Source organism: Cinclus cinclus, chromosome 15 (assembly GCF_963662255.1).
Source record: "Cinclus cinclus chromosome 15, bCinCin1.1, whole genome shotgun sequence".
Taxonomy (NCBI): domain Eukaryota; kingdom Metazoa; phylum Chordata; class Aves; order Passeriformes; family Cinclidae; genus Cinclus; species Cinclus cinclus.
In genome coordinates, this window is record NC_085060.1 from 1761142 (window position 1) to 1883188 (window position 122047).

General features: G+C 44.2%; 5 protein-coding genes across 8 annotated transcripts in view; 4 read left to right on the forward strand and 1 right to left on the reverse strand.

Moving 5' to 3' along the window:
• The window catches only part of LOC134050137 (homeobox protein CDX-1-like), a 13545-nt gene extending 11167 nt beyond the window's left edge, over positions 1–2378 (forward strand). The window contains exon 3 of the mRNA XM_062502997.1: positions 2124–2378. Within this exon, the coding sequence (XP_062358981.1) occupies positions 2124–2378 (255 nt within the window). The remainder of the gene's footprint in view (positions 1–2123) is intronic.
• An 8829-nt stretch (positions 2379–11207) lies between these two features.
• Positions 11208–19333, forward strand: CDX4 (caudal type homeobox 4). 2 transcript variants are annotated; one of them, XM_062502992.1, is made up of 3 exons: positions 11208–11640; positions 16542–16687; positions 19127–19333. In XM_062502992.1, exons 1-3 carry the CDS (start codon positions 11208–11210, stop codon positions 19331–19333), a joined length of 786 nt encoding a protein of 261 aa, XP_062358976.1. The 2 variants fall into 2 exon arrangements, with proteins under 2 accessions (XP_062358976.1, XP_062358977.1); XM_062502993.1 differs by having other exon boundaries at positions 11208–11634.
• An 8222-nt stretch (positions 19334–27555) lies between these two features.
• CHIC1 (cysteine rich hydrophobic domain 1) lies at positions 27556–46884 on the forward strand. The gene is made up of 6 exons (XM_062502987.1): positions 27556–27725; positions 34018–34072; positions 40459–40614; positions 42200–42256; positions 42442–42501; positions 43209–46884. Exons 1-6 carry the CDS (start codon positions 27556–27558, stop codon positions 43257–43259), a joined length of 549 nt encoding a protein of 182 aa, XP_062358971.1. The 3' UTR covers positions 43260–46884.
• Positions 46885–47913: 1029 nt separating this feature from the next.
• LOC134050103 (pre-mRNA 3'-end-processing factor FIP1-like) lies at positions 47914–76520 on the forward strand. Of its 3 annotated transcripts, XM_062502957.1 has the most exons (17): positions 47914–49709; positions 51422–51461; positions 54284–54368; positions 55494–55600; positions 56315–56373; positions 57395–57505; positions 59724–59854; positions 60547–60671; positions 61623–61728; positions 62730–62928; positions 63812–63838; positions 64073–64130; positions 64600–64655; positions 65729–65933; positions 67808–67966; positions 70408–70589; positions 76253–76520. In XM_062502957.1, exons 1-16 carry the CDS (start codon positions 49616–49618, stop codon positions 70538–70540), a joined length of 1695 nt encoding a protein of 564 aa, XP_062358941.1. In that variant the 5' UTR covers positions 47914–49615; the 3' UTR covers positions 70541–70589; positions 76253–76520. The 3 variants fall into 3 exon arrangements, with proteins under 3 accessions (XP_062358941.1, XP_062358939.1, XP_062358942.1); XM_062502955.1 differs by lacking the exon at positions 76253–76520 and having other exon boundaries at positions 70408–71544; XM_062502958.1 differs by lacking the exons at positions 47914–49709; positions 76253–76520 and adding an exon at positions 50279–50531 and having other exon boundaries at positions 70408–71544.
• Positions 74957–87974, reverse strand: LOC134050104 (ligand of Numb protein X 2-like). The gene is made up of 9 exons (XM_062502959.1): positions 87568–87974; positions 84898–85124; positions 83389–83585; positions 81851–82216; positions 79746–79931; positions 78586–78760; positions 78204–78414; positions 75972–76130; positions 74957–75092 (listed from the first exon to the last, which is right to left on the reverse strand). Exons 1-9 carry the CDS (start codon positions 87954–87956, stop codon positions 74957–74959), a joined length of 2046 nt encoding a protein of 681 aa, XP_062358943.1. The 5' UTR covers positions 87957–87974.
• Between the last annotated feature and the right edge of the window lie 34073 nt (positions 87975–122047).

Genomic DNA, 122047 nt, shown 5'->3' on the forward strand with positions numbered 1-122047 from the left:
TATTTCTCTGTATATATTGGGGAAATTGGCAACAGCTTTTGCAGTATTCGTTCTTCTTCATCATCATCATCAATATATCAAGAACAAAATTAATTCCAGTTCATATAACCTACATCTCTGAAGTGTATTTTTAAAATGTAAGATTAAGTGAAAAATACCTGATAGACTCCCACCACCAGCCTTTTGTACACATTAAACAATTCCATCATATGAGCACAACTGAACTATCCCGAATTCCTCTGCACACCACCTAAAACATGAATTGATTTTCTAGAAAAGCTTTTTTTTCTGCCTCTGCCAAAATCCAAAATTCCCTGGAAGGAAAATCTCAAAAGGACAAAGAATAATCATTTAAACAAGGAAGGAAAGATGCAATATCTAACTAAGAAAAGAAAGGCAAAATAAAGCACTATTAACACAGGAAGGATACAGGAATAAAGGAGATGACAAAAACAAGAAAGAAGAGAGAAAATCAGACTTCAGGGGAAGAAAGATTTTCATGGAAAAAAGAATATGGAAAGGAAGGAGGGCAACAGGTAAAGAATAAGACAGATGCAACTGGCCCTGTCAGCTTTTAGTCTGACATTACAGATCTGTTCTTACTTGGACTTATTTCATAATTGGCACACGACCCTGAAGTGCCTACTAATTTCTCTCTGCCAATCTGTTTCCCCAGTTTAACAAAATAAAAAAAAACCACAGAATTAAAACCTCAATTCACAGGCAGGTAAGAACACTGAAGCCAGAGGGTAATTCTGAAAGGTTGGTTTAGTTTTTAGACTGTTTCATCTTTTCATACACTTTGGCAGATGTATGAGAAAAACTGGATTATCTCTGCACAGTTGGAATGCACGAGATCTGAGAGGCTGGCTTAATGGAACATAATTTGGTGCTGAAATTATATTCCAGAACTAAGACAACAGAAGGAACTGCCAAACATCTCAGATGGCAGCCTGGGACTTTAGAGACCTGGTTTAAATTTACACGGGCTTTGCATGCATTTGAATCCTTCAACTGTAAAATGGAATAGTAATGCCTCAAGGAGAAGGCACCCTGAGACTGTCACAGAGAGTTCTTATGATGTTTTGTTGGGCTTCACCAGTGGTATTCTTTTAAAACACAGCCTGGTAGTCTCAGGTGTTATCACCTCTCACTGTTTTACCTCCTTTCTAATCACTATTCTCTTTCCCTTTCTAGTTTCTATCAAAAAAATAACTGAAAAGACCAACATTTCTCAGCAAAATATTGATTTTTTTCCCCTTTGAGTTATAGAAAACTGTGACAGAAGTGTTCTCTTTGCTGTCTGAACAAGAAAACACAACAAACCTGAATGAGGTAGCTTAGTATTTTAGCTGAACTATTTTCACCTGACCATTACTCACCTTCAGCTTACGTCCTTACTTGTCCCACCCCAATCTAGATCAATCTTCATTCCTTCCCAAAGGTGGCTGGGTGGCTGTGACAGGGTAGGTAGGGACACTGGTGGCACTGAATTGTGTGGGAAGCAGCAGCAGATTCTGGCTCCATCTACAAATGAAGTAGAAGGCACTCAGCTATTCAGGCAATGCTAAGACAATATTTTGAATTGATGTTGTGTATTGCTGGTGAAATTCTGCTCAGAAGTGAATTTCCACTGGCTTCCACACTGGGACTCATTAATTAACGTGCACCATCCAATAGGAAAGCTTCTGTGCCTCAGTTTATAGGCCAGTAGCAGATCTTGGCTTGCCCTGACTAGGGCACACAGTTTTCAGTGTAACAATACACTTGCAAAATTTTGGCAATCACTAAACACACGAGATTCTGTTCTGTTAGATTTTGTTTCAAGAAATTAAATAAATCAAAGCTCATTCCATAAAGAAATAACTGAACTAACAACAAGATTCAATTTTATCAAGCTATTAATAAGTATTTTATTGCTAGATAGGAAAGATTGTCTATAAAAAGTCTAGGAAAGATTATCCATACAAAATAAGCAAACAGCTCTGTTGTCTCAGTTTGTTATTGCCTTTCTCAGTGGTCCTCATGCCACTGATTTTGCCTATGATTCTGTGACTGAACACACAAAGGACCACATTCAGTCTGGTAGCAACTGAAAACAATTTTCCTCCCCTCCTCTGCAGGTGAAAATCTGGTTCCAGAACCGCAGAGCCAAAGAGAGAAAATTAATGAAGAAGAAAATGAGTCACTTTGACGGCAGCAGTCTCGGCTCTCTGCAGAGTGACTCTGGCTCCGTGAGCCCGATGCCAGTTCCCGACGCACAGACTCATTCGGAAATGCCCAGTTCTCTGTTCCCAGCGCCGCCTCCCCCGGCTGCTCTCCCCATGAGTGGTTTGCAGCACGCAGGGACCCTGCAGCAGGTGGTGGCCTCGCAGTGAGCCTGCGGGGGAGCCACGGTGGCACCGAGCCCACGGAGCGGTACCGGAGCACCGCAGGACCCGGGGGGGGTCCCCAGCGTGACACAGCCTGGGGCACACGAGCTCCAAGGACAGTAAACCAAGAGCCACCTGGCAGGTGTGCAGCACAGCACGAGCTCCCGAGGGCCATGGAACTGCAGGAGTCCCTCGGGAAGAGGATGCAAGGAGCCCTCCGGCCTGGGAGCGGCTGGGGAGGCACGGGGAGGGAGAGCCCAGGAGCAGCCACAGCCATTTGTTCCACTGCAGACAAAAAAGCACAAAACTTGCCCCAGGCAATCGATCCCGCACTGTTGAGGCAGCTGTGCCCGAGTGTCTATCCCAGGGAAAGAGAATACTCCTGCTCCTTTGATCTCCACACAGGTTCCATGTACTGATCCCACTTGTGGACTCTACACATGCATCTCGAGAAACGCAAACCTGCCTGATGTGTTTTGAACCACTTGATGGAAAGCCTGGAGCTGGGTGGTTGCACTCATTACATGTTAAGGGCAAAGGTCAGGGATGAGCTTTTTGGAATTTCTGCAGGTTTGACAGGTATGATTTCCAGTGCTCCATACACTGGTATCAACAGGCACTCTTCGATCTTACTGTAAATGTTTTGAAAGCATTCTGGAATTGTGAATCTTGGCCCAAGTTCATTTTTGAACAAAGAAAATTCATGTCAGACTCATTTTGGATCCGAAAAGAAAGAGCAAAGTGGGGCAGAAATCCTTTTTAAAAGCTTAAGTGTTTTGAAAAGCAACTGCATTTCATGAGACAACAGAGCCCATGGACAAGATACGATAGTTGCATTAAACCAATTTTTAATCTGGTCAAGTTTTATGAGTTATTGTCACACTAATAAAATCTGAGAAGCCAAATTAATAGAAGAAAAAGCAAACAGAATGCTTCACTTAAAATAAAGCTCTCAGCATTTTTCATGTGGGTCTCAATTCCTGAAGGGCTGATCCCTTCCATACCAAGCAGAATTTGGTAGGTAATCAGTACTTAAGAATAATCTAAATACGTATTTTCCCAATATGATTCCAAATTGCATGGGCAAAACGTTTGTCTGCAAAGGGAAAATTTTTCAAGCACGTGAGGGATTTGGGAATTTACATCCTCATTATCCAAAGCAGTTTAGAAATTCAGGATGCCTATTCTCAGTAACTTCCATCAAGGTATCCCCTGAAACCTCTCTGTAACTGTTGCAAAAAAAGACTAAGGAGCATTAAATAATTTAGGCACTACATTCTTGGGTTTGTTCTTTTATTATAACAAATAGTATTTTTAGAGTATCACAATGTTGGTGATGTGAAATTACTTTGTATATAAAGAATATTAAAATAAATGCCTTTTTTCATGACCATTTTGCAATGTGTATCAGCTACTGCAGCAAGTGAACCTGCAGATTTTCATGGTTAGTCTGTTCTTGAATTGCAGTATCAAATTTAAAAGAAGAGTGATGGTAAAAGAGTTTAGAGAAATTAGAGGCACATGGGAAGAGCAGGATGGTTCAGGGAGCTGGCAGCTTTTATACTTAGTAAATTGGTTTATCATTTTGTTTGCAAGAAGGACAGCACTAAACAAAGGTAGAGTTCAATGAAATGGAGAAGGTGCACGGTTAAATTCCCACTCATTCCTGTCACAGTGGTGCTCCATTTGCTGCCAACAGCACAGGTAACAGAGGGGAGAGGAAGAAGCTGAAACTCAAAGTTCAGCAACAGAAAGTCCCCAACTGATTTCCACATGGTAGGAAAAGTTGAAATATGACAAAGAGCACTTGGGAACAAAAGGGACTTCCCATCCTCATCAATGAGCATTGCAACCAAACCGCCCTCCCAAAAAAGAGCCACTGGATTTACCCAAAAGAGGAACTGACTGGAAATACACAGCACAGCCATTGTGCTGGCAGAAGGAAATGTTAGAGATTTTATCCTCATATACACAGATATTTAACTTAACAGAGACTGGAAAAAGCTTCAACAGGAAAAGCATCCTCACACTGGCCAATTAAATGGAATTGTGCTTGCAGACTAGAGAAAAAACAATAAAAAATTCCAGACTCAGACTTTCAAAAGGTAAGAGTACAGAGGGAAGTTTTGTCTTTTGCACTGATACACAAGAAATTAAGACCTAGTTCTAGCTAAGTGATCAGAAGCCTGGCCCCAGGGTTCTGCAGAATCAAGTACACAGCTACCTATTTTAGTCACATTTTCATGATACAGCTTAATTTCACATTAGCATTTCTAAAAGGAAAAAAGTACTTCAGGAAGAACTTTAAGAAATGTGTCTGAACACAACTTCTTTCTCTTTAAAATTATTTAAACATCATTCAAAGAGTGGGATCTGGCAGAATGACCTGGTTTATCTTGTTTACATGTAGAAGAGTTATTGAGGAAGATAAGTGACCACTTTGAAGATCTGCTTCATTTGTGCTCCAGTTTGCTGAAAGCATGCTTGCTATAGGTTGCTATGTGTTTCCAATCAGAAGTTGTTAAGTACACAAAATAAGGCTGGATTTTATTTGCAGAAGCACATGTTCAAAGGTTAAAATTTATTGCTCCAAAAGCAGTATCTATAAACCAGGGCAATAGCTTAGAGATTATTAACCTTCTAGTTATGCCAGTGGCTGTTTTAAGTAGCTCAATTTTTTTGGTAAGAATTTCCAGCAATCTCTCCAGTTAAGTATTTCCAATGGGCTCTAATCCTTTAAACAGTTGCCCACCAAACCCCAAAGGAAGTGATTTTTCTCTAAGAAGCTTGTGCAGAGCTCTTAACTTGCTGTACTCTGTCCAAATAAAAATAAGAGAGGCAGAAAACTGCAGAAAAATCAACTGAAATTATTTGGGCGCAGCACTGTGAGTTATGAAATACTGGTGCCATCCTCAGGCTAACACTCACTTGCTTCCTGACTTTGGGTATATCAAATAACTCATCACTTTTATCACATCTGAAAACTCAGGACACTAAAGCAGAGTACTGTGAAGATTGATTGGTTGTTAGGGAAGTGCCTTGAAGAAGAAAAGCATACCTTGGGCTACATCACAGGAATATCTAAGCCCTTAATCCTAATTGTGATTAAAAGAACTATCAAGGAATATCCAATTTTCAGAGGAATTCACTAAACTTTAAACCCTGTTTCCCAGCTAGAAATGTGATCTAGATGGTACAAAAAAATCAAGCAAACAGCACCTTCTACCAAATCTTCTTGCAGCTAAGCAAGATACACAATTCAAATGATATTTCTAAAACAAAATTTTCAATTCTTGCTTAGCGGTTATGCAATCATTAAAGGACATAGGAGAGAGCATCAAATATGTGTCACCTTCTACCCAAGCAGGAATTAAAAATATATTAATTGCGGATGTTACCATAAAAAATAAAAATCAGATTTCTGCTTTATCTCCCTTGTTTGGTTTGCTGGGGCAGTCCAGGGGCACTGAAATGCCACATCCCTGAAAATGACTCACAGTCACATTTCAGATAGCATTGGATATTAGTTGGACACAATATTGTGCAAAACTCACCAGGCAAAGAAATAGGCACAGGTTTTATGATGAAAATGCTTGCCAGGTGTTTTCATACCCAGGGAGCACAAATTCTTTTAATTCTCAAAAAAAAAAAAAACCCTGTTTGTAAATGTCTCACAATAAATGGAGAGGATTAAGACACACCTGGACGCTCGTGGCCACCTAAGCCACAACAAACAGAGACCCTTCTAAGGGCAGGAGAGAATTTCCATGGACAATAATCCCAGAGTTCAATGTGTGGGGCAGAAATGCCAGGCTGCCAGCACCAGAAGGCTGCGGGAGGCAGGTACACAGGGAAGGCAATCGATTCCTTTGTTACCTCCTGCAAGAAACCCCACACCAAATAATGCCTGCAGGATTCGCAGGGAGCACCCAAGAGTCCCACCCGGCCAGGAGGGATTAGCTCAGTACCCGGGAGCCCCGCACTGCTCGGGAAGGAAACAAAAACAAATCAATGGCAATCGAGGATTTGCTGTTCATTTTCATGGTTCTGCTAAAGAATTGATTTACCCTGGGGGTCACACACGGGCTCTGTAACTCCTGCTCAATTCAGGCTGCTTGTGGAGCAGTAAGGAATGCTCTTATTTCTGTCAGTATTGATTTTGAAGCAGAAGTTAAATCATTTCGATTTCAGAATAGTAAGACCCTCCTTTAGCTTCAAACCATTCCTTCCTGGCAAAACGATGCAGTTTGTCCATGAAATACAGTAATAAAACACATTGTAACATTTAGAAAGTAAAGATAAGTCCTCAGCAGCAGTTAGAAAAACAGAAGTGGGGTAGCCAGAAGGGTAAATACAATCAGCTCTCTACCAGCCACTCTTCATCATTTTTCAAAAGGATTTGTTAACAACCAAAACTTTAGAGCATGAAATTAAAACCAATACCACCGAGGAAGGCTTCACACACAGCTGGCATCTTTATTTCTTCGGTTGCTCTCTTATGAAAAACAAATCCCCAGCAGGGATCAGAGACACAGGGCAGAACTGAAGTTGTGCCATATCCCTTCTTCCTTTTCCTCAGAAGATTCAGTTCAGCAAGTGGGAACAGCTCAGTCAGCACCTCTCATTCAGCTCTCTGGGCTGTGCCACATCTGCATGTGCACATGCTTGCATTTCAAGCCCTGAAAATGAGACCCAAGTAAGGTTCTGTATATTAAAAAAGCCCAATCAAAAAGTGGGAATAAAACTTTCAGAAACTTTGTGTTTATTGAAGCTTCAGTAAAAGCAAAAGCCACCTCTTTAGCTGTGTTTTAAGATTTTTTTAACCCATCTGCCTTCCTTCATCACTAGTTGGGTTTTTCCCCAAAAGAACTGCCCCCAGCTGACAGCAAACCATGTCCTGGCTGACCCCTCCTCAAGATTCCTACAGCTGCCTAAGAATTTTAGGAGGAATGAATGTGTATGCAAGCCCAGCCTGAATAAAGGGGCAGTAACACCTCCAAAAAGCTGCATTAGAACAGTCAGCAATACAGAGGTCCCTAACAAAGTCCTGAGCATGAAATTCCAAGCATGCAGCTCTAAAAGTATGGACAAGCAGCATTCCTAAGCCTGCAGTGGTACTGGTGTGGTCATCTGGAGGCAAGAAAACAAACATCTCTTCCTATCACCTGATCCACAAAGGGGCACATTCAGCTCACCTGCTTTTTGATTCCCCTGCACAAGAGAGATCTCACATAATTTTCACGCTTCAAAGACAGATTATTGTCTTCTTATCTCCATATAAAAGAGTAATTTTATGAGCAAGGGCTCCTAATAAAAACTATCAGCCCTGTAAACACCTTTAATGTAAGTTATCATTCTACAGGCAAGTTTTAAAGTAACAGTAGCCCTGAAATTGCAGTTTTAATAGCTGTCATTAAAACACTTAATTGCACGTTTGTGATTATATTATTATTACTGGGGTAGAATTGCTCTCTAGAACAGCTCATATACAATAGTGCACCATCTCCACTGCCTGTACAAACAAACCCTTTAGAGTTCCAGTGGTGAGCACCACACTTGCTATTATTGATACTTTTTCATAACCACTTTTTAGAAAACGAGAAAATTTTCTTCCCCAAAGATCTCAAAGTAGATTTAACACACATAAAACTTCACTTTAACAACCACAGAGACAACTCCCATGGCCACTGGTTTAGCAGATAAACTGCACCTGGCATTTGAACCGGTGAAGAAAAAAACAAAACAACCTTGGAGTTTCCCGGCAATCCATCTCTCTGAACTCTGCCAAGGAGCACCACATGCTCCTGGTGCCACACATATCTGTCCTGTTCTGCCTTTATCACTCACTGCAGAAAATGGTGAAAATACAAGATTCCACGTGGCTGAGATTTCTGGATGCCCAGCCCACTGCCTGGGAATTGTTTGCACTTCCCCACCACCCCAGAGAGTCCAGGGAGGGCCCATGTTCCACCAGCACTTTACACAGGCAGCACACCAAACCCTTGCACCACCCACTGCCGTGCCCCACACATTCCAAGGCAATGGCGGGTCACTTTTCCCTTCTTTTTGGTATTCCCTGAAAGCCATGCCTACCAGAAACATCCACAGAACTGCAGCCTAAGTTACTGCACTGGAGGTTCAGTGGTTCTGTGGCTCTGAAGCTGCTGGGCCTGAGCAGGAAGGAGCTGAGCGTGGCCAAGAAATGATCCTTGGGAAGGTAGACTCGGATTAGCAGTCAGTTAGCTCTCAGAAAACAGAGAGCTACCCCAGAGTTCTGGTAGCCTCAAACTACAAGACAACATGCAAAGATAGGGCTCCTTTTTGATATCTCCACCCTGTTCTGTTACACAAAATAGGAGATATCAGACCCAGAGAGCAGATCATCTGAACGTTGCCATTTTAGTTATCTTATTCTCACTTCAGTGTTAAAAATCTGCAGTCCACCGCAGCAATCTTATCCTGCTATGTAAATCTTTTTAAACAAAATGCCTTATTCAAAGCTTACTATTGTTAGCTGGTATCAAATCAGTGTAGCAAATTGCCATCGGAGTATCTTGATCTAATTATGCTCTGGAAAGAATCGAAATAGATCTGAAGAAAATTCAGATAATGGAACAGGCAAAACAAGAAAGGGAAAGGAGGAGCATAAACAAAAGATAAAAGAAGAACAGAGAATGAAGGATAACGCTCTGAGATACAAAAAATAGGATTGATACTGAAACTGCTGGGGCTAGGTGCAGAGACATCGATAAAGCAAGAAGAACCCCAGGTATTAAAAACGTTTCCATGATCTACTGCAGAATATGAACTTACATCATACAGAGGGATGTGAAAATGGTGTTCTTGGGGCAAGTCAAACAATGGGGCTGAACTGAAATCTCTGAGCTGCCAATGGTCATGGATACCCTGGCAGTGGATGCAGATGCTGTCAATGGAGCCAAAACCTTCCCCTCTTATGGCTCTGCCTATGACTGACAGCCCTGCACAACACTCAGCAATACAGGGAAATAATGCTCACAAACAGGATAAATAGTCCAAGGATATAGGAAACACATCTCCTTTAATTTGGATGACATTCAGTACTAAGAAGTCTGTGGGCTCTCAAAAATTGTGTTACAATTCTTTGTCTTTCAAGATAAAGGGAATGAGAGTCTCTTTCCATTTATTTTTTAATGTCTGTTTTTATACGGGTATACCAGTTACAGAAGACCACATTTTTTTCCATTCCCTATCCCATGCAGCTTGCTTCAACATTCTGAGGATCCCAATGCTTAATGCAGAATTCTGTAAATGTACCAAAATTAATTACAAAGATTTTGCTACACTTCTCAGTACAAATTCTTCCCCCAAAAAGGCCAGTCCTAAAGAGAAGAAGAATATCTTTCCTGTCTGTAAGTACACACTTAGAATCCTTTAGTGCTGGAATTAGAAGGGATGTGTGAATACCAGCAGTGTCAAAATACAAAGGATACTGAATGAAAACCCACACCTCTGTAAAGGGAAACAACTCATTGTAATTTGCACCTCTTTTGCAAGCATAACCCTTACAAATAGCTGATTGCAAAGAATCCCATCCAAAATAAAAATACAGCGAATTCACTCCACAAATTGGAGCTACACAACCCGGAGAGGCAATTCTAAAGTCCTAAGGTGTGGTTTAGTTGTCCTGTTAATAACAAGCTGTTAGTAACAGGATATAAAGCCACTTTCAGAATCAGTTTTCTCAGAGGGACGCAGACATTGACCCAGGGAGCACCCGTGTGTCACAGAGCAGCATCAGGGCACTTCTGATCCACAAACTTAACAACCCAGATGTCTCTCCCTGCTGATTTCCCTGGCCCAAGCTGCCAAGGAGAGCAGACTATAGCCAGCAGCAGCAGCCTCAGAGGAAGGAACCAGCCTCCTTTCAGGCAGATAAAGCTTGGCTTGAAACAGAAGCCAACAATATTCCTGGGCCTAATCAAAGACTTTTTTCACTACTTTTTACAGTCATTTTCTTTGTACTTCTGGCACCATCTTTGTTAGGAAGATTTATTGTCTGCTTTTTAAAATTTATCAGTTTGCAACAGCCACCAGATGAAGGGATCTCTTAAATCACTCTGTATGGGGAGAGTGTGAACATGTGTCTTAGTCAGAGCTTTAAACTCTCCCATTCTAGAAAACTTCTTACAAACATCAACAATGAGAGGAACATTTTTGAGACGGTTATACTCAAGACATGCTGTTTACAAGGTGCTCTATATTTTGAAGTTATTGAATTACGATTATTCAAATTGACTGTACCCATTAAAGACTAAATAGGAGATTTTTTAATTATATGAGAAATTAAGAGAGTAACAGATTTATTTGTTGATTGGTAATACCTGACAAAATAAAGGTTTCAGACAAGAATGTTAAACATTGCTATTATGGTTACCGCTCTAATTGCTTTTAAAAAGGTCTATTTATTTAACTATTTTAGCTACAAATCCAAGCAATTGTTGCATCATCTTACAGGACTGGGATCACTGTTGAATATCAGGGCAGGATAATAGGATAGATAAAAGTTCTCTGAAAGAGAAAGCACCAGAACCAGCGGCAAGGTGGGGTTGGTCAGCCCTTCATTTGAATGTAAATGTAATTATGAGGCAGGCGGTTGGGCTGACGTCAGACAAGATCTTGGTAAACCATTACCACCAGCACCTGGTAACACAGTGGATAATAAAAGAGGATGAAGTAGAAGATTCCAAGCAGAGTGGCATTATTAGAGAAAACCAAACATAAATATTTTTGAGCAGTAGAAGAAGACACTGAGGACCAAGATGTTGTGACACCGTGTTTACATCTGGGACAGCCATGTACGTGAGCTCGCTCTTGGAGAAGGAGCCCAGCATGTACCCAGGATCTGCCAGGGCCAACAGCAACAACCTGCCCGTGCAAAACTTCGTGTCTGCTCCAGCCTACTCCGACTACATGGGATACCACCCTGTGCCAGCCCTGGACACCCACGGGCAGCCAGCACCAGCCTGGGGCTCCCACTACGGCCCCCAGCGCGAGGACTGGAGCGCCTACGGCCCAGGCCCTTCCAGCGCCGTGCCCGCTGCCCACATCAATGGCTCGTCCCCTGGCCAGGGCTCCTACAGCTCTGCTGATTACAGCTCCCTGCACCCCGCTGCTGCTGCGGGGTTACCTCCTGTAGATACAATTAATGCCCAGCAAATCTCTCCCAACAGCCAAAGGCACAGCTCTTACGAGTGGATGAGGAAAACGGTGCAAACCAACAGTGCTGGTGAGTGCAAATTCAACTTCCAACTTCAGAAAGCATCTTCTGCTATCACAGAGCTTAGAAATAATTAACTTTACTTGAAGCACATAGGTTGGTGGGTCATTTATGACATTTATTTAACCTACTGCTGTTTAATGCAGTTTTAACTAAATTTGTGGTAGTTTCACTTTCTCTCATAAAGGCTTTATGTGGTTGCTGTAGTGGAATGGCTGATGTGGTCAGACATGGCTGGAGCTCAGCTCCAGGAATCTCTGCTGGAACATTCTGTAAAGCATTTTGTGTGATAAACATGAGGATCGTGAAAGTGTTGTGGAGCAATGCAGCAACATGTAATAGTTACAGACAGGAACAGTTATTTTGTGTTGCAGGGGAAATACCAATGTAGAATCAGGTTGACGTTTTTAAACCTTGCAGTCTCCTCAATAATTATAAAGAAAACTATGTGCTCTGATCTAACTGCAGCAATTATGCAATTTTCTGCAATTTCCCTGCTATTTTTCTGCCCAGATTTATTAGGTGAGCACAAATATTCCTAGCGAAGCAATCTGACTCAAACAATCAGCACAGACTATTTTGTTTGCAGATCACATAATTCCTCGGTTAAGCTTTCTTTTCATTTAATTTAACACCAGTTTTACTTTCCTTACATGTCAGAATTTTTCAGCTTCCACAATTACACAATTCCAAATCTCTTTCCTGCAAGTGCCACTCGCTGATGTGCCTGTTCTTGCCACCAGCTGCCTCCCAGATGAACCTTTCCATGTATTTTGTATTTTCCCAAGGTGGAAACTGGGTGTAGAAAGGTTTGCTAAATCTGTTGTTAAGGTTAAAAGCAGTACCCGTGTGTTAGGGAGCATCAAAGAAATGCTCTATTGGAGCAATCTTAGAAGACACAGAAAATCTGCACTGCTGATTCAGATAGATTCCTCCTTCAAATGGTTATTACTCAGGAGCAAAATTAGCCTGGTAATTGTTTCTTAATTATAAAGCAGGCAGCCATTGTTTAGCCTCTGTTACTAAATATAAAATGCCTGGTGAACATTAGGATATCACAATGCTCTCCTGCCACTTGGAACCTCTACAAAGGCCTTCAAATCCAGGCAGATTCAGTCTGCTTTCCCCCCCTTCTGTATACTCACGTAAATCCCAGTAACTCCATTAACATCATTGGAAATTGCCAGGTGTAGAAGTGATGCAAGACTTGAGTGTAGATCAAATTCAGCTGAGATTACTGAATGTTAATGAGGCTGTCCTGGCTGTGTCATGTTGGCACTGAATTTTCAATGTGTGGCATTCTTAAAGAATGACATTCTTAAAGTTTAACACACTTGAAAACCTAAATCCTTGCTTTACACTTATTGAACAGTCTTGGAAGAGCCTGAAAAGTTTCTCATGTATTTGTCCAAATGTATAAAATAAATCTGCAATCCAGAGATGCAGTTCTGGGCCTAAATTAATCTCTAGTCTGAAAAGTGCTTACACAGGATTTACACACATTCTGAAATACTTTATGAACCATTCGGGACAGGTGGAACAGAGCCCACCAATAGGTGCATGTCCTGAGGCTGTGCATTCCTAGAATCCAATCCTTTGAAGTGGTAAAAACAGTCGAGGACTTCACAGAAGTGAGCTCAAGGCATCAACCCACCTTAAAAAAAGAAATCGTGAAAGAAAAGCACAAATGTGGTAATTGTGCAAAACAAGAAAAGTACTAAAGAGACTTGGCTTTTCATTGGTGTTTTTTTAAAAAAATGGAAAATTTTAATCTTGATAGAGAAAAAAATATGACAAAATGAAGAAAATTCAAATAAATTACAAGGCTAAAATTATGCATGTGACTGCTCTGTACCACCTTATCAATGTTTCTCTAGAAGAAAACTGACTTGATGCCATTATAACTCCTCTTTGAAACACATTTGCTGTTTTTCCTTACTGCCATAATATTATTTGGGTTATCAAAGTATCTAGTGGTTCTTCTCCTTCAACATTATCACTGCTTAATAAAGTTCATTGCCTTAAAATCCCAGAATTACAGTCCTAAACTCTACAAATACATTTTTATGCATAAACATTTGTAGATCCTTAACTCCACCAGTGTCTACACATCAATGTACATGAGTAGAATGGAGTAACAGAAATCACAACACACCTAATTAGATGAGGGAGCCTCCTGAAACACTGTCCTAAGGACAGTGGGAATCATTTTGAGTGAGGGGATGTCAATGGGATTGTTTCCTCTCTGTTTAGACTCTATTAAATACTCTACATTCTGATCCAATAGTCATATTTAGCATTTGATACAAAAAAAAAATTCAACTGCAGGTAAAGTGAAATGAAACTTTACCTGATCAAGTCAATCTTCAGGATGAAACAAGATCACAAAGACAGAAGTACTCTGTCCTTTCAACAGATAAGATGTATAATTTCAAATTATACATCCTCTGACTGAAAGACCATAACTGTATATTCAGAACCAACCTTTGTTTTACTTAGAACACACAAACATTGCACATATACAAGGCAATAAGAATTTAAAAAAAAAAAAAAACAAACATGGAAAGTGGGCTTGGTAAAGAGACCTTCCCAGTCAGGCCCTCCAAGTGAGGAAAGGAGCATCTAAAGAATTCCTGACAGTCTGATCCTGGCTTTACTGGAAATCTATGATAAAATCTGCCGCTGACTTCAGTTATGCTGGAGCAGAACTTCCAGTTATCTTCTAAACCCTGTGTAATCAACAGGGTAAGATGTGTATTTTCTGAGAGCAAGAGAACCTTCAAAATGTACAACTTATTGAAAAGGTGGCTAAAGGGCCTAGAAAAAGGTTTTAAAACTTTCATATGAAACTTTGTTTGGGAGTGACCCTCCTCAGAAAGGGAAGGGACTTTAACAGGACTAAACAAAAGATGATTTTCATATGTTACAAGCTCAGCCACAGGATGTTTTTAAAATTATAGCAAACACATTTTATGTCTTTGTTTAAAGGAGCAGTGATGTACAAGTAATTCTGATTACAGAACAGCAGAAACATGGCCAGAAAGCAAAACAGAAAAGCAGGAAAAAAAGGCCAGGCCCCTGCTTTAATGCTAATTTATTTTGCTTTGTAAATTAGTTGTGACATCTATTTTCCACTGGCCTACATTGTCTGAGGTTTTGAGGCCTATCTGTCATATTGAGGCAACAGACCCTTTTAACACTTCACTTTGCTTTGATATGCACTCCTGTCTCTTCCTTCTCCCTCCTTTCTTCAGGAGTTATATTGCCGGAAAGGGTGATGATTTTCACAGCAAATAAAGAGGCCTTCTCCCAGCTTTATTGTCTTCAGAAGAAATACTCTGTGAATTTTATGACCAAGGGGAATGGGGAAAACTACTCCTTTTCTCCACCCCCTCAAATCATGGTTATATTTGCCGATTATAGTGAGGCCGGAATAACCTCGTTGAATTTTAACTTGTTTTCAAAGATTCCCTCTAAGCCCTCAGTTTACAAGAAACCTGAATATCTATACTATTGTTAGCATTGGAACTATCACTGAGGGCAGATATTTCAAAGCCAACGATTTGTACTATGAAAAAAGTAAACTTAGTTGGATGATTTAGTCCTGCAAATTTAGGCAGAGCAGGAAGATCTTCTATGCTGGAAGTTGAAGTGGCATAGGATTTGGGAAAATATCCCTAATTATGCATATTTCAGCTATGTCTACCTTCAGATAAAAATATCCCAGTCTGTCCTCCAGAACTAAAGAGAACTGAGGAAAAAATATTCCTTCATCTATTTCTGTTCCTTTTTCCGCTGCTAAGATGAAAGCGTCTGACATTTGTTTAGGGCTTGTAAATTCCAAACCAATTGGCTTGTGTTTCTGAATGTGAAAGGGGTTCTTGATAAGATCTCCTTGTCGCTCCTTTGTGTGGCGTGTGCTTCATCTTAACACCTCAATGGATTTTAGGGAACCACTTTAAAGGAGTCTTTGTCCTACAGTTTGTCCCAGAAAACTCACATCAAAAAAACCTGGGAAGATCAGAAGAAAAAAGGAAAACTATCTCGTTGGCTGTTGAAAGTGCAAAGGAGAACAACTAAGTTGAAAACTGATCTCTCTGGATTATTATTACATGAAGAACTGCTTAAAAATTACATTAAATGAGAGATACATTCTAAACATTTAGTAATGCTTCTCTTAACAGCATTTGTCCAATATATCTAAGAATATTTATTTTATACATTAGAGAGAGGATGATCCTGAAATCTTGTAAAAAGATTTTATTGCCTCATTTTACAAATTGTCAAGCACCTCCAACTCTAAAGGGAAGCCCAGCGCAGAGTACCCTCAGGAATATCCTACAGGTACTCAGCACCTTGCATGACTGGACCTTTCTGAAAAAGTAAATGAAATTATTATTGAACTTCTAAGTTTATCCTATGGCCACACAAGAAAGGAAAAGCATTTCTGGTAGGACATACCTTTGTGCTAGGCAAACAATCTTCAGAAACTCAGATAAAGAACTAGGCCACGGTACAACTGCACAAATTTGAAATCCTGGATATTTATGCTCTCATAGACACAGAAGTCACTTCACTGAGCACTGAAATGAATCCCCTTTGAGATTAATATAGCCTGCACCACTTATGTACTGCCATGAATTATTTAAGATGCGTCAGGGTGTTATCACTTAAGAGCTTCATATTTAAATGTATGTTTACAGAGAGAGGGAAATAAGGAGGGAAGGACAGTTATGGCAACCAATACTCTGTTACTTCACCCTGCACTTTTATTCCTCCTCTGTACCGCAGCAAACAATCCCATACAAGTATTCTGTAGCTTAATTAATGCCTGAGAAATGCCTGAGATGTTTGCAAGCTGCTATGGAAAATCTAACTCAGTATATGACTAATCTTCCTTTCCTAACCAGGTAAAACAAGAACAAAAGAAAAGTACCGGGTTGTTTACACAGATCACCAGAGACTGGAATTAGAGAAGGAATTTCACTGCAACAGATACATTACAATCAGGAGGAAGTCAGAACTCGCAGCAAACCTGGGACTCTCGGAACGACAGGTACAGAGAGCACCCCTCAGGTGTGCCCGCAGTGCCCAGGCACTGCCACCGCCAGGGGACACAGCAGCCACCTCCTGCCTCTCTGCATTTGACACACAGAACCCACTACACAACCCCAGAGCTATTCACAGATCCATCTGACAGAACGCTCCAGTTACATGGAACTCAGCATCAGGAATTAACTTATACTTTAAAACGTAGGGATTCTTACTTTCTAGCTTGCTAGCCAGCTGGAATTTAAACACTTCAGTTTAACAGGATCTTAGCAATGGTCCCAATAGTTACAACATTCATAATCTTATTTCTTCTTGAAACCACACCAAATAATGGCCAGCAGAAATCCAAAGTGTTTGACAGATTTCAGCTGGAAGTCAGGAAAGTCAAAACTCAATCCAATGAGATGTCTACAGGGTTTTTTGTTACAAATACATTGCCACAATTTCCACAGGCCACATTCTTCCTCTGTCAGATTTCAGCATACTTAGGGGGGCTTTACAGCCCTGGATTTTCAAGGCAGGACCTCTTTTTGCCACACGTGTAGCCAGGACTATCTATCCAGGCAAAGTTTAAGTGCATATTCGGATTGTTGTCCCTTTGGAGAGCAGCTCTGCCTTCACTCATGTCTAGTACATATTTAATCTGGCCTGGATAAAGCCAGGCTCCTGAGCAGGGCACAGCTATGTTAGCTGTGTTCATACAGACACTAGAAGAATTCAGGATGAGAATTCCCTAAAATCCCTGTGCTGGAGAGCACCTTTCCCAAGCACAGCTCTGCAGTGTGTGGATGTAGTAACTGCTGGATCCAAGCCTCCAGAATTGCAATGCTTTTGCTATAGCTGGAGGAGAAGTGCAGAATTGATAATACTGAATTAGTCATCTCATTTAAAAACCAGATTATTGCCCCGAGATAAATACAAACCAGAGATCTTTCCTTTTAGAATTTTACAAGCTTTTGTTCTTTCTAAATATACATTCAGGTCTCTTAAAATGTTCCTCTTTCAGTGGCCTCCTCTGATTCTGCACTCAGTCTGTGGAAGAGCATGGAATAGAGAGGGACCAATGGAGGCTGGAAGCATAGGAATGCAGAGACAATCAGTGGTATTCTACGATCAAACAGTGGAATTTTATAAACATATTTTAGTGCAGTGATGTTCAGACCAGACCCAAATAGTACAGAGTGCACTGCACAGACTGTGAGTACTTCCAGGCAGGAACAACAAAAAACAAATTTATGATGGGTGGACTAAAGTCTGTCACACAGTAGGATAGAGCTGCACTGGAAAATTTTCAGAGAACTGCAATTATGAGAGATTTGCAACCTCCACCTTTATGTTATGCAAGCTGGCGGATTTAGAACACAGCCATGCCTAGAGTCACCAGTGATCCTGCAGAAAATCAGCAGTTTCCTTTCACAGAGCTGCTGCTCCTAATGCCACCCCATTTTTAACTCAGTAAAGTTCCTTCAAGTATAACATAGACAAAATTGATCTGCATTTCCACAGGATAGACAAAGCTAAATGCTTCTTCATGCCAATACCAGCAAGGTAATAAAAATAATTATAAAACACTGAGATTTTAAATACAAAGCAACGGTACAACTTTCTATATTGTATTGTATTCAACACACCTTAAAGGCTGTAATAAATTCTGTGAATTAAGAACACAAAAAGAAGGAAAACACAAACAGAAGTTCCTCCTCATTAACACTTTCACATAAGGAAAGAAAATAGAGATACTTCAAGGACCTTAAACAAATCATTCACCTGCACAGTAAGCCTGGGAAATTGACTGTCCTTAGTAAGGCTGATATATCTAGTTATACATATAACACAGTACATGTGTATCTATAAATACATGTTTAAATATATATTCCAATTATAAAAACAATCAAGACTTTTTAAATACATTAAAATATATGCACACACAAAAATTACAACATATATAAAGAATCCTCACTACTTGGCTTTGAATTAATCTGCAACATAGATAATAAAGAAATCCCCACAATCAATCCATAATTGTATTTTCCTAAATTAAGACACTGGTAAAGCTGAAATTATGAACTCTATGGCCTTTGAGTCTCAATGAGTTCATTGATTTCTGTGTTCCTAAATAAAACACAGCGTGATCACTTTACACCAGGCTCAAGAAGAAATCCAGAAAGAATTAATCAATTTTCCATTGATTATTATGCCAAAAATTAATACAGAATAATGCAACAACTTTTCACTGCACAAATTCAGTATTTTGTCTTGTGAAGGGTTTTTGGGTTTGGTTTTAGCTTTGGGGCTTTTTTCCTCATGGTTTTTTGTTTGTTTTCTTTGGGTTTGAGGTTTTTTAAATAGTGTTTTTGAACTTACCTACATTTCCATTGCTATAATTACTGTAAAAGATTGAGCAGCACTTTGAATTAATCAGGTATCATTTATAATGCCCCAGGTGAAAATCTGGTTCCAGAATCGCCGAGCAAAAGAGAGAAAAATGATCAAGAAGAAAATCTCGCAGTTTGATGGCAGCGGGGGCTCAGCTCAGAGTGACTCTGGTTCACTCAGTCCAAATGAACTGTCAAATTCTCTGTTCCCACCACCACATGGAATAAATGGATTACAGCCTAATGACATTCATCAAGTCATAGTTTCAGAATGAACAGAGGGAAAGAAACAAAACAGGAAAAAAGAAAGAGCAAGAATGGATTTCGCCACCACTGCCACCTCCCACCTTGGAAATTCAACTTTTCAAGGGACCATTTTCATTTATCTGCCTTCAGGGTGCTGATTTCTAGGCAGGAAATCTGAGCCTACAACCAAAATATTTTAATTACTGCCAAAATCTCAGGGACTTTGTGCTGCTAAGATTCATCTCTCGGTATCTTTGCTAGCAGGTAAAATTTGCTTCAGACACTGACACAAAGAATGATGCAGCTGAAGATTCAGTACAGGTAGTTCTAGTCTGATCATACATATACACAGAAAACTAAGAGAACTGATTATCAAATAGAGTCCTATTGCAGAAAATATAAGAGGCTGGGTGTGTTTGGTTTGTTCCATTTATATAATTAGAGGAAACCATAGATGTTAATAAATATTTACACTTAAATGGACTGAAAAGAATGCTACTTTTTGAAAACAGCAAAACCACTTAAAACACTTTTAAATGCTCAAAGAACATAATAATGTTGCTATGCTAACATATTGAATTTAATTAAGTAACACCGATATCTCTGCCCTATGGAATTGTATTCAAGCAATAGTTACAGATACAGAATATACCAAACTTGCCAAGATTTGTTCCACTGTAAGAAATGCAGCCATTTCTCACATACATTAGGAAATGCCAGAGAACTTGAAGGATGAGTATTACCTCAATCTTCTTGGACTGCACATATTGTTGCTTAAAAATCCAAGCACAAATGGAATGGAAACAGAACTCTTACTGCAAGCAAACCTCCAAAAAGCAAATAAAGAATTTGCTTGACATCTTTAACCATCTGAAGTGAAACAGGAGCAGTCTCAGGCAGGCTATTGATTTTATCCCTGACACTTACTTGGGGCTGAAGGCAACAACTCTCCCAAAGTAGCTGAGAGGGTGTTTTGAAGCTGTTACCTGCAGCTGAGCTATCACAAAAGAGATGTTCACTTCATGGGCACTCCTGAAACAGCACAAATAAAGGACAGGATCACAGTGGGGTCTGCTTTAATTATTGCTCCATGTTGGCAGGTGAGAAGGTAGCAATGGTATCTTAAAAGACAAGTGATGAGTCTGGAAAAACTAGAAAGAAAACCCAAAGCACTAAAAAAATCTCTGAGCCCTTCAGTAGTACTATTCTTTGGAATGTCTTAATATGACCTTTTTGCTGGTACACAAGTGAACAGCTCTATTGGGAAAATTTAATATTCCTGAAAATGTCAAGGGTAGTAAACGTAATAAAAAGTGAAAAAAGCAGAACACAAAAAAACCCCGGCATTATGAAAATCATGCATCACTTATTTCAGCAATATCAAACTCTTTCTCTCAAGCAGCAGAATAAATTCTGCTTTTCTTTGTGTCAGGGAGCGTTGATCATGCACTGAACACCATGGACAGAACTCATCAAAGCTCTCATCATCTGAATTCAAACCACTAGATAACAAACTTGAGAATATGCCTCACTATTCCCTGTTTATTTTAAAATTACTCTGTTAAAGTAACACCATGAAAGCAATTCTGTTGGAAGTTACAAGAATAACATTCATCAGAACTAAATTCTTAATGTTATCTTCATAGACATAAATGTTTCAAACTAAACTAGGAAGAAATCCTGTAACACAGATTAAGACCTTACTCACTGTGAACATTTTGTGGGTGGTTCCCCAATATATTTTCTAGTCATTTCCTATCATATGGTTCAAAGAAATGGGTGTATTCTAATGCAAACAAACTGTAAACAGAAAAGCTTGTGTATGAAAATAGTTATAAAACTCAGCCCGATGAGAAACTGAGACTACATCTGCATGGCTTTAACTCAGGATCTCCTAAATCCACTCGCTGATGTTCCAGTGGGATCACAGGGACATTTTAGGAGCCAGAGCACGTTGTGAAACAAGCACACACAGAGCTGCTTCTGTTCACATTCACAGAAATGCACATGTGACACACACATGCCGTTTTCTCTGCTCTTCAGACAAAAAAATCCAGATTTTTTCCCCTGGGAGAAGAAGTTTCCCCAGTTCCACCAGCCCCTCTACCCGAGTTGTCCTTCTATACAGAAAGGATGTAGAAGATAAAATAATCTCTCAGGAAACTCCAACTTTATATATGCAAGAAAAAAGGGAAGTGAACCTTTACCTCAAATCAGCAGAAGGGCCTTTTCTATGGCAACCAGGAGAGGGCTTTTGTCAGGCTTAGTGGTGGCACAGAAATGGAAAGAGAAAAAACTTCTAGTTTTCAGATTTTTTTTTTCCTCTGCTCAGTTTTCATATGAACAAGGAGAAATGGCAAGTACAGCTATAACACACAGCACACCATTCATTATATTTGTGTATTAGAAACGCATTGCTTCAGATTTCCCTCCTCATTTATGACAAAATTGAAATGAAACACAGTTATTTACCAGGTTCACATTCAACATATTCAAATCATCATCTTGCAGATTCTAACCAAGCTCCAGGCAGTCAGGAAACACCAGCCTGCCCTGACAAACTGCTCAGAGGAGCCACTGAAGCCACTGCCTGCACTCAGAACAACCACAGCTGTAAAGGAATCACTCAAAACAAGCCCATTTTAGATGTTTTTAGACTTGGAATGGGATACAAAGCACCTCCTCTGGCATGTCTAATATCAGCCTTGTCAATAAAATCTGTTTTTCATGATCTTTATCCCAAATTTTATCCATCAGATGTGTTTTAAATGTATCCCAAGCATATGTTAATAAATATTTAGGGGAGAGTCTCTTTCATCCACTAGATAAAGATCTCTAAGCCTCCAGAGTGGATCAGATTATCTTCTCTGACTACAGTTTAGTAAGAAGTTATTCCCCTTATCTGTTGCTGTGCATAACTATCCCCAATATGGATCACAACGTCCCTTTCAGCCTCACTGCAGTGGCACAGCTGTTTCTCAAAGTAATCTAAGGGAAAAAATATTAAACTCCTTCAAACTAATCAGGATATTTTTTAGTAAACTATCAGAGAGTAACTGCAGTCAGAGTATCAGATCAGGAGGCTGCAAAGCCAGAGAGGGGGACAATGGCAAGTAGCTCCAAGAAAATCCTTCCCCTGCCTCTCGCAGGCCTTAGACACTTTATCAGACTGCAGCTATGCCATGAGCCAGAAAACATCATCCCAAACCAAAACATAAATCAAGCATTCCATGCTGGCACATTTCAAAGGCCCATTAAGGACTCCAGGCCAGGCTGACAGGAGCCCATCCATGGCTCTGCATGGGAACATGAGATCAGGATGTGCACTTGGATGGAGACACCACAGTCAGTCCTTGCATTCCACCATCTCTGGGCAGCTGTGTTTGACCCTTCAGCATTGTTCTGTGAAGGAGAAACTTCAGCAGGCGTGATCAGCCCCTGTATTTAAATTTATATTTACAAGGATGAAACACTAAAGGCTATAAATAACATTTTTCAATATTCATCTTTCTTCCTTTGAAGACTTCTCCGGGACTTTAGTTACACTCTCCCTTCGCACTGTTAAACAGTTAAAACAATAATAGATCAAATGCCATCCTTTGCACCCAGTGGGTCTCTTCCCCAAGCTGTCCAAGTTTCCTGGTTTTCACTGTATGTAAATAGACAACCATGACACTGTTTGAATTCAGCTGATTGACTCCAGTGGTTCCAGCTTGCAAGCTAGTGAGCCCCTTCAACAGCATACTGATATCAGAAGAAAACATTGCACGACACAGCTGTCTAATTCCAGCAGCCAGCAAATCCCTTCTGACATTTATCTGAATCACCTCGATTCTTATCAGAATCCAGAGAGGTGCCAAAGCTGTGGCAGAACTGCCCTCCTCAGTCCCACTGTCCAGAAATACCTCATCAAGAAGGGCCTCTGGCACAAACTGCTCCTGCTGACACCCAGTGTAGCACCACAGTGAATTTGCTTTATTAATTTACTTCTAAATATTGATCAGTGGGAGAAAAGAAAGAAAAATACAGATGTACTCTTAATTACAGATAGCTTAGACTGGAAATGGGAAAGTGCCTCATTATAATATATTTACAGTATCAGTTTACAAAGGTAGCATAATTTAAACCCCTAATTGACTGTTTGCAGTAGTCATCCTGGTCAAAAAAAAAACAAAAAAAACAACCCTGGATCAGAAACTTGACAACCTCCTGAAACTCAGATTATTTTTGAAAATTGATCTACATCGTTTTCAGTATAGGCAGCATAGAGCCTCAGAACCCTGCACAAAGCCAAAGCCCTTCTAGACTTCACAAAATATTTGTATCACAAAATCAGTTTTATTGAACCTCACACACAACTCTTCACTTGCCTTTCTTCAACAAATGAACATATCTACATTTGCCTAATGAGCTCTACATTTCTACTTCTGAACAAAGCAATGGGAACTTTGCAGTGAGATGCAAATCACCTTGAGAAAAGTTTGCATTAGTTGATCAAGAAGCATGAGGGTTTGTCCACCAGACTTGTAACACATTCTCCAGACTCCAAGAGTGTATTCCCACTATCCAACAATCTCATCCTGTCTGAAACGAGGGAATCCTGGCAGTCACTTCACCTGACATGACTTGTTGTACATTCTTCCTCCTGAAGAATGCCTGGGTGGTGGTGATTTGTGTGGAACAAACAGAAAGAAAGGACATTGGAAGAAGACTCAGAATCTCCCAGGCCCACATTAATATTCCCTTTCCATATTCTCCCAACAGTGCCTTTATTTAATACTGTGCTTTGGTTTAACTCCTGGCTTTTCTGTTCTTTGTGTTTCATGCTCTACACAAGAACACTTCTGATTCTAAGAAAGGAAGTGATTTATGTGGATAAACATTACCAGAGACCATCATCCTTCCACAAATCTTCCCATTTTTATGGCATAATAGTTTCATCAAATAAACAGCATCCTAAAGAAGTACTGAAAACAAAGGTTCTATTTCTTCCTGTGAAGGCATAAAGCTTGATAAGTCATGCTGAAAAAATTCCCTCCAGTATTTACTTCTCAAATCCAATACTAAACAGATATTCTTTAAATACAGACATGGGACACCAAAGGTGTTTTTTCTAAAATAGTCTATTTTTACCCAGATGGTCATTGCTCCTATGGGAAAGAACACACACACATTAAAAAAAAGTCTACTGAAACTGCAGCTGAACTTTGACTTCAATCTATTATTTAAAAGCACAATATTTCAATCTATTATTTAAAAGATGCTATATATGAAGCTGGTGTAGCAAAGTATATTTTCCAATTAAAAACACTTCTTTTTTTTTGGTTTGTTAACACCTCATACCCTCATTATAAAGAGGTCACACATTAAGTTATGCTTCGTTTTACACTCAATTCAGCAAATTATTGCACCACCTGCTTGGGAGCTCACATCTTAATGCCATCACGTGTCCTTGTGGCATAACATCCATTTAAATGTCTGTAACACCAGCTTGTTTATTAAATCAAAACCCAGGATGCATTAAATGGAGGTTTTTCAATTAAACACGAGTGCAGAAGGTGTTTCTGTTTGCCACACCTTGCCCTAACACCTGAGTGTCACCACTGTCACACTGAATGCCACAGCTGTACATCCTTGCAGAGAAGTCCATGGGATTTATTTCACTTTCCAGCACACATTCTGCTTGTCCCTTGCTCTTCCATCCTTGTGAAACTTCCAAGACATTTTTACTGGAAAAACACTGAACACATGCAAGCCCTGGAAGTGTCCAAGGCAAGGCTGGACAGGGCTTAGAGCACCCTGGGATAGTGGGAAGTGTCCCTGCCCTTGGCTTTAAGTCCCCTTTCAATCCAGACCACTGTATGACCTTTCCCATAGACTGTTCCCCAAAGCAGCCATGAACCAAGACAATCTCAACTGAATATTAAAACCAATAATGTAAATGCACAGCATCAGAGCTATCATTTCTTCCAGTGCTCTCAGTTACAACACTCACCTTTTTGGTTTCACACCAGTTAAAGCAAACATCCAGAATTTAACTGAGAGTAAAGAAAAGACCAGTACCTTATTAATACCCCTCTCTATATATATATCTTTATTTCAGTTGTTTCAACACTTTCTTCCCATTGATAATGAATCTATGCAAACACGAGTAGAAAAAATACCAGATCCTTAATATAGAATAATTTTCCCTTTATCATGTTTCTAAACAGGATGTATTTTCAGATTTGGTCAATTACCTTCTCCACAATTTACTGCAACATTCAACGCTAAATAAGAAAAAAGTACTTTGACAAAAGTAGGAGAACAAAATTTCATTCTATAACAATTTGCCTCTTAATTTTTTTCTCTACCTTAGAGTGTGATTTACCTGCAGCTCCACATAAGATGGATAATGTGTTGAAGTAAGGGCACGCAGCACTGATTAAACTGTAGCTCATAAAATGTTACTTTTGGAGGCAACAAAAATTTTCACTGTCAAGTCATCTGCATTTTGCATCAGTCTAGAAACTCCTGAAAAACAATAAAGATGATTTATGAGATAAATTATGAGATTTATGATTTATGAGACAAGGATGGAGACCTGTTTTTACCTCATGCAGGAGGAGGTGAGCTCATTCCTTAGAATAGCTGCAAGTCAGGAAATCTGATTTGGACACATACCAGAGCCAACACTTTATAGAAGCTATGCTAACACTAAAAAGGACCAACACCACCCTCATAATTCTGTTTTTCATTCTTCTATTGCAATTACAAACACCAATCTTTTTTTATTCTTTTCCATTTGTAGTAGGAGAGTAATTAAGTGCTTATTACCTCAATAACATCTTATACCTGCATGGTGATAGGGGCATTCCCCTGAAGTATTCTGAAAGAACTTTTTCCCCCAGTTTTGCTATTCCTATGTGGATTTTCTTCCCTCTCACCACCCCATTACACTGCACAGAACTCACCTTCCAAATCTACCAACAAATCCCAAAACTCTGGGAAAACTCCACAACCCTCACCCTTATCTTCACCTCAGGTGCCCAGGGGAGCGACATAGAGAGCCAAAACAAGAGGGGAAGGGCAGAAAGCACTACCTGGCTGTTTTTATATAAAACCATCACAGAAACGTACCTGGAAAAGAGGTTAAAAAAAAAAAAAAAGGATCAGCACCTACTCCGGCCTTCCCTCAGGAGCCACTCACGCACCTGAGGGAGGCCCGAGTCATAAATGTGGGAACAGCAGTACAGATATTCAGGTACCTTGTACGCCACAGGTTTAGAGGTGGGCTTACTTTTTTTATAAAAATGCAAATTAAAATCCAGTGAGGGTTTTGTGTTTTTTTGTTTTTTTTTTTCCAGTTTCCCTGTAACCCGCAGATTAAAACTCCCATCAGGAGCCGCTCGTAACCCCCGCTCACCTGAGGGAGGCGTGAGGGGGGTTATGAATGCGGTAACAATAGTGCGGATATTCAGGTCCTTTGTACGCCGAAGGTTTAGGGGTGACTTTTTTTTTTCTTTAAGTAAATTAAAATCTAGTGAGGTTTTCTCCAGGCTTCCCCGTAGCCCGCAAATTAAAACTCCCCTCAGGAGCCGCTCGCGCCCCTCACGCACCTGAGGGAGGCGCGAGGTGGGAGAGTCATAAATGCGGTAACAGCAGTACAGACATTCAGGTACCTTGCACGCCATAGGTTTAGAGGTGGGATTTTTTTTTTTATTTTAATTTTTGAATTAATTAAAATCCAGTGAGTTGTTTTGTTTTGTTTTTCCAGCGTCCCTGTAACCCGCAGATTAAAACTCCCCTCAGGAGCCGCTCACGCCGGCTCGCGACCCTCGCGCACCTGAGGCGGGAGCGGCGTGAAGGGAGCTCGGGGGAGTTATAAGCGCTAACGGTAACAGAGCTATTCCGCTTCCTTGTACGCGGAACGCTCAGAGCGGGCCACTGAAAACAAGAGTTCAACAAGGTAACGCCGGCTTCGCTAGAACCACCAACGCTAACTTCTCTCAGCAGCTCCCCGGACCGGCTCGTTACTCGCCGCGGCGAGGAGCGGGCGCGAGCGCACCTGAGCGGCCGCCTCCGGTCAGCACCACCCCTGCGGAAAGCCGGCGCCATCCGCCGCACCGCGCGCTTCGGCCCCGAGCTCCCCTCACCGCCGCCACAGCCCCGCCGGGCCGCGCTGCGCCTGCGCGCCGCCCTCCCGCCGCCGTGCCCGAGCCGCGGCCCCGCCCCCGGCGCGCGCTGCGCAGGCGCGGCGGGAGGGCCGGCGATGAGCGTCCTGCTGCCCAATATGGCGGACTTCGACACGATCTACGAGCTGGAGGAGGAGGACGAGGAGGAGCAGGATGAGCCCGAGCCCGTGGTGCGGAGCCAGGAGCTGCCCCGGCCCCGCGATGCGCCCGATCCCGTAGCGGTACGGGGCGCCGGGCACATCACCGTGTAAGGAAGGAGCGGGGACAGCGTGAGGGGCCGGTGTGGCGGGGCGGTGGAGCCGGGCGAGAGCGCCGGGAGGGGTGAGGGCAGCGGGAGCACCGTGCCCCGGCCCTGTCGGCCCCAGCCCTGCGCCCCCTTCCCCTGCTCTGTGAGGGGAGCTGTGCTTTCAACGTGGGTATTTTCCGGTAGCTCGGGGGAACCTCGAGCCGTGAATGAACAGCCGGAGTTTGGTTGTTGGGTGCAGAGGCTGCAGCGCAGCCCTGGCAGCCCTCCCTGGTTGCTCCTCTTTATCCAAACGATTTGTTAGATAAAAAGCAAAGTCCACGCGATGCGAGGACGAACAGGCTGTTCAGACCATCTCGCTGTGACCCCTGTGTGCCACAGCTGAGCCAAGGAGCCCTCACACTGCACTGCAGAGGAGGATCCTGCCTGTGCTGTACTTTATCTGCTCCAAAGTTAGTTGTGAGTTTGGTTTAGATTGAGTGTTTTTATCACTGGAACACAGCATGAGCCAGAATGTTTGCTGCTCATTTAAACAGCTGAACAGAAGACGAGCAAGCTGTGATTCCTTATATGTAATGTTTACTCATTGGGATTTTCTTAGCATTCCTGCTCCAGCACGCTGAAGAATTAGTAGAACCAAGTGCATCCTTAACGAGTTGTTGGTTGTCTCGTTAATTTTCATGACAGGGAGGGAAAGTATTGAAATTTATATATTGCAGAGACCCACCAAGCTTGTGTTGCTTTGGCTCCGTCTTTAGATTGCATAAAATTCACATTTCTCTCTGTAGATAGGTGCAGTGTGATCTAACGCCCTGCAGCAAAAGCACGGGGTGGGGAAGGCTCTCCCATCCCATGGGAAGTGGTGCTGGATCTGGTACCGTGTCCTCGTGGAAGCCTGGAGCAGGGTTGCATTGAGCTGGTGCCAGTGGGGAGTTGCTCTGCTGCACCGCAGTGCATTTGCTCGTGCAGATGGAATTTCTTTGTGTCCTCACCCTAGATAGCTGCTGGCCTGACTAAAGGAGAGGTGGAACACAAGCAAGATGCTCAGAATACCAAGTACTCATCTTAGGAGTTACCTGATTTGAAGCACAGAACTGGAAAAAACATCACACACTCGTCTGCTTTTCCTTCTGTGATGCTTTTTGTGTCTTAGTGGTGTTACTTGCAGTTCCTACTTGGCTCCAGCATCTTTTTGGGATGGGCAGGAGCACCTCCGAGAACTAGTGATGGATACATCAAAAAAAGCACTCTTGTCAATGAAGTGGAAATCCTTAGTAGCTACGTGCCCTTGTAACCACCTGAGCTGAATCCCCATCCAGCTGATTTTCCCTTTCTCCCACCCCTCTCAGCTTTCCTCCTGTAACAGGACCTACCTGCATGGTAGGAGGCAGCTTTTATTTGCTCTTGTGTTTTTAAATCTCCTTATACTTGTAAAAGCAGTTATTGGATGTTTCTGATAAAATACAAGTAAACCCTGGACACTGGAATCCATAATCCTGACCACCTATTAGATGGGAACTGGTTTGCTTCCCAAAGAGTTTGTGTGTTGGAACTCTGTCACTTTTTGATCACACAGATGCTGCTGCTTTTGAAATCAGTTGGCTGCAGAAACAGCCTGCTCCAGTTACTGAGGGGAGAGACGTCATCCAGGAAAACCTGGGTTTGTTTTCTGAACCTGTCTGGAGTACTGCTAATGAAAATGTCTGTCCTGACAACTCAGATATTGTTAAAAAAAAAAGAAAACCAGCTCTCTTTATAAAGCCATTGTTTTCCTTGGATTTTTGTTTCAGATGTCTCCTGTTCCTTAACTGATACTGGCCTTGTTGAATGCTTTTTGGTGTATAGAGAAGGGATAATTCTCAAATTCCAGAGTCATCTGCTTCAGCTTTTCGTGTCCAATTCTCTTCTTGAACTCCCAAGTTGGTAGATTCAAACACTGTTGGTTTCTTTCAAGAGACTTTATTCTTATGACCTTGTCAGTGATCTGCTCACTCTAACAGAGTAACAATTCTGCAGTATCCAGCAGTACTAAATATAAATTCTAAGAGTTTTCTGAGGGTATTTAGCAGAATCTTGCTTTTCCCACTTTTGCTAGTCCTTCTACCCCTGTGTGTGGTAAGAGTGAACATGTAAAGTGTTGCTTGTTTTAGTCAGAGAGGATGTGTGTAAAAATGGTTGGCAAAATCTGTGTTCATCTTATCCAGGATTTTTTGAAAAAATTTGTCATATTTATTGTTTTTGAAAGCTTTTGAATTTTAGCAGAGATAATTTACGAGGTCCTACTAAATGCCTTTCCATCTGCAATTCCATTCTGGTGAGTTACAAACACCTTGTTTGCTGTTTTTCCCATAGTCAGTGTGACTCTGCTTGGTGTATCCAAGTATCTCCACACAGACATTTGTAGTGAAGACTGAGTCATGGCTGGCAAAGCAAAGGCAATAACTTCCAAAAACAGAGCAGTAGCCAAACTGTAACCTGGTTATAGGGTTGTATTTATCTGCTATAATTTTTCCATATCATTAAGTCCGTGTGGATGGATGGTAATGAGGTAATGAAATAACCATTAAACCTATTTTTGCTATTAGTGTCCAGCTTCCTGCTGAAGTCTGCAAACCTCCTGGTTTGGGCTAGAAGTTACCTTTTGGCATTCCATCCTGTTTTCTCCCTGTAGGAATGCCACAGGGACCCACAGTTCAGGTGCAGATGGAAAGTTTATTTTCATCAGCTGGGGAAGGGAGGGAAGAGCCATTGAGAGAATGTTTGATTATTATCTGGTATTGTTCCACCTTTCACATATTTAAAATAGCAAATGACCTCAGCCTTCCACTTGTTACCGAAAGCTTCATTTTCTAAAACATCATCCATGGGTAAGGATTCTTGGATAGCTCTGTTGGCTTCACAGGAAAATGGTCTGAACTGGGAAAAATTAAAATGCTCAAGGAGATTTCAGCTCAGGGCTCTTGAGGAACATCATCTTTACCATCTAATGCTGGCCAAAGCTCAGCTGATACCTCATAAAGAGCAGTGTGGGATCTGAGCTCCACTCGTGCACAGAGGTTAAACATAACCTGGATTAGGTGTGGGGAAGGGAGCTGTGCTCAAAGGGGGTTGGAGAGCTTCACTAAACAGGTTTAACTTGTGCAGTCTAGTAAGGCTGATAACTATCTATAAATACAGGAGTGGGGGAAATGAGAGTGAGGTGAGGTTTAAGTCAAACAAAATAAAAAGGCAAAGCACCTATAAATATTTCTCTTTCAGATGTAAGAAAGTGTTTCCAAAATCTTCCTGTTTCAGTTGTGGGGGCAGAAAACCCGAGCTCCTGCTTTGTAAACTAATGAACATTATCTCGTGGTACCTGTTGCAGGTGAGGTTTGCAACTGGTGGTTCAAGATGTTCATTTTAGCCTTTCACTGAGGGATTTCTGCATTTCTCTTATTATAGCTCCTTAGGACAAGTTGTGTTCTCGCCACTCTACAGATGGAGGAAAATGTGGTGATGGGATTTGCCTGATGCCATCCATGAAAACAGGGAAGGAGGGCCAGAACTGGCAAGTGAGGTCATCCTAGTTCTATTGCAGCCTCTAGGAAACAGTGCCTGGCTTTTAGAGGTACTTGTCATGCAGTGAGAAAAGTGCAACCCAAGGACGTGGGTGACTGATCTGAATTTCTAAATGTTACACATTGGGCAGCATGCACTGAGGAGTCAGAACTGGCCCAGAAATAAATCACCACCAACTGCTGTTTTAAATGACTTAAAGGACAGCTACTGCAATTGATGGTACAGTGATTTTTAAACATACTGAATTCTAGAAGAGATTGCTGCTCATGCTAATCACTAGTTTGTTGTAGGAAATCTAATTAAGTTAATTACCTCTTGATCAAGACTTGAGATTTTAACTTCTTTGCATGAAAGATTCTAGTAACCCTTCAGTACTTTTATAAAGTTGCCTGTAAACTGTGTAACATACTGCTTCAGTGTTTTTATTTTACTTGGTTGTTGAGTCACCCCTCTGTTCCATCTAGCAGGAGTTGAATGTTTCTGAACCCTGTAGTAAATAATCACAGAATAGTTTGTGAAACTTCTTAGTAGAACTGTGCTAAAAACCATCAGTGATTCTGATTAAATATAGTGTTTCAAGTATAATTAAAACATAAAGTTAAATTATTTAGCCACTCACAGGTGTCAGTATGAGAGATGCCTTTCTGTAACTGAGGTTTCCTGGATGTGCTGCAACTGAAGGGAGTCTTTTGGCAATTAATAGAAATTTTGGGGTTTTAATATGTTTCATGACATCAGCTTTGAAATCTAGCCCAAAACATATTGTGACCTTGCATTCTTGATGAGATTTATTAATCAGAAAGCACTGCTTTATCTTGTTTTTTGTGGAAATTGAGGTGCAGTGGGAATTTTAATGAGTGTATGTGATCAGTTAGCTAAAAGACACTACCTGTGTCTTAGGAAGTTGAAATGTCTGAGGAGCAGCTGGTACATGTTTGCTTTTTTTTTTTTTTTTTTTTTTTCATTTCTTCTGCTGTTTCCTAAGCTTCTGCTCCTGGCCACTGTAAGAATCAGTGTTGTGGACAAGATGGGCCTTTGGCATGCTTTAGTGGAATTGGTCTGTTATATGGGTAGAGTAAATAATTCTTGACTTTTCTTTTATTGTGCTGTCTGATTGCTCCTACTTTGTGATCATTTCAGGTCGTTCCATTGCTGATGCACAGAAAAGTCTGTGTTCCTCAAAGTAACCTTGTGAATGTGCTAATGTGCTTTATAATTTTAGTCTTTTTTTTTTTTTTAAACTGAAAAGACTACTTCATTGCTCTCCAAGCTTCCTTAAAACTAAATATATAACATTACAAAAACTGGAAGATTTCAGCTTAAAAAGAAAAGGTACAAAATGTGGAGGCTGACTTGCCAGATTACAAAGAGAATGGAAATATGCTACATTAGTAACTTTTGTGCTTGCCTTATAAAATCTTACTGGTTTTACTGTTTGGGGTTTTTTGAAATGTTTTACACAACTACTGCTCTTTACAAGAGGCTCTAACTTAAATTATTCATTGGAGGACTGGATTGAACTTCACCAATGTTGCCAAACATTTCAGTTACTGGATTTCTAGAGACAGCACAAATTCTTCCGTTCTGCCTCTCTCTTCTTGAAGGTTGATTTGATTTTTGGTACTTGTGAACAATTTCCATTGTCAGATTTGGGTATCTGGGTTATTACACAGTGTGTGTGTGATACCATGATGGGCACTGATATCCAGGGGAAGGTTTTAGAACCCTTAAGGTCCCTTCCAACCCAAACCATTCCACAGTTCTGTGGTATTTCAGCAAAACTGGTACTGGTAAAAAGGGACCAGTTTGGAGTATGGCAGGTGTCTGTTTGACTCAAAGCAAGGTTTGTTTCTTCAATAACTCCTACAATACCAAATGTATTTGTGCTCTTCTTTTTGGCAGTGATTCTTTCAGGTATTTTGATTTTTTTTTTTTTGAATACAGATACTCAGGAGATAGTTTAGCAGAGCTGATTTGATGCACAATATCTTTAACTTTCATCAAACATACAGGTTGTAGCTCAGGGCCAGCTGCTGCTGTATTTTGTTAAATTACTGAATTTTAAAGGTTCAGGAGTGTTGAAATAAGTGGTAACAGATTTAAAAGCCAAATCCATCTCCTTGGAGTTTTCATTGGTTGTAATTAGAACCTTTTGCTGAAACCCCAGAACACTTCAGGGTGTAGTCACAGTAGTACCCAAAACCTAATTTTCTTGAAGTTCATAGTTGTTGTAAAACTGTCCTTTGTGTGGGCTCTTACACATTTTGCATGAGGTACCTTAACTCAACCCAAAGGAAGTTTTTAAAACCACATGGTTATAATTTCCTAAGATAATGGTGAAAAACAAACAAACTTCATCTGTTGCATGTGGAACAATTGCATGTGTAAGAAAATAAAAGGATTGTTGAACCTGGGATTTCATAGCTGGAGGGTTTTTTCTTACAGAAATCAGAGATTGAAACTTACTGCCATCCAGTTGGAAAAGAATTTTTGCACTTCTGGAGGTACTGAAGTAAGGCACCAAGCTGTGTTTGTGTCTGGGAATGATTGAATGGTACACCAGACCTTATATTAACTTAGATCAAGAGCTCATGAAATAATGCAAATGTAAGGGCAAAAGAAATTAATAGTGGTTTCTTTTTAAAGTAAAAACTCTTACTGCATTTTTTTTTTAATTATTAAGGGAAACAAAATAAGTTAGGTGGAATATATTTTGTTTGTCTCTTTTGTTTTCAAGGTTTGGCTTGAGCAACAAGTTTGATACAGAATTTCCTTCTGTTCTGACAGGGAAGGTAAGTGTGAGATTAAACTGTTCTTTTCAATGGGAAGAGCCAGTGCATCCAGTGGTTTCTGTGTTGGGTACCTGAGCATGAACCCACTCAAAAGTGTTACCTGTGGCCTGTGTGAGCCAGCTGCTCTCTGCCCACTCCCTCAGTGGAGCTGGAAACAAGAAGGATTTGCAGTGATTGTTACCATTACTGACATTCCAAACCCAGCAGAGCTCACCATGGATCCGGCTGTTTCCATGCAGACCTGAAAGCAGCACTCACTTAACCTTGCTTTGTAAAAACCTGGAGTTGGTGCTCCCTCCTGGGTGAATTAAATCTGTACAAATACTAGACCTCTCTTTTGAGTATGCTTGACAAGCCTTGAGTTTGTTTAGACAAATCTCTGGAAGTGAATCCGTTTTATCTGAAGCTTTACAGAACAAAACCTAGTGGTAAATCTACAAATTAAGCAGGTTTTTACTATATTTTCACAAATACTGTTGGGTGTTAATTAGTAGTTCATTCTGAAAATTAGTGGTGACAAGTCTCTTGCTTTCCCTGGAGTCCTGTAATCTTACTTAATGCAAGTGTAAGAAACTGTAATTTGTAGCTATTAATTCAATCTTCACTAAATTCTTAGTTAGTTGTAAATTATTTTTGTAATTGTATTTTTTTAATCTTTTAATTGCTTAATTCTTTTTCTCTTAATTTTTTTTTCTTCCTGCTGTTTCACTCTCTAGCACTTTGTTTTTGCTTTGATTTATATCCCCCTCATGTACCTTTTCCAGAATTTGGGAAGAAAAAAGTTTATTTGGCTCTTTCTGCTTTGTCTCGTGTCATCCCATAGAGCTCCACTCCCTCTGCAGCCCCTTGCAGAGGTTGAGTCATAGCAGCAATCCACTAAACACAGCTGGATGGCTGCTCCTGCTTCTGCCACATCCATCTGGGCTTTCTCCTCCTGCATTTTCACACCAGAGCACAATGAATAAAATCCTTGTGTTGAGGTTGTCCAGCTCTTCTGACAGCAGTACTTCTGAAAAGCAGGTTCTGCTTGGAGTTTTTGGGTGCTGAAGGTCAGCCTGGGAATTCTGTCCTGAGCTCAGAAAGACAAATCCTACTGATTCCAGTGAGAGGGCTGCTGACAACACTTTGCCTTTCACAACCTTGTCTGAGGCTTATTCTTTTCTGATCACTGAGCAGCCACAATACATTTTGGAAAAAACTACTTTATGTTCTTTTATTCAAGTTGTAGTTTATTGTGAATAAGCCTGTAGAAAATCCCAGGCAAGAAATATTAAAACGAAATTTAATTCTATAATTTCATTTCTTTCTGTCTCTCTAAAATATATTTAGGTTATTAAAAAAACAAGCCTTCAACCAGGTCTCCACTTCATAACACCATCATCAATGGCTGTCACATTTTCCACTTGATTGTCCTCCTCTTGTTAAATAGACAGTGAACAAAAGCTTAATTTAAAGTTCATTTGAGTGCTTGGACTTAATTTAGCAAAGAAAGGAAAGAGGAAGTTCTGTTGGCATTTACCCTTCCTGTTCTGTGGGTGTGATCAGTGCTACATGAGTGCCATGGGCAGGGATTTGCTGGATACAGGGATGCTCATCTCTTGAGAATCTTGATATTCTGTTACCTTGTGATTTGAGGGGCTTTCTAAGCAAGGAAAAGAATTCCCTTTTGTCAGGGGAGAGCACCAATCAAACAAGATGGTAAACACATTTTTCTTCCTGCCTGCCGCACGCTGCCATGAAAGACATTAAAAACCACAGTTGTGGGTCTTTTGGTTTTTAATACTTTTGTCAATTGCATGAAGTAAAGGATCTGCTTTTTCCTTTGGTTGAGGCAGTCGATCATCATAATCCCTATTGAAAATGAAAATTCAGTCATTTTTCCCAGTAAGTTTTTCTTCAAATACCCTGTGAAATAATTTGCAATAATCAGTATTACAGTCAACTGAGACCCCACTTTAGGATTCTCTGTTGTTAAAATGTAATTTTTTTGCTTTTTAAGAAATCAAAATTTATGAATAACAGTGACTGTTTATATTTACAAATTGGGATTAAACTGTTTACTCTGAACTTGCATTAGTCCTCAGCTACTCTAAGACAATGTCATAGTTTATTCATATTGCTTGTGTAACATTAAGTTTAATGGCTTTGCTGTCTCCTGTGAATTGATATTAATAATAAATCCCATCTGCTAATGGAGTGTAAGAGATGAAGCCACTAGATGGGCTTGATGGAGTTCTCAGTGGTACTGGTTTCCTTTTGAATAAACACAGATGTAGAAGATGTAGATTTTTATAGCAGGATGAAAATCCAAATTAGAGAAAATTCTGTAGCTACACCTTTCTCCCAGAAGCACAAACTTTTGAGATTTGTGCCACATTCTTGTGTCAGTAATTTGCTTAAGCTTCCTGCCCTCAGCTTGCCCAGCCACCATAATGGTGGCAGCAAACCTGATTTTGTTTTTCTGAAATCTGGAGTTCCCCTCCTCCTTCCCCCATTTCTCCCAGTTTTTACAGAGACTGCATAGCTGTTGTAGGTTAGCCTAGAGCTACATGCTTCTAATTACATCTTCAGTGTTTAATTGAGACTTAATTTGCTTTCCTTGGGAGAGGTGAATGTGTACACTTGAGGGTAAAGCACAGACAATAAAATAATAAAGGAAAGGAAAATCTCAGGTATGTCAGATGTTTGGCCTGGCTAATTCAGCTGGATTAATATTTGTCTTGCAGGATGAGACATAAACTCACCTGGTTTGTAAATCCTGAGCCAGCCTTCTTTTCAATGCAACATTATAAGAAAAGATTTGACTTCACTTAATGCAGAGGCAATATTTAACTTTTAATAATGCAACTGAACCTTGGCCTAAATGGGAATGGTGGATAAATGTAAGTTGTGCGTGCTGCAGTTTTACAGGACTATTCATTCTCTTAAAGAAGCTTTTAACAAAATATTCTCTGTGATACAGAGCACAATAGCACACACTGCTCCAGGTGACCAGAAAATGATGGAGGCAGTGATCCTTAAGGGGAAAAGTGGAATTTCCTGCTCTGATCTTGAAACAAAAGGGGTCCAGCCCAGAGAGGAGTGTGCAGTGCAGGGCAATGTGAGCCATAAAGTGAGGGCTGGGCATTGTGGTGCTGTGTGATTAATAGGGCTGCTGATCATGGTGATTGAAGGAGAAAGATCAGGCCTGCTGGGCCCTACTGGCTCCCTTCCTGTGTTTGGAGATCCTCTGCATCCTGTTGTAAAATATTATGACACCCCCTCCTTTCCTTTTATGTTTTTTGTTTTGTTTTTTTCCCCTCCTAAAAGGAGCTAATGTCACTTCCCAAGGTGTACAGCACAGCCAGGAGCAAAGTGCTTATCTCATTCTTTTCAAGAGCCAGACACAAACTCTCCAAGAGATTCCAGAATTACTCAAAACTAGGTTCTCTTAGGGAGCTGTCTTTGTGCAGGAGGAGCTGGTAATTCTGTTTATTTGAAATACATAAGCCCCTTCACATCCACCTTTCAAAAGCTGTACCTGCAAGAAGGCAGGAAAATCAGCAGTTCTGTGGTGACTTTCATTTGGATATCATGTCTTTATTAGTTTAGAACAGTTATTTACAGTTATTTAGGTATTTTGTTCTTAATCACAGTGTAACAATGCTTAGCTGTTACTGAGCTGTAAACTGAGCAACTTAAATGTGATTTTTTCTGTTCATCTCAACATGAGGCTTATCTTGGTCTCCAGTTCCTTTAGTTTAAGATGAAGATGTGTCATTAGTGACAGAAATATTTGTTGTGATTCCAATTCCTAAAGGCAGAAACAATCCAATCATTTGGCTTAGTCAAAAGCATCTTAAGTAATTTCATCTTATGTTGCAGCCAAGAGGTTCACCTTTACATGAAAATATTTGGTGAGTTAGCAGGTGGTGGTGGTGCTTTCATCATATTATATTAAGATAAACATCTTAATAGACCAAAATTCCTGAAATGAAGAATTTTCTGTTGCTTAGTGGCATCCTAAGTTGGTTTTTATTTTAGCCATTTGCTCTGCAGAAAGAAGAGTACTTCAACTTTATTCCTAAAATGTAGGAACATGCTAACCTGATGTGAACAGTGACTCCCTAAAAATTCTCACAGGAACAGGGAATTTTCTGTGCTTTCTTTTTAGGTCCCAAATTTTTCTGCTAGCTGTGATCTGAGAATCTGGTTGAGTTCTCTTGGTGTTGGATGCTACCATTGATAAGGGTTATTCTTGTTAAACTAAATTCTGGGCTGTGCTGTTCCATTGTCTTTGGCAGGTTTGTTCAGCTGGATTTGGAGGTTAAGCTGTGTTGTTGTCAAGGTCCAGTAAATTTTGTGTCTGAAGGAAAAGTAAACATTCTCTTTTCTTAGGGAGTTTCATTACAAAAGTATAAATGGGTTCTAGGAAAAAAACCTACTTATTTTTCTATTTCACATAAACAGAATGTAAAATTCTAAGATTTATCACAGGAAGTGCCATTTGTAGATATCTAAATATGAGGCCCACGGAAACTTCCTTAGGATTTGAGAATGCCAATTAATGTAGGAATCTCAGATTACTTTGAGGCAGTGACTGCAGCCAGCTGTCTGAGGTTAGTGCAAACCCCCAGCCCAGATGTTCTTTTCTACAAAACACTCTCCCACGTAGAAGATGAAATGGTTTTGCTCATGTGCATCTGTTATTTGTTATGTCCCAAATCAAGATCTGGCACAGGCAAAGGAATCCATAAAACATTGTTCCAGAGACATGCAAGTACAGCACAGTTTGCCACATTACAATGGGATTTTTTTCATTGCAGATGTCTCAGTACAAAGGATCTCAGGGGATTTCTTTGACCATTTTCTATTTTTTTTCCTAAACTAGGGTGTCTCTTGTAAAACAGACAATTGTTTTAGTTGCTCCATTTGTAGAAACAAAACAGTCTTATTTAATTGGGGATGGGGGGGGCAAAATAACTGCTTTCTATGTATTTATTAATTCCTGCTTTAAAATAATCACACTTAAATTATGTTCTCATGTTATTAACTGTAGGCCTGGTTTGTGTGCAAACCCAGCTGCCCCCTGACTCTGTAGTGCCTGGTGAGCTGAAAGGCCAGGAAACAGATGTTGTATTTATTTACTCCCTTCCCTGCAATGCTTTAAAGAATTCAGCTCAATAGGCAGAGGCAGCAGCATCAGGTTCTCTCCATTTCCTGCCCCCTGGCTTTGCCCCTGCTGAAAAGATCTTTGTCATTAAATGAACTTTTGTTGGTGATGCTGCTCTTGCTTGCAGAGCCAGATGAGCAGAGTTGGGCTTGCTTGGTTGGGGGGTGTGGAGCAGTTGCACAGCTTTGTGTACAGACTCACTCTTGGGGCTTTGCATCAATGTGGCGAGTAGGCAGGAAAGATGGGGGTTTAAAATGCCTTTTTTTGTTGTTTTTTTCATTGTTTTGAGTTGTGCCTGCCTGGTCAAGTCTCCTGTTGGTCCTGATTTATTCTGCTTTGTGTGTTTGAATGCTGGATTGTGTTAGAGTCAAGAGAGTCATCTTGGAGTCACTGCCTCAAATCCATGTTTGACTTGTCAGATGGAAGTGGCTTGGGTTCTGTAGGGAGATGAGGGATTTGGGGTGTGTGAGTAGGTGAGCAGTGCAGTTGTTGGAGGAAGGAGCTTTCTGGTACAAAATGGGGGGTTCTGCTGTGAGTCTGCAGTGGCAATACAGGTGTAAAATACTTATTCCTTAATTTCAAAAAGCTGCTTTTCAAGAAGAAGGCTTTTTTCTTAACCCTGTACAAGGTGCATTGCTCTGCCTTAAATAAAATCCAGTGTATTTCTTTCTAGGCTTCCCTATTTTAGGAAGCAGCCACAAGGGAAGTTGTGGCTTCATTATGGGCCACTTCTGGAAGTTATTTGTGGACAGAGCCCTCACTCAGGCACAGATTCACACAGGCTCAGACTTAGATTGGTGTAACATTAAGTTGGACAATATTCTCCCTTTCTGTGATAATTATTTTTACTGCAGAGCTCCCTCATTGCCTTGGAAAGCAGAGATCTGTCATTCTTCCATGGTTTTGCTCAGTGTAGCCAGTGCATGTATTGCCCAGCTGTGTCCCCATTCTGATTTTGTCTGGGCTCACTGTGTTTACAGGCCCATTGATTAATTACTGGTGCAATAAATACAAATGAGGCTGTTCATCTAAAAGATTTGGCTTTTTAATTCAGCTTTGTGCAGCGCACACACCAGAAATGAATTTGTTGCAGGAAAATGACTTTTCATGCTCACTCGGTGACCAGTGCATTTGAAAATTATGTAATTTTCTGTTTCATTTTAACCTGTAGAGGCAATTTCTGAGAAAATACACTTGTGCTGGCTCTCCCTGAAGTTGAGCCCTTCTGTTGCAGGTGGCCCCTGAGGAATTCAAGACCAGCATCGGCCGAGTGAACGCCTGCCTGAGGAAGAACCTCCCTGTCAATGTGAAGTGGCTGCTCTGTGGCTGCCTGTGCTGCTGCTGCACTCTGGGCTGCAGCCTGTGGCCTGTGGTCTGTCTTAACAAAAGAGTGAGTCCATGTTTCATCTTATTCTATGGATTTTTTAATTAGTGGTAGGATTAAATAACTTTTCGTAGCATCTTCCTTATTTTAAAACCTTAGTTTGGCCTCACATTCAAAAGGTTCTGGTTTCCACTGAGAAAATAGTAAAAAATTGGAATTACACCAAATTACCAGTTGACTCAATAGTTTTAAGAATAGCTTATCTCATCTCAGTTCAAACAGGATGGAGTGTATGATACCCTAAATTTCCAGAATTTCTCAAGGTCTACGAATTGAGTGCTGAACTGAGCCTTCATGACCTTTAAAGAGTGGCAGAATTAGACTGAAAAATCACTTCTCCTCTTCACACCCCCATCCTCACTCCTTCCACCCCAAACAAATGTTTTTAAAATTTAAAAATATTATATGCAGTAGACACCATAACATTTCAGAGCTGGGGTTTATTGCCCATATTTCACTGTGGTGTTTCTGTTAAGAAGTACAAATTTATTTTGTAAAGACTTCCCCCCAACACAGAGTTGACCACTCCTGTAATCTGGTCCAGAGTAATAGTTTTGAAAAGCACTTCAGTAATATCAGGTAAACATGATCTCCATTATCTCTGAGGTTTACATTTTGAATTGATTTATCCCAACAGTAAATATCGAGGAAGTGCATTAATATGTTAACTTGAAGTGTTCATCACTGAAGTTGTATCACTAAAAAGTTACAGGACTTGTTTTAGTTCATTTTAACTACTTTTTGTAAATGTAATTATTGCAGAGGTTTATCCCTGAGGGATACAAAAGGAGTATTTGCAGTTTTAAAGCCACCATAGCAGTGAAAAATCTAAATAAATGCACATGTGGTGGTGTGGTATTAATTAAATGAAATTCTCAAGGCTACAGAGAATATGCACTAAGTAAGGAAAATGCTGGCACTTCTGTGGGGGTGATAACAATCATGCAGTGATGAAAATTAAATGTATACCATGCAGGATCATCACAGTTGTCTTTTTGTGACCTTCAAAATCACTGAAACTTGAGAAATCATCTCCTCTCCAGAGTCGTGGAAGGAGCAGGACATGAAGGACACATTTGGTAGCCAAGAGCTGAAAATAATTTGTGAACTGGAGTTCGGTGGTGAGGGTTTTTTCCAAGGTCCAGATCACAATTCCATTAGCAAAATCTGGAAATTAAATGTATGGCAATCAGTGTTTTCAGCAGAACACCTGCAATGAGTGCAGGATTAGGCCAGGAGAATTTGGGAGAGTGTTTTATTGGCTGTGGGAGGTAAAAACACCAAATTCAAAAGCATCTCTTATTAACTAAATAAATTCTGGAAAAGCTACAGGCTTAAGTTGGACTTGGTCTTAGAAATTTTTCCAGTGATTCTAAGTTAACAAAAAACCCCCAAGTGTTTCCTTTTTTGAAAAGAGGGGAGTGGGGGATTAAAGTGATAAGATTTCCGTTTTTTTCTTCTTTGCTTTGTTCTGCTTTTATAAAACTTAACTTACTATAAATTAACCTCAGCCAGAAACGCAGTAGTGAGATCCTTCTGGATGGGACTGGCTGCTGAACCATTCCTGATACACTTCTGACTTCCTTTCTAGACTAGAAGATCAATTCAGAAGTTATTAGAATGGGAAAACAACAGACTATATCATAAGGTAAGAAATCTTTTAAGTTTTTTCAGCTTTAGGAATGTTGGCAATGAAGGATTTTGCAGTCTTGTCATAATTCTGTGCTTTATACTGATCCTAAATAATAGATCTGATAATTCAGTGTTGCTTTTGCTTGCTGCATTACCCATCCAAACAAGGCTGTGCTAATCCTTTGTTAATTATTTCCTTAGCTTGGTTTGCACTGGAAGCTGAGTAAAAGGAAATGTGAAACTAGCAATATGATGGAATATGTGAGTATTACTTGTTATTATTGCTATTCAACAGAGCTATGACTAAATAAGAGAAAATCCTTCACTTAATGACCCTGTACAAAGATATCTCCCAGACAGATGTGCAGTTTGGTTTGTAATTTGGAATGAGGGAGACCCACTGGGACTTTCTGCATTGGAGTGATTCCCACACCAGCACCAGTCTGTATTTCCTTAACACTTACATATCTTTTCCAGTGGTATTCATAATTCCTTTAGATTCAAATAATTTTGCAGAAATAATATATCTTTATAGTAATGTGTTTTTTTGGTTGGACCTTTTGTGTTTTTGGTTTGTTTTGGTGGGGGTTTTTTGTTTGTTTGTTTGTTTGTTTTTTTGCCAGTTCAAAATTTCACATGGTTGTAAACAAGACAGACCTTGTAGGAAAGCAGAATTTCAAATAATTTCTGTGGTTCTACCACTCCCCTATCCACTTTAACACGTAGCTGGGAAGATTGTGTAGGCTTTAGGGAAAGAAATCACCCCAAAAAAAGCCAAGCAGCCAGAATCCCTCTATTTCAAAATTACTGGAATATCTGCTTTGTTACCCTGGGGAGCATTCCCTCCTCACAGACTATCTCAGATATATTTAATCTTATGAATTAGCTAATGTTCATGGAAATTGTGCTGAAGCTTTGAACTTTTTGGTTGCTGTCTTCAGTTCTTGTCTTTTTCCCTTCCTCAACAGGTAATATTAATAGAGTTCTTACCAAAATATCCCATATTTCGACCTGACTGAGGAACAACATTGGTCTTTCATGTTACCTGTCATTTTCTACCCTTAGTGCCTTGTAGATGATTTTGGAAAGAAGATGGTCTACTTTGCTGTGACTTAAAAATGTTCTTCAGTAGAAATCTTCCTTGCTGTTACTTTCTTTTGTTAAGAAGAGAAAAATTTGCACATTTTTTTTATGTTAAACGAGGCTTCTATGTTGCACTCTGAATTTTTAACATTACCAATAACTGATAGAGTTGCCACTAGGGATCTTAACATCAGTGCTGCTTCAACTTGTTCTGAGCATGCTGCCTTATTAATTTCTCTTTGCTGTCCTCCAACGTGCATCCTAAAGCTGTGTCATCCTATATTTCATCCTAAGTGTTGCAATCCTAGAAACCCTCAGTAGGAATGTCCAGGTAAACTCCAGTAGTAATGATTTTAGTAGAACCTGCTTGCATAGGACTTGCAATCAACAGCACTGGTTTTGTCCTGCACTTTGCAAAATCATCATTTACATTTAGGGGGGGTTCATTAGTTTACCCACTATGGATTTGTAAATATTGACTCTTTCCATAATGTAAAGTGTGGTATGCCAAGGTTTACAGAATGTATTATAGCTCTTATTCTATTGCCAACAGTCCCCCAGCATCTGTTCCATGTGCTCGTTCCCCTGGGATTGTACAGCCCCACCCACACTGGTTTATGGGAAAGCCATAAAGAGTTTGTACATATGTCAGATGTGTAGGGCTCAGTTGCACTTTGTTTAGTAAATGGACAAAAAATGCATAGCATTTCTGTCTTTATTTGGAAAACTATTTCAGGTGGTGTTTGCAGCACCTGAAATACAGAGCTGAAATCTTCACCTCTGCAAAAGCTGTGTTTGTGGGGTAGATGGCAGCTGCTGTTAACAAAATACCCTAAAGTCTCTTTTGAAGTGAGGAATAGATGGATGTTAAGTTCTATTTTGTTTTGAAGTCAGGAAAGATTAAGCTCAAATCAGAGATGTTTGTTACAAAGGAGAAAAGTTAGGAACAGCCAAATCCAAGCTGAAGTAGCACCTTTGTTATTGTTGTGGTGTGGTTGTGCTTCAGCATTTTCACAGTCCAGTGACATGAAGTCCCTTCCAGTGGAAATAGGTTTTATCTCAGTCAAAGTGGAGTTTTAAAGCATGCTAGGGGAGGAGGTGCAGCAGTTGAAAGCGCTCCTGAACATGTTTTGGCAGTCAGGCTCTGTCTGGAGAACCAGGAAAGCCCTGTGGAATTCAGTATTATTTTGGATTCTTCCCTGTATGCCTGATCTTAGGAAGGGAAGTCATTGTAGAAAAACTTACTCTAATGGCTGACCTAAGCAAGAGCACTCGATAAAAGAAAGCAAATGGAAATTGTTGCAAGTTCCCTGCCTTTCCTAACTAGAAATAGCACAGCTCAGTAGATAACTGAGCATCTGCAACTTGTGGTGGATTTTATTATCAGTGTCCAGGCATTTCTTCGCAGCATCTTGACTCCTGCAACATCATCCCAAGTTGCTTTTTAGTTTGAGTGACTTGGGATTTCCTCTGAATGTATTTGCATCTCTCCAGTTTGCAATATGCTATTCAAATACAGTATTTGTATATTGCATTCTAATACCTGCAGTAGGTCAGATTCCTTGTACACAGTGTTTACAGAAGGCCAGTTTTATGCAAGTTGTTACTGAAAGGGAGTTTGTGCTGCTTCCAGTCCCAGACTGATGGTTCGGAGTCTGAAATCTGCACATTTCATGCAGAAACTTTGTTTGGTAGATTGGTGACAACTAAATGTGTAATTGCATTTATAACATGAATAAAAACCTCCTGTGTTGTTTTGAAATTCTCATTAGCTACACGTTGCAACTCAGATTTCCTTTGCAGAACCAAGCAAAGTGTTGTCTCCAATTTATTTTTTTTTTTTTGGGAATGAGTGTTAACTGGAAGCAGAGAAAATAATGGCAGAAAAAGGCAGAGCAAACCAAAACTGAAAAGGCACACCCAGTTCTTTCTTTGGGTTTCCCTGAAAAATTAGTTTCTGGAGTAATTAACAGAACAATGGAGGTTTCTTACTGTTCTGCCAGAACTTTGTAGTGAATAAAAACCTCAAGAAATCTCAGCAGGTTCTGATTTTCTTCTTCAATGACTCTGTTTTCTCCCTGTACTTTTCCAAGTGGGAGAACAGGCACTTCTCATGGAACCATAGAATGGGTTGGGTGGAAGGGACCCCAAAGCTCCTGTCATTCCACCCCCCTCCTTCCCTAGCCCAGGTTGCTCAGTTTCATCCAAACTGGCCTTGAACACTTAAGCACATCATATTAATTTGTAAAGTTTACATAAATCCTATACATTTTAATTTGTCCTTAATTATTAATTGTTCAGTCTTCAAACCATGAATGGGTTTTGTCTTTGTGTTTTAATTGACATTTAATTATGTGGCCATAAAGCAACTAGTAAAGAACCAGAGCCAAACCTGTCATTTACAGTAAGCTCCATGTTTTAATAAGTAGATAAATTTGCATTAAAATGCAAAACCAGCAGCAGTATTATATTTGCATGTGAAAGACACAGAACTCATAGCTCACAGAAAGGTGAAGGCAGCTGGCAGTACTGCTGTGAACTCTGTACACAGATTCCTTTTGCTTGGGCTGTCCTTTAATACAAAAACATCCCAGGTAATTCTGGGTCCTGAGACTGGAAATGTCATTTTTGACAGTAAACAATCAGCGTGAGTTGGTGAAGTGTTGATATCTGTCAGAAGTAGTAACAATGTAAGATTAATGTCAGCAGAATAAGTGGAAGTGCTGGAGAAAGTGCCTTGGCTGGTTCCACCACCATTGGGAGAGAAGGAGAAAAGGGAACTGGGAGTTTGCAGCAGATTTTTAAAAGCAGCTACTGTCTACCAAATCAGTGTTTATTTCTTCACATCAATATGTTGACAGTAATTTTGTTTCTAGATTTTATCCAGGAAATCTTTGGGGTTGTATCTAGAAAGTTTTGTGTCTGGAGAGTATTGAAAGAGTGCAGAACTCTGGCGAAAACATCAAAGCTCTCCTTAGTGATTCCCCACCTGCTCCTGCAAAGGTGTTTTCCCAGAGGAGGAACACAAAAGTGTTCAAACATGCACACCCAAGTCTAGGGAGTGTGGGTTCAGTTCTAAATGGGTGACTTTAAAACAGGAAAAAAAATTATTACATCGTTGTGGTTTTGATAAATAAAAAAGTTCCTATGCTTTTCTTATAGGTACAAAACTCTATATGCAAAACCATAAATTGGTATTTATTATTGTCTCACTGACAGTTTACTACATTTTCTTGTCAACACACTACCATTGGAGCAATAAAAATGCCAAGCTATTAACATTCACCATCAGCTATTTATCACTTTAGTAAGCAGTGTTATGTGATTCTTCTGCCATTCTTTTGTTTTCTGCTTTTGGTGTACTTACAGTGTTGTAACATACTTGTATTGCTTCTGAAAAGTGGTTTTGTTTAAGCTGTATGAAACTGTGTTCTTAACACTTTTATTCTGTTTACAAGTGAACAGCCACTTTTTTAACAGGACCTCACATCTGGAGAGTTTTCTCTCTATTTTTTATTTTAAATGAAAATAAAATTCTAACTGAGCTTGCTTTCTACAATTTACTGCACTGGCTTGTGCCATTGAAAGAAGCTGGAAGTCAGACATGCTTCATCATTTTAAGATATTTTTCTTTAATTAAATTCAAAGATGAAGACCTTGAATAGTGCAATGTGTTTATGGGGAAAAAAAATGAAATTTTCTACGTCTTTCCCTGTAGAGGTGTTTTAGTGGGGTGGCAGCAGTGCTGGGGTGTGGCTGAGACACACCTGCTGCAGCCAGGCCAGAACAAGACTTGGAAAGCTTAGGAAGGATTTCCAAAGATGAAAACTGCAGAATGCTCTTCCTATCTGATTTTCCTGGTGCTCCACCTTCCTGCCAGGACAGTGGTGAGTCCCCATCCCTGGAAGTATTGAAAAATGTGTGGATGTGGCCCTGGAGGACGTGGTTTAGTGGTGACTGTGGCTGATGGCTGCACCTGGGGATCTCCAAAGTCTTTGCCAGCCTTAACGATTCCATGCTTTGCGTGGTGGGTTCACAGAGCCTCCCTTGTAAGGACTTGCTGAAGGAATCTCTCCCTGCAGCATTCCTCTCCAAAAGCAGAGGTGAGGAGCCAGCCCCAGCAGGGACAGAGTGTGAGGCTGAACAAACCCTGCCTTCCAGAGGGGTTTGTGCCCAGCACAACGCAGCCCTTTGTGTGTGAGACCAGCCTGGCTTTGGAGCTGTGAAAGCAGGACTTCAAACTAAAGCCTTTGGCTCATCCCTGAGGGAAAAGCTCACATTCCTGACAGGGGCACGTGCAATGTTTTTGTTGGAAGTTGTTCTGGGTGAACCCAGGAGCTGCGGGGCTGACTGGAGCATGGAGCTGATACTGGATATTGGCAGGGAATGTTACTGGGATGTTCAGCCAAAACGGGGATGAGGGGCTGCCTGGAGTCAGTCCCCTCGGGGGCTTCAGGAGATGTAATTGCCCAGACTTAGCAGCAAAGGCCTGTGTTAAGGATATTTGGGATTTGGCCCTGACTATTGGAAGGCAGTCTCAGAGCTGTTGGTAGAGCAGCTTTGCTGTGGTGTCTGTGCCAGTGTACTTATAATGCTGTGTCTGTCAGCACTTGAACTGTTCTAGCTGAGTTTATTTTTCTAGTGAAGCTTGGAGAGACTTGAACCCTTCATTTCTTAGACCAAATTAAATGTTTGCCTTCTCTCAAAAGCAAAATTCTGTTCCTGCTCATCCTGCTTGCATTTATTTGAATTAATTTTCCTTGAATAGGAGTGACCAGGAACAATATTCCATTTAGTGGCTCATGGCCAAGGCACCAGGTATTTATTTCAGTGTTGATAGTTCCCTCTCTTGTGTGACAATAGTGTGATCCATTAAATCTAAAGGGTCACATTTGTCTCCTTAGTGGCTGTATTGTATTTCTGATCCGTAGCTGTTCTGTGATAAATCTGGGGCTATTTCTCTTCAGCCACTTGTAGTTTATACAAGTTCCCTGCAGACACTCTCATTATCAGTCCAGACTCAGCATCTGACACTTTGTACTGGTGAATCTCTTAATATTTCCATTACTGTGTCCTCCCAGTCTTCCAGTTCTCCTTGTATTTGTGTTCCCAGTCTTCCTGTAAAAAGTGCTTGCCACAGGCTGATTCAATCTGCAAAATTAACACAAATGAGTTTACTGAAAAGATTAGTTCCCAGATTGATGCCTGAGTTTTGCTTATGATTTTCTAAATGCCCTTTTACTTAGTCCCTGACCTGCTTTAAATATTTCTATTATTTCTACATCTGACTGAATCAGTAATTTCCTTGTTGTGGTTTATCTGAGAGGTGGAATCTACCTGGACTTCGTTGATTTACATCTGTTTATTTTATAAACATGCAAACAGCAGATTTGGGTCTGGGCTAAACTGCTGAATTCTACATTTTCCCTAATCACTGAATGTGTTTGGAGAATGATCCTTTCCAAAAATTCACATTTTATTTAATATTCTTTATGTAAACCTTATGATCTATAGTAGCCTTTCTTGAGCAGTAAATTAAAATTTCTGTAGGAAATAGGTTTGTGTATTTGTATTCAGTGATAACAAATATAACCTGAGATTTTGGCTAGAAAAGAAACTTAACAACAGTGCTGGTCCCATGGGATAGGTAATAAAATTGGAAAGAGGAATTGCAGTAGCTCTCAGACTAATAAGAATTTAAAATTAAAATGCAAATATTAATCAAAAGGTGATGACTGATCAGTATTTACTGTAAATTATAAGGTGTGCAAGCCTGGAGGAGTAATTGAAAACTACTGGTTCTCCGACAGTTTCTACAGGGATCTCCTTGGACTTTTTTGACAGTGAAGTGTCTGAATAGAGCAGCAAAAGTCAAAAAGAATTCTGGGTTTTGTTGTAAATGGAAAACAGTGGAAAAGGGAGAGCCACTGTTGAGGCTTGTTGGTGAGCAGCACTTTCCCACCTCCGGAGAGTTAACCTGGATCCGTGGCTATCACCAGGGATCTCATCAGCTCCTGGTGATTTTTGGGTGTCCAGTTCTTACGGTGAGTATTCATTCAGCATTCCCAGTGTAGGGTCCAGCAGGGCACAAGGAGCAGGAATGGACCATAGCCACACCAGAAACACAGGGTGGAGAGAGGGAACATTTTAACCCGGGATTCTTCTGGCACTGTTTAGTGCATGGAACAGGTGACTTGCTAATATAGTTTTTGTGAGCATTAGTGCTGAAAATCAGCTTGCTCTGAGTTTCTGTGGCACCGATGGAGTTGAGGGCTCTGAAGAGAAGAGAGTGATGTTCCCAGATGGAGCTGCAGAAGGAGCCTCAGGCGCTGCATCTCCAGGCTGTGAACTCCAACATTCACCGAGGAACCGCACAGCCACACGTGGTAGGTGCCAACCCCACCCGGCCAGTCCCGACTGGGTCCCCACTTGCTGCGGAGCGGTGACACGGAGCGGTGACACGGAGCGGTGACACGGAGCGGTGACACGGAGCGGCGCTCAGCGCTCCCCGTCCCTCCCCAGCTCGTCCTCGGGAGTCCTGCGGGGACTCCCCGCTCCCTTCCCGGGCAGCTGCGAGCGGGACGAGCCACAGCGGCCTCTCGGGCTCTTTTCTCCGCACGCCGCGCTCCTTTTCCTCAGCCTGGCGACACTGCCGGCTGAGGTGAAAATTCCGGAAAGGTGAAAATTCCGCTTTTCGGGAGCGCCGGCCGGCGGAGCGGCGGGCAGGGCCGCGCTGCCCCTCACGGCGCATGCGCGCGGGGTTGGCGGGGCGGGTTTGGCGGGCGAGCGGCACCGGGCCCGGCGGGGCTCCGAGCGCGGCCCCGGGGCTCGGTGAAGCGGGCGGCGCTAGGGCCCCGCGGGGCGCTCATCGGGCGGCATTAGGGCCCGGCGGGACAGCGCGGACGGCTCTGGGGCCCTGCGCGCCCCCACCGGGGGTCTCGCCCCCCCCCCCCCCCCCCCCCTCCCGCCATAGAAGGAGCAATGGCGGCGCCGTAGCGCGGCCGCTGAACCCCCGCCCGAGCGCCGCGCCCGGGCCCGGCGGGAGCCGAACGGGGACGCCGCTCCTCCTTCTCCTCCTCCTCCCGCCGTCGCTCCCCGCAGCCCCGCGGCAGCCATGGCCACCGAGCTGGAGCCGCCGGCCGCCGGCGCCGTGTCGGGCGCGGCGCCGCTGGAGGCGGAGGAGGACGAGGAGCACTGGCTGTACGGGGGTAGGTACCGCCTCAGGGCCGCGGGGACAGCGCGGGGCCCCGGCCGGCAGCGGGCCCGGCCCCGCCTCAGGGCCGCCCACGGCTGCGGGGCCGTGCGGGACCGGGGGCGGCCCCGCGGGACGGAGAGAGGGATGGGCATGGGCCCCCTCAGAGACACGGCCATCCCTCCCAGGGGCCATCCCCCCCAGGGGCCATCCCCCCATGGGCCATCCCCCCATGGGCCCCCTCAGAGACACGGCCATCCCCCCCAGGGGCCATCCCCCCCATGGGCCCCCTCAGAGACACCGGCCTCTGCCCCGGGCCCAGAGAGGCACCGGCGGCCGCCCCCAGCCTCCCTCAGGAGCGCCCGAGCGGCTCTTTGTGGGCGGGTGGCGGTGTGTTATTGTCATTTTATCAGTAACGCTGATGCAGGGAGGTTAACGCGATGCTTTGTTAAGAGTTTTCGCTAATTACCCAAATCTTGTGAACCCTTGGGCTAACGGGGCTGGGATGTGGCCGACATAAACCACAGGATTTTATTGAAATGTCTTTGTCCTCTCCATAGGCTTTCCACATGAATGCTTTTATGTTTCTTCTTTCCTGGCGTGTTCAAATTCTATATAAAGACCTTTATAGGTGACTTCAGTATCTGTCTGTTAGTTGTCTCTGTTCTCTGAGACTTAGGATATGTATTTTGTATTTGGTTTGGTGTGAGACCTCACCTCTGCAGATGGGTGGTGTTTATTTTTAGTTGTTCCATTTCTAGTTGAACTTTTTTGAAGAGAGAGCCGTGGGGTTATAGTGCCTTGCCACCACTGAGTATTTCTGTACCTGTGATGCCTTTTGTGCTTGAATTTAGCTTTTTTCCTTTCACTTGAATAATTCCTTTGTTCTTACTGTTGTTTTTGCAGATGACACCACTGGTAAGCAAGAAGATGGACCAATTTCTGGGTGAGTCCTGAGGCTGTTTATTCACTATAACAATACATGGTGTAAAGATTGAGCCTTGTTGAGCAGAGCTTCGTGAATGCTTTGGAGCAGGGCTGTTGCCAGGAACAGCAGCCTGTCCTTTCCCCATCCCATGGGATCATCCCCAGCTGGGGGTGGTAGGCATTTATGGATGTGGAAGCTGAACTGGATGAGTGTGGACTGGTTTGATTTAGAAGTAACTTTTAGCCCCCTTTATTTTTTTTCTCTCAGCAATTAGTTTCAAACCAGATCTATTTCCTAGTTTAATTCCCTGGGGAAAATGATGTCCTGAGGAAGGACTGGCCTTGTGCTGGCCTGGCATTGGTAAAACTGGCCATTGCTTTAGTCTGGGAAAGGTAAAAACCTTGAGCTTAGGCTAAAATGCTCAGACCAGCACATTTTGTGAGACCTCTCAAGTGGTGTGGGTAAGACTTAGAAATAAAAGCAATAATCAGTTTGGCTTTCTGTGTGTGGAAGGCGTTGTCTGTCCTGGATTATTTTTCTTTCCTCTCTATTTGCAGCTGTGTGTTTTGCACCAGCAGAGCTTGGTCTCAGCGCAGGATTATCTGTTTGCTATTCTAAATGTAACATTTTTCAAAAGGCTTGGTTTTTACTGGGCTCGTGTATGTTCAGCCCCTTCCAAAGTTCAGTTTAGTGTTTATTGTCATTGTAGGTTCAGTGTCTGGAATGTTGGGGTTGTTACAGACACTGTCCTACTTCTGTGCTTAAGGAATATGAAAACTTGTTCAAATAAACAAGTGGTAAAAAACATGGCAGATTGTTACCTAAAAACATCAAATTAGCTTTGTGAGGAGGAACAATTTTTAGACAGAAATTTGCAGCTGCTTTACATAAATCTGCTGTTCCTTGTCACGTTCATCTGAGTGTAATTTTACTTTACAAGCAGGACTAAAAGTCTGAATTTCTAGTAACTGTCTCCAATAATGGTAAAATTTAGGAATAATATTAGTGGCCATGCTGGCTCTCTTTTTTCCCCCTCTTTTTACTTTCCCCCCCCCAATATTTCTTTGTTGCACAATGAGAATCTACCTAAACGAAGAGCTGTGGTGTGTTATAAGAAAAATGACTCTTTGTTTGCTCTGCTGTCAGCAGCTGCAGCTCCAGGGATGCACTGCTGGCTTGTCTGGAGTGTTTGTCCCCAGCCAGGAAGCAGAAATCTGCAGAGTTTGGGTTGCAGCATCACTGACATTCCTGAGCCTAAGGGATGTGTGAGATGACAGCAGGATGCTGTGCTGTCAGCAGTGCCCAGGATTATGTTGGCATTCTGGGGAAGTGAAATCTCTGCCATGTTTTTCTGTGCCCAGATGATGCTGGGGACCTGTCGGAAAGGTTAGGAAAAGGCTCCTGGTTCCCACGTGTCTCCCTGAATTCTAGTTCATACATTTTAATGCACACCCACAGATGCTTCATGTGACTTGAAGCTGAAGGTAATACTTTGTCACTCTTCCTGAACACAGTCATCTCAGAATTCTAAGGAGATTCAGGGGTGGAGGTCAATGCTTGGATTGGGCAGAAAGGTTTTGGATCCATCCAGAGGTCCATTCTTTGTTCCTCACATCACAGCCTGTGTCTGCAGCATGGAAATACCTGGAGGCTGATTTTCCTTCTTAATGCTTGGCTGCCTTTTATACCTGAAAGTGTGTGCAGGTGTCACATCAGGAACTTGGCAGCCATGGGATCTGTGCTTGGTCAGCTGCCCAACCTTCAGCCCTCTTTTTGATCTCAGCCTGATTAATTTCTCTGTCTCTGGGACTTTCCCAAAACGGGGCTTCAGTTATGTTCAGGTTGTTTGTTCTTTGTTTTACACTCAGCAACTGTTGAGTTGTGTTGTTTTGCCTTTCTTTGTGGGGTCTTGTGTCACTCTGAGGTGGCTTTGATGTGACTAGTGTTTGGATTCTGTGAGATGTTGCCTGTTCCTTTTTGAAGACAATCCTGTGGATGTTTATTGTCTGACATGGGATTTTAAAATAATAGCAATATCTCCACAAAGCACTGGTGGAGAAGTGGGTTTCCTTGGCCTGGGCTGTTCTGATTGTATCTCTTGAAAAAACTCAGAATTATTTTGAAGTTCTGTGACAATACAGACAAATGAGCTCTCTGTATTTGAGTTCTGTAACACACTCTTTTCTAGCATGTTTACATCAGTTCCACCTTCTTGTTTGGCCAGTGCAATAAACAATGGATTTGTTTAACTTGTACTTGCATTTGTACAAACTCTTTAAACTGGAGGTAAATCCAAACCTGACTATTGTTCATCAGGTCTGATTTGTAATGAGTGAGAAGAATGGGTGCACAATTATCTGACTTTTCCTTTTGGAATTTTAACTACTTACTGTAAACTATTTGTAGAAACACTTAAAATCACTTTTTCCTTAATTTCTCTGGGACAGATGCCTTTGCTGCTGACTAAATGCATGCGTAATTATTAGCATCCTTAAGGAGGAGGTGAAATTTTATTATGGTCTTATTCTTATCAGTTATGATTGTGCCAAATCCAGCCTGAGCCAGCTGCCACTGAGCTGTTGAGTGCTGTCAGGTGCTCTCTGGATGTGTGAAACTGATTCTTCCCAGCAAAAGCAAAGCCAAGCCAGGAGGATGGATTTTTTTTTTGTCAGGTAGTTGAGCAAATGCCAGCAGAACAAACACACAAGAAGAATGAAGCATTGTGTGAAAGTCACCTGGGCAAAGGCTTTAGAACTGGTTGTAGGTGACCCTCTAGGCTGGGTTTGTGCATTTTCTCCTCTGTATCATGGTGACTTTGTTTTCTCTGTCCCCTTCACCAGGCACACAGAATCTGCTCACCCTCTGCAGGACGCCCCCCAGGAGAGCCGGCCCGTCAACAGCGAGGACAGAGAGATGTCCCAGCATGTACGTGGGGATTTCTGTGCTTCTCAGCACTCCTGGGCACAGACAGGGAGGCTGAAGAGCCTGGTACTGCCTAACACTTTAAATTTGCAGTGTTGGGATGTTCTGCCAGCCATTCCCAAAGCAGCTCCAGCAACAGCCTTGTCATCCTGCCTTGAGTGGTGGGGAGGGAACCCACCCTCAGACCCTCTCAAGCAGCAGATCAGGGTCTCTGATGCTGCAGTCTGGTAGGAAAAGCAGAACACGGTGTGTTCCAGCTCAGCATTCTCTGTGACTTCTCAAGGACCTGTAAAATATGGGGAATACTGGGATAGAAAGCCCAAGGTGCTGGGAATCAGTTTGGGTTCAGGCTCAGAACTCTTAGAATGCAATCTGGTGGCTCGGTGCTGAAAGAGGAGGAAGAGGGTTGCTTCTCCCCACCCTCCTCTCTGGGCTCTTTGATGGGTTTGTTTTGTGCCACTGCTCTGCCACATCAAGAGGGTTCATGCAGGGTTCTGACAGACCCACATGCTGTGGAAAAGGAGGGAGGGTGAGAGGGGCACCTTCCTCATGTAGGGTGAGGTGTTAATTCAGCTTGTGCTTCTCACAAAACTGCACTTGCTGCAGATCTGGAAGATATATTTTTCTATTCTTTTTGTGCCCAGCTCTGGGGTTGTACTGGAGTCCTATCTGTAAAGTGAAGTGACTTGGGGGCTGATTATGCTAACTCAGCCAAACCAAACTCTTCAGCAGCTCCCTACCACAGAAGCTGTGGTGAGACAATATTTACCTTGAGGTTCTTAGGTGAAGCCTGGTGAAAATGTATTTTGGTAGTTTTCATTTGTGGTTGTGTACTTTGACCATGGCCCTTGTGAAGAAAGTGTGTCAGAAAAGCCCCAGCTCTGAAAAAGAGAGGGGCAGAGGAACTAAGGGACCTGGTTCTTAGAACCAAGCTAAACTTTCCCCAAGTTCACAAATATTACCCCAAATTTTATGTGGGGCCAAATCTTCAAAGGACACGGGAGTTTCTCTGCGGGCAGCTCCCCATTGTTGTTGAAGGATGTTCAAGAAGCTTCCTGAGATTTGGCTGTGCTGGAGAATTCTCAGCTGTGTGCATTGCTGAGCTCCTTTGTGACTGTACTGTTGCAGGCCCTTCCCAGTGGTGAGGATGATGAGGATGACAGTGACAGTGACAGCGATGACGACGACGTGAAGGTCACGATTGGCAACATCAAGACAGGAGCACCATCCTACATGTGGGTACTGCTGGGTGTGGGGGTTTGCTGAGGGATCCCAGCATGCTGGGTGGAAAGGGGCTGAGCTGAGAGCTGCTCTGGCCACTGCACCAGTGGCCACAACACCACAGTGGGCTCAGGAGCTGCTGGGCAGCTCCTGCCCTGCAATTGCTTGTTGGAGAATCCATCTGGAAAATGGGAATGGTGATCTATGGGGCTGCTGCTGGAAAATTAACCCACTAATTCCTGGGCTCCCTGGGCAGAATCAAAGGTGGAAAGTTCTGTTTAACCCATCTGTGAAAAATTCCAGAACCAAAATCTGTATTACTAAGAATTTGCATAAGCTGTGAGTTTACTAGTTTCCAGCTGTCTGATTTTCTGTGGCTCAGAAATGGCGAGGCTGGATTTGAGAAGCAGGAAATTATTTTTTTTTACAATTCTGCCTAATATGCACTGAGTAAAAATCTTAAGGACAGCACTTTTGCTTGCTGCTAGCAGCCTTCCTCTTATACAAGTGACTTACCTGTGCTTTGCTGCATACTCTAATTTTTCCACTTTATGGATAATTTCCTTCTCTTCTTGTAGAGGTGGTTTCACTCTGATGGATGACTGAATAGCAAACCCAGGTGAAATAAAGCATCTCCTGAAGGGTGTCAGGGCTTGAATATATTTTGCATGAGAATCTGTAGCCAAGTAATTTGTTCAAATGCCAACGTAGTGATTCTTTTCCAATAGGGGAACTCCTATGAATCTAAACTTAAAAACGGGTAGAGGCTATGGAGCATCAGCTTCAGGTATTGCTGTTATTTTTATCCTTCACCTTTGCAGTATTTCACCTACCTGGTACTGACAGCTGCAGCAGCTGCAAATTTTGCTCTGTTTAAAAAGATACAGATTTACTGTAAACCAGGAATAGGAAGTGCATTTCCTAAAAAAATCAGTGCTCCCAGCACAGTCTGAAGGGGCAGGATGCAATGAAGTGATTTAATTACCCATCACTGAGCAAGGTGATTATAATTCTATTTAAACTAGGAAAAAATGTATTGATGGATACTTTTATAGTAAAACCCAGAATATTTCTAAAATACATTTTTGCACTGAGGCTGAGCATTGCAGCCCTGGAGAAGGACTGGAACTCAGGGTCCTGAGCTACTTGCAGTGTAAGATGCTAAAAGAAACAAACTCTGGCATTGAGTATCAGCTGTGATTATTGGACTGCTGAAATTTTCCCCACCATTCAGTTTAGTTTTCTCCTGTAAATTGATTCTTGGATTCTGTCCCTCCTCATATGTGAGACTGTCCTTTCATGGGCTTCATCTGCTCCCTTCCACTAATTGCTTTGTCCAAATGAATTATCTTCTGATTGAGAAAATAAGAATAAATTCCCCTTGTAGATTTTGTACCTGTAGACTCATCTTAGTCCTTAAAGACTGATCCTGAAAAAGTCTCTTGTTAGGGGAAAATGTGTCTGTCTTGGGAGGGGAAAATAAATACTTTGACTGGGGAGAAAAACAATTTAATTTTATTTTCATTTGGGGTCAATTTCATGCATGTCCTAATGATTTGCTCTGTCTCTAGTACCAATCTGGGTTGAATTTGCTTCTCTGCTGTTCAGCTGCAGGTGCTGCACACCCTGTTTGTTTATGGAGTGACTGGAGTCCTTTTTATTTAAAAGCTGATTGTGGTTACCTGCGTGCTGTAAAGCTGGTGATTAATTCACTGCAGTGCTTTGCTTTTGCTGTAATAATTTGCGGAGCAAATGAGTGGATTAAAGGCATTGCATTAAAAGTTGTAACAGTCCCTCTCTCCCCAAAGCCAAGCTGCAGCCCAAAGGTATTGACTTGGATGCTGCAGGGAATATAAATGGATTGCCTGTGATAGAAGTGGATTTGGATTCATTTGAAGACAAACCGTGGAGGAAGCCAGGTGAGGCCTCACAGTTCCTTGTGGTAAATATTTTCTGCAGTTCTACTTGTGTCTCTTTATTTTCACATGTAATTTCTGACCATTTATTGTTGCCAGGGAACAGAGAGGCTGGAACAATGCGTGTTGCTCAGCCTCTGCTGCCTGGCTAGACAATCAATGGCATTTACTGATTGAACAAGCCATGCTCTACATAAAATTGGGTTGCATTTATTCTAGTAATTGAAATTCCCTAAAGGGAGCAGCTGTTTTTTTTTAAATGGTCTATTTTATTAATTCCCTACTTCCCGAGAACATTGCACTGATACCAAACCAATAATGCTTGGCCTTAAAGGCAGCTGAGTGGAATCAGGATTTGGATGTTGATATTTGTTTTCCTCTTCCTGTGCAGGAGCTTGTTCTGTGTCCCCAGACCAACCCCAGAGTTGTCCCTGTGGTCCCTCCTCTTTTGGGTCCTGGGGCTGCCCACACTTATTTGTATGATGGAGATTTCTCCTCTTAGAGGTGTAGGATGCTACAAATCAGCTGCTGTTTTTCTTCTGATACAGAAAGTAATTGAAGGAGCTAGACATCCAGATTTTTGCTGTGTTACTCTCATAAAATGTGCTCTGATCAAATGTCAACTGGAACAAAAAGTCCACTTGCCTTTTCTCAGCCATAATTTTTCTCCCTGCCAGCCCCTGTATTTTATTTCTTTCAGCAATATTTCTGTGCTGAGTAAGTAGAGCTTTCCTGAGGTTGCCTGTGGTGTGGTCTGGGTATCTCTTGCCCACATGAAGGGCACTCCAGTGCTGAAAGCTCCATGGGCGTGTCCAGGTATCAAACCAGCATTGGAGCACCCTGCAGATGGTACAGGCAGAATGGAACAGAAGCTTTTCTTCTGCAGGGATTTCTCCTTGAGTGCCAAATGAGACAGAGGAGAATGGGGAAAAAATGAGTTAGAAAGGATACAGTGAGGTTCAAAGATAAAGCATGGACATGTTTGTGGCCATGCTGACATCCCTGGACCAAAATAGAGCCAGCTGGCCCTAAAACAGTGATGGAATGCAATAGAGGGAAGATTTCTGCAGAGCTGTGTGGTCTGTAAGTTTATTTTAGATAGCAAGTAGCTCATTATTCAACAGCCTTTCAAGTTCTTATCCTTTACAGTTAATTGTTCAGCAGCTTGGTATGTCTTTGAGTGAGGGAGTGGAAGGAGAAATCCTGTGTGGAAGAACTGATAGAGGTCTGAAATAGAGGCTGATAAAATCGACAAGTAAATGTGTTGCTGAGTCTGCGTGGATGCAGTTTGCATGGTACAGCAGGAAGAGTGACCAGCCCAGGAGATAAACCTCACTGCTTAGACCTCACAGTTAAACCAGGCTCAGCTTGGGCAGAGTTTTGCTTCAACCTTGTAGGAGCTCTTTGAGTTGGTCTGTGTAGGAATATCTTTGTGTGGGGGATGTTTGAGGGACACCTCAGTGGGGCAGGAGTTGTTTCATTCTGCTGGGACCCCGTTGGGAGGGGAGCTCCTGGAATTCCTGCAGCTGGGATTGCCCCTCTGCATCTCTGCTTTCTTGGCAAGCAGTTCGTGGTCACCTCTTACTGAGAAGTGCTCATGCTGAATTAGCACATTGCACAGGAGACTGGCAGTGGGAGATAACACTCTGGGATGGCTAATTAGGGTTGTGACTGAGCTGTAATTACTTGTGTAGTCCAGGGTGCATCAGTAAAAACCTTCCACTTTAGCTGCCTTTCACAAAATGGGCGAGCCCCAGAATCTCCTCTCCAAACAGCAAAGGCACTGATGGTCAATAGGGGAATGTGTGGGCTTAGTTCTGCCAGGATAAAGATTCTGTGACTCCACCCCATTTTTGTGGTAGGGGCTGGAACTGTCACTCCTGTGCTGTGCCCAGCACTCAGCTCATGTGGACAGTTGGAAGAAACCAGGCTGAAAAAATCAGGCTGGTGAATAAGTGATTGCAGGGAGCTCCCAATGGCCTGTGGAGGTGCTGGGCTGTGTGTCCCAGGGGTCCCACTGCTGCTCAGGCCATGTCCCTCTCCCACCCAAGGTGCAGCCACTGTCTCCTCTGTGGCACCCACAGCTTTCAGACAGGAACAGACTCAAGCTGGGCTCTCTGGAAAACTTTGGTTGCCTTAACCCTTTATGTAAGCAGTTAAAGGACAGCTTGAGAATGCAAGTGTTCAGAACTTCTGTGTTAACTGCTGCTCCCTCTGCCAGGTGCTGATCTTTCTGATTACTTTAATTATGGATTCAATGAAGAAACATGGAAAGCTTATTGTGAAAAGCAGCGGCGGCTTCAGCTGGGACTGGACCCTGCTCCTCCCATCAGCACTGAGAACAAGATCACGGTGGGTGACGTGTGACTGCTGCTCCTGCCTCCAGGAAAACTGGGATTGTGTTTGTGGTCACAGAGATGAGGGTGTAAGAGCAGGAGATACCTCAGTTCTGAACTGTTCTGGGTCCTTTAAGCAAGGAGAAATGCTAAAATGAATCTTTAAAGATTCAATCTCTGTTGAAAATCTTTTCTGTGGGGAAGGAATAGTTCCATCAGCCAGTAGGTTTGAACCACTACAGAAGCATGACTGGTGTGAATTTCCAGTTGATTTGTAGGGGTGTCTGCTTGGAAAACCGAGGTGCAGGGAGGGGAGCTGGGCCCCCAGAATTGTTTTGCTCAGTGCTGGTGCTGCTGCAGTGGTGTGGCTGCCTTTTGTGTGTGCAGACTGCTTTGGCCATCAGCCTTGCAGGAGTCCATGGTGGCCACCAGAACTTCAGACACATTGTCAGTACAGCAGGTATTGCTCATTCCAGTTTGGACTTAGTGACTCCATGGAAAATGATATGAGTTCATTAAACTTGTGATGGGATACAGTGGACAGCAGGCTGAGGCTGGAATGCCACTAGCTGACAGAAGTGCCTGTGCCTTGACTGAAGGATAGGTTACTGTGATGGTTCCTTTTCTTTTGCTGAGGGTTAATCTCTGCTGCTCCATTCAGTTGAAAGAAGGGCACAACACCTGTGTGTTATCTATTACCTTCCATAGGTTCAGCAGGGAAGAACGGGCAATGCTGAAAAAGAAGTGGAAAACAACATCATCAAAACAGAGTTCAAGACAGACTTCTTGGCTCTGGTGGGAGGACGAATGAAGGCTGGGCCTCCTCCCAACAGGTAAGAGAGGAGAATGTTTTTCATGGGGGCACCTGGGAGCCACCTGAGCCACATCTGAGTCTCCTCAAGCCTCAAAGAGAAGCTCTTAAGCTGCTGTGGTCACTCATTCTGTGTCACCTCCAGCAGTGCAAGCCCTGCCTGCCCATTGCCCCCTCCTTGGCACAGGGAGGGAATCCTGGATCCCAGCTGATGGGACACATCTCTGGGAGTGGAAGGAGCCAGGCAAACACCTCAGCTTTGAGGGCTCACACTGCTGACTTTGCTTGTGCTTGCTTGGCTTATTCCTACTCCCACGATGTTAATCTTTGCCTCCTCAAGTGGAAGTGGATTACGAGTTTGGCAGAGGATAAGAGGAGCTGTTGGTTCCTGAGCCTGTGTGCGACGCTGCTGGATGTGTGGTAAAACAACTGAGTCATTCTGAGGGGCAGCCTCTGCTGGGGAAACCACTTGGCCCTTAGGAGATCGATGGGGTTTTATCAAAAGCTTCAGAAGAGCACACCAGATGAGCCAGAGCTTTGGGCTCGGGGTGTTTCTGTTGCTTCATTCACAAAACAGCTTTTGCACACCTGCCTTGCAGAAAGCAGCCCTGCATCCCGACTTTACCCCCTGTCTGGGAACCAGCTCTGTGCTTCAAGGATGAGCATTAAAGCTCATAAAGTCTGTTGGATTTGAGCACTCTGGGGGCATTTCTGTCCCGGTGTGTAATCCCTGTTTTTACACTGATTTGTTGTGCTTCTTTGGATCACTCTGGGTGTTCAGAGAGCCCAAACTCACCCCTGCTCAGAGGGAAATTTTTCAGGAATGCAAACGGGCTTCTCCTCGGCTTCTCATCCCGATTTGAGAGATGTTTTCCTGGTGGGAAAGAAAGCATGAAAGAAATCTGCTGACAGCAGGAAAAAATGCTCTTTCTGGTGCTTCTGAGCCTAAAAAGATTGCTGTGCTTTGTACCAGGAAGCTGGGTGGGACCATTGATGTGATCGGGGGCCAGGCAGGCACGATCCGCAGGGTGGAAGGGAGACGTCGGGACAAACACGCCTCAGAGGAAAACCCCATTCAGGTAAAGCTCTGTGCTGCTTTGACACATTGTTGGTTTTATTGCACTTCTGGTCAACCCTGGGCAAAAGTCTGTGTGTTCCTGATCTCCTGTGTCCCAGTTCATAACTGCAGCAGGTAAAACGTGGACTCTGTTGAGGTGCGTGCATGAATCATTCCCTTCTGCAGGCCCAGATGGTTTCTGGGTTAAAAGCTTGGTCTTGCTAGGAGCCAGATTTGTACTTTAAAGACCAGTTTTCCCTTTGGAATGGTAAGGCCTGAGTTCTTTCATCATCAGCTCTCCCAAAGTATTCCTAGCACTGTGTAGCTAGGAATCTCTTCTGTGAATTATTCCCTTCCCTTCCACTGTGGGGTTGAGATCTTCAAATCTGCAGTGAAGGGTTTGTACCTGGGGGTGGTGTTTTTCTGTACTTTAAACTTTAGTCTCAAAGCAGTTAGTGCAGCCCACACCTCAGACTGAGCCTGGGCCTGTGTTACTGGATCTCGCCCCTTGTAAGAAATGAAAGCCTGAGTTTAAAACTGGTCTCAGTTCTGGGCTTGCCAGCCCAGTTGTGTGACCATAATGTTCTGGTTGGTTCTCAGGCAGGAAGCTGCAGGGTCTGATGACCATCTGCCAAACTCCCTTCTCTTAACCACCTTCCTCCTGCCAACACTGCTAACTTGCCAGAAAAACCTGAACATGGAACCTTCCCCTTCCTAGGCCCAGTTCCTTGGATTTTTCTCCATGGCTGTGTCGTCCATTTATTTTTTTAGTAGTTGGTTTTCCAGCTTTTGCCAACAAAAGAGTTTGCCTAAGGCACAGAATTTGCTGGGAAAGGGTTGTTTGCTGTTCCCGCCCCCCCCCCCCCCCACAAGCACTGCCAGGTCACTGTGGTGCCTCTGTATTTTGGTCACTCTTCAGGCATGACCACAATCCTGTTGTGCTGATGCTGCCAGCACTGTGAGGGCCCTGCTGCAGGAGCAAAGTGATTAAAACACTCTCTTCTCATTCCTGTGCCCCCTAAGGTCCTGGGAGACCATGGCAGTAAGCCCCAGCCCCCTCAGCAGCCCCAGCAGCCCTCCCAGCCCCAGCAGCCTCCTCAGCAGCAGCCCTTCGCTCCACCAGCAGGGCCTCCGCCTCCCCCGCTCGCCGGGCCTCCTCCTCCTCACTTCCTGCACCCTCCTCCTCCAGTGACTTCTGTTCCTCCTCCCCTGCATCCTCCAGGTACGTGTTCACCCTGTGAATGGGGGTTGGGATGTCCCAGGCTTGGGGCAAGTCAAAGGTGTAATGGTTCAGTGCCGTGGGATGGGTGAGCACTCAGGGAACGGATCCCTACCCTGGCCAGGCTTTGTTTAGTCCCCATTAGCCTGTTTAATATTTGCCCTGAATGCTTAAAAACAGCTTGAAAAAAAAATCCCAAACCCTCTGGGCTTTGTTTCCCTGAGGGAACCTTGCAGTGCTGCTGATCCATTTGCTTTGTTGATAAAAGTCAAGAAGCAGGTTCCTGTTCCTGTGGAGGAAGCTGAGAACTGTTGCTTCTTAAATACACCAGACTGAAATGGGGGGGCCACATTCTGGGCTTCTCCTGATCCTGGAGCAGCAGCCAGGCTCTGGAGAAGACACCAGGAGCACTTTATGCAGTGACTCCTGCCTGAGGAGGATTCACTGCAGCTCTCACAGATTCTTTTCCCTAGTAACTTCTCCATGGTATCTTTTCCTGCTGCCTTGTATTAAAATGCTTGGCAAAATGGAGATGGACACACTAGAGTAGAACCTGCAGCAGGTTCTTCTCTCCAGCTCCTTCAGCTGTCCTGAAAACCAAATCAATTGTTCTGTGTTCACACTCAGAAAATGAGTTCCCCAATGTAAGAGAACAGCAACATTTTAGATTATAAAGGTAAAGAGATCATCATTTGGGAAAATTACATCATTTATAGGCTAACTCCCACTTAGTAGCACAAATTTTTCTGCTGCTCTGTTTGCTTCAGGATGTGTGATTTACTCAAAATTGTGCTTTGAGATTTAGCTCGAGATACAGAGAGGCCATGAAGTGCAGGGAGGCCACTCTTTCCCTGTTCTCACTTGTTTTCCCTGCTTATTTCCGCAGGCCTGCCACCTCCAGGTCCAATTCCAGGTAGGTGTTACATTGTTCTTAATAACAGCAGCAGAACACAGGTTCAGAGCATTTGTAGTAAGTAACGGAGCAGAGCTTTAGGGTGTGAATTTGGGGAGGAATATTACTAAGGAATATTACTCCATTTTAAACAGGGCCTGGTTTAGAGTAAAAAGATGCTTTAATGGTTTTTAACTGTGAACAGCACTTGAGAAGCTGCAAGATCTTGGTGCTGATTTACCCTTCTGTGTCTAGGGTTGTTCCCACCTCCTCTGGCACCACCACCAGCTCTCCTCATCCCAACCTTGGATGGGTAAGACCACACCTGGGTAAGAGCATGCCATGGGAGCAGCTCCCCTGGAGGGAGGAAGGGAGGAGGACAGGTCCAAAATCAGTGCTGAGGATGCATGGTCTGGTCTTGGGGTGGGGTGAGGGGTGAGAGCTGAGTCGGTCAGGAATCCTCTGTGCATTCACCTGGATTTGTCATATTCAAGGCACAGGAAGGAGCCAATAAAATAGGTAAAGCCTAGAGTAGTTGATGGCAGGATTGGTTACTGCAGATGCTTTCTCTGAGGTGCAGTGAGCAGTGGTGCTTTCCCAGGGCAGGCATAATCCCTTATGGCAGGTTTGGAAGCTGTGACAAAACCCATGAGCATTTCTGGTAGTGGGATTCCCATAGGAATGCTCCACAAACCTCCAGGAAAAACAGGGTGAAGCTGCAGCAAAGCCAGAGCTGTGGGGGTCCCTGATGTCAGTAACTCACCCCCTTTTCTCTCCCAAAGGCAGCCAGCCAGCTACAACAACAGGCAGCCACCTCCCTTTGGCTACAACTCTGCAGGTGAGCACCAGCAGGACACATCCAACTGTTGCTCTCTCTTCCCTGGTTCTTGGCAGCCCAGGCTTTTCTGAGGCTGACACACATCCTGTCTGCTCCACGTGTCTTGCCGTGATCCCAGGCAATCCCAGTCAGGAGCACACCCAGGCTGGGTTTGGTGCACTGAGTGTTGTGCTGCAGTTTTGTGGCTGAGTGCTGAGGCTCAGGTGGCTGTTCCAGGGCAGATGCCCAGCACAGAGAAGCTTCCCCAGTGCCTCAGCAGTGTTCTCCTGCTCGTTTGCACACACATGTGCTCACCCTCACTCACACTCTCTCCCTTTTCCTCACCCTCAGGGATTAGCACAGCCATCCACAACTCCTGAGCTTGGCATCTCCTCCCCGAGCTTTTGAATCCCTCCTGCCCCACTTCACCCTGTCCCTTGCCTACAGGCTCCACCTCCTGTGGTTCTGGGATGGAGAGGCAGTGCCAGGATTTCAGCAGATTCCCTTCCCTTGTGCAGCCCCAGTTCTCTCCCAGTCCTGTAGTGAGCAGCTGGGAGTGGCTGCTCCTGGTTGTGCTGAGCAGTGGAAGCTCAGGGAGCCCTGCAGGGCCTGCCTGAAGGACAGGGTTGGAGGAGTGGAAGTGCCAGCCCTTCCCAAGGAGGGGAGTGCTGCCAGATGTGGCACTGCTTTGGGATACAACCTCACTGCTCCAGCTGGCCGCCTGGCCTGGGAAGTGCTGGTGGCTCTGGGCTCCCCAGGTGACATCCTTCACTGACAGCTGGTGCCTTCCCCAGGTGCCACCCTAGCCCTGAGGGTGCCTGCTGGGAGGTGGGACCTTGTACGGGTGACCAGGAGCCCAGGGCTGACACAGACTCTGCAGTGCTGCCTGTGAATGCCTGCTCTTGTGCCTTCCTCAGAGAAAAAGTGTTCCCTGTTCTTAGCAAACTGCTGGAAGTGAAGGGGAGGGCAGCAGGGAGCTGGGCCATTGTCCCCTTGCATCCAACTCTGCTGCCAGAGGGGATTTTTGGAAAGGGAGGGACAGAGGGGATGCTGGGCATGCTCTGGATGACGAGGGTTGTGCTCTCTGGCTGCAGATTCAGGTTTCATCAGCTACCCCCCTATCTCCACGTCCCACACACCCTGGGTGACCACGGTGGACAAGGGCACGAGCAGCTCCAGCAGCAGCCACTGGGAGTACTCGGGCTCCAGGCGGGAGCGCGAGCGGGAGCGGGACAGGGAGCGAGACAGGGAGCGAGACCGGGACCGCGACCGCACCCCGACCACCAGTGAATACAACAAGTGAGTGCTGCCCTCCTGCTGCTCCCTGCGACACCTCAGGGCGTCTGGCCTAGCCTTGGGTGGTAGGGGACGCCAGCTGGATTCTCTGGAATGTCTGGGGAAGAGCTCCTTTGGATCAATAACTACAGCACAGACCGTGAGCTGTGTGAGCTGTGTCGCTGGCTGATTTCCTGACTCTGGGTCTGGGCTTTTTTTGTTTCAATCCAGCAGAACCAGTTCCTCCTGCTCTCCCACGAGGCCAGTCAATGAAATAGCCCCTCTGTGTTTACTCAGTGTTTCACAGCTCAGTGTGAAGCACTGGCTGCAGGAGCTGCTGCTTCTTGTCTTCTAAATGTCACTGTCAGATCAAAGGACAAGCAGCCTGCTCTGCTCCGCTCTCCTGTGGGGCTGGAAGTGCCATTCCCTGGGAGTCAGCCAGGAAATGGGAGCAGGACTGCAGAGACCACCTTGGTGGGAGCTGCTGTGACCTCGGCTGGCAGCAGTGCCAGGAGCACTTGGGGAAGGACAGGAGGTTTGGAGGTTCCCTGTGTTGATCTAAGGTGGAGGCTGGGCTACAGAGACTTCCCAAACCCATCCCTTTGGTGTTCAGTCACCAGCAGCCTCGGTGTTTTGCAGGCTCCAGGCTCAGAAATGCCAATAATCATTCAAAACATGATCAGAATGTGCATTCCTGGCACAGGCTGCTTCCTGCCAGAGAGCTTCCCAGCCCAGGGAGGGAGCAAACAGGGCAGTGTGCTCCTAATATATATTTTTTTTCTTTATAAGCTTTTGGGCACTGTGGATGGGAAGGGGAGGTGGGGGGAAGAGAATAGTAGACAAACTTCTAAAATTGGAAGAGCTCAGACTGCCCCACTTGCTCCATGCTGGAGCCGAGGCCTGGGATCAGCTCTCCTGAGCACATTGCTGGCATTTCTGGGTGGTGTTGGAGTACCCTGGTGCAGGTCAAAGCAGGGCAGGTGGCCATGCAGTCCTTTGGAGCACTCCCAGCTCATTGATCCTGGACATTTGTTTGTCCAGCCTGTTTCCAGGAGTGTCAGAACAATATTTCTGACTTCTTTCTCCCGAGCCTGAGCACTGTTCTCACAGAGGGACTTCTTAACTCTTCAGATTTTGGCTTTCAGAAGTTCATCAGGGAGCTATAGAGATGTTTCAGGGTGGGAAGAATAGAGTAAATAATTTTGAGGGGTTTTGGTCTGTCTTGTCCGTAGGATCCTGCCCTTCTGTTTGTGTGAGTTCACCAATGTCTCATTTTCCTTTGACTTGTTATTTAAAACTGTCTGAAGTATTTGTTCTAAAATAATATGGTCCTGAAATGTTCTGTATTTTTTGCAAGTCTTGAGGGTGCTGGGAAGTGTCCAACCTGTGCCAGGAGAGCCCTTTGGTTGGGGTTCAACCTTGTGACAGTGCAGTGATGGGTTTGGAACTGCAGAGCCCAGGGGAGGAGGAGGAGAACTGAGATTTCTGTTGGGTTTTGGTTTTCATGGAGTTTTTTTAACGTGCTTGAGCTCCTGGGAAATGTGTGTGCCCAGAGCCAGGATGTAGAGGGGAGTGTGGGATGTGTCTGTTTGGGGTACACCCTGCCCACTCCTAGGGATTGATTGAATGAAGTGCTTTGAGCAGGTAGAGAGGTGCAGACAAAAACTGTGCTGGCAGTTGGAAGTTTTGAACCTGTGGGGAAGAGAACAGCCCCTCACACGAAAGGCTGAGAGGTTTTCTGGGGTGTGTGTGCTGAGGGCAGCCCGGCAGTGACGAGAGGAGCCGTGTTCTGGCAGTGAGAGGTGCCCGGTGCTGCGGTGACAGCGGCTGCAGCCCTGCCCGGTGGCTCATGGCCAGGGGGCCGTGTCCCCGTGCCTACGTGTCCCTTGTCCCCGCAGTGAGGACGAGCGGTATCGCTACTACAGCCGCGAGCGCAGCTACGACTTCGAGCGCGATTATCGGCGCAGCCGCGACCGCAGCCGCGAGCGCGAGGAGCGGCACCGCGAGCGCCGCCACCGCGACAAGGACGACAGCAGCAAACACAAATCCTCCCGCAGGTCAGTGGCTGCTGGGGGGAATTAATTCTGTGTTCTCGGGCTGGAGCGTCAGCCCCGCCCGTCCCGGCTCCCTCTGTCCCGGAGCCTTGGGCGGGAGGAGTCCTGTGGGATGGGGAAAGGAGATACCAGGGTTGAGTTCCCGTTCAGGAGGGATTGAGCTGGACTCAGCCTCCCAGCAGAGCTCCCATCTTAACAAAAGCACTCACAGAGGAGGTGCAAGGCCATCATACCGGCTTTTGGTCCTGCTGCTCCTGTACCCCAGGGCAGAGCTCACAGAATCCATCAGGTTGGAAAAGATTTGTAAGATGGAGTCCAGCCTGTGACCCAAACACTAGCACTGAGTGCCACATCCAACCTTTTCTTAAACATTTCCAGGGACAGTGACTCCATCACCTCCCTGGGCAGCCCCTTCCAATGCCCAGTCACTCCTGTGAAGAACTTCCTTCTGTTTGCACTCAAAAATTGAGCAGGAGGAGCAGAGCTCTTGCCCAGAGCCTGATACGGGGTGGGGGGTGTGATGGCCTGTACCGAGGTGAAACTTCTAGGGCAGAGCAGCATGTCCTGAAATCACAGCTTTTCTGCAGAAAATGGATTTGCAGCAGATGGTCTTCCTGGAAGAGCAGTCCCCAGCAAAGCAGCAGCTCTACTCTCTGGGCTGAGGCAGGTCCTGTGCTCAGGTCCTGTGTCACTTCACACCCCATTAATGACTTGCTCTTGCTCTCTTTTCTTGATGCTTCAACTCCCTTCTTTTTAGGTGAAATTCCTGTCAGCTCTGTAGGTAATTAACCTTACTTTGAAACTGGTATCAGAAAAACTCCTATGTAGTGACTGGAGGAAAAAGGCTGTTTTTATCCTTAAGGAGATGAGTAAGTTTTCAAGGAAGGACTGATTGCTGAAAGGTTGGAAAGAAAATGATAGGAACAAAGACTAAGACCATAATAGAAATTGAATACAGAACAACTGGAAGCTGAGCTGGTATCAGACAAACAAATCATTGGCTGTAGGGTTTTTTCTCAGCTTCTTCTGCTCAGAATTGAAACCTTGGAGTAGATAGCTCACTGTAGGAATCCAAGCCCATGGTCCCCTCTAAGCCAAACCATTCTGGGATTGCCTGCTTGAGGCACACTCAGCTTTGAGCCTGTTTGAGGCATCTGCAGATGAAAGAGTTTCATTTCCAGCTTCCTGCAAACTGAGCAGTCTGCAGGAAATCACTGACGCTGTTTCAGTATTAAAGGACAGTGACATTGTCCCAGCATCAGCCACTGACACATCGGCCACAAGGTGGCTGAAGGTGTTTTGTGGAAAGGCAGCAGCCTTTTATTTTTCCTCTTTTTTTTTTTTTGCCTTTAATGACTGTGAAACCATTTATTAAACCAGTCAGAAAATTACTTGAAGCCAGGAGCTTTTCAGCCAGGTTCAGCCTGTTCTGTGTCTGCTGCTAAACTGGAATTCCAGCTGTGCTAAGAATTGGTCTGTACACCTGATGCTGTCCCTGCTCATGGAGCTGCCACAGTCACAGTTTATCCTGGGATAAATTTATCTGCTTGTTCCTGTACTCTGGGCTGTGCTTTAACTCTGCCACCTTCACACGACAGTCAGCTCCTGAGAGCTCCCTTGGTTTGAACCTGTGAGAGAAGCAGCAGAAAATCTCTGAGGAGGGGCCAGACCAGAGCTCCCCCCTTTTCCTGGTGGGAGGCAGAGCTGCTCCTGGGGCTGCGTTGGCTGCATGGAGCAGCTGGCAGGGCACAGGCTCAGGGCATGCATGGCCTGCTCAGGCCTCTTCTGCCTGGGATTGCTCCCACATCACAGAAATCCTGGGTAAACATCCCCACTTACCACCCACATGTGGAAAACTGGGTGAGATAAAGGAGTTCCAAAGCACGAAGCAGTGAAGAGCCAGGTCAGGTGTGAGTCAGCAGAAGCAGAAACAGGATCTGCCTCCCATGAGGAACCCCCATTGCTCTCTCCACTGCTCCCTTTGCTGGCCCTAGCCCAGGGATTTCCCCAGCACGCTCAGGACAGTGAAAGTTTCAAACACAGCTCTGGTTTAGGACTCCTCTTCTCCTCAGTGCTGTCAGAATTGTTGGAGCTCACTCAGGAGTGGAAGAACAGCAGGTGTTGGCTGTGGATGCTGCCAGGAGTGACAGAGTGTGACAGTGGCAGTGTGACAGTGGCAGAATGTGGCTGTAACAGTGGCACAGTATTGCAGTGGGTAACAGTGGCAGTGTGTGACAGTGTGTGACAGTGTGCGACAGTGGCAGTGACAGTGTGCGACAGTGGCAGTGACAGAGTGTGGCAGTGCTGATGAATCCCAAAAGTCCCTGCCATGCCCTCAGTGCTGCTGAGTTCACTCCCGTGGGTGGGATCAAAGCCCCTGTGCCCATCACTGGGTCCCTGCTGTGGCAGGGCTGTGTGTCACTTTGTCCCCTCTGTCCCCTCAGGAAGCAGCACGAGAGCGAGGAGGGGGAGAGCCACCGGCGCCACAAGCACAAAAAGAACAAGCGGAGCAAGGAGGAGAAGGAGGCGAGCGAGGACGGCGCCCAGGAGGGCGAGGAGCAGGACACCAAGGAGTGAGGCAGGGCCCCCACCAGGAATTCACTCCTGTGGAACCAGCATGGCATTGGTGATGTTTTGCTTGGGGGGTGATTTTTTTTTATTATTGTTTTTTACTTTTTTCCAAGGGAAGAGGCTGACTGGGCGAGCCGTGGCACAGCCGGCAGTGCTTCGGGAGCCAAGGCTGCACGTGCCCTTAAACTTCCTTTTTTTTGTTTGTTTTTGATACAAGACAATACAGCAGTACTAGTTACAAAGCACTGAGCTACTCTACTCATCCACATCCCTAGGGAGAACTTTGGTGTATCAGATCCTATGGTTTCTGATGGAAGATGGCTTCAGCTGAAACTAATGCAATTAGGTCATAGTTCTTGGTTCTTTTTGTCACCATCATTCCTTTTTGAGAACTAGGACAGTAAGTGCAACTTGAAATTTATTGTCCAAAGAGCAGCGTGACTTAGATCCCAGCAGCCAGCTTACAGTCTGGTGTCCAGAAGTAAAAAGTCTCATCCCCAAATAAATTTCTTTATAGCTACAAAAACAGATTCCGATTTCTCCGTGGCCAGCTGGGTGTGTCAGGAGGAGCTGCAGGTTCTGCTCCAGGTGGGCACGGGGGCCTGCCTGGATGTGACAGCTTCCAAAAGCTGCTGAGGGCGTTCACACAGCGTGTGCAGAGACTCCAAAACTGGCTTTTTTTATCCATTGCAAATAGTTCTGTCATGTTACACCTCTGCGTGGGGAATCAGCGAAGATCCATAGCAAGAGCATGAGTTTCTCTTTAATTCCTTTTGACTTAACTATTTTATTTCCTTTTTTTTTACTAAGAGTTGACTGAATAACCTAGAGTGCAGTAGAGAACACCAAGTCCCAGTTAGCAGTTTGCCCTCGTGGGGTTGGCATTTCTATTTGGGTATCACCAACACTCCTGTCCAATGCGTCCCTTTCCCTTAGATCCCAAAATAAATTTAGTCAAATTCCAGAGTTTCTTTGGACTTGGTATTGGTTGGGGAAGGGGCAAACAGAGATGTTTCTGGGTGGGAAATAACTTTGAGGGGTTTTGGTCTGTCTCGTCCTTAGGATCCTTCTGTTTGTGTGAGTTCACCAATGTCTCATTTTCCTTTGACTTGTTATTTAAAACTGTCTGAAGTATTTGTTCTAAAATAATATGGTCCTGAAATGTTCTGTATTTTTTGCAAGTCTTGAGGGTGCTGGGAAGTGTCCAACCTGTGCCAGGAGAGCCCTTTGGTTGGGGTTCAACCTTGTGACAGTGCAGTGATGGGTTTGGAACTGCAGAGCCCAGGGGAGGAGGAGGAGAACTGAGATTTCTGTTGGGTTTTAGTTTCATGGAGTTTTTTTAACGTGCTTGAGCTCCTGGGAAATGTGTGTGCCCAGAGCCAGGGTTAGCTGGGATCAGGCTGCAGGGTGTTCCTGCCTCTGCAGCCACAGTGGAGCCCAGATTTGGGAATATCACTCACTGCCCCCTGGGCAGCTCTGCACACTGCAGCAGTCCCAGCTCCTGGCACTGGGTGTGCACGGAACAAGGGAATCCTCCTGGCACCTGCTGCTCAGGGCAGGGCTTCAGCTGGCAAAAACAAAAAAAAAAAAAGCTTTTAGGAAAATGGGATGAACTTGCTGTGGCCCAGGAGCAATCCAGACCAGAGTGGGGAAGAGGATTCAGGAGTGCACCATGCGGGACAGAGGGTCCTTCCTCAGGAGCCTGATGAGACCTGCTGGCTTTCTCCAGCTTTCTCCAAAGGGGGCCTGGGCAACGCCCCCAGCCCCCTCTGAGCTGCCTCTTCCTGCCACTGGAATGTTGCACCCCGGGGAGGGGGGCTGGCCCCAGCCAAGGACGTTTCTCCGTGCTCCCTGGCCCTGGTGCCTCTCTCCGGGGGTGGCACTCCCTGAGCTCCTGCACTGTTGGAGTGACACAATTAATGGTGCTCACACCCAGTCTGCATCCCACCCGCCCTGCTGGTGCTGTGGCACTGGGAACTGGGGCCCCAGCATGGATTCAGTCAGGGCTGCACCTCCTGTGGTGTTATTTCAGTGAGCTGGACCCAAGTCACAGAACATGCTGAGGTGCAGGGGACCTTCACTAAGGGGGGTGGCCTTGGGGGGCCAGGAGCAGCTTTGAATTTAAGGTAAAGAGTTTGAAATTGGTTTCATTGAGTAGAGAGAAATTGTTTGCCTTTACTGTCAGGGAAATGTAAAGGTGGGGTGTTGGAAATAATCTGTGTTTGCTGCAGGTTTACTGCTGTTGGGATGTGAGGTTTAGTGTTGTTGAAGGATTTTTCCCAGCCACAGTGTATTCCAGGATGGTCCAGCTCCTTTCCTGGGAGAAGCAAAGACAATTACAATTTCCTGCCACAGGGTCACTTTTTAGAGCAGCTCTTGCTGAGCTGACCTGTTCTGGGGCATGAGCTGCAATATGGAAAGAAAGAGTTAAAGACCACACGTCTAATGCATATTTTTCAGCAATATTACAATAATTTATAAAGGCATCCAAACAAATTCAACATCTATTAACAAGCTGATTTTGGAAACAAAATTTAAATTATGAGGACATTTTGGTGAAGTTGAAGGCACCTTGAAAGGAGATGGAGTAAAAATGGTTCTGCAGCCTCCTCCTCCTCCCTCCACTGCCAGCCCAGCAGCTGCACAACTCTTCCTGCTGCCCTTTCCCCACGTTTGGGGCAGGCAGTGGGAATCACCCTCTCTCTGTAAATCAATATTTACTGTTCCAGGCACAGATTCTGCACATTGATTGGAAAGAGATAAAAAACAGCTTCATATTTTCATGTCCCAGCGAGGCCAATGATGAGTTTTCCCTTTGTGGATTATTGTGTTCTCAGTATTCAGTAGAACAACAGGAAAGCAGCCCTGGAGCCCAGGTAACCCCGGCTGTGCTGTCAGAGGTGTTCTCAGAGGTGTCCCAGAGTCCCCAGAGCTGTTCTCAGCCCAGCCAGGGCTGCTGGGAAGATGGATCCGAGGTTCCTTCAGTGTCCTGGGCTGTGGGACAGGCCCTGCTGTCCCTGCTGCAGCTCCCAGAACAGGAGGTGAAGTCACTGTGTGTAAACAAGGCCCAGGGACAGCAAATGCCAAAGTGCCAGCCTGGGAGAAGCCTCAGCCAGGGCTGCTACAAGGAATTAAACATTCATTCGAGGCAGCATTTGGACAGGGGGCAGACTCCTTGGACTCTTACTAAGCTGGTCCTGTAAAAGGTGCAGCAGAGGCAGCACAGGAGGAAAATTCTCGCGGTGCAACCTGGTTTGAGAGAATCCCATCATTTCTACTGCTCATGCAGCTGCTAAAAAAGGGAATTGCTTCAGGTGGAGTTTGTAAGTAAGAACTTTCACAGTGTCAGAGGTCAAACCACCCTGCCTGGGCTTCAGTTCTTTAATTCTAAATTTTCACTGCACAGTGGGTTTGAACTGAAGCCAGTCTGGGCACAGTCTCCTTCTGGAGGTGACTTCCTGCAGCCAAGGATCCTTTGAGCTTCCCCTGATCCCAGGAGTTGGTATTTTGCTCCAGCTGCAAGAGGAACATGAGCAGAACTGCAGGAGAAATCTTACCTGACAATACAGGTGCTCCCACCCCTGCCTGACCACTGCCCCTCACCAATGGAAACATGAAAATAAGACTGGCATCAGGCTGGGCCAGGGGGGTCTGATCCCAGCCCATTCCCTTCCTCACCTTCCTTCTGGGGGAAAAGCTGCTTGTATCAATCATAAAACCAGGGAACTTTGTGTCCAATAAGTGACCCTTGCCCTTCACCTTTGGTAAAGTCACATTTTGCAACATGGTATTTCAATGAAACCCCTCTTGCTGATAGCTTTGAGAGTGGTTCTTCAGCTGTTGAAATTGTCCCTTTGCAGTAACAGTGGAGTTAACCTGGGGGTTTGTGACAGGACCCTCATACAGGTACCAGCTCCACCAGGCTGACCCAGCAGCTCTGAGTTCCCCTGGGGTTTAATGGATTAACAGGTTCCTGGGGTTACCGATACCTGAAAATGAGGACTGGGAAATCCTGATAGCTACAAGTGCCTAAATTAGGTCCCCATCCTTACGGAGTTAGTGGCTGCTTCTAAAAGCCTCTGTTTTAACCCGTTCAAATGCTCAGTGGAAAGCAGAGCCCTCAAATGAAGGCGAGCCTCAGCAGCCTCCAGGGCAGGTTGTGGAGAAACACTGGGAAGAGCTTTCTGTGCACCACCAATCCTAAGGAGCTTTAACGAGCCTGGGAAGCTCCAGCAACTGTAGGATTAGCCCTTACTCTGAATTCAACATCCAGATTTGTTGGTAAAATGTTTTCCATAAAACGGAAGCAAGGAATCTTCCGTGGCAATGCATCAGGAGCAGGAGTGAGCAGTCCCTGTTTCCCTGTCAGGTGGAGCCCAGCTGCTGTTGGATACCTGGAGGTGTTGGGGTTTGCTGGAGCCGTCACACGAGGCTGCCTGGCCAGGACACCACGGTCAGGGTGACTTTGTTCCTCTGCTCCTTCAGCATTGGGATTAATTCTGAGTTGCTCATTCCTATTGCTGGCACTCCGTTCACTGCCACGATTTCATCTCCACACCTGCCCAAAGACAGGGTCCAGTCAGGACCGGGTTCATTGTTAACCCTGCACCCGTGGTCACCCTGAGCCCACCCTGAGCCAAAGCATCAACACCTCCTTGGAAGAACTTTTTCCCTTGAGGCAGAGGGGAAGGGAAAAGGAGAAAACTGCTGGTGCTTGGCTGGCAGCAGTGAGGGAGTTGTGCTGGTACAACACTGATGCCCCAGGTCAGTCCTGCTGCCCAGCGGCCCCACTGCCACCATCAGAGGTGTGAGAGGGACCTGCCCCCTCCTGAGCCCACAGCCCAGTCCCAGCACTCACAGGAGCCCAGTGCTCCCACCTCGGCTCTGGGGGCAAAGCCCAGCTCCCTGCACCCAGCTGGGTCCCCTCGTTGTGTCTGTGGCAGCCCTTGGGTGCCCAGGAGCCAGCTCAGCACGCTGGAGATCTCTGTGGGGTCCTGCAGCCCCCCATGCTCCTCTCACTGGGATCTCTCACCAACAAACACATCAGCAAAGTTCGGGTTGTTGTTCCTGCAAAGGAGAGCTTTTGTTGCTTGTATTGGGATACTTTTCCTAATCCCAGAGGTTTTATACTCTGGAACCTCCAAGACTCATCTCAAATAGCCCCTTTCTACTTTTACCTAATTATTCAATTACACCCTTCACAGTTAGGTTTTAAAGGGCTGTAAATTCCATTTTGTTGCACCTTTATGGAGAAACCAAAACTCTACTTAACGCAGGTCTTACTTTGTTACAAGTTTGGCAACAGTATTAACTCTCAAATGAGTGCAAGACCGAGCCATTAGCTTGGAGCTGAGCTCCTTCCAAGGGTCAAAGAGTCTGGGAAAACGCCCCAGCCCCGGTGGTGGCGATGATGATTCCCCGGGTACCTCACACCTACTTGAGTTTCCTGTCGCGGAACGCGGGAGTCCCGGGCACGATGGTTTTGATGAAGAAGGGTTGGTTGCCTTTGCTTTCCTCAAAGCCTCCCACGATGCTGAAGCCCCAACTTTCCAAGTTTCCTTTACTAAGGACAATATCTTGGCAGAAGTGAAGGTAGCTGTGTCAAAAACAGAGAGGTTATGAGGAAAATTGCCTGACCAGGAATTTATGTTTTCCTTCATGGAAAGCACAGCTAGGAACAACCTCATTTTCCCTTTTTTTTTTTTTTTTTTTTTTTAGGATTTGAGACACCCTTTTGCAAGGCATGTCAGAAGATTAGTTCTCAAATGGGATGATGCCAGTCCTTTAGAAATATTTTCTGAGTACTGAGCTAAGAGGAAATCACCAGGCTCTAAAGGAGTTTGGGACCTGCAAGACTCCTGAATAACTTCGTGAATTGCGGTGATGAACACCCAGTGACAAACCCAAATTAACAGTGAGCAGCAGCTACACCCATGCAGTTATTGAGAGCAGAGGGTTTTTATCCCCTCTGCACTGCACTGGTACAAGGAAGGCTTTCAGCAGCACTGGCAGCAGATGTGAGCTGCAGCAGCTGCCAGGTCAGAGCAGGGAAGGGCTTTCCTGCAGGATCCGGGATGTCCAGTTCTGGTACTGGGCTCCTTGCTGAGAGCTCACTTCTGGATGCTGGCCAGCGAGGTTTGTCTCCTCAGGGAGCCTGGGGAATGAGATGGAAGTGCCAGCACGCTGCCCGAGCCGGTGGCACAGAGCCCCCGAAGCCTTGGCCAGGTGACACAGCAGGTGTGGCACGAGCGTCTCCGGGGCCTGGCTCCCAGTCCGGCTCCATCCCGGCTCCAGCTCAGGTTACATCCTGGCACCGCCGAGCTGTGAAACTGCTGCTCATCATCACCCCGCTGAGCTATTCCAGCAGCTAAACTTTTCCTAATAAACGTTTTTGCCCTCAAGGGCTTTGCTCGAGCAGTTTGCAGAAGAGTTTCAGATTTCAAAAGCCTTCCCAGTTAACTTCTAACCAGGAGAAAGATCCAATTATCTACTTTCAAACTGTAATTTATTTTTGTAGTTTTTCACACATAAACACCAGGAGACCCAGCTCGAGCTTAGTGATTCCTCCATGGTTTCCTTTCACAGGTACCGCACAAAAACACAGCTCTGAGCCACGGCTGTGGCAGCTTCTGTAAATAAACAGCCCCAAGAGCAACAGTGGCAAGGGCTACGTCAGCACAGAACATAAATAAAAACATCAGGCACATTCTCCAGGAGCTGGAAAGGGCTGTTTGCTAGGAATCCGTTATCCATATTAAAAAAATATATATTCTAGGAAGAGAAACTTTCATTTACTACCATCAAAAGTGACTGTGGGAAAAGAATTTGGGAGTTTAGGGAAGGTGGAGGCACAGGTTTTATGGTGCCAAGCACGCTGCTGAGCTGGCAGTTCCTGGTCCCTGGTGGAGTTTGCAGCTGCAGCGGGGCCAGGGTTGGGAGCTCCACATGGTTCTTGTGGGAAGAGTCAGACTGGAGTCAGGTAAAGCCCAGGGAAGAGGGTGGCAGGAAAACTGTCCCCTGAAAGGTCACAAGCCACACAGTGCACTGTGTTTTCAAGAGGCAAAGGCTTCAGATCTAAAGGCTTTCATAGATCTCCAGGAAGGAGAGGGAAATTCAAGCTTCTCTTGGAATTTACCAGGTTAAAACTTGGCTAAGCCTGTGCTGCAAAGCTTTGGAACACTCAACTGTGCAGAATCATTTCTGTTTCATGCTGAAGATGACACAGTTACAACAGCCAAGAGTTAGACTGAAAGAATGTCTGCCCCCAAGTGAGATGATCAGATTAGAAACTCGCAGACAGCCCAGGTGTCTCTTGGCTGTTGTTGGGGATGCAGAAAGAGCCACACAGAGATTTCAGTCAGTACTTTAGCAAGGACTGTATCTAGCACTGAGTATTTCTCTTTAAAAAAAAGGGTTTCAGAGCTTCCAAAGCATGGTTACTGTCCAACAAGAGTGTGGGAATGATGGGCCACTCCAGAGAAACAGTGGAAGTTCCTTATGTACTCATCATTCTATGATCTCATTGGAATGAGGCTTTCCTCTGCCTTTTAGCTAAACAGGAATACCAGGAATGCTTCCAAGTTCATCAACAAAGTAATTAATTTCTAGTGTTCGAGTGAAAGTCAACCCTGTAATTAACAGCTCTACATCCAGTCCCTGACAAACATACCTGGGCAACCCAAGCCACGTGATCCAGAGGGGAGACCAGCTGAATCCCTGCTCCCTGATGTCCAGGGATGGCTCTGGGGAGTTCAGGGAGAAGATTTCCAAGGCTTTCAGTGTGACTGAGTGGGAAGCTGCATTGGATTTCAGTGCTGAGACAGCTTCATAGTAGTTCAGATGAGTCAAATCGATGCCATTTATGCTCAGAAGTACATCCCCTGTTGATGAAATAAAATGGGATTATTACAGACCCTTGACTATGGAGCCCATTCCAGCCTCAAGGGGTCATGGGAATACTGTTTCCAGCCTCTCTTTACTGTCCAAGTCCAGCTTCCATTGAAAATCCCCCACAGTTCCTGAAGGATAAAGGGTCTGAGAGCCTCCCTTACCTCTCTTGATTCTGCCATCCCTGAAGAGGCATCCAATGGGCTGCACACTTGTCACATAGATAGGGAGCTTGTTTTTGTTATCCCTTCCACCTCCAATTGTGATTCCCAAAGATTCCTTTGGCTCCTTTTTTATTGCAACTGTCTTCTCATGACTTACATATCCCTGAGGCAAATCCTACAAAGCAATGACAGCACAAAATGTAGCTTCATTAATGCATTTAACAGGAGAAGACCAGCACTGGATGCTTCTTCATCCAGAGCATTCCAGACACGTTGCTGGAGGGCAAAGTCAGCTTCCCATGTCCTTGCTGTGGGTGGGAATACAGAGCAGCATTTCTAAGGGGAGCCATCAGAGCTGTCCTAATGATCCCAAATCCATTTGCTGCAGGGAGATGCTCCCTCTGAGGAGGGGGATTTTGCACTGAGGAGCAAGCTGTGAGTTCATCTCAAGGCTGCTCATGCCAAGCAATGAAGCTCTCCCTGACTGAATGTTTAGGTTCAAGCAGTGAAGGCCCACGTTAGAGCACAGGCTGTACAACAGGGTGTAAAATGCTACTCAGGGATTTAAATGCAGGAACCACACTCCAGCCACACAGGACAGCAACTCCCTGAGCTCCAGGGACACTGAAGCACACCACTCTGAGCAGCTGCAGCAGGTTTGTCACTCAGCTGCAAGTTCTACACACAGATTTTCTCTCTGGGTTCAGCCCACTGGGGATTGTCCTCTTGCTCCTGCTGTTTGATGTGCCCCACAGAGGGGTGGCAGACCCACACTGCAGTCACAGCAGCACCACGGGATTCTTCTCCTGGACCATAAAGGCCTCTGGCTCCACACCAGCTCAACTGAGTGTCACTGCAACAGCCTCAGCGTGTGGGGCTTGATGGATGTCAAGAAGCAAAGCCCAAAAAATCTCATGGATGGCAAATTTCTCATTGCCCTTTCCAGACAACAAAAGATTAAACACCAGCTCTGCATCAACACTGAAGAAATTTTGAAATACCTTATTCCCTTAAAGTGATGTTTCTTCAGTCCCAAAAGCCCCAAAACTTCCCAAGCAGCAATGGAGCTGCTGATCAGCCTTCTGTGATAAAACACCATCACAGAAGGCATTTACTAAACCAGGAATGAGCAGCACCTTGGCCTCATTTCCCAGCCCCACCTTCTGGTAGTTGGATTTCCGTCTGTAGTGGTTCTGGTCTGGTCGCCTCCTGTGGTGCACTGGGCTCCCCCCATTGCTGCTGCTGCTACTGCTGCTGCTGTTGGAGGTGCTGCCATCCTCCACTGGCTCCCCCAGCTGCACCCCAGGCTGTCTCAGGATCACAAAGTTCACTCTGGATTCCGTGGTCTGCCCAGAGCAACAAGGAGTGGAAATGAAGAAGACAGAAAAAGAATGGGTTAGAAATGAGGGACAGCCCTCATTGCCTTGGGGAGAGAGAAGGGCTGGCATCAGTTCCTGCAGAGGTTCTCCCAACAGGTCCTCAGTGTGAAGCAAAGTCTCTTGTGATGAGCCAGGGAATGTGATTGGAAAAAGTAAAAGGGAATTAGCAAACATGAGTCAGAAGGAACAGGAGTAGAGGCAGGCTTCACTCGTGCCTCCCTCCCCCACAATGCCAAACAAGAGAAGGTGGAAAGGGATGATTAATTCCTGCACTTTGGTACAAACAACCAAAATAGCATCTTGTGTTGTGCTGCAGAGTGAATGGAGCTGGAGCCCTGGCTGGTCCACACAAAGTGACCATGACAAGCACTGGATGCTTTTATTGCAAGGGAAGTTGTTAAAGCTCTTTCCGTCCCAGCTTTGATCAACTATTGTTCACCATCTCCCATCCATTTTTTCCCCAGAGCACCTCTGGTCAAATGCTTCACCAGCTGCATGTCTGGCCTTGGCAGGGCTGCAGGGGAAGTGCTCCCATTGTTCCTGCTGCTCTCGTTGGGTTTGCTCCTTCAGATCACCTGACAGAACCTCACTGTGAAGGACTCACTGGGGGAAGGCCCAGTGCTCACTCGGGGCATTTCCTGCCCTGGATGACAGAAATGCAGTTGCTGCTCCCACTCCTTGCCACAGGACCCTGCTTCCCTGGTGCCAGAGTGAATTCCCTGGCCTTGGAAAAGGGACTCTAAGTTACATTTAAGCAGGGATTTCAATTAGTCCTCAAAGAAACAGATCATGTTTGGAAAGCTGTCGCAGTTTTGTCACTTCCAAAGAGATTGAACCCCCAAACCTTACGAAGCCAGTTCTGAGACTTTGGTTGCTGCTTCCAGTGGGATCAAAAGAGTTCCTCATATGGGAATTGTGTGTATGCACATTGCAACAGGAATGCAGCAGCACTTGTGGGATGCAAACAAGTTCTAAGAGGCCACAGAACGGAAGCACAACATGAGAAAGGACCTCAGTGCTGGAACTCTGCTCTTTCTCCCATGGCACTGCACTCCTCTGATAACTGTGAGGAGAACTGGCTCTGCCTCTTGCTGACCTCACATCCTTTCTGGGATATAAACAGAAAGGGATGAGGTGCATTGTGTCAGGATCTGTAGATAAAAACAGACTGGAGGCACTCGCCTGGGGAGATAAAGAATTTAAACTGATCTATGTGATACCTGCTGCACATGCAGCAATCCTTAATCCTTTAACTAGAATTCCTTGCCCACTCCCTCCACCAGTCTGGCATGCTGCAACAGGAGCACATTCCACAGGGAAAGACCACCCCTCTTCTACCCATTTAGTACCTGGGAATGTTTTTAGCCTGAGGTGTCCCACGTCTTTTCCAGTATGTCTTCACAAATACAGGTGAAATGGGGAGAAAGGGCTTCAGATCAGTGCACAGGGATCTGTTCTGTGCTGCCAGCCCATCCCATCTCGCAGCCAGCCCCTTCAGCCTGCCTCTTGGAAATACAAGAGGCTGCTCTGATCCCTTCCTGTCTGCTGCATGAATCCACGCAGTGCATCCCAAATTGCCTCTGCAAGGCTGAGAGGCTGCAAACACCACACTGGAGATGCAATCTCCTCAGATGAACTCCTGTGCCATGAGCCACTGCTTCCCCTCAGACCTGTCAGGGCTGACTCACCATGGATTCCCACTCCTGGTGTTTATCTTCATTTGGAAGTGGAGCTTCCCACACGTCCAGAGGGGAGTCACTTTCCATGAGAGACCTTTGGGGGAATGCAGCTTGCTCTGGTGTGTTCTGCTAGCCATGGCTCAGAACAGGAGCCCTGCCATCAGCCACTCAGCCATTTCCACACAGCCTCTCCATGCTTGAACTCACCTGGATTATCTGGGCAGCAGCCTCAGGAGTTCCTTGCCTCAAATCCTGGCCATTTATGGACAGGACTCTGTCATTCCGACTCAGCTTCCCATTCTTGGCTGCCAAGCCTCCCTCTAAGAGATCCAGAATAAAAATCCCTGCCTCGTCAGTCTTCCTGATCAGTTTGATTCCCAAGGGTTCTGATCGGTCTCTCTTTACCAAGGTGACATGGATCACTTCCCGGGGTGTGGAGCTGCAATCCTGCTGTGAAGCCTTGGTGGAAAAGCCCTTCTCCTGCAGGACCATGAGGTGGAGAACAGGGCCTGGGTGGCGCAGGAAGGAGACAGCCTGGCAGTGAGTCACACTGCTGATGTTGACGCCATTCACCTACAAAGACAAACAAAGCACTCACTAATCAGAACCCACATTAATTAGGCACTGTCCACAGTGTGGGGCATGGCCAGGCTGGAGCAGGATGGAAAACTCCCTGTGCAATCTCTGATTCTGATGCACATTAGGGAACAAAGTTTTATAAAAAAGAATGAAGAAAGCTGGTGGAATTAAACTGTAACTGGTGAATAACTGAGGACAGGGACAAGACAGGACAACCCACACAACTAACAACTCTAAAAATGTTCAGTCATTCCTTCCATGCCATGTAGATGCAGACTGCTTTTCCTTAATTTCCAGCAATCACTACAGGCTTGGAGAAGACCCAAATCCCCACTTTTGAGTGGTCCATAGTCTACAAGCTTCTGGAATCATCCAACTAATTATGCTTTTACCGGGGTGACTCTGAGAAGGCAATGTTTTGTTTTAGCTGTTATCACATAATACTCTGTGCAGTCTTTTAGGTTGCTAATAGGGCTCTTAAGGGTGGGACGTGCCCTATTTGCTGAGACTGAGACATGGACAATCCAACTGGATAAAACAGGAGTCACTCCATTGGTCTGCTGGAGAAACCAACTCGGAGATCTTATCAGCCACTTGTGTGGGGTCTGCCAGCCCTTGCTGGTGCCCAATCCCATGGGATGATGAGGATTTACGGCTTGGCAGATGATTGGGCTGCCATGGCTGGAGGTGCTAACAGTTGTCACCTCGGTCACCAGGGTCACACAGCCCTGCCAGAGTGGGCAGTGCCCTTGTCATGGGTCAGGCTGGGGCTCTGCATTACTCACATTTTGGAGCTGATACTCACTGCCAGTCAGCAGCTCTCACCCTGGACCTGCCCATGGAGAATATGCAGCTTAAGCAACACAGAGGAGCAAGCAATTATGAGACTTCCTAACTGGAGCAGAGAAATGAGGATGCTGTGTGAAATCTTTTACTTTATCCAATACTTGGCCTGAATTCCAAAAAGCTGTCAAATATGCAAGAGAAATATGAGTCTGGCTGGAAAGAATGCCAAAAGTGTTCCTGAGCCCCAGCAGACACACAATGGTGCTGACACAGAGGTCTGATCAGTGTTCTAAAACCCTCAGCTGCAGAGATTCCCCAGATTTTCCAGACACTCTCCTCCTTCAGAGGGAAGCAGTGGGGCTGCCAGGGGGTTTCCCTACCTCAAGGATGTGATCTCCAGGAGCAATTCTTCCATCAGCAGCAATCACAGAGTCCCGCAGCACTTCCTGAACAACGATGTTCCCTAGGGGGGTGTCCTTACCCCCAACTATCCTCATCCCCAGCTCTTCCTCTGGATCTTCCCGGTGGATTTCGATGGTGGTAGTTTCAGCCACAAGACTGGCTCTCTGAGGAAGGTCTGCTTGTGGAAATTCAAGAGAAAAAGCAACACATTAACAGATTTTTTTCCTTTTCACAGCACCCCAAGATTGAAACCCCTGACAGGTCTGTGTTCAATGTAGTATCTGCAGGGAAAGCAACTATCAGGAGATCTAAGGTCACATGAAAAACTTAAAACCCCTCTGTTCCTTTAGAGTTGTTCTTCAGAATTGTTCTCATTTTCTCCTGGCTTTTGGTGAATTCAAACTCTTTATTGTTGTAGCTTGGGGTTTATTAAAAGGCATTCAGTATGGTTTGGCTATATTTAGAGGTTTATTTTTCTCCTGTGACAGCTGGCCTGCTAGAAACATGCACATAACAAATCCCAGTTTCCATGATGCCCATGAGGGAAAGGGACTACCCAGCTGTAATTACTGCTCTGCAACTTCCTTCCTCTAATTTCCTTTGCTCCCTTTTTCCCATCCCCCCTGTAAAACAGGAGGAATGTTTGGCTGTTTCACAGCATACTGGAGATTAAGCAGTGTTGCACTTTGAAGATGAAAGTTGTTGTTAGCAAGTGGGCTGAGGTGTCCCAGCACACAGGGACACTCATACAGGCCCAGCATTGCCTGGCAGGGTGAGGGGCAGATGTCACACCAGGGATGCAAAACCTGCTCCAGGTGCACTTTGGGGAAAAGCCAACAGGGAACTGAACTGACCTGTGAGTTACCTCTGTCCCAGGCACAGGGGTTGGAGGCTGAGCCTAACTTTGAGACAAGGCACTGAGGTTTCCACTGCTGCCTCCTACCAAGCTGAGACAAGAGCTGCTACACTGAAGTGGAGATGCTGATTGGATCTGCAAGGCTTTCAGAGCTGCCTGTTAATCCAAAACCTAACTTATGCTAGAAAAACATCAGGGGGGAGATACTGACCACTCCAGGAAACTGACTGTATATTTAACTTTCTTAACAAGATTAGAAAGAACCTGGAACACTTCCTAGTTACTAATTATCTGGCTTCTGCAAGGGCTTTAAGTGTTCCACGTTCACATCGACAGGGACTGACTTTGTTTCTCCACAGAATGCTGCAAACACTCACTGCAATCCCAGTTCCTCCAAATGGTTTTGTGCAGTTCTGTGCTGGTGAACAGCCTCTGCCACCCCTGATGCACATGAATGCATCTCCCTTCTGCTGAAGGAAGAGATGCCTCTGATGCCTACAAATGGCTGAGTAGCATCAAGGATGTCTGACAGTGCTGGGGACACTTAAAAATTGAATTTTCTGAGATAATTGCCTCATTTGTATATTATGAAAGGTAGAAACATAGTTCCACTTCTGTACCAAACACTCACCTTCCTCAGTCTCCTCAAAGGCTGGATTAACCAGTCCAGGCTCTGCAGTACCCAGTGACACCACAGCAGCTCCAGAGCTTTCTGCCACAAGTGAGGAGCCTCCACTTGGGATCTCTGGATCCTTGGGCATGTTGGTCTCCCCCTTGGCAGAAGGATCTTCCTTCCCTTTGGAAATGGGATTCTTTTTCCTCTGGAGGTCAGATTTGTATTTCTTAAACCCAGGACACCTGGAGAGACAGATTGGCAAGGACTGTCAGTGACTGCCTCTGCCTGGGCAGGTGACCCAGCACATGAAAGCTCTGTGGGAAGAAGCTGGTTCCAGATCTCACCAGTGCAGTGCTGCTTTCTCAGATGATAAAACTGATTCTCATTTGACCTTCAGTTTCTACTTATACAAGTATCATCCTAAGTGCAGGATTGTTATTTCATTACTATTGAAATTATTCAGCAAATTATTTGAAAAAGGAGAACGTAATAGAAACAGGAGTCTCCCTTGCTAAATATTTACCAGGCAAACACCCCATGAAGAAAACAATCTTTCTTAAATAGAAGCAAATACTGAGCTCTGACGTGGAGAGATCTTTATGAACTGTACCTTGATGAAAAAAAGTGGCTCAAGTTTCAAGCTCAGCCTTGAATTAGGCTTTGTTTTAACACACCAGCTACACACAAGAGCAGCAAGGGAGGATTGGGCATTTTCTGTTATAGGTGAGATCTGACCCTGGACCTGGTGTACTCCCAGTCCATGCAGGTGATGGCTCTACCTGAATGGGAGCAATTTAATTCCTCATCCCACTGACTGCTCCCCACAGAGATCCCAGAACTGGGATGTAATTGTACACACGAAATATTCCCTGGATGCAGATCACCAACCTGTCTCATCACTAATGAGTGAGGAAGAACAGCTCTTTTATCACCAGTATTTAGAGAAAAGGTGACAGGTGAAGAGGTGATAAATGCAGAAACATCACTTTCAGAGACATGAGTAGTATTAGGTGTTTATCAGAGTCACTTTTCAATTTAAACTGAACTATTTACACTCTGGCTAAAGAAGTCTCATCCCAGTATTATTTTCTCTGGTTTATTCCTATTCATTTATTCTCCAAGCAGTAAAATAACACTGAACTTAATGACAGAACCTGAATGATCCACTTGTGCACATGTCCCTCTTAAGATACCAAAACACAAATTCAATTTGCAAAAGGTGGGGAAATACCCCAGGAAAATAAGTTACTATGTGCTTCTTATTTCCTTAAATCTTCTCCTATAAGTTAATCTCATTTAAAACAAGAAAACACTCAAATCCCAGCGCAATTTTCTTATCTGTTGGGGTTTTTTCCTCCCTATTTTTCAGTCTGGCTGTGCGCACAGCCCGGGTGACATAGCCTTGAATCTTAGAATACTCTGTCCCCAAGAATGATACAAACAACTGTGGAATATATAAGGGAATGATATAGTTTCCAGGCAGGTCTGTAATGTAAACATTTGAGTGCCTCCCTCTCTGCCCTGTGTGTAACTCCTGTGCCAGAGGGATTACCAAGTGACAGGAGTTTACTGATAACAGGGCAGATTTGCAGAGCAGAGGAAGGCCCAGCCCTGGTGTGAGCCACGGCCCCGGCCCCGGCCCCAGCAGCCAGGACAAAGGGCTGCTTCCAGAAAAGGGAGATTATAAACTTTCACTGAAGGGAAAGGGGCACCCAAGCACCTTCCATCCTTTCCCCTGGCTCTAACACGAGCTCTCAGCTTGTGGGGACCGAAGACAAGCAAAAACCACAAGGGTACATCCTTGGCTGGTAGATCCTAAGTGTCCCTGTTCCTTAGTTGGCTTATTTTTAAAATATGCCATTGCCACAACAGACTACAACACAGCTAAGTGAAACAAGCCTGTGGCATTTCTCATTGCTGACAAATACACCCTGCCAAGGAAAGTCTGTTCTACCTGCAGCAGTGCTTGCACTTAGCTCCCTTCCCTGCAAATCATTAACCAGGTAGGAACAAGGGTTCTCCACCACCACAGCAAGAGCTCTGTCACCTGCACTCCTTTTAAACTGACAATGTCCTGCCTGCCAACAGCTCAACCAGCAGTGAAGCACCAAAGTGAAGCACCACCTCTACACAAGAGGAACAGGAAAAAACATAGTAATTTTCATTTGCTTCTCTTTCTCAGCAAAAGAATGAGAGAAGATAATGGAATTATAAGTAGGTGATTCAGCAAGTGCATAATGTGCAGCTTGGAGGGACCTGTACTATTTGAATCAAGGATTTATGTATTGCACATCCTAATTGGACCAATTAAAGTGGCAGCACTGCACAATCTCTTGCTTTCTGAGCCTTGACTTTGTGCCTTTTTCCTCCGCACAAGGGAAACAAGAATAAGCTTGTTTGTAACAACTCCAGAGCTGCTGCCCCAGTCCAGGACCCACAGATACCTGGGTATTTGACAGGTTTAGTGCCTGCAGACCTGAGGTGAGCAGCTCAGCCTTCTCCTCCAGAGCACACACACAATTACACTGTCCTCAGCCACCCACCTCTGCAGCCTCACCCTGGTGAGGCTGGTGTCTCATCTCTGGTGTCCCACCTCGCCCCAGTTTAGGAAGCTGCTCTGAGAACAGATGGTTCTGACAGCAGCACAACAGCCCTGGCAATAAGAGGATGGAAAAAAGAATTCACCTGTTCTGCAGGTGAGCTTCCAGCTCACAGCGCTGCATGGTCTGCTGGCACTCAGCCTTGAAAGGACAGAGCACAACCAGCTTATCCAGCAGGTTCCTCACCAGGAGGCTGGACTTGTGGCACTGCTGGAAGGAGAGCTTCTTCCGATCCATGGGACAGAAGTTATACTCCTGCATGAAGTTCTCAAGGCACTTGAAACAGTACGTGTGCCCACAGGGCGTGTCCATGGGCTGCAGCAGGGGCTGCAGGCAGATGTGGCAGATGAGCTCATCGTCCACCTCCTCCTGGAAGTTGTACAGGTGATTGTCCAGCAAGGGGTGAGCCTGGCCACACTCACAGCACAGCTCGGGGACTTGGGACACGTTTTCCTCAATGACGGGGTCAGCCATGGCAGCCAGCACCAGGGAGGAGATTGTCACGCAGCAGCTCTGCCACAGACCTCTAGGGAAAAGGAGAGACAGAGATTTGCAGCCAGCTGCCTGCTTTAAATCCAGCAATTAAAAATTAAACCGTGTTCTTGCCTTGAGCTTCCTCCCCCAGAATCTGCACCCCCACCTGCCCCCCTGTCGGGCTCTTCCTTCCAGAACCACCCTGTGAATGAACAGCCCAGGGATCAGAGGATGCAGGGACCTCATTCAGCATGTGGATAAACCGAGGTTTAAACTTCACACACACACACCAGAGACAGACTAAATAAACCCTGCCCAACAAAGGGACGAGAAAAGCTGAGACAAAAACTGCATGTTCTTGAGGGAGAACAACCCAGAGAGGGAAGGGAAAGGAAGGATACACAAGACAGTGAATTTTAAACTTCCTCTGGCTTTCCAGATTATACCAAATCTTTTAAAGACATGTATGGTGAAAAGCCAATTTGAGGACTTCTGGTTGTTAGGATTTTTGTTTTGTATTTGGGGGGGTGGGGAGGATGAGGCAAAAGAAGAGGAAGAAATTTCAAAAGAAACTTAAATCTAAACCACAGTTCCTTCCTTTCAAGCCCACTCCCTTCAAAAAAATTTGTTTTAACAAACAATGCATTGTTCCCCACTCATCCATGTCTAAGTTCCCCCATGGAAACAAATTTCCTATAAAAAGACTAAAGCTTCCTAAGTGGAAAAAACGTGAAGAACAGTCCACATCATTTGTTGTAAGGTTAGAGAAAGGACTGAGCCTCAGGTCCTTTCAGCCAGGGAGAGCAGGATAAGGGACAAACTGAGCCCTTGTAGCTGCTGCTCTGATTTTAACAGAAATGTCTTCAGTCACATCCATTCTGAATCTTGCCTGCTGCAATTAAATATAAAACTCATTGAGTTTCCTAGCAGGTTACAGACACAGGGATGACTGCAGAGAGGATATTTTTAACCTGGCAGTTATTTTAATGAAGTAGGAAATGTGGTCTTAAAAGAAGCAAATGGCATTACACAGTGGGGGGGCGTGGGTGTGTGGTGATGTTTTGAGGAGTTTGTGATTTGTGGGGTTTTTTTAAGTAAAGAATCCCAGACTCTGAAAACAAAACAAAAACAACAAAAAAAATTGCAAAACTGTGATGAAATGGAAAACTTTTGAAAGATGAGTGGAAAATACCTGAAAATAATGACTTTATCTGGAACAGGTAAAAGCCCAAGCAAGAGGGAACACTGGTCTGCACCAGTGCCTGGAGGACACAGCTGGCACGCAGCAGAACTCGGGAGGAGGGGAGACAAGAACAATAAGATAGCAGGAATGGCAAGAAAAAATTACTCACGGGTTTCTAATAAAAATCATACATCACTCCAATTAATTGTCAAGGAAAGTCAGCTATTTAATTAAAGGGAGAATGTATCACCAACAGAATCAGGCATTTCACAGGCGGATTTTACCCAGCCATAGGAACTTGTTCACTCCAAAAGATGAAAACATCACTGTCATGGCTCCAGGTGGGTACAACAGGAGTTGTTTGCTCCTCTCTTCCCTGCTGCAGTGCCAAGAAAGCATCTTCCCCTAGAGGGAAGCACTCAGGCTGGGTGAACATCCCTGACTCTTCTGTTTGTATTTCCTCCTTAACTCCTGCCTGGCTGACTCGGTGCTCCCCAGAACAAAGCCCAGCTCTCAGACAGCACCCGTGGAAATGAGAGCTGATGTGTCCATGGCCTCCTCTCTCAGAAATCCCTCTGCTGTTTGGTGCTTGCCTCCACCTAAAACAGCAGCCCTACTGTTGGCCTTCTTGGACTTTTTGCCAGCCTTCAGCTGATCTTGAGCGATCTTACAGGTACAAAAGGAACATTTCGACATCAGACCATCACTTAACATCTCCTACCAATTCTAATCAATCAGCTCAGCACCAGCAGTTAATGAAACAAGGAGCTTCCAAGGCAAACACTACCAATCAGAAATACTTGTGCTTCGGGTTGGACTATTTGCATAAAACTTTGGCAGGTGATGAAACAAATCCACTTTCTCAGCAAAAAACAAACCTCACAGTAATTTTGCTGATAAACTACTTTTATTGGGGGGGTTTTCAGATTATTAACCAAATTCATTCTCTGCTCTGTGTTTAAAGGTTACACAAGATGAACCCCCTTGATGAGTAATTTCTGAGTAATAACTTGTGGAAGATAAAAACATCACCACAATTTTGCTCTTCGAGCCGATTTGCTGTCTCACTTCTAGATCCTTGAAAACAAGGGGTGAAGATTTCATTTAAAGGTGCCCAGGTGAATGTCACTTTGCCACCACTGTCCCTTCAATAAGGACACTCCTGCAGACACCAGGGAATCCAAGGCTGACACGTCTGTGAAGAAACCCAGCCCAGAGCCTTGGGCAAGGCAGGGCTGAGTGAGCAGCATGGGGAGGGCAGCAGGCTCAAACAAGCCTCCCTTGCTCAGGGACTCAGAGCACAACTTCTGCAAGGGGAGAATTGCTAAAATCTCATCCAGCACAGATGAGATGCAGCCCAATAAGGCACAGTTGAAGTGTGTAGAAAATCATTTTATCACTGTCCCAGCCACTCTCAAAAGTCAGAATCCACAGGATTCCAGCTTTGGGGAAGAGGTTTGATACAAATTCAATCCTCAGCTCCTCTTCTAACCTCCAAAGGTCAGACCAACCCAATCAACCTCTCCATCCTTGTGTTGCTTTTTGTGTTCAATCATTCCCCACTCTCCAGCTTCCTTCCACTGAAGTGTGGCACCCTCCCTGCTCCTGCCCTTCTCCAAAGTACTGGAATCTCTCCATGGTTTTCAGTCACATAATGAGGGAATCACATCAGGGTCCAGCTTGCTCCCCAGTTACTACAAACTGACTGCAGGAAGTTGGTAAAGCCTGGCATGTGCATGTGCTGCTCCAATGGACTCTGCTGTTCTAAAAGGGTCATACAAGAAATTCCTCTGCAATACTGGAAATTCCTTTATTATTCTAAATTATAAAGAATTTTTTATTATTTCAAGAGTAACACACCCCACCTCCATGCATAATGAATAGTTGAAGGAAACAGACCAGCAGAAATCTCTTTATATTTCCTAATTTCTTATCCCATAAGGATTTTTTTTAGGATCAGCTTTTTCTTTACTGTATTAAAAAAAAATTGAAAAATCACTGTTGGCTTTCTTTGTTTTAAGTGGGATTCCTGGTACTGTAACAGTGACTCAAAGACTAGACTTTTTTTTTTTTAATGACTTATCAGGTAGTCTAATCTGTATTCCTGCCAAAGCAAGACTATTCCTGACAATATTAGCACATTGCCTATTCTTGTTTTAGCTCTGCCAGGGCCCAGAGCCACAGACCTGCCCCCCCTGCCCATCTACAACACTGTTAATAGCTCTGGGAGGGGTCTGCCAAGAACCACACCAGCACTGAACCCCTGGGCACCATTCCTGGTGGGCAAACTGCTCATTCCCTGCTCAGCAGCCCAGACTTGGAAACAGAACTGATGACTCACTTCTACAGCTTTAAAAAAAAAAAAAAAGCCTTTTTAAAAACGTGATTATCTAAGAAATCTTCCCAGCCCCGTGCCTCCACTCGTGCTGTGACTGAGCAGGAGCTGTGCCTGTGGTACCTGGCTGCCCCAAGAGCAGCATTCCAACTTCCCATCTTATCACCAGCATTCCCAAACACAGCTCTGGCTCCTGCTTTTAAGGCATTTCACTGCGCCGCTGTTAGTGTGGAGCACAAATTAAAGATCCATTCAATCCAGGCCTGTCTGTTCACACAGTTCCAGAGTTTGATACAACACAGTTTTGGCCATAATATATCTACCTGAATTTCATTTATCTGAGGGGTAACATTGCTGCTATTCCCATTTAAAACTGAGAAATTAAATCACCAGAGGCTAAAACGGACCCAGAGAGGCACCAGCTCCTGGGAATTGTACACTTTGTTATGGCTCTGAATAGGATCTCAAGGGACCTACCTAAAACCACACAGGAAACTCCCAGGGGAAAAAAAAAAATAGAATAAAATCATTCTGTTCTTTTAACTGACTGATTTCTAAAACCACAAATATGGTGAGTAAGCTGAGCACGTTCCATATTGCAAACAAAGAACCACGCAGCCAGTCTGCAGCAAGGACACAAAACACAAGTGCAAAACTTTTCCTGAAGGGTGACTAGAGAATGTCTCAAACAGCTGAAGTAAAAAAAAAAATTCAAAAAAAATCATCAAATAATTGGTTCTCAATACTAAAAAAAACCCCAGTTGTACCATGGGAAATATTTTAGAAATGCCATGATTTCTGCTTTTGGGCAGCTGTAGGTTAGCACTGGCATCTTGATATAGAGATATTGAGCTGAAAACCCAAATAAAAGCTGGTTTGGGAACTGCAGGGCACGTGCCCCACGTCTCCTGCTATGTAACACTTCACTGCAATAATTATGTCAGTTATTATATTTATAACAACATTTCCCTGGGAGACCGGAATTGCAACATTCCAACTAAAGACTAAACAATTAATTAATTTTTTTGGGGGTGGACAAAACAAGCCAGCACAATCTGGATGAAGATGGCTGAGGGCACTGACCAAACCCAAAAGCAGGTTCCAGATGGATTCTGATGGTGCAAACCCAATCCTCTAGAAATAAAACAGGAGAAAAAGGGGCAGAGTTTTTCCTAAACTCTCTTCAAATGGTTTGCACTCAGTTAAGAACTTTTGTGTTTCACAGAATGGCAATTTTTTTCCATTCCAGAGACAGAAAAAAGTGCATTGGAAATTTGTTCTGTAATGGGGGGGTGGGGGGGGGGGGGTTGCTGAATTTCATCACTGCTGTGAAGAAGGGTTCATGAAATGAGAGGTTTTATAGGACAGGCACTCCAACTCCAGTCCTGACTGAACACTTCCACTGTGTTACCACAGCATTTCACAACCATCACTGAATTGTCCTTAGTTTACACAGTGACACAGAAAAGTGTTGAAATAGCAGAGGAATTTTATAAACAATATTGAAGGAGGTCAATTTTACCAAAAAAAAAGAAAAAAAATCACAACACCAAACCCAAGAATGGTTTCAGGTGTTGATATGACTTCCTATAGTCTTTATTATTTTCTGATATGGCTGAAGATCAGGCCACTGAATGTTAAAATCTTCTGGAAATGGTGCATTTATACACTAGATAAGAAGCAGCCCTTTCACTAATGGAGTTTGCCTTGAAGCCACAGGATTTCTAATGAGCCACCTCCAAGGGTAACTGCTCAGCACTCCTGTGAAGTTTGACTCAGAAACTCTAAATCAAAGCTGCTTTACTGTAATCAGTATGAACAGAAATGGAAATTTAAATTTCCATTGTCCCTATTTTTTATACCCATTCTTTAACGATAAATGTGAAAATAAGTTGTTGACTCCCTGGTGTTTCTGTGCTCGTTAAACATTTGGTATTTTATCTGCCTCAGCTTCTGGGTAAGTATCTGTTTTCTCCACCAAAAAACAGAAAGCCAATTGTATTTTCATTAATTATAATCAGCATCATTATCCTGTTAGACCAGAAGAGGGTTATTATCCCAGGAAAACCTATCCTGAGAGATGAGCTAAAAGGCTTGAGTAGAGCAGGACAGTCCCAAGGAATTTTCTGCTGAGCAATTTTTACAGGATCAGATCTGCAGCACTGATGGATTTCCATTTTTAACATAACTTACTTCCAGACAGATTTATAACACTTTTATAAAAATCCTCCAGACTCTTATAAAAATTCTGTCTGGTTAGTACATCTAAAAGTTCAACACAGGGAAAGATCTGTAAAACTCAGTTTAAAAATCTTGCTAGCAATCAACAGCTTAAATTGTGAGCATTTTTAATTTGATTTGAAGAGAATGAAAAGCTGACATGAAAACTTAAGAAACTGGTATTTACAATTTATTTTTCTCACTGCCATGTGCTCAGAACATTTGCTTCTCTCTCAGTTAATGATTGCACAGGGCAGTAACTGTCTCACAGGACCCAGAGTGCCAAAGTAGCAGGACTAAACAAATGTAATCTTAAAATTAATCCCAGTTCTTTCTGCAGAGCAGGAGGTTCTGGTGTTATCATTCTGTTAATATTATATGGGCAACAAAAGCCAATAAATTTCCTCTCTCCCCCCTTAAGGAATTAAGCTTTCCACCTACACTCTTCTTCCAAAGGGAATCCAACAGTGACTATTTTAACACAGTGCTCAGAAAAATGAATACATTGAATGCCATCAAATTGAAGAGAAGTGCTGCAGAAAAAGCTGTTTTATTGATGTATTTCTTCCTGCTTTCTCACCCTTGCAAGATGCTGCCACTGTATCCGCCCTCCTTTCTACACCATATTCCATACAAACACACAAGTTGTTCATTTTGTGCTCGTAGGAATTCTTCAGTCACTCAAATCAATTTGCTTCTTTGCAGAATTTGACCCAAATATTCCTATGGAAGTTTTACCACCACAGAGGTGGATCTTCTTTTATTTTTTTTTTCTATTGTGTCTGTAATCATCTCTCTCCAGGAAATTAAATACTCCCACTTCCACCCTCACCTACATTTTCAATTTGGCAGCTATCTGCAACTCTATCACTAAAAATCAGTTTGATGTTTGTGGGAGAAGCTTTCTACAAAGAAAGAAGGAACCCAGTGCTATTATTTAAGGATTTAATCAGTAATTAATAACCAAAGCTTCTCCCACAACTCAAACAGCCCAAAACCAAACAAAGAGGGATTAAGAGATGTGATGTTAAGATTTGGGTTCATCTGAATATCTGGGAGCACACTCACTTTCCGAAGAGCTGTTTGGGAACATGAGGTCAAGATCGAGTGTCTAATGGCTATAAATGAGCCATAAATATAAACAGCATAAATGCTGTTACCTCCTCACTGTCTGCATGTCTAACTCCAAATTCCTTCTTTCTAGAGAGAGATGAAAGCAAACCTGCACAGCAATGGCCATTTGTGATCTGTATTTGTCATGCAGGTGACAAACAGGCAATGCTTTCTCTGCACAGCACTTCCAAAGGGTACAGGGGAAGCAGCAGACTGTGCACTGTATTTTATTTAACTGGGTGTGTTAAAAGTCCCTGTTTGAATACCCTCACCAGGGTGGTCACATCAGAGATATTTAAGAGTAATGTGAGAAGAGAGGAGGTGGGAAGAGAGAGACTCTTGCTTTTGGGAGACAAAAGGTATTTCTGTAGCTCTAAGCCTTGCTGTCTTGTGAGAAACTCCTACACATCTTTAATCTTTATCACATTCTATCAAAGTGCTACTTTAAAATTAATTTCAGTTAAAATAAATTAATCTTGGCTACTCTCAGCCCTAAGCATGAAAAAACTCATTTTCCAAGTTCGTTAAAACACAAACAAGGAACTCTTGTTTTCTACAAAACTTTACCACAAGCAATCCAGCAGCATGAAAGCAGTTTTGCACCTGGAGATGAAATATTTCCTATCAACAGACACAGTTTTTAACATCAGAAACACCAGATTAAGACTTTGCTGCAGGATAAAGTAGCATAGAACTCCTCATTACCTGGTCCAGGTGTCAGTTTCAGTAGCAATATTGTGTTTAATGGTGTTCTGTTTAAAGAGTTTGGCACTTGGAACCTCAGCTCCACAAAATAAACCCAAGGCAGGATGGCTGAGAGTAATTCCAGAGGGATCAGCACGTTTCCCCTGGCTGGCTCTTCCTTCCCAGCAGCTCCTGTGCCCGATGCCGTGGGTGACAGCAGGACACACTACCCTGCTCAGACTTCCTTTCACGGGCTAAGAGGGCTTTTTATGTAAAGTACTTTCCAGCCCAAGCTTGTTCATACTAACTAAAAAGGTTGAATTAAGAGCTAATTAAGTCTGTAATTCCCCTTTACATTCCGTCTCACCCTCGTGGTAAAGGGGAAAGAAAGAAAACAAGTTACCTTCATTTAAACAAAAGGAAACCTTCTCAAACTGTGGCTCCCCAGGGCAGCTGCACCTGAGTTTGAAGTGAACTTAAACCCTGTCAGTGCCTCTGGGTAGGCAGAGCTGCTGCAACCAGTAGCTGAAATGCCCTTCACCACAGGTGACAGCCCCTAAGTAAATAATGAAACAGCAGAAGTCAAAAAAATAAAAAATAAAAGTCTCTGGATTAAAATTATCTTCCCCTAGAGACAGACAGAACAGTATTGTATCTCATTTTTAGAAGACTTGAGACATATTCTGCTGTTTAAGACAACTGTGTCTTGAGCTGTGTTCATGAGCTTACACAGTTGCATGTGGAATTGAATTGCCTTTTCATCCAATCTCATGCAGTTCCTCCTGGTGTATCTTACTGACTTCAAACAACCCTCACAGCCGGGGGAAGCAAAACTGCAAGAGGCATTTTGTATTTGGGATGTGTTTCTTTTTAAATCTTACCCAAATTTAAGGCTCTGTCCAGCAGCAGAACTTTAAACCCATTGTTACGTTGCAGTATGGGGCACATACTTGCACTATGGGCAAATTGATAGTGGTATTTTGCCCGTTCTAAAAATAATTTTAAAATGGGATTGGCTGCCCCATTAGCTAAAGGAGCTGAAGCAACAGAGTAAAGTCCTTGAGCTGTACCCAAATCAGTGCCACAGCCACATTCCTCCTGAGCCGGCCCTGAGCTGGGGAGGGAAGGAGGAATCTCCTTTCTCAGCTCGGTTTTCACCCCCCGAGATTCGGACTAAAGCAGCTCCAGGTGTTGCTCTTACAGGGAACTGGGTTTTAACCTAAGGACTAAAAGGCCCAGGAGAGCCATTATGTTTATTTTTATGTATCCTCGCCGAAATAATCTCGCGGCAATTTTTTGTTCCCGATCAGTTGTGATCGTGCACAAGAGGAAATGCTCAGCTCTCGGCTCCCAGGGCAGGGAGTGCCGCCGTTATTTGCTGTGCACAGATCTGCAATAGCATTTATTAGGTGAGAAGGATTTCTGTGTTATCAACCCCCCAGCTTAGATAAGTCAGAGAACTTTACAAATAGGGTTTCTCATGATTGACTGGGCTTTCAGCAAGGGCCACACTGATGTCACAGGTGAGTCCCTTGAACCCTCAGGGGAGCAGGGCAAGTTTTATCTCAACTCCTTTTTAACTGTCAGAAAATCAGCTTTTAAAAAGGCTCTGCCGCAGCTGTTTAGAAAACGTGCATGATTTCAGGTACAGGTAAGGAGTAGGCAAAGTTAGACAACACTTTTAAAAATACATAATCCCTCCTAGTGCTTCCCTTCCAGAATAGTCCAAATAAGGAACACTGCAGTCTCCAAACAAAATTTGTACAGGGAACCTCTAAATTTAGGGGAGCACAATATAAATATATATACTTAATTTTTTTTAAAGCCTTTGCCTGTAAGCTGCTGATTATCTCTCCAAATTCATCCAGTTTTATTCCATTTCCCTCCTTCCAGCCTTAAGTGCTTTTTCCTGGACCAGCACAGTAGTTCTTACTGCTCATACATCTAAATCCCCTCTAACCCTTTAGATGGCTTGTGAGATACTGACTCATGGGCAATTTCTTATCTGCACTATCAGAAAAACTGCCGGATATTTTCATATTTTCAAACTTCATTCGTGTCAAGAAACTTCTAAGCCAAGAGCAACGTTTTATGTGCTATAAATCAGGGACTATAAACTGCTGAGGGACTGTCAAATGCAATTCCTAACAACTGTATAAGCAGCACCACTAAAGTAAACTGAGAAGGAAAAGCCAAACAAGAGGGTTTTGTATTAAACCAGCAAAACATATTCAGGCCTGTGAGTAAGGCAACAGCTGCAACTCCTCTGGGGAGAGCCACACGAGCAGAATGAAATGATGCAGCTTCATTTTCTAAGTGAAATCAATAGAGCCGCTGCAGCAGGAAATTTTTATTTTAATGCAGAAAATAAGATATTTAGGGCAAGGAGAAGAGAAAATACAGCAGGGGTGTTTTGTGAGCTACAGGTATTTTATTATGCAGTGATATTTATTCTTTTAGGTATGGAAGTCTAAGACTCTACAATCCATAAATGTGTGAATTCTATTATTAACCACATTTGGGGAAGTACTGCGCTACCATAGGTTACAAACCCATTAAGTGGGGTTGCAATTCAGGAGGCACGAAGTTTATCCAGAATCAATCCCAATCTGTTTCATCAGGTATCTTCAGACCTCAAGGGTTTTTTTTTTTTTTTTTTGGAGGTCATGTGGTTGCCAGGTCCCTTCTGGAGCTGTTTCTTCCACTTTTTGGAGCCCTCATTCCCCAGGCTGTATGGTTGGGTTGGTTTCTTAACTCTTGCTCACTTCCCTCAGTAATCATTTGGTTAAAAACTTGAAATTTGTCATTCAACAGATGTTCCTTTTTGCTGCACGCCACAGGTCCTCCTCCCCCGTTCATCCCATGGGTTTTATGCCAGTGCATCCCCATAACTGAAATCAATCCCATCCGCACCCAGCTTGCGTGCTAACACTTCTTCCACAAGGACAGTGAAGGTGTGGATTTCCAGCACAGCTGAGTTTTCCAGCTTGGGAGTCCCCAGAGAAGGTTGACCTCCTGTTTATCATTTCCCTGCTCCATCCCCAGCCATATGACCCCTTTGTTTTGCCCTGCACAAGCACTGGTGCTGTTCTGACTCCATAAGCTGGTCCAGGGAGCAAATTCCTTTGGGAGAGGGAATAAATATTCTCACTGCCTTAGGCCCTTTCAGCAGCAGACACACGACATCTGCTCAGGGAAACTGTGAAAGACGACTTGGAGTGAGCGTCTTCAGAGAAAGAAGTTTTGTTTTGAAGGAGCCATGTGTGCAATCTGTTCTCCCTTCTCTGGAGAGCTGCCAAAAGAGCTCCGGCATCAAGGACAAACGTCAGCGCCGTCCCTCAAAGGCACAGCACACAACCGGAGCTGCTGCGGGAGAGCTCCAGTCCTCTCCACCACCCAAACCTTGGGCTGCTTGAGCCCCCAGGGGCTCAGGGATTACACAGGACAACTCGGGGGTTCTGTGACAGTGACAGAAACTCCTCTGGGCTGCCAATTATCTCCACTGTGCCCCTGCTGCGACACACCTTCTGCACGGCAGAGACCTCCCCTGCCACTTACATCTGCGATTAAGCTGGAATAATTTTTCCTACGGAAACTTTATGTTCTGGTCCTTTCGCCTTGGCTAAAGAACTGGAGCAGAAGTTTAAATATGACACTTTTTCGGCTTGGGAAGCAGCAGGGAAGCACTCGTTTAGCATTTCTTACTTTCCCGAGGTAAAGTAGGTCCCAAAATCCGCTGAAGGAGTTGAAAGCGCCGTTTCCAGCGGGGCTTAAAGCAAACTAAGCCTGCAGTGCCACCGAAAGGGGCAGTCCCGCTGTCCCTGCCACCTCCTGCGCTGGCATCAGCTGGCTGCTGCCTGATCTGCTGCTTTTGACATTATTCTAGAGATAACAAGTGCGCGCAGCCAAGCAGAGCATGTCACCCCTTCAGCAGCACACAGCCCTACCCCGCTTTACACCCCTCGTAAAAGAAAAAACCTTCTTAAATAAAAATCTTTCCAGATAGATGGTTAATCTTTGGGTTAAGCTAAGCTTCACCATCACCTGTCTTTCTTACCTTTAAGGTATTTCCAAAAAGATCCACATCCAACTCTTGCTGTGCTTTTCTTGTTTATCTCAACTTCTATTTATAGCCTTCCCCCCCCCCCCCCCCCCCCGCATTAATTACCAGCAAACTCGCCGGCTTTGCCGCTCTCCGTCTCCTAGCAAAGACATTTTTGTCCCGCTGCCTCCCCTGCGACCCCCACGAGCAGGAAATCTCCGGTTTTGGTGGGTCCTGCCCAGGCACCAGCTGTGAAAGAGTTAAACCCTGGGGCCAGCAGCCTTCACCTGTGCCCGTGTCACTCATAAGGGACATTGGCTGCGGTCACGGCCGGGAGCCCTCGGGTGGGAGAACGGGAGCCTCAGGGATCCGACCTCAGCCCGGCGGGACCCTCAGGGGACCCCGGTAACCCCCAGGGGACCCCGCGGGACGCCCCGAGTCCCTTAAGGGATTCCGCATCCCTTCAGCCCCGGTGGGATCCCCCAAGCCCCTCAAGGGACTCCGGCGCTCAGCCGCTCAAGACCCCCCGAGTCCCTCAGGGAACCTCATCCCTGTGGGAGCCCCGCACCTCCTCAAGGACTCCCAGGTCCCTCAGTCCCGGCGGGATCGCCTCACTCCTCCCCACACCGTCCCCGCTCACCTGCGGCCGCCGGGGGTAGGAAAGGGCTCGCTCGCCCTCGGGATGGGGAGGGAAGAGGCGCTGGAAGCCCAGCGCCAACCCGGCCTGCGACGGCGGCGAACGCGGCGCCTCCACCAAGTTTCCGGGCGGGGAAGAAAGTCGAAACCTACGTGAGAGGAGGAGGAGGCAGCGCAGCCTCCCAGGTGTCACTCGCCCGCCCGCCCGGCACGGCTCAGCCCAGCCCTGCCCTGCCCTGCCCTCCACTCTCCTCCCCTCCCCTCACCACCGCCTCCTCCTCCTCCTCCTCCGCCGCCTCCCCGGTCCGGCCTTGGCCCGCCCTGCCGGAGGAGCCGCTGGGGCCGCGCGTCCCGGGCCTCGGTCGCCTGCTGCCCTCAAAGCAAGTCCCGCTCCCCTCAGAGCATTCCTGCTTCCCTCAGGGCATTCCCGCTGCCCTCGGGGCTCGTCCCGGCCCCCGGTTTCCCGCTGCCCTCAGTGCAATTCCCCCTCAAGGTAGTCCCGCTCCCCTCAGAGCATTCCTCCTTCCCTCAGGGCATCTCTGTTTCCCTTAGAACAATTTCCCTTCACGGCAATTCCCCGCTCCCCTGAGGGCATCCCTGTTCCCTTCAAAGCACTCCTGCTCCCCTCAGGGACAATTCCCGCTTGCCTCGTGGGAAAGGATGGCGCTGGGTACAAGGGAGTGCTGATTTCCCTGTTTTTTTCTATAAATTCCAAGTAGGTCCAAGTTCCAGTGCTCCTATTGAGGTAACTCCTGGGAACTCTCCTGCTTCAAACCAGCAAAATGACAAACCACACACGTGGGGTTTTAAAGTTTCCGAGCTGTGTTATCATTATGTCCAAGCTTGAAATTCCTCCCAAAAGAAAAGACCAGCCCCCCTAGACCCAACCCACCATAGTTTCTGGGCTCTAATTTCTTTCTCTTGTTCATTACACAGCCTTGGAATTGCTCTTTCTGCAGACAAGACGGTCATGAAGCAATAAAGATAACGTTCTGACAATAAAGAAAAGAAAATAGAACTTTAAACCAGTGGTTTAGAGGAGGATTTATTAGGAAGAGAACCTTTGTGCACTGAAAGGTAAGGTAGTGTAGATGGAACAAGAACACACCTGTCTGCATTTGATCATTTAGGATATCCCAGGGCTGCTGATACAAACCTAAATGGAGGGAGGAGAAAGTGCTTTTATGTCCTGAAAACACCTTCTCTGCTTTTATAGGGCTGGGGATCTGTGTTATTCAATGATATTCAATTAATGAGAGACCATCTTTTATTTGGCAACTGGAACTAAATTATATATAAGGTCTTTTCCAATCCAAGTCATTCTATGATTTTATATCAGTTTTTAAATTCAGTTTGTCCATTTTGTGTCAATTTTCCTATGGAGTCTTTCTGGTTCTTTGCTACTTCATTAATTCTTTCTGTTCCCTGTTTTTGTCTCTTGAAGTCTCCCAGTGAGGGACTGTGAGCTGTGCTTGGGAGTGAGTGAGGGATCTTTGTTGCACAGGTGAAGCTGTAGGAGGTACACCATATACTGAAAAAAGCAGCAAGGCCCTTCTATTATTTTATTTAGATTATTGTTGGAAGTCTAAAGGAATTGAACCACACCAACAATCCATCTTTGCCCACATGAGATCCACGTTTCCACAGGACATGAAGTGTGAAGTTTTTTGTAGGGCTTAGCTGAGGACTATGACCCAGCTTTGCAAACCCATCAATTTTGGTTAGGATAAATTTAATGTCAGATAGGATTTCCTCTGAAGCACCAGGGCTGAGGAGGCTGGGTAGCATCCATCAGATCATTGTGAACAAAAAATATTTTAGGAATAATTCTGGAAGTGCATCTGGAACACGAGCCCCAGAACCTGGTGCAGAGACATCAGGTTGGGTCTGTACCCCAGACCTCACAACTGAGCCTGAACTTATTAATCCACAACTCATTTATATTGAACTGCCTGGCCAGTAAACAGGCAAAGCTTAAGCTGAGCTTAAGCAGAGCTGGAGCACTCCAGAGGGGAAAGGTTTAAACCTCAGCACAGAACCATTCCCTCTTCTGTGCAGCTCCGGGGTGAGGACAGGAAATGTGTGGGTGAACTTGGGGTATTGGGGAGTCAAACCCCAGGGAATCCTCAAATGGATGCAAATCTTCAAAATGAGGAATTCTGTCAAGTTAGCACTCGCTGGAGATTTTTATCAGGTGTTTCTGAGTGGACAATGTGACCATACATAATTAGGATCTGGTGAAAGTTTATTGTATAAGCGTGCTGGAATTCTGGTTTGGTTTTGTAATAAAGGAATCCCACTGAGTCATGGCTACTAAATGGACTCATAGAAGACACAGGTTTCTTCTGCAGAGCTAACACAAATGGAAGGAACTGAAATTAATTTGTTTTTTTAGCCCAGGCAAAAGCAGCCACATCTTAAATAAGGCTTGGCCTGATGACACGAAATCTTTGCTGTATTACTGGTTCCTGCCTGCTCCTGTTCCTGCCCTGGCAGCAAGGCACACCAACCCTCAGCTCTGCACTGTGAACCAGATCAGGACACTGATCCAGCTGAAAAACAAACCAAAGCAAAATCTCTAGAAATATATTTTATATTAAATACGTAAACATATTTAAAATAGATTGGTATATTTTAAAAGCCAGATAGAGTTCCCCAATCTAGTTTATTATTCAGAGGTGGAACTGATGGATAAGATTCTTCCCTAGAAATGCTAAGGAAGCAGTCAAAAGAGCAAAGTGGCTAAATATGAAACTGTTCCTGGTGAAGAAGGATCCCAAACCACAGCTGAATAGTCAGTTTGCAAAGTGTAAATTAATTGCTCCACTGGATTGTTGTGCTGGCAGTAAATGTGTTGTGCAAACCTGAAGAGAAGGCTTGGATGTTGAGTGTTCTGCATGGAAAACATCTCAATATTTGGGAGAGAAATAGTTTCTGGGGTAACACTCAAATGGTGGCTTTGGTTAAATTGATGTTGGTGAGAATCTCACTCAGCTGTGCTTTCTGTCTCTCACAAACCCCACACTCTGGTCTTCACTATTGATTTTGAAACACCAAAATTCTGCAGGACTCAAGGAGTTTTTATTTACTAGCAGTTCTCCTGAATTACTTGTGTAGTTTTGAGAGCTGCAAAGACTCCCTGTCATAAAATCCAGCAATCTCAGGTTGAGTTTTATCTGCTTTTGCTGCTGATAATTTCCTGTGTTTGATTTGTACAGTAACCACAGCGTGGGAAAGGTGATTGTCCACACACCTGTGCACTGCATGTGTTAGGATTAAAATGCAGCTTTCTGGCAAACAGAATTAAAAATATCAACTGAGTAAACGTGCATCTTTACAGATTATGAATTCTTTTATTTCAGAAGATTCAGACAGCTTTTTTTGTTGTTTTTTTTAATTTGAAAATAGGTATTCAATAAGCAAAATAATAGGAAAAATAACATCAGAAAAGTTGAAATTGATGAGAAAGCAAAAACACACCACACAAAGATCTGTAGATTAGTTTAATCCCATTAAAATTGCATAAAACTTTGTAACTGTGTGTGTGGCTGTCCCCTTGTAGGAAGGTGCAAGGAACATATGAGTGCATGGTATTAATTTGGGATTCAACTTTGATGTTTCATCACAAACAAACCGAAATTCCCAACCCACACACAAGAATGTAAACACAATTAAAAAACAAATCCCATAAACAAGGAGAGAGAGTCATCCCAGGAATTTGTGATGAAATGCCCTGGAATCTCCCTTTTGTGGAAAGATGGAAGCACGTGTGCATGATGACCAAGGGCATTCTGGTGAACCCAAGGTCCCAAACATTTTGTTTGGATTCATTCTGGCAGATTCTATAACTTTGTTTTTTGTTGCTTTCACAGCATTTTATGTATGCTGCAAATTATTGTTACCTGTGCATTGCATACTGTGTTTTATAGGGAGTAGCCCAAGTCCCAGGGTTTGGAATTTATAAATGGGAGCAAACAGACTATTAAGGAATAAAGCACACAAATCTTGTATGTGTTAGTAATGATTTAGGACTATTTTACATTATCTTTCCTCGTGGTGTTCTATTAACAGTGGGCAGTTATTAACAATGTTGGAGTACTTTGTTTGATGGATCTGTAGGATGTTTTCATTAGATATAAACAGAAACTTCTCTGCTTCCAGAAAAGTGCCTGTTGGCAGCTGTAAAGAGGGCATCTGGCTTTTCTTAGGAGGGGAAAAACCCATCTGGCTTTCTGCAGCAGAGCAGATATGATAATATAAGGATTAAAAAACATACACAAAGATAATCGCTTTCTGGGTTTGCTGTTGTGAATATCGATGTCTGTCCCTTAATTTTGAAATGATACTGTTGAAATGTTGCAGCTGCTTTGTGACCAACTCAGATTTCTTTTTATCATAATGCTTCTGTTGCAGTATTTTCAATGACAGTTCAGAAATACTTTACCTACCAAAAAAGATACCGTAGCAAGAAATAAAATGTTTCATTAGGCCAATTTCAGGTCCCACTGAATTCTCCTTTATTATTTTACAGGAGTGGACTTGATCCTTGTGGCGCTTATCCCAAAAGCTTGACTCCCTTTCCTTATTAATTTCTTGAAGAAGAGAGATAAGGTACCAAGTTTCCAGCAATTATTTCTATATAGCAAACATGGTGCTCATTTTATTTTATAGCCTGTAATTACATCACTATTCTCTTAGTTAAAACTAATAACAGATACTGAGGAGACTTGATGCAATTCAGGAATATTATCTATACACTTTTGTGTCTGGGAGGTGCTGCTGCTCTCTGACACAGAGTCTGTAGTAAATAATGTGTTCCTGCAGGGTTTAGAATTTGACCTCCAGCCACTTTTATTCTGCTAACTGGTTAAAAACAAACCTGATTTTCTGTCTGTGTTTATGAGCTTCTTGAGCAGCCAGGCCAGGGGAAAGGGCTGTGTGTGCCCAGGGATGTTATCCCATCCCTGACAGGAAACACTTCCCCTTGGGGTCCCGAGTGAGGCTGTGCACCTCTGATCTTCCTGGAGAGGCAGGAGCCACGGGAAGTCTGCAGCACTGCTCCTGGGGGGGCAAACTCCCTGCCACGAGGGTTTGGGAGCAGCAGCAGTGCCCATGGAATGCAGGGCACAGTGTGGCATGTTCAGGACTTGCTCTGTCATTACTGCTTGGTAATAGATAGAGCACCTTTATTTCTCCAGCATAAATGCAAAATGCATTTATAGGTAGGTGTGAGTTTGAGGATCTGGTCAGCTTTCATTTGGAGTTGTCTGCCAGAGGATAATGCTTGGCCCAGGTTTCCTCCAGTTTTCTGCTTCAGCAAGGACTGTTTGGCCATACAGTGTGTCGAAGACACCTCCATTTGGAAAATTAAACCAGAGATCCTCTTGGTTCATGCCACCACAACATCTTTCAAATCATTTTCAAAAGCAGATCTCTCAAGGTGTCTCTTTTTTGTGGTATGTCACCCAGCCATACATTTATAGCCCACACCTGGGCTCAAGAAATGACTGCAGCAAGTCTTGAGTGTCAAACCAGCCATCAGCAGTGGGACCAGGAACTGTGACAGTTGTGCAAAGAATGGTAAAGGATAAAGATAATGATCCTAAAACTCATAAAAATCGACAGGTTCCTCTCATCACTTCTTCATCCACAGCTTGCTGCAAGCCCTTCAGCACAGCAGGTGCCAGAGCAATTTAAATGTGCACATAGAAAATATCTCCACAGGGATTATTCCTTTGGTGCCTGATTTTCACTCACTTCTGGAACAGAAGAGAGGCTCCTGTCCATTTATTTAACAGCGCTTAACACCATCCTCCAACAGAGTGAAGAAGCATCTCAATATCAGAAAATGTTGAGAAGTTTGTTAGAGAAGCAAAATGTACTGAGATAATTTGACATTTCTTTTCTCCCTGAAGTTTCCAGTTACTAACATTGCCCTGGAATACCTTATGTATTTACAAATCAATTTTTAATAACAGCAATATACATCCCAAAGGAATGTGGCATGGCTGCAAGTCTCATCAAGCTCCAACACAGATCTGGAGCCATACTAGTTAAACACACTTTTCTTCAGAACTCTGCTCAGGCAAAGTGACATATTTCTAGTGAGACTGTTCCGTCTACACCAAAAAAATAGACATATCCTGAGGAAAAATATGATCCATCCAAATAATTGCTATGTGCTGCAGCTGGAGCTCTGTTTCCAGAAAACAGCTAAATATAAACATTCCCGACTGGATGGGTGGGAGGCCAAGGCTGCCTTGCAGCACAGATACCCACTAAATAGGATTATCTATTAAAAAGTTAATCCACAAGAATTCATTCTGCACTGAGAGGAGATCAGAGAAAGAAGCAGTACAGCTGCTTCAAGTACAATTATGTAATTATTAGGACTTGTCTGAAAATGCCACTGTGGGCTCTGCTAGGAGTTATTTCCCACATTCCTGGACCAAGCTGCTTCATTTCCACTTCCAGAGGTTACATTTTGTTAGCTGTCAGTCAGGAGCTCTGCACCATCCCTGGTGACCCGCAGCTCTGGTTTTCCTCTGCCTGCTGCAGCACCACTGGAAATGATGTGAGAAGGAGCCACAACTTCGGTGCTGCCGTCCCAGATTCCCTGGAGAGGACACTGCAACCCCAGCTGTAGGACTTTACATAATCCTTGTGCTTGTACATCTCTTCTGCATTTCTAGGTGACCTCTAAAATAGAAATCTGAAGTGTCACAACAGTAATACTGCTGTAAAAATAGAACAAACCTTTCATAGGAATACTTCAACACAGTTCTTCCACAACCCGGAGCTGGGTTTTGGCAGACCCAGTCCTTAAACCCTACGTGCTTCTGTAACCTGTACTTTAGAGTCTTTTCTGGAGAAACATAACTCTGCAGAGTTGCCACCTGAAATTCTAGACCAGATGCCACAGATTTTCTGAGGGTTTTCATGGGTGTATTACACGAGTTTGTTGGCCATAATTATGGATGGTTGCAGTAATGAAAGTCCTCTGCTTGCCCATTAAGCTGAATTCAGATGCAAGGGATGGTGCTAAGTCCAGTGAAAACAAAGGTGCTGCATTTGACACAGAACATCCCAACGGTGATTCTCAGTGATTCTGCCAGCTCTCCCCCTGAATACTCAAATCAGCATCTGCTGAAGCTGAGGATTTTGTGCTTTTGTCCCAGGACTATTTGAGGGTATTTTATAAACCCATTTTGTCAAACGCTGAGAGCAGCCCTCACTGGACTGTTCTGACCAGTTTTAGCGGCCTGCCTTGAATTTAAGCCATGCATGACTTAGGAAGAAAGGGCTAGTTAAATACATTCCAGAGGTGACTTAGCATAAGAAAAAAACACACCTCTTCCGTGCAGTGCTAGCAAATGTGCTGCTAAGTCAGGTGGGGTTGGCCTGTGAATAATTTGCTTGGCTCAAGTTAAGATTCTGCCGTCTGAACATAATAAAAGAGGTTGGGATGAGGCATGTCTACCTCCGGCCCAGTCATCCATACTTGTAAGATCTTCAAAATACTGAAAGAAGTAAAAATAGTTTTCCAGGGAAAATGAAGGGATCTTGTATGAGAGTTACTTTCAGAAATGGAATATGTCTGTGACTGCCGATATTTTAAATAGATCTTCACCAGAAGAGCCTTCATTTGTGTTTTGACCAAAGTGTTCCTATGATGGACCTGTACAGAGCCTGCTCCATGCCAATACTCTCCTCATTATTGCGCAGTAAAACAAGAAATGTACTCAAGAAATTAATTAAAAAAAAAACTCGAGGGATGTCGGGTGAGATGGAACACAGTCATAGAACACTCGCTGAAGTACATAAATGAAATCTGCTTTTTTGGTCATAGCCCAGTCTAACTTCCCCTTTTGATTGAAAGGTGGAGCCCAGCTCTGAATTCAGAAGAAATTCAACAACTACACTGTTTGTTCTCCTCAGAGAACGGGTGTTCAGGAGCCAGCTGCTCTGGGAATATCATCTGCTCTATCCCAGTGTGATTACTGACAGGAAGTGACTTGACATTATATCTATTCAAGATCAGAAATCACTGCTCGTGTCTAGTGTTGTCCTTTCTACATTTTCAAAAGATTCAACAGTCAAAGTAATGATCACTGTATATTAAAAACCGAAAAAAAAAACAAATAAAGAAAAAAAAAAAACCAAACAACCATCAAACCCACAAATTCTACATCCCTGCTGAAGCAAGGGATATCCAAACTATTAATCTGCATACCAGGGCTTAGCTAGTTAAGAATTTCTTCAGCTGTAGGACTGAAATATATCCCCAAAAATGAATTACCTAAACAATATTTTCAACTGTCTATTCCAGCTCATAGATCCAGCAATTCCCTCCTGTAGCTGAAGATGGTTTTTTTTGGGTTGTGCAGCTCACAGGACATCTTTTAGTTTCTGGCCCAGCTGCATTCCTCAGCAGCCGTGGCAGTTCCCTCTGCTGATGGGTCCACTGGCAAGTTTGTCTTCTTTGCTCATAACCTTTGGTCCTACTTAATCTTTTCCCAATTATCAAAATGCATCTTGCAGATATCAATGTGCAGATTTGCCTGCTGGCACACTCCCAGTTTCCAGTTCAGGTTGCTTATTTAGAAATTGTAGTTTAGTCACTGCAGGACAACAAAGAACGTGTTTAATACAACTCAAGGAGCTGCTTTTATTCTTATTTACATCTGCTTCTATTTGTCTTTATTCTTTTGTTAATTGTGGAAATTATCTCAGCACTCCTCTTGCTTTCTACAAGAAGGAAGCTTCCTAAGTGATTTAATTTGCTGCTGGGGAAAGGAAGGCTCCTGTGTGGAATTTTGTGAAGAATTTGCCAGATAAGGCCCCAAGTCCAAGCCAGGCCTGCTATTTTTATCCCTGATATGACCTTGAGCTGCAGTAGTGATGTTACAGTAGCACTTAATTTGGGGTTCAAAGCAAGGTGAAAGGCAACTTGATACTCAGTAATTTTGTATTATTAAACATTGGTTATGAAATGTTACTTCTGAAAAGGCTATTTTGTAAGTACATCACAAAGAAATTCCTTTTTCTTGGCATGGAGATCTCGCTTCCACTGATCTTGGCACAGAATAGTGTGAATCTATCACATTGTTGCAATCCAAAGCAAAGTTTGGTTCAAATAAAATAATAATAAAACTAAATAAGGGGAATAATCTGTGTTAATTAGGGTTAGTTTTCTATGCACAAACAGAAATGCTGACACCAACACAGACTTCTCAATTCAGCTGAACCTCTGCAAACGGGGCTGTTCTCTGACTGCAACAGCACTGCAGGTGTGGCTGTGAGTAAAGGAGCAGGTTAAAAACCTGGATGACACCAAGCTCAGGTGGAAAAAAGAGTCCTCGAGCCCCTGCTGTGTGTGGTCAGAGTACAACAAATTAAGATGAGGTTACCCTGAACACTGCAGCTAAACTTTAAGCTGGTCCTAAAGGAATAAATCCTGTGGTAGCTGAGGCATGACCTTTTTTGCTGCTCTTTGCTGTCAAGCTGCCTTTATAATAAAAAAATCTCAGTGCCTGCTTTCCCTTTTCCCTGAAGAATGGTTGGGTTTTGGGTTTTCAGCTGGATACCTTGGCTGCTCCGAGCTCAGCCTGTGGTAGAAGCAGGATCTGATGGAGAATGAGCCCTGCTCAAACCCCAGGTTTTGTAGTGGTTTCACTGCTTCAGCAAAGAGATTTGTGGATTTATTTTCAAATCAATTAATGCCTGCATTGTTTTCATATTTATTTAATATCAAGTAATGCCTACAAGCATAAGAGATAAAGTGCTGAAGTGCTTATATTCAGTTTTTTTCCAATCTGCATTGCTATGAGCGCATACACTGATAATATTACTTACATTTGGACTTTTATTCCCTTACCTGTAACATTTTAGCTACAAAGCATAAAAAACCCACGAGGATAATCCCATCAATCCAGCTGTTTCTAATAGTAGTGACCTCCTGCTTGTCCTGGAATCCTGAGGGTTAAAGAACAACTTTTGGAAAACAACCTATAGCCCGTTGTGTTTGGCAACAATTCCAAAGTTATATTCTTCCCCTTGTTCCTTATTAAGGAAGCTCCTTAATGCCAGGGGAGCCCTGAAGTGGCTTTGCTTGTCCCTGAAGGTGCCCTGCTGTCTCCCGGGGCTGTCCGTCCCCTGGGAGCAGTGCAGAGGTGAAGTAGGAGTACCCTCTGCTGGCACGTTTTGTGCTGGGCTCTGTCCCACAGCTCTCCAGCCTGCTCCTCTTGGTCCACGGCACATTTCCCGTTTTGCTAAGTTATCCTTACCTCCACACATTCATTGTCACATTTCCCTCCAGAAGCATTTTTGTACTTTAGTAACTTTTACTATTCTACCTAAATTTGGTATTTTTTTTCTTCTTAGTGTGATGTTGTAAATAATTTCTTTCCCTGCTTGGCTTTCTGGTCCATGAGTTAAATATTTTTTCCAACGATCAGCACCTGGACAAAACATATTATAATTTGTTTTTACGTGCTGATACACTTGATACCGTACATTAAACGTGGAATGCTGATGGGATTCCAGATCACATTCCAGGGATCACAGATAAACAGTAAGAGTCTTGAGGAAGTTTCTACAACAGAAATCTAAAGGGAAGAAGAGTTTTGGTTTCTTTTCAACCACAAAAGTAAATAGCAGGGAAGAATCAACTCTTCTGAGACTGGGAAATAAAAATTGTCTTGGGTTAGGGGTGAATCCAGGCCCTGTTAACCACTCTCTGCTGGAAATCAGAGAGGAAATCCTGGGATCTGAGTCCTTTGGTGAGTCTTGAATACAATGGATATCGAGCATAGCTGGGAGAAAGGAGTAGCTGCAAATCAAGATTAGAAATCCCCTGAGGGGAGAAGAAGGAACAAATTGTGCCGCCTGTGGTTTGCCCCAGGGCTGGTTCTGAGCATTCCTTCTCCCAAATGTTCCGGTAGATTTTTAGGAAGGAAAAGCTCCAGTTCCCTCGGAGTCCTCATTGTCCTGCTGTGTTTAACTCTGCTGTCTGCCCATCTCTGGCGCAGAGGAGCTGCCTGCTCTGGGGCCCCTCACAGATGTTTGTAGGCTGCTTTAATAATGGGGCAGCTGCCGTCCATTGATGGACGGCCACAGAAAACCACAGCAGTTGCTCTTTCAGCTTCTTCAGTGACGAGTGTCCAAAGCAAAACCCGATGCCTTAGGTTCTGTAGCAGCATCAGACCCACCCAGAACATCAAAGCTGTCACTGAGCAAGCACCACAGAGGACGGACAAAATCACACATAAAATAGTAAATAATTGTATTTGTTTTCTGTGTTTACCTTAAATAACCCTTTGGAGGTCTGAAACAAAATCAAGGCAGTGCTCGGTAGGTGTCAGTCCTTTGAGACTCATTCCACAGCTCCAGCACCGCACCCATCAGTTGGGTAACAGCTGAGCTGAGGAGGAAAACAACACAGCTGGCTTTCCTCTCCTGTCCTTGACACCTGGGATCTCTGGTGACTGGCACGGCCCTGCTTGGATGTGTCACCTTGTGAGACAGCACTTCTTGGGGCAGCACCTTCCATCAAAGAGGAATTCACTCTGGCATGTCTGTGTTTCTATGGTTGGTATTGGTTATGAATTATTAATCACAGCTTTGCAGTTTACAGTGCTGCCCCAAATTCCATTGTATTGCCAATTCTGTCCAAAATAACCATTTCAAAATGCTTTTCAATCTGCTTTTCTGGAGAAATGGGATCTGCTTTCTTTCCCTGATAGCTCTGTCACACTGTGGAAGGTAGCTGGGAAATACCTGGTGGTTTCCAAACCCAACACAGCTGTAAGAGTTTGCAAGTCTGAGGCTGTGTGATTACTGCAGAATGAGAAGTCTGTTAAACGAATAGATTTGGATTTTTTCTTTCCGGGGGGGAAGTTGTGCAGCTGGCTTTGCTTTGCTGCTCTGATTCATATTTAGAGTCAGACGTAAGAAGAGCTCACCTCAGCCGCTTCTTTCTTGTATTCAAAATCTTAGCAAGATTGCAGATTTTTGACTGGAGATTACTTGGCTTCTTTTCTAGGGTCTTCTGATTTGAATTGTTTGTTTTCAGGAGGCTTTATCTGTCTTTACCGGTGCTTTGTAAACTGAGGGGCCAGATCCAGCTGAGATCAAAAGGTTCCCATCAGATTAAGGGAGGGAGTTAAGGAGACCCCTTTCAGAGTTCAGAGACACAGACAGAGCTGTCACTAGCAGAGCAGACAGCGGGATTTCTCTTCTCCAGCCATGACTATTGGCCCTCACACTCATATGTGGTTATCAAACCTTGTACCATGATAGGATATTAATATCTCATCCAGTATCCCAAACTAAGTTATGTTGGATAACTGCAAACAACATGGAGTGTGCTCATCTGAAGGACAGAAAACAGAAATGGGAAATACCTGTCATTGTACTGGTCCAATAATGCATTCATCAGGGACTTGTCAGATGAGGGTGGGAAAAGGTTTAGTGTTTCTTGGCTTAACGCTTTCTATATCCTTCTTTAGCCTCCCTCTTTCTCCTCACCCTCCCAAAAACAACACTCACACCAAAGCTTTGACTTCAGAACTTCAATCTTGAAATACAGTTCCATGATTTTCTCATCTTCATCCCCAAAAGTCTCACCCAGATCACCTAAGCTATTCCCTGAGTGTATGTGTTGAAAATGATACACCTTTTAACATTTTTAAAGTAACTTTAGTCATGGGTTTGTTGGCAGTTTCTGTGACATCTGCAGACCCCCTTGAAGTAAATGAATATGGCAAACTTCCAGCGCATTTAGAGATTTGGGTCCCGTCCTTGCCCACAATGTAGTGTCAAGACCACGCACAATATTTATCATTTTCAGCTATCGAAAGGCAGTCACAATATTTGCCTAACTTCTTGAAATGACCGGAAATCCTTCAACAAATTAAATCTACATATTAAATACCTCATGTAGCCGGTTAAGTGGCTATTGAAATAGATTCACGACCGCCCTGCCATTCCCGAATATCCAGCGTGTGTGTGTGTCTGCGAGAGGGTGGGGTGGAATATTCATGCCATTGAAAAGACTCACGTTGTTACTTAACAGCTACATTAACCTCCTGTCACAAGTCATGACCTTGTGCTGACCCTGGCCAGCAGAACAGCCCAGCTCTGAAGTACAAAACATGAAAGCGGGAGAAGGAAAGGGCAGAGGAGGAGGAGAGCTCGGCTCTTCATGGAAGAGGCTTCCAAAAGCATTCAGACAAACGCGGGACAAAAGCCGCTGTGCACGGGCCATCCCCACCCAGGCACTCACTCGCTCACTGGGAAGGGTTTTCCTGGGGTGCTTTTCAGAGCCAGCTGCAGCCTCGCACGACCTTTCAACTGAGAGCTTCCTTTTCATGTCAGGCGCCCTTGTAAAGCAAAGAAAAGCGGCTGAGAGCTCACAGCCTTTAGACCTCTTGTTTCTGTCCTGCTTTGCAGAACAGCCCTATTTGCACAAGTGCTGCTGGAAGCTCATCCCACCTGAATTTCCAAAATTCGGGGAAGGGAAAAACTTCACTATCCAAACATGCTTCTGCTGTAGCTTTTTGGTCCTTCGAGTAGTTTTGATAGCAGTGGTGGGAATGAAAAGCCCAAGTCTGCAATGGCACTATCAGGAAATGGGCAAAGTGACCCCATTTTTAAGCAAGAAGGAAAAAGGTGCCATCTGATTGATACAGCTGGAAGGGCAGCAGGAATTTGATTTGCAAAGAACAGTTGGAAAAGTTCTGTGGAGGTGTAAAAGGGTACTTTGAAGGCAGGCTGGGAATCTCATTCAGGGCTGTAGAGAGAGATGATGAGAAATTCCTCTTGGTGAAGGGCTTTGAGGGGAAGTACCAGCTCACAAAACTCACAGGAGCTCAGGGAAGGTGGGTTTTTCCCCTCTTATTTTCTAACAGAGTAGCAACAAAAGTGGTGGCACCTCAGGGTGGCTTCAGTGAGCTTCAAGGAATTATTCACGTGTTTTGCTGACCACAGATTTTGGTCAGCAGGCACCTCACTGCTTGGGGAAGTGCTGACCCATCTGACCAGTGGCTCATTTATTCGTTTGCCCTCTCCAGCAGACGTCAGGACAGGATGTTTTAGAGGAATTTCCATGAAGAGCCTGTCTAAAATATCCTGCTTCAAAAAGAGGCTCTTGGTGCAAGCAGAGATTGGCTTCTGTTCTGAAGCTTGAAGTTTATGAAAATTGCTGTTTCTCTTTGATTTTCCAGTAGTAAATAATTATAGGTTTGACATCCTCAAGCTTTTAAGTATCATGAGTCAGACATCCAGCTATGAGATGGTTCATAAAATTCTCACTAACCTAAACATAATGGGCTAAAAACACTGGGCTATTTTTGCTTTCTTCCTGGATTTGTATCCTTTAGGGTTACAGGTTTCGGGCTTTCTCCTGTGACTTTTTAAAGTGTCCTCCTTATTCTGAAGGCTGAGGACTACATGTGCACAGCAAATTCCAGGAGTGAGGTCATCCAGAGAAGCTGGAGAGCTCTCAGGAATTACAACCAAACCCTAACAGCAAGCAGAGGAGCTCTGGCACAAAATCCTAGAGTGTAACCCTGTGCCAGGCCAGGAAGTTCCCAAATGTATAAAGCCACGTATTGTCCAAGGGCTGTGTGTTCTGTTTGATCTCCAGGAGCCAGCAGAAGAGAGTCCTACCCTCTGACAACAGCCAGGCCAGGCCAGCTGGGTCCTGCTCCCCTCCCACTTCCCTCTGCAGCTCCTGCCTTCAGCCCAAAGCTGCTGGCCCAGCTCTCCCTGTTTACATGTTTCCAAATTCAAGGAGGAAAAGGGAATATCAAACAGACCTGGGCTCTTTTGAAGTGGCTGGAGGATTCTATCAGGTCCAGGGGGTGTGTTGTGCCTTTGAGGCTTGTTTGTCTTTCCCTGCTCTTTTAACCACTCCAGTCTCCAAACCATCCTGATCTCAAAACAGCTTGAACAATTCATATTTCCAAAGCCATCCCAATCCCAGTGGAGCAGCCCTGACACCATTACAGGGCTGGGGTGGTCTGTGTTGAAACCCTTCTCTGTGTGGTTTTTCAGGCATGGAAGTTTCTTTGTTCTTTTGAAATAAATTATTGGACTGATATAAGTTCTTGTCTGCCAGGAAGAAAATCAGGGATTTGATTTGTTTTTTAAGGGGGAGGTTTTGTCCCTTGGCAGAGAAATTCCTCCTTTAGTGTCAGCTGCAATTTTAGCCATTTGGAGACCTTCAATCATACACCATTTAATAATGGCCTTAAAATCATCCTGCTCCTTCTCTCAAATTTAGCACTTAAACCAGGAGCTCGCTGTGACTTTGGCTGCGTCCTCAAACCCTTGTCTGCGCCTGCTCTCTCCTGGTCGCTGGCTGGAATTGCTGCTTGAGCACTCAAGACCGTGTTAAAGGTGAAACTCAAAGCACCTGGGATTTGTTTGGGCTTATTTCAGGACCGTTCCCCTTTGCCAAATCTCCTTTAATGTGGAAATCTTTTAAAGGTGAAAAACGGTGCTTATTTCAATTAGAAAGTAGCGAGGAAGATAAAATTTTGAAGCTCCAAATTCTTGAAGTTAGTTACAGTTTTGAATGTCAATATTAGGGGGAAAAAAACCCCAATAAAATATTTTCAATTCATTACTAAAAGCTTTGTTAAATCCAGGCTCTGATTCATCGAGTCTTTTTATAGCTTTTCCAGGAACTGGACTAAAAGCAGCTCAGACATAGAGTCACAGAATAATTGAAGTTGGAAAAGACCCTTAAGGTCATCGAGTCCAGCACTGCCAGGGCCACCACTAACCCATGTCCCCAAGTGCTACTTTTACACATCCTTTAATTCTGACACAAATTTGTTCTCCGGCCATATGCAGGCAGCAATATCTCAAAAAAACCCCAAACTAACAACAAAGAAAATGTGAAAACATTTCTCGATTTTTATTAAGTTTATTTTCCCCCTTTGTTTTCACTTTAAAAATATGAAAAGTATCTCTTTATATGACTAATTTTAGGTATTTTGGGTTTTAGGCAGCTGCTTAACTGTTATTTCTGTTTGTAGATCAATTAATTGTGCCCTAAATGGAAAGCAGCAAGAATTTTTCATTCTTTAGTGTCCTAGTCAGTGAGTCCAGGTAACCAGGAAAGGCAGCAGGGTGAAGTTTTAGCATGAGCTGGATTCTTTATTATCTGGGCTATAATCTTTCTGTGATCAGCCTTTTGTTCTCACCTCTCTAGGCCTGGTGAAGTGTTCTACAGGATCTTCCTTATTTGCTTCCCAGATTCCTGGGACACCTCTGCAGAGCTTAGAGTGCAGCAATAGGGGCAAAATTATCTTTTCTCTTCAGCTAAAATAGTTTTTCACACCCCTTGTTTTACCTGGGAAGAGCTTCCTCTGTTGTTGAAAATCACCATTGGATGATTTTTATGTAGGAGCAATTTTCAAAGGTTTGGGGACCTGGTGATTGCACAGAGTGTCTATAACAGAAAAAGTCTGCATGATTCAGATGTAAATGATCAGAAATCTTCCTGAGAACTTCTGGTTGTTCTGGTGTGCTTTGTTCTTAGATTTTGGGGTGTGATGCTTAGGAAAAAAAGTTGGAAGCAGCCTGAGATGTCCTGGCCAATCTTCTCTGGATGATATAGAGGGATTGCATTGAATCCTGTAAAAAAATACCTCTTGCAGATTGGTACACTTTGTACTTGACTGGTTATAAAGCATGGGCAGAGATTAAAGAGTCAGCTTTAACTGGATGCCTTGTTAGGGTCCAAAAACTTTGTGTGATTTCTTTTCCTACTGAGTATTGTCTTATGCCTATCCCTGTCTCCTGTAATTTGTCATAAAATTGCTATCCTAGTCTTAGGGACGTGGTGATAATTTCCATGACAACATAGAAAGCTTCCAGAAACAGAGATTTCTGACTAAATATATGAAGGTTGTTGAAAAGCACAACTGTGAGAATTCTGCCTACCCACTGTAAATAACAGACAGAAAAGTTAAGGCTACATGATCTCATCTTTTGAAACTGAAATGTTCTTCACATCACGTAGATTTACTGAATGTTGTTTTTTTTGTTTTTTTTTTTTTTAATTGGGTGAGCAAGCATCTCTCCAAACAGTAACAATAAGCCCTTAACATGCTGATCCACAAAGCCTTGCTCTGTGTTATGGTCTTAAATAAAAATACACTGAACAGACACCCAGAACTCAGGCTTTCTGACAAGATGGCTGGAAACAATTGAAACACTTCTAATCCAGCATTTGACCTGAATGTAAAACTCTGTAAAAGTACAAATGAAAATGGAAAACATGCTCAGATCTCAGCCTGCAGTTTAAACTAAATCCTAAAGCCTCATGTTTGGAAACGTTCAAAAACAAAGAGACTCCAACCCTGAGCTGTCATTTCCCTTGTTGGCTGGTCTACCTTTGATGGAATATCCAGTTTTCTTGGTGTCAGATGGCTTTTTAGAGCAGTTTTCCAGCATTTTTAACCCTCATTCCCTGTTACATGAGCAACACCCCTGTGTTTGATGCATTCTGAGGCAGGATCAAGTCAATCCTTCAGCAGCTTAAAAAGAGAAGAAGCCACCGGTCCTTGCCCAGGAGTGCAGCAGGGTCAATTCCATGGAGTTCCATGTTGGGGAAGGAGCCAACTTTTTAATAAATGTATTTACGGGTTTAGAAAAGCTCTCCCTGAAAGCAATGTTGATCATTGCCTGCGTGCTGCACCCACACTCTGCAGTGACTAACAGTTCCTAATTCATGCTAATAACTTCCCAGAGGAAAATAGGAATGCTTGGCCTTTCACCCTGCCTTGCTCTTTTATTGTGGTTCCTCTTTACAGATCTCAAGCCATGCAATTTAACCTGGTGAGAGAACTGGCCATTCCCACCTTTCTGCTGCCTTGATAAATGCTCCATTGGCATCATGCAAATCAGCTGTTGAATTTTTGCCTTACTTATTTGCAAAGCTGGTTATTGCTATTGTGTAAACAAGCTGGTGGTGTTTTGTTTGCTGAGAGGGAAAAAAAAAAAACAGAATTGGGACAGTTTATATTTGGCAATGCTTGGTTTTTGTGGGTGGCTTATGGCCTAATCCTGATGGAGACATTTGGTTTCTACTGTATGCTAGAAAATAACAAGATTTTAGAAAAGAAATCCTGGCTCTTCTTGGTGTGAAGTGTTTGATTCAGCCCTGATCCACTTTTTTCCCTTTCTGTTATAGTAATAAAATCTGAAGTAGCAAATGAAAAGGGATTAATTGCATACTGGCATCCAGCAGCTTTGGCTCTGTTTTCCCAAATTTTCTGTTGCTACTTTCATTGCTAAAAGACTGTAAAATGTTATGATGCTCTGTGGGTGAAATTTCATCTGTTTCCCCTTTTTTTGCAGAGGTAGAAATAATTCCAAAAGGGAAGGAAAAGACACTTTTACATGTTAGTTTTTCAGTGTCAAGTCTTATACCCTGAGAAAGCCCAGGAACTATATCCCTGTACATGGCAGCATCCAGGGACACCACCCCTCTGCCCACAGCACAAGGATAATGCTCAGGATTGGGGCTTGAGGGGGAAAAAAATCCTGGGGAGGGCTGGGGCCATGTGCTGCACTATGTGAGGCACTGGCCTTTGCCAAGCAGTCTCAGGTCCTCCAGAATCAATTCCCACCTCTCCTGGTTTGTTGTCACAGTGTGGCATGGGGTGCTCTGAGTGCTGCCTCAGAACAGACTTTTCAGAGTTCCTTTGGAGCTGTCTGTCACATTCCAGGGAATTATGCAATAAAAGCCACCCTCATTTCCCCTGCAGACTTTGTGTGTGAGACTCACGAGACACATTCAGGAGATTCCCATCTCCTGGTTATCCCAGCCAGCCACAGAAATGGGAGCTGGGCACCTCCACTCCAGTGCTTCAGGAGCTGATCCACAGAGCAACACCTGGCTGGACAAGTATTAATGGCGATGTGATTTGGGGGAAAAAGGAAATCCATCTTTTCATACAACAGAATCTTAAATTGGCTCAGCCTCTCGGATTTCCAGTGATCCAAAGGACACTGGCTTAGCCCCATAACTCCTTTTCATTCCACAACAGCCTGTGGTATTTTAGTGATAGGGAACTGTGGGGAGCTACATAAGCCTTGTTGTTCTGGGCCAAAAATAGTTTCACAAGAAGTGATTCCTGCCAAAGAATTGGTTCTCTTAAGTCGCAGACTTTGGCCTCAAAGTGTTGTGGAATGCCATGAGCTCTAAATGCAGGAGGAAAAACATATTTGCAGTCAGAGTTTTCATTTGATTCTATCAGTGGGGACGCCGAGTAGTATAAATAAATGAATTTCAGGAACAGGCTGTGTCTAGCCCTAATTAAAGGAAGATTTCAAAAATTGACAGATTAAGTAAATACTGTATTATCTCTGTCTGTTACAGCCATGGCAAACCAGCCCATTTAGAAGCTGAATTTTTTCCTGGAGGCACATAAGAAAAGAGTGTGTCCTACATGCTATTTTAGCACAGAAAGTTTGGGGTGAGCAAAACTCTCCTTATGCCCAAATTAAGAGCCCAAATGCTGCTCTGCAGCCTGTTTTGTGTGCTGGTCAGGAACTGCCCCTCAGTGACTGTAGTTACACAGCTCCCAGAAAAGTTTAATGTAAGGGAAAGCTCCTGGGAACTGCTGTAGGAAATTTCACCTCCAGCTTGTTTTGCTTCTAGTGTCTAAAACGAGACTGAACCATGGGGAGATTTGATAGGAAAATAAGACAAATATGATGCAGTTGTACCCCTCATCTGTGACAGTTCCTTGGTACAGCCTTGGCTCAGAGGTTTTGTGCCACAGGAAGAGCCACTGGAGCTTTGGGTGCCGAGTTCTTGTGGGTGTCGTTTGTCCCACTTGAATTTTTCAAAGACGTAGTGGTCACCATTAAAATGCGTGGGCTAATGAGATTTTATCAAACCTATTTCAGCTGAAAGTTTAATTTTAAAAATTCTAATCTCTTCATAAAAGGAACTGGCAGGGCCTCTCTTTAGGTCTTTGCAGTAGAAGTTCATGCAATGTACAGCAAAGGCTGAGGCAAGAAAATCTCTCTTGTAACATGAGGGCAGAGCTCATCTCTCCACACTAAGTATTTGCCACACCAGAGAGTTGTCCAGACTCTCCTTACAGGATCTTTAAGACAAGATTTTATATCTATTGTGCAAGGTTGATATATATGCTGTGTCCAAATAAGGGAAAAATAGGTTCCTCTCTGAGGCACAATTCATTTCACCCTGGCAGAGATATTTCCAGATGTCCAGGATAAGACAAAGTGTGCCCTTCAAGTGCTCACTTCTCCCAGTTGTAGAGAGAAGTTGGAAAACTTCTGGCCCTCAGATATATTTATGTGTGCTCTGGAGAGATCTAGAGGTACTGACATTAATCTGGGCTGTGTGCTCTTCAGGGGTGCCAGCAGATAATCCCTCTGTCCAACTCTTTACCTATTAACAAATACAGAACATTCTCACCCTGGATTTTCTTTCATGCAAATGAAATATTTCAAGTGTTACAGCCCTAGGGATAATCTAGGAAACTTTCATTATCTGTGCATGGTTCTAGTGTCACTCAGAAATATGTTAGAAAAAGACAAAGGAGACAATTTAAAATTTGGGACAAATCTGAGGAATTCAGTAAGGAACTCTCAACTGGGATTCCTGAGTCTAATTGCTTTGCTTGGATTTCATCTGTAATTTATGGCAGCCTGTCCAAGCAGAAATCACTCTGGCACTGTTCCAGCAGACTGACAGGATACAGGTTAAAACTCATCCAGCTTCTAAAGAGATGGTTCCTCCCTCCCCTCTCCCTTTCTTTCCACATTGTGTCTTCAAAATGAGTAATCCCAGTGCTGAACCTGAGCTGAGGACTGAGATTTTACACAGTCTGGCCACGTCTCCTGCCTTCCCCTGCCTGGTGAAGTGCTCAGTCCTCCACAGATTTGGTCAAAATCTTCATCTTAAGGTGGGGAGAAAAGAGGATTTTGAGGGAAATATTATCACTGGCTCTGAGACTTTCCAGGGTGAGATCAAGCACCCTTGTTTTCCATTGCTGTCTGCATTAGGACTATTTTACTGGAAGTGGTACTTGCTTCAGTTCAGGGGTGACCTGGATGTTATCTGTGACAGCTGCAGATAAAGAGGGTCACCTTCCCAGGCTTTCAGGGAGCAGGTGTGCTAAGGAGGAAGTTAATGGGCAACTCCTGCCCAGAAGGATAACAGAACCATTAGTGTGGAAACACAGGAGTGGTCCAGGAGCTGTCCATGCCATCCACAGCTGCCTGGGCTGATGGGGAGGAGCACTGGGCTCCCAGTGCCCACACTGGGCACACACTGACCACTCCAACGTGGATTTTTCAGCTCAGACCAGGAGATGGAAATTGAGAATGAGTGGTTTGAAAATGTGGCCAAGCAGATCCCAGCCTCCCGTGCCAGGATGCTACAACACCACTGTGGGGAACCTTGGTGCTGGAAAGCCAGGATATGAAATAAATCTCTTCGGTTTGGAAGAAAGCAGGCTCCGTTTGGAAGCAGGAACATCTTGGCTACCAGTAGGTGTCATTGCAGGTTTGCAGTCACTGGGGCCCCAGAGCTTGTGACAAGCACCCAAGCCCGTGGTCTTGCTTCTTGGATCTTCACCTGCTGCCGTGGATGGAGCCAGCTTCTAAATCCCACAGCACTGGGAATCCATGGCCACTTTCCTCAGTAATTCCTGTTCAGCGTTGCTCCTTAGCTAAGAAATTTGTGTTCAGCACTCCCAGGGCTGTGTAGCAAGCAGCTTTGTTTCTTCTGGGCATACATTCCACACACCCAAAGAGGGCACCTTTGGGAAGGTCTCTCTCTGCAATGGAAATGGAACTTGGCCAAGATTCCCAAATCGCCA

What these genes read in the sequence shown, in the direction of transcription:
- CDX4 (XM_062502992.1), top strand. Translation starts at nt 11,208, where the DNA reads ATGTACGTGAGCTCGCTCTTGGAGAAGGAGCCCAGCATGTACCCAGGA. An exon ending in GGTGCAAACCAACAGTGCTG is followed by an intron (nt 11,641 to 16,541) that starts GTGAGTGCAAAT and finishes TTTCCTAACCAG; the next exon opens with GTAAAACAAGAACAAAAGAA. An exon ending in TGGGACTCTCGGAACGACAG is followed by an intron (nt 16,688 to 19,126) that starts GTACAGAGAGCA and finishes ATAATGCCCCAG; the next exon opens with GTGAAAATCTGGTTCCAGAA.
- LOC134050103 (XM_062502957.1), top strand. Translation starts at nt 49,616, where the DNA reads ATGTTCCCAGATGGAGCTGCAGAAGGAGCCTCAGGCGCTGCATCTCCA. An exon ending in GAACCGCACAGCCACACGTG is followed by an intron (nt 49,710 to 51,421) that starts GTAGGTGCCAAC and finishes TTGTTTTTGCAG; the next exon opens with ATGACACCACTGGTAAGCAA. An exon ending in GAAGATGGACCAATTTCTGG is followed by an intron (nt 51,462 to 54,283) that starts GTGAGTCCTGAG and finishes CCCCTTCACCAG; the next exon opens with GCACACAGAATCTGCTCACC.
- LOC134050104 (XM_062502959.1), bottom strand. Translation starts at nt 87,956, where the DNA reads ATGGCTGACCCCGTCATTGAGGAAAACGTGTCCCAAGTCCCCGAGCTG. An exon ending in GAAGCTCACCTGCAGAACAG is followed by an intron (nt 85,125 to 87,567) that starts GTGAATTCTTTT and finishes CTGTCTCTCCAG; the next exon opens with GTGTCCTGGGTTTAAGAAAT. An exon ending in TTCCGCGACAGGAAACTCAA is followed by an intron (nt 75,093 to 75,971) that starts GTAGGTGTGAGG and finishes GTCTTTGGGCAG; the next exon opens with GTGTGGAGATGAAATCGTGG.
- CHIC1 (XM_062502987.1), top strand. Translation starts at nt 27,556, where the DNA reads ATGAGCGTCCTGCTGCCCAATATGGCGGACTTCGACACGATCTACGAG. An exon ending in ACAACAGACTATATCATAAG is followed by an intron (nt 42,257 to 42,441) that starts GTAAGAAATCTT and finishes TTATTTCCTTAG; the next exon opens with CTTGGTTTGCACTGGAAGCT. An exon ending in CTAGCAATATGATGGAATAT is followed by an intron (nt 42,502 to 43,208) that starts GTGAGTATTACT and finishes CTTCCTCAACAG; the next exon opens with GTAATATTAATAGAGTTCTT.